This window comes from Aquarana catesbeiana, linkage group LG04, assembly GCF_042186555.1.
Source record: "Aquarana catesbeiana isolate 2022-GZ linkage group LG04, ASM4218655v1, whole genome shotgun sequence".
Taxonomy (NCBI): domain Eukaryota; kingdom Metazoa; phylum Chordata; class Amphibia; order Anura; family Ranidae; genus Aquarana; species Aquarana catesbeiana.
In genome coordinates, this window is record NC_133327.1 from 53,519,075 (window position 1) to 53,637,787 (window position 118,713).

Sequence of the window (118,713 nt, forward strand, 5' to 3'; positions counted from 1 at the left end):
TGGAAAAAATCCTAGGATTTTGTTGTCGGAATGTCCGAACAAAGTCCGACCGTGTGTACGGGGCAATACAGTGTGTACAGTTTCTACTACACTTCTGGTGGGGTACACAGTACACAATACAGTGCAGCCGTAGTACAGTTGTTAATACAGTGCAGGCGGTGTACACAGTATCTAATACAGTGTGTATAGTGTCTACTACACTTCTGGTGGCGTACACAGTATAAAATACAGTGCAACCATAGTACAGTTGCTAATACAGTGCAGGTGGTGTACACAGTATCTAATACAGTGTGTACAGTTTCTATTACACTACTGGAAATGTACACAGTACACAATAAAGTGCAGCCGTAGTACAGTTTCTACTACTTTTCTGGTGGTGTACACAGTATCTAATACAGTGTGTACAGTTTCTACTACAATTCTGGTGGTGTACACAGTACACAATACAGTGCAGCCGTAGTACAGTTTCTACTATTAGTATCTATGAAAACAAGAAATTTGCTCTAGATGAGACTTTGAAAGAACAGTGAACAACTAAATGATTATAGAGAAGTACAAAAATATATACATTTTAATAGATCAATCCTTGATGGTCTGGGCGGAGGCGCCGTCGTCCCGGGGGGCGTTCCCTGAGCCCCTCCTCTCCACACACATCACCTAGAGGATTGGCTCTCACCTACACATTTAAAGCATGGTGCTGGCACATAAACGCTCTCATGCAGCTTGTGTGCAGCACCTGGGATCACTCCACATACCAGCCATTTTTTCAGGTAAATACTTCAATCTTATGCATATACCATGACCCCACGAGATGATCTTAAAGGTCCTGTTTTATATGAGGTGATCTGATGGTTCACCTGGCATTTTACTTACTTATCCCTTATTTACCTTACCAAAGGTTATCTGTTCCCTTTTTCCCCAAAGTTTGTGAAAGGTAATTTCCATGTTTTTTTACAATGTGTCTATATCACCTGAATAAATATATATATACACTTACATACTTATATATTAATACTCACCTGACATAATGGCCAGGTGGATTTTTTCCAACTATTTTATTTAATTGCATAGAACTAGCTGTCTCTTTCCATTTCCTCTTTTCCCTCTGCGATTTTGTTGCTTCACACATTTTAAGAACCAATAGAGAGGATCCCTTGGGACACCCTCTGTGGGTGACCTCATTTGGGCATTGATGCGCTTTGGGATGCAGCCGAATTTGTCTGAACTGGAATCTGAGTGGACCTGTGGTCGTAGTCTGTCCCTAATGTTTTAAATTGGATGCAAGATACTGTAAATGTCTATGCAATGTAAATGGTTAGTATATATGTGTAAGAGTAAAAGAAAAAAAATATTTTCTTGTTTAATTGTTTGTTGTTATAACTATATAGCTTACACATTCTCCTTTGCTAATTTTAGACGTATTAACGTCCCGTTGTAACCTCCTACCCCTGAAGAAGAGAACAAATACCGTAAATTTGAAACGCGTTGGCTATCTCTGTTGCTTATACCATATTTCCAACAGATCAATGGTGGTTGTCAACTGTTGTTACTTGATCGTATATACCTGTACCTGCATCCAGCATATACATAACTTTATATACTGTATCTTTTTTAACTTTGATCTATTAAAATTTATATATTTTTGTACTTGTCTATGATCATTTAGTTGTTCACTGTCCTTTCAAAGTCCCATCTAGAGCAATTTTCTTGTTTTCATGTATATCCAGGGATGTGGGTCAGTTTAAATCTCTGTTTATGTGACCATTTAGCACCCTTTGTTAAATTCTACACAGTATCTAATACAGTGTGTAAATTTTCTACTACACTTCTGGTGGTGTACACAGTATAAAATACAGTGCAGCCGTAGTACAGTTGCTAATACAGAGCAGGCGGTGTACACAGTATCTAATACAGTGTGTACAGTTTCTACTACACTTCTGGTGGTGTACACAGTATCTAATACAGTGTAGTGTGTAGTTGTTTTTTGCAAAACAAAATATACACCATGTCCGCAAGGCTACCAAGGAGAGGCAAACACTCACAGGCTACTAAAAGAGGGCAAGCAGTTTCCGGGTCTACAATCAACAGTGCTGGTTATGGACATGGTGCATCCTCTGCAGGTGGCCGTGGGGCACACTTGTCCTTTTTTTCTGCTGCTGACCATGTTATTGAGCCAGAACATGCAGAAGAGTTGGTGGAGTGGATAACAAAGCTGTCCTCATCTTCCTCATCTTCTGTCACACAGGCTCAGAGTAGTTTGCCTTCCAATGCAGCTGCCAAAGCGGCCTATACCACCGGCTTCTTGTCCACAATCATTCCTTCCGTAGCCCCACCATCATGCACGGAGGAGTCCCCAGAACTATTCAACCACAGTGTCGGGTACACGCTGCTGGAGGATGCGCAGCAATTTGAAAGTTCCAATGTTGGTTCCGAGGTTGAGGAAGGGACTAAAGTGAGCCTAGAGAGAGGGGATGCCCAAGAAGGACAAGAAACTGGCAGTCTTGTTCCCCCAGCTGCAGCATACTTCCAAGTTTGCTCCAGTGATGAGGAGGGAGGGGATGATGAGATCACTGACTGTACTTGAGTGCCTGAGAGAAGAGAGGAGGAGGGGGGGCGTGTCCAGGATGGCAGAGGGAGCAGACGTGTTTGTCTGAGCTCCCTGAGACCGGATCTAATCATCCTATTTTACTGGGTGTAGACCCCATAACATTTACCTTACTGGATCCCTCCTGACCGGGGGACCGTCTCAGTTCGATTGGGATAGGAATCGGCCAGCCGGAACCTTAAAAAAAGGGAAAGGGCCGGACATCGCGGACTAGGTCGAAGCCGCCACCTCGATTGGACGCCGCGAACGGAAGCGGGCAGCGGGCTCTCCCTGTCCCTCCTTACTCCTGGTGCCCTCCTTGGGGTATGCAAAGGCGGAAAAGTCAGCCTAGATCCCAGAATAAGGCCGCAAAGTCCGACATCATAGACAAGGCCACACCCGGGGCCTCGCCTAAAACTCTTCCCCAGATGGAGAACCAGACCAAAAATCCTGACAGGATGCCTGCCACGGCGGCTGATTTTAAGGCAGTTCTACAGCCCATAACCACCCTGACCGGTAAGGTGGATCACATACAAGCTAATGTAGAGTTTATTAGGAAGGACTTTGATGCCTTTCGTGGGACGAGTATCTGAGGTGGAGCAAAGGGTCTCTCAGGCTGAGGATACAGTGCGTGACCACGGGGCTGACATTCATGCACTTAAAGCCAGAGTAAAGACGCTTGAGTCCCGCGCAGAAGATGCAGAGAACCACAATAGAAGGAATAATTTACGCATATTGGCACTCCCTGAGGGGGCAGAGGGTACAAATCCTACGGCCTTCACTGAACGGCTATTGCTACAACTACTCCCTTCAGCACATTTCTCCCAATTCTTTACTGTGGAAAGGGCCCATTGCATACCCACCACCAGGGGGCCCCATGGAGCACCGCCCCGTACCTTTATCTTCAAACTCCTTCATTTTCGGGACAGAGACATTGTGATGAGGGAGGCCAGAGCCCAAGGCGAACTCCGCTTCGAAAATGCTAAGCTCCTAATATTCCCGGATTATTCGCTGGAAACCCAAAAGCAGCGGAAATCCTTTGATGCTGTTAGAGCGAGGCTTCGCTCCCACCATATTAAATACAGCATGCTGTTCCCGGCTAGGCTGAGGGTGGAAGACGGGGAGTCTGTGAGGTTCTTTGCGTCCCCAGAGGAGGCCTCCGCCTGGATTGATACACTCCCGCCCAGATAAGTGAACTACCTAACTGCCCACTTAAGCGGACTGTTATGGTCTACTGTTCTTCCTGAACCATGCCTTTTCCTACCCATCGGCCTGGGTCTTTCTACTGGATCCTGTCACCCTCCACATGTTGTGGTTTCTCACTTCTGAACTCTAGAGAATCAGACAGCTGGACCCAGAGAGGCTTTTCAAGGCCTCATTACTGCAATAGTGGCGCCAGGTCTGTATCCTAATTCTCCTTCTCCACCTTCCCCATCTTTGCACAGCCTGGACCCAGGCCCACTACCGGTTCCGAATGTAAATCATTTACTCAGTTACCACTATCTCTATGGATGGGGATCTGGCCCCTAATTGCCTTAGCCATGTGTGGCCTTAAAGACGTGCCTCTCTTATACACTGGCCCACTTAGGGCCTCCCGACCTGCATTGTCCACTGCCGCTCTGTTTTTTCTCCTTTGGCAATGGCTGAGACATTTGAATTTACTTTGCAACGTTAATTTTAAGTTTGTACCATTGGCGGCTGATGGGAGCCTGCACCTGCTTTTTTACTAGTCCGGTCTCCAGCAAGAGACTAGATGTAAGATCTAACTGCTGAACTGCAGATGCCGTTTTGCACACATTCCCCCATTACAGGCATGTTCACCTTGGTTCGAGATTGGGATCCTGAGCCTCCCCAAAGTTGGGGCTGAGGTTGGCGGGGTGGGGGGTGGGAGGGTTGGTTGGGTTTATTTGGTTATGCTTGGTTCTTATGTTGTTCTTCCACAAGCGATGTAAACATATATGTCACTGGATGTTTGAGATGCCACGTCCTGACCTACATGATGGTCCGAACCTTGCATCTAATTTTGGGTAGAGGTCCCAGCTTGAAAATGTACCAATGGATGATTATGACTGACTATATAAACATTATATAAACCCCCCCCCCCCCCCGTCTCCAAGACCTCCTCAACTAGTACTACTGGAACCTATTATCTCTGATCTCATCTCCTAATGTGATGTAACTCAACACCTCTGTACTTCTCTATCCTGTTTCAAGATGTCGCTCATTCATCCTGTGACAATTCATGTAACAGTATTTCTGTGTACAACTGTGTATATGCATCGCTTGTATTGTAAAAATTGAATAAACATTTCTTTTCTTGTTAAAAAAAAGAAGAGAGGAGGAGGAAGAGGCACAACTCAGAACGAGGCAGGGTGTCCTCTAGGGGGCAGCTTAAGGGCAGCCACCTTATTGCATCACACCGCAAAGCTCCGCAGGTGCAGGGTGCTGCTGACTCCCCGCTGACTTTTAAAAGTTCCTTGGTGTGGGCCTTTTTCGACACGTGTAGCAGATCGCACCGTTGCTGTTTGTAACCTATGTCCGAACCAGATCGAGCGTGGTCAGAACAGCAGCCGCTTGAGCACCACACTCTTGACCAGACATATGACGACCTGCCATGCAGTCCGTTGGCAACAGCACTTGAAAGACCCACATCAAAGAAAAAGCGGACTTCTCCTTGCTCCTTATCTGGGATCTACAACCCCTCTATACCTCCAGTCCGCTCAAAAACCTGCACTGAGAGGAATGAAGGTATAGCAATAGGTGTCCCAAGTACTTGTAGCCAATCTGCTAGCAGTACACCAACATCTGATTTTAGCAGGCAAATTGCCCTACTCCAGTTGCTGAACTGTAAAAAGAAATTCGGTCCCAGCCATCCATAGGCTCAGTGTCTGAATTCTAGCTTGGCCAAATTGCTAGCACTGCAACTGCTGCCTTTTCAGCTGGTAGACTCTGCCCCCTTTTGTGAATTTGTGTAATGTGCTGTACCTTAGTGGCAGGTTCCAAAACGCCATTTCTTTTAACGGAAGGCCATTCCGTCTCTCTACCGGCATGAGGAAGGCAATGTTTTGGCCTCGTTGGACAGGGCGGTCAGCAGTAAGGTGCATATTACCGCTGACTCATTGTCCAGCGGGCATGGGCAGGGACGTTACCTTCCTTCACAGTGCACTGGGTAACTCTGCTGGCAGCTGGGAAGGATGTAGGACAGGGTTCAGTATTGTTGGAGCTTGTTCCGCCACCACGCCTCCAAAATGCTAGTGGTGATTCTGCCACAGCTCTCTCCTCCACCCCCTCCTCTTCTTCTTCCTCTATGGCCTCTTCTGCAGATTTCTCCTCTGAACCAGCGGTGCTCCGTAAGTGTTCAAGGGGCTACACAAGCACTCAGTCAAAAAGATGTCACATGGTGCTTGAGTTGGTCTGCTTAGGGGACAGGAGCCACACTGGGGCAGAGATTCTGTCAGCTCTGCAGAGGCAGGCTCAGAGGTGGTTGACGCCATGCCAGCTTCAGCCAGGAATGGTTGTATGCGACAATTGCACCAACCTTCTCTCCGCCCTCTGACAGGAACACTTGACCCATGTTCCATGTTTGGCACACGTACTGAATTTGGCGGTGCAGCGGTTCTTGAGCAGGTACCCAGGCTTACAGGATATCCTGAGGCAGGCCAGAAAAGTCTGTGGTCATTTCTACCGTTCATACAATGCCAGTGCTCGGCTGGTTGACATTCAAAGGGAATGCAACCTGCCCACCGAACCGCCTCATTTGTGAAATGCCTACCAGGTGGAACTCAATGTTGGCAATGCCGCAGCGGCTGCTCACGCAGCAGAGGGCCATCAATATGTACATGTGTAAATATGGCACCAGGACAGTGTCAGGGGAGCTTGGCTTCTTTTCGCCACACCAGTGGCTACTGATCAAGGATACATGCACTGTCCTGTCACCATTTGAGGATGCCATGAGGATGGTGAGCAGCGACAATGCATGCATCAGTGACACTGTCCTTCTTGTCTTCCTGTTGGAGCACACGCTTCATGGAATAATGAACAGGGCATTTGAGGCAGAACAGCGGGAGGAAGAGGAGGACTTCCTTACCACTCAAGGCCCCCTTTATCCAGATAGTATTCCTGCGGGCCCACCAAACAGACAGGAAGAAGAGGAGGAGGATTGTATCAGCATGGACGTGGAGGATAACACTCAGCAGCAGTCTTCAAGGGATGGTTTTCAGTCCCCAGAAACCCATGGAGTTGTATGTGGCTGTGAGGAGGTTGTTACGGATCATGTGATCCTTAGTGACTCAGAGGATACAGAATCAAATGCGTCTGCAAACTTACGCTGCATGGCCTCCCTGATTCTGCAAAGCCTGCGAAAGGACCCTAGGATTTGTGGTATCAAGGAGAGGGATCATTACTGGCTGGAAACCCTTCTTGATCCACGTTACAAGGGTAAGAAATGTTGAAGAAAGGTTTGTGCAATGCATTTCCAGACTCTGGGAGGTTACAATTTCCTGGTGCTGGACAACATGTTGCTGAGGCGTCGTTCAGTCAGAGGAAGAGCGGTGGAGAAGGTGGCCAGCTGACTGATGCCTTTAAACAATTTTTCAGTCCTCAGCGCCAAGGTCTGATCGGTTAAAGCGACCATCGCCAGTGTCTGCATTACATGGTGCAGGAATATCTAGGGGCAAGAGCAGATTTGGAGACCTTTCCAACAGAGCATCCACTGGGTTACTGGGTTTTAGGGATGGACCACTGGCCAGAACTTGCTCAATATTCAATTGAGCTACTGGCCTGTCCTGCATCCAGCGTTCTTTCTGAAAGCACATTCAGTGCTGCTGGAGGGTTTGTAACAGATCACAGAGTGCGCCTGTCCACAGACTCTGTTGATAGGCTCACATTCATAAAAATGAAACAGTCTTGGATCAGCAGCTCAATCAGTTACATGCTGATGTAACTGATTGAATTTTCTATGGATGTGGGATCCCTTGAAGACTGCCTATGCCGAGTGACTATCCTATTCCTCCTCAATCTTGATGATGCTAGCTTCCAACAATATTTTTGGTTTAGGGCACCACCACCACCACCCAAGGCCCAATCAATTTTTCTGCCCCTGTTTAACAGGGGCATGTATTTAAAATTTTTTATATAATATTTCAACGCAGGGCCTGTTCCTGCGCCCAACAAGAGTATCTATGAGGGGTTACAGTGTTGTGGCACCACCACCCAAGGCCCAGTTTTTCTGCCCCTGTTTAACAGGGGCATGTAATTACAATTCTTGATATAATATTTAATAGCAGGGCCCGTTCCTGCGCCCAACAAGAGTATCTGTGAGGGGTTACGGTGTTGTGGCACCACCACCACCAAAGGCCCAATTTTTCTGCTCCTGTTTAACAGGGGCTTGTAATTCCCAATCTTGATATAATATTTCACAGCAGGGCCCGTTCCTGCGCCCAACAAGATTAACTGTGAGGGCTTACAGTGTTCTGGTACCACCACCACCACCACTAAAGGCCCGATTTTTCTGCCCCTGTTTATCAGGGGCATGTAATTACAATTTTTGATATAATATTTCAACGCAGGGCCCGTTCCTGCACCCAACGAGAGTATCTTTGAGGGGTTACAGTGTTGTGGCACCACCACCACCAACAGGGGCATGTAATTACAAGTCTTGGTGTTTGTTTGCTGTTTGCTGTCTGTTGCTGTTTGCTGTCTGTTGCTGTTTGCTGTCTGTTGCTGTCTGTTGCTGTTTGCTGTCTGTTGCTGTCTGTTTGCTGGGTTGCATTTTGGGGGCTTTTCCTTTTAGTTTTTAATTTGCCTTTTGCTGTCACTTTTTAAATAGCTTTTTTTTTTTTTTCCTGGTTTCATCAGTCTATCAATTAAGGGGTGTGGTTAATTGCTCACAGGTGCCTATTTAACTGGTTGTAGGACTCAGTCTGAGCGTGCTCAGTCTGAAGCTGTGGAGCTTGGTGTAAGTGGAGCTGGATTAAGTGGGAGTTAAAAACAAGAGTTAGAGTATACAAGTCTTGGTGTTTGTTTGCTGTTTGCTGTCTGTTGCTGTTTGCTGTCTGTTGCTGTTTGCTGTCTGTTGCTGTCTGTTGCTGTCTGTTGCTGTTTGCTGTCTGTTGCTGTCTGTTGCTGTCTGTTGCTGTCTGTTTGCTGGGTTGCATTTTGGGGGCTTTTCCTTTTAGTTTTTAATTTGCCTTTTGCTGTCACTTTTTAAATAGCTTTTTTTTTTTTCCTGGTTTCATCAGTCTATCAATTAAGGGGTGTGGTTAATTGCTCACAGGTGCCTATTTAACTGGTTGTAGGACTCAGTCTGAGCGTGCTCAGTCTGAAGCTGTGGAGCTTGGTGTAAGTGGAGCTGGATTAAGTGGGAGTTAAAAACAAGAGTTAGAGTATACAAGTCTTGGTGTTTGTTTGCTGTTTGCTGTCTGTTGCTGTTTGCTGTCTGTTGCTGTCTGTTGCTGTCTGTTGCTGTTTGCTGTCTGTTGCTGTCTGTTGCTGTCTGTTGCTGTCTGTTTGCTGGGTTGCATTTTGGGGGCTTTTCCTTTTAGTTTTTAATTTGCCTTTTGCTGTCACTTTTTAAATAGCTTTTTTTTTTTTTTTTCCTGGTTTCATCAGTCTATCAATTAAGGGGTGTGGTTAATTGCTCACAGGTGCCTATTTAACTGGTTGTAGGACTCAGTCTGAGCGTGCTCAGTCTGAAGCTGTGGAGCTTGGTGTAAGTGGAGCTGGATTAAGTGGGAGTTAAAAACAAGAGTTTAAAACAGGAGGTTATAACAGGGGTCATAGTACCTGTGTAGTGTGAGTATCTGAGTGTTGTCTGAGTAGTGTGTGTGGATCGTTAGTACTTGTGTATTGTGTACCTGTGTATTGTCGTGTACCTGTGTATTGTCTTGAATATTAGTGCCAGGAAGCTAGCTGTTAGGTAATTTGGACAGGGTAAAATCCCCAAATCCTCACTAAATTTAATAGGTACGATGCCCGGAGGGTGTGGAGAGGCGACTCTTTGTACATCTTGCCGCATGTATGCATTCCTTGATCATCCGATCGAGGGCGAATACTGCTGAGCAAAATGTAAGCACATTGTTTCCCTGGAAGCCCAGGTTCTGAATCTGGGGAAGCAACTGTCAGCACTGAGAAGTCCCTCCACACTAAAGGTGAGCCAGGAACGTACACGGCAGGTGCCGGCAGGGGCCAGCACAGAGGAGGGTGGAGACAAAGAGGTGCAGGCACTAGCAAAGAGTAGATGGGTGACAGTCAGGTGGGGTAGAGGGGGAAGTGCCAGAGAGGCAGATCCAGGACTGGAGCATCCCAATAAGTACGCTCCATTGAGTGACATTGGTGTAACCAGTCAGGGACCAGCACTGCTGGAGATGAGGGACTCTCCTAGCTGCCAGGGGAAGAACTCCTCCAGTGAGAGTGGGGGGGGGCAGCAAAGGGAAAGGAAAGACAGATTCTGGTGGTAGGGGACTCAATTCTTAGAAAGACAGAGAGGGCAATCTGTAACCAAGACCTGAAGCGCCGAACAGTATGTTGTCTACCGGGCACTCGGGTTCGGCACATCACGGATCTTGTGGACAGATTACTGGGAGGGGCTGGGGAAGACCCGGCTGTCATGGTGCACGTTGGCACCAATGACAAAGTCAGAGGCAGATGGAGTGTCCTAAAGAACGATTTTAGGGACTTAGGAGCTAAATTGAGGAAAAGGACATCCAAGGTAGTGTTCTCAGGAATACTACCGGTACATCGAGCCACACCAGAAAGGCAGAGGGAGATTAGGGAAGTAAACAAGTGGCTGAAGAGCTGGTGTAGTAAGGAGGGGTTTGGGTTCCTGGACGACTGGGCCGACTTCTCAGTCGGTAACCGGTACTATAGAAGGGACGGACTGCACCTAAATGAGAAGGGTGCAGATCTGCTGGGAATGAAGATGGCCAAAAAGTTAGAGGGGTTTTTAAACTAGGCGATGGGGGGGAGGGTCCAGAGACAGTGATAGCCAGCGCGGAAGATATTCCAGAGGGTAGTATTGGGGGCATTAGTGGTAGGTTAACCAAAGCACAAAAACACAAGGTGAGTATAGTAGCAAGTCCTAGTTGCAATCTTGAAACACCCAATAGGAGGACAATATGCGACCGGTCTAAACTATGTGGCATGTTCACCAATGCCAGGAGCATGGCGGACAAGATGGGTGAACTAGAGATACTGTTGTACAAGGAGGATTTGGATTTTGTGGGAATTTCAGAGACCTAGTTCAACAGCTCTCATGATTGGCTGGCAAACATTCAAGGGTATACCCTATACCGCAAGGATAGAGAGGGTAAAAAAGGGGGAGGGGTATGCCTATATATCAAGAATAATGTACAAGTGAATGTGAGAGATGACATCACTGAGGGGGCTAGGGAGGAGGTGGAATCTTTATGGGTAGAGCTCCAAAGGGATGAAGCTAAGGGGAAAATAATACTGGGAGTATGCTATAGGCCCCCTAACCTGAGGGAGGAAGTGGAGACGGATCTCCTATCACAAATTGGATTAGCAGCAAGGATGGGAAGTGTTATCATAATGGGGGATTTTAATTATCCAGACATAGACTGGGCGGAGGGAACCGCGCATTCATTTAAGGCTCGCCAGTTCCTTAGTGTCTTGCAGGACAATTTTATGGGTCAGATGGTAGACGCACCAACTAGAAATAAAACATTACTAGATCTACTGATTACCAACAATACAGACCTGATAACAGATGTGGAAATACGGGGCAATTTAGGTAACAGCGATCACAGGTCAATTAGTTTCAGTTAGGGTTGTCCCGATACCACTTTTTTAGGACCGAGTACAAGTACCGATACTTTTTTTCAAGTACTCGCCGATACCGATTACCGATACTTTTTTTTAATGTCACGTGACAGTGGTTTTTTTTTTTTTTTTTTTTGAGGTGGGGGGGGGGGGGTAGGGAGTGAACGGTGTGTGATATCTGTCTCTTTCTCTGATATCTCCCCCTTGAGACAGAGAAAGAGACAGAGGATAGAGATTCCCCAGTCCCTTTCTCTGCAGCCTCAGCTGCACTGACAATGAATGGAGAGAAGACAGCGGCTCCTCTCCATTCATAAACTGACACATTGTAATCACAGGTGATTACAATGTTTCAGTTATGTGAATAGACAGAGTCAGCTGACTCTGTCCATTCACACAGCGGAGAGACAGCAGAACGGAGGGGACAGAGGAAGAGAGAGGGGGACAGCGGAAAGCCGGAACGGATGGGGACAGCGGAGGGGGACAGAGCAGAGAAGGAGGACAGCGGAGGGGGTCAGAGGAACGGAGGGGGACAGAGCAAAGAAGGAGGACAGCGGAGGGGGACAAAGCAACGGAGCAGGACAGCGGAGGGGGACAGAGGAATGGAGGGGGACAGAGCAAAGAAGGAGGACAGCGGAGGGGGACAGAGGAACGGAGGGGGACAGAGCAAAGAAGGAGGACAGCGGAGGGGGTCAGAGGAACGGAGGGGGACAAAGCAACGGAGCAGGACAGCGGAGGGGGACTAAGGGGGATGAGGTGACAGTCAGCGGTGATCGTGTGTGGGGGAGTTACAAGCACCGATCACCGCTGTATGTCACCAAAGCAGCTGAAAGCCGTGGGGGGAGAAGCTTGTAACTCCCCCACGCGCCGATCACTGCTGACTATCAAGGTATCGGCGGAAGCATCGGTAGCATTTGCCCGAGTACAAGTACTTGGGCAAATGCTTGGTATCGGTGCCGATACCGATACTAGTATCGGTATCGGGACAACCCTAGTTTCAGTATAAATCACACAAATAGGAAACATGAAGGGAACACAAAGACACTGAATTTCAAAAGAGCCAACTTCCCTAAACTACAAACCTTGCTAAAAGGCATAAATTGGGATAAAATATTAGGAACAAAGAATACGGAGGAGAGATGGGTTTGCTTTAAGAGCATATTAAATAAGGGCATTAGCCAATGTATCCCATTGGGTAATAAATTTAAAAGAGCGAACAAACATCCTGGATGGCTTAACTCCAATGTAAAAATGCATATAAAAGCAAAGGAGAAGGCCTTCAAAAAATACAAGGTTGAGGGATCATCCTCAGCATTCAGAGTTTATAAAGAATGCAATAAGAAATGTAAGGGTGCAATTAGGATGACTAAGATAGAGCATGAAAGACACATAGCGGAGGAGAGCAAAAAAAAATCCCAAGAAATTCTTTAAGTATGTAAACAATAAAAAAGGGAGGACAGACCATATTGGCCCCATAAAGAATGAGGAAGGACATCTGGTTACAAAGGATGGGGAGATGGCAAAGGTATTGAATTTATTCTTCTCCTCAGTCTTCACGAGTGAATCGGGGGGCTTCAGTAACCAAAACTGTAGTGTTTATCCTCATGACACAACACAGGAAGCACCTACATGGTTAACAGGGGACGGAATTAAAATTAGACTTGAGAAACTTAACAATAATAAATCACCGGGACCAGATGGCTTGCATCCGAGGGTACTTAGGGAACTCAGTCAGGTGATTGCCAGACCGTTGTTCCTAATTTTTACAGACAGTCTATTGACTGGAATGGTACCAGCTGATTGGAGAAAAGCCAATGTAGCACCAATATTTAAAAAGGGCCCAAAAAACATCCCTGGGAATTACAGACCAGTTAGCCTAACATCAATAGTATGTAAACTCTTGGAGGGGATGATAAGGGACTATATACAAGATTTTAGTAATAAGAATGATATCATTAGCAGTAATCAGCATGGATTCATGAAGAATAATTCTTGCCAAACCAATCTATTAACCTTCTATGAGGAGGTGAGTTGCCATCTAGATAAAGGAAGGCCCGTAGACGTGGTGTATCTGGATTTTGCAAAAGCATTTGACACAGTTCCCCATAAACGTTTACTGTACAAAATAAGGTGCGTTGGCATGGACCATAGGGTGAGTACATGGATTGAAAACTGGCTAAAAGGGCGTGTTCAGAGGGTGGTGATAAATGGGGAGTACTCAGAATGGTCAGGGGTGGGTAGTGGGGTTCCCCAGGGTTCTGTGCTGGGACCAATCCTATTTAATTTGTTCATAAACGACCTGGAGGATGGGATAAACAGTTCAATCTCTGTATTTGCAGACGATACTAAGCTAAGTAGGGCAATAACTTCTCCGCAGGATGTGGAAATCTTGCAAAAAGACCTGAACAAATTAATGGGGTGGGCGACTACATGGCAAATGAGGTTCAATGTAGAAAAATTTAAAATAATGCATTTGGGTGGCAAAAATATGAATGCAATCTATACACTGGGGGGAGAACCTCTGGGGGAATCTAGGATGGAAAAGGACCTGGGGGTCCTAGTGGATGATAGGCTCAGCAATGGCATGCAATGCCAAGCTGCTGCTAATAAAGCAAACAGAATATTGGCATGCACTAAAAGGGGGATCAACTGCAGAGATAAAACGATAATTCTCCCGCTCTACAAGACTCTGGTCCGGCTGCACCTGGATTTTGCTGTCCAGTTCTGGGCACCAGTCCTCAGGAGGGACGTACTGGAAATGGAGCGAGTACAAAGAAGGGCAACAAAGCTAATAAAGGGTCTGGAGGATCTTAGTTATGAGGAAAGGTTGCGAGCACTGAACTTATTCTCTCTGGAGAAGAGACGCTTGAGAGGGGATATGATTTCAATTTACAAATACTGTACTGGTGACCCCACAATAGGGATAAAACTTTTTCGCAGAAGAGAGTTTAATAAGACTCGTGGCCACTCATTACAATTAGAAGAAAAGAGGTTTAACCTTAAACTACGTAGAGGGTTCTTTACTGTAAGAGCGGCAAGGATGTGGAATTCCCTTCCACAGGCGGTGGTCTCAGCGGGGAGCATTGATAGCTTCAAGAAACTATTAGATAATCACCTGACTGACCGCAATATACAGGGATATGTAATGTAATACTGACACATAATCACACACATAGGTTGGACTTGATGGACTTGTGTCTTTTTTCAACCTCACCTACTATGTAACTATGTAACTATGATATAGTATTTCACAGCAGGGCCCGTTCCTGTGCTCACCAATTTTCTGCAGAGTATATAGGGCAGGCCATATAGTATAAATACTGCTGTTCAGAGTATATAGTGCCTGGGGGACCCCCACACCATTTTTTTTTTTAATTTGGGTGCGGGGTTCCCCTTAATATCCATACCAGACCCAAAGGGCCTGGTAATTGACTTACATTACAGCTGCGAGCAGTTTTAAATGACTTTTTTTCCTTTAGAAATGTCATTTTGCTGTGGTATTGTTCTAAACACGGGAAAACTGCGCCACTTTACAGGCATACTATAGACAACCCCCAGGCACAAGTTTTAAAGGAATATTGCATTTTTATTGTTTCATTTTAAGCATTATTAAAATCACTGCTCCCAAAAAAAGTCAGTATTTAAATTTTTTTTGCATTGATACATGTTCCCTGGGGCAGGACCCGGTTCCTCATACACTTTTTATGGCAATAACTTGCATATAAGCCTTTAAAATGAGCACTTTAGATTTTTCACGTTCGTGTACCATAGACTTTAACGGTGTTCGCATGTTCTGCTGCAAACCGAACCGGGGGGTGTTCGGCTCATCCCTAATGACAATACACAATAAAGTTATAGATGACATGTTCTGGAATTGGGAGTGGTAAAAGCTACAGAGATACGATACTGAGGAATCTGGAAATGCATAACAGGATGTAAAGCAGTGGTTCTCAACTCCAGTCCTCAGGACCCACTAACAGGCCAGAAGGTAAGTATTACCTTGGGGAGATGCAGACTAGAATACTGCAATCACTGAGCAGCAAATGATATTACCTGTGATGTATTTCAGTTATCCTGCAAACCTGGCCTGTTAGTGGGTCCTGAGGACAGGAGTTGAGAACCACTGATGTAAAGAATTCTCGGATATGCCATTTTAGACTTTAATCTAATTTTTTATTTGGGCATAGATGTTTAATATTGTAGTGATTGGTATGGTTAAACCATTAGGTGACATGGAAATGGATCATGTTGGGATCACAATATGTTCTGTCGACCTTGTAAATGATGACTGGATCTGGTAGGGATAATCACTGAGGCTTTAAAGGAATTAGCACATGTGCCATATGGATCCTGCAATTTTAATACTGATTGCAGCTTAGTAGGTATATGGTTAGGCCATGTAGTCTGAAGATATAGGGGATTGGCGCTGTTCACTGATAAAGACTGATAATAAATCAGTAAACTATACAAACTCCTAACAAAAGGAAAATATAACAACCCAATACTAAGTGGGTAAAACGTGTAACACAATGTGAATTATTATTAAAAAATAGATATACGTGCTGAGAATGGTCAAAAAATGTGCAGAGTACCCAAAAAATTTTTTTTACAAAATAAAATTGGTAAATAGAACTCCAAGCATTACCAACGTAAATGACAAAAAACACAAAGAATGTGTATGTGTGCAATGAAAGATATAGGTGGGTCTACCTAAAAAGGGGACAAAACACCGTGTTCCCCACTGAAAGTTAATATGTGTACTAGTGAAGCTGAATCGTGTTGAAAAAAATAATAAATATGAGAATATCTATAAACTAAAAAAGGAACAATCGGCATGTGGTGTGCAAACAATCTTGGTGCACAAAAAATCAAAAAAGTGAAAAAACCAAAAAGAAAAGAGAGTCCAAACAACCAGATAAATAGTTTCAAAAAAAAAAAAAATGTATATATGTCCGTGAATAAAAAACAGTTCTAATGCAGCAGGCTGATGTATCTTCAAAGGTTGCGGGTAGATCTGTCCCAATGAGTATATGCTGTCCCGTGTGGAGTCCCCTCTAGTGCCCCCACTCACCAGAGTGCCCAACCCCTGCAGGGGTAATGAGCATGTAGATGATCCGATGATCCAAGCGGTTGGTGTCCCCCTCACCACCTAATTTCCACCCGTATCACCCGATCACTTTCAAAAGGCATCCATCCGGAACAGTTACCATGTGCAGGGAGAAGAGAAGAGCCTCATAGTGTGATTCCGAATAATATTTATTAAACTCAAATAAACAACAAAAAGAAATGAATAAAATAAAAAAGTAAAAAACTCAAGAGTTAAAAACAAATAGCGCTCTGCCGGCCGGCTCCACGTGAGAAGCCGCAGACAGTGCAGTGTGAGCGGCTTGCGTTCCACAGCCGTCTGCCGGAACCGGAAGTGCAGGACAAAACAGAAGTGAGAAAGGACGTATGCGTACCAAGAGGCCACGCCTCTTGAGTTTTTTACTTTTTTATTTTATTCATTTCTTTTTGTTGTTTATTTGAGTTTAATAAATATTATTCGGAATCACACTATGAGGCTCTTCTCTTCTCCCTGCACATGGGAACTGTTCCGGATGGATGCCTTTTGAAAGTGATCGGGTGATACGGGTGGAAATTAGGTGGTGAGGGGGACACCAACCGCTTGGATCATCGGATCATCTACATGCTCATTACCCCTGCAGGGGTTGGGCACTCTGGTGAGTGGGGGCACTAGAGGGGACTCCACACGGGACAGCATATACTCATTGGGACAGATCTACCCGCAACCTTTGAAGATACATCAGCCTGCTGCATTAGAACTGTTTTTTATTCACGGACATATATACATTTTTTTTTTTTTTTTTTAAACTATTTATCTGGTTGTTTGGACTCTCTTTTCTTTTTGGTTTTTTCACTTTTTTGATTTTTTGTGCACCAAGATTGTTTGCACACCACATGCCGATTGTTCCTTTTTTAGTTTATAGATATTCTCATATTTATTATTTTTTTCAACACGATTCAGCTTCACTAGTACACATATTAACTTTCAGTGGGGAACACGGTGTTTTGTCCCCTTTTTAGGTAGACCCACCTATATCTTTCATTGCACACATACACATTCTTTGTGTTTTTTGTCATTTACGTTGGTAATGCTTGGAGTTCTATTTACCAATTTTATTTTGTAAAAAAATTTTTTTGGGTACTCTGCACATTTTTTGACCATTCTCAGCACGTATATCTATTTTTTAATAATAATTCACATTGTGTTACACGTTTTACCCACTTAGTATTGGGTTGTTATATTTTCCTTTTGTTAGGAGTTTGTATAGTTTATTGATTTATTATCAGTCTTTATCAGTGAACAGCGCCAATCCCCTATCTCTTCAGACTACATAATTATCGGATCGCACCTTTGGTGCTTTCTCATTTAGGGGGGCTGCAGTTCGGTCACTGGCCCGTCCTAAGCGCAGAACACCATTATATATATATGGTTAGGCCACCCAAAAAAGTTTTTTTCAGTTATTGGTAGATGTTCGAAAGTTAAATTTCCTGACAGTATCTTCTACTTCTTATGGACTCTGTTGTTGAGATCTCTGCCCTGAGTTCAAGGATATGCAAAACTGCATTTGACTATTATGGGGGATTTCAAACATCCCTGCTAGGTTGATTATTTTATGTTATGGAGAATGCAACAGGGGGAGCTGGAACACCCAAAAGTTGACAAGGACACCCAAAATTCCCAGGTGGACATTTACACACTCAAAACTAAGACCAGGTGCAATGAAAAGTGAGCACACAAAAAAGTGTACAGGCTGTACACATGGTCCTCCTCTGAAGAGAACGAACCCTGGCCCTGATCCTCAAGGTGCAAGACACCTGATGAGCCTAGAGTAATCGTGGTCTACCCAGCCAAATTCCAAGTGGACCTCATTCTTCAGGGGACCTGCCGACGCAAGATCCACCCAAGTATTAGTACAAATTAGAAAAGGCTGTAAGTGCTGAGACAACTCAGTCCCTTAAACCATACACAAACCTGAAAAAGTTTTTGCCCATGGGACTTTACTGAGTTATGCCAATAATGTAGAGGAAAATTTCCTTAGAAAGTACAAAATATTTTATTCCATATTGAAGTTAAATTCAAATTGCGTAGAAAACATGGACAATATATGTGTCATAGCACAGACATGATGTACATATGTTGATAAACATTAAAAAGATATATACAACTTTACAGACGTATTTCAGAGAATGTACATTTGGACTGGAATCTCAATGCGTTTCATGGGACAGCGCCCACTTCATCAGGAAAAGGAAATTTGATGTGTCAGTGGGGAAACCATGTCTAAAAGGAAAATCATTAAGTCAAAATTTTTTTTTTAAAATACGATAAACTTCAATCTATATACTATGTGTATATATATATATATATATATATATATATATATATATATATATATATATATATATATATATAAATAAACACACACACACACACACATACACATGGCCACTAGGATTAGTGGAAAGTGCAGCAAGTACTAGGTGGGGATTCCCAAAGGAAGACCCCATGGGAGGGGGAGAACCTGACCAGAAGACCACGTGTCCTCCCCCAAGACTTTCAGGGCAATTTCGAGGACCTACACCCTACTGATCAAAGGTGCATATGTGCTGTGCAAAAAAGTGCAAAATAAATAAGTGACTTGGGGTGCCAAAGTGCAAGACAGTGGCCAGCCTTGTGGCCAGTATACACATGTCCCAGCCAAATGGCCCAACCCAGGAGGCAGGTATGGAAAAAAGCATGCAAGGGTGCTGTGACCAAGGTGACATTCTAAAAATGCAGTGAAATATCCCCCAGTGAATTTTTTCGGCACCCCTGGACTGCCACTCCAGGGACACAAGCACCGCAGGCTTTTTTCAGCCCGGCTCCTGGCTGGGCAAATGCAGCACAATTCCCATCAGAAAGGCATTAGTTCTTAGGGAGAGATCTGCCTTCAAATAGGGACAAGCCTGGTAAGAAAAGAACCCTCCTCAAGCTGGGAGAGGAAACTGGCGTTCTGTTCCTGAAAACTGATAAGAAGACATACTACACTTGAAGCAAACTTTACTGCTGGAGCATCCAAGAAATATAAGAAGCCAATAGCTGACTAAGCCCACCAGGCTCAACTGAAAAAGTACTTTTGTGCCTGGAATAACCCTTTAACTTGTGTCGTGACAATTTAACAGCTTGAAGCTCTAGGCATTCTTACTATTAATGTAGGTTGGAAACCCTCAGTTTAAATATTTGCTTCATTGCATGGGCTGGGCCAGAATCTGATCATTCTGCAATTTATATATGCATTGTCTAACCATTATTAACCATTATCAAGGCCTATTGTCCTTAGGAATTCTGCTTTAGATAATAATGTGACGTACCATGTTCAGCTCCATACTTATAGCCATGTAGGCTTCCTGATTCTACTGGTCATTCTTGCAGAGCACCAAAAAACAGCCACACAGACATAACAGGTAAGAAATTATATTTTAGGGCTTTGCTACACAAAATCTATAACAGTCGTGTCTGCAAAGATGGTCCTCCCTGCATATAGCTGTTGGATTAAAAGCAAGATAAAAGAAACATTAGAGAATGCAGATCTGTCCTGACATCTCCATGCAGATGGATAGCACTGTTCTCAATATATTCAACACAGAACAGGTATTATTCTTCTCTGCACTGCATGTCGTTGAGCCAGTGGTATGATGGGTCCCTTTGGCTAATCTTGATCCAGAAGCTCAACTGGGTTTTAAGTACAATAGGTAAAGCTGTAAAGGCAAAGGAATAGCTGCAGAAGCTTTAGAGGGTACAAATGGTCTATGGGGTCAGGGGGCGCAACCATGTTTTCTAGTTTTCCATATTTCATGTTACTGTATATGAGGTGAAATAATTACCTTTTATGAAGGTAGGTTTGTGTTGTCATAAAAACGAAGAGACATTATGATTCACATGTATAGGAATCTACATTAACTACACAATGATTTTAGAGATACTGATGAGAACAGCATACAGCCCTTTCCTTAAAGTCTGTTGAAAGTCTAAATCGTATTACCTTGCCAGACTCATTAAAGGGGTTGTAAACCCTTGTGTTTTTTAACTTTAATGCATCCTATGCATTAAGGTGAAAAAACACCTGGCAGTCACCGGCTCCCCAGCCCCCCTGTTTTACTTACCTGAGTCCCTTCATCTCCTCGGCGGGAACGCACTGTCTCTCTCTCTACGGGGTCCCGACACTTGATTGGATAGATTGATAGCAGCACAGCCATTGTCTCCCGCTGCTGTCAATCTAATCCAATGACGCGGGGGACAGGGCCGAGTCTAGAATTTGTGTCTATGGATGCAAATGTTGGTCTCGGGAGGGCACCCGTAAGGTAACCCCCTCGGGAGAGTGCTTCTCCTAGGGGGTTATCTGATGCGGGGAGGAGCCGCGAGAGCCGCCGAGGGACCCCAGAAGAGGATGTTCGGGCCACTCTGTGCAAAACGAGCTGTAAGTGGGATATGTTTGTTATTTAAAAATAATAAAAAATGATCCTTTACAATCACTTTAACATCTGTGTGAAATTAATGTTCTCATGGTTTTCACTAGGTGGAACCCATAACAATGGCATTTCTGCACCTGGCAATTCTTGTTGGGATCCTGTCTGCAGCTTGTGCTCAGTACCCTCTCTTCCCTTTACCTCCTACCAGTAAGTTCTATTCTTTTATTTACTTAAATGGTTTATTAAAGACATGTTTTTGCTGGCTTATCATTTTTATCTGAACCACCTGAGCAATTTGATGAACAAAGTGGTTTGATAGATTGGTGAACCCCCATGGGATCTCTAAAGTTGGTCTCCGCTCCCTCCAGCATTCTGCAGGCAGCCTGTAGTGAGTGGGGCTTGTATGGTAGGTGTATGTATGAATGGAATGTGAGTTAGACCTTAAATTGTAAGCTCCTTGGGGGGAGGGACTGAAGTGAATGTAATATATATATATTTAAGCGGCCATGTTTCTGTATTTTCATGGGTTTTCTTTACTTTTGTCCTACACAGGGCTTCTAAAATTGACGGCGCTATATAAGTACCTGTAATAAATAAAATATCAGTTATTTGTCTTCCAACTTTGTTCAGCCATAAAGATAATTTAAGTCCAGTAAATGGTGTTTCTTTGTGCTGGGTGTTGTGTATTGTGGTGTGTAAAAGTGGTGGGGGTCTTCTTTTAACACTTTATTGGATATGTGTGGATTGAGCACCGGTCCATAGGGGCGCAGGGGTACCGCCCCCCTAATCCATGTGCCTGGCCCCTAATCTAAATGCAGGGTGCTGGACGCATGGATTCCAATGGGGTTTTTTTTTCCTTAGAAGCACGTGATTAGACCCAGAGGCTCTAATTGGCTTCAAAAAAGGGTGGGCTCGGGGCGCAGAGCCCCCCCAAAAAATATAGCACTAGCTGCCACTGGTATGGATTGGCCCTGACTTCTGTTCAGCTTTTCTTTTTCTTTTTTTTAGATAGGGCATCACGGACCCTATCTACCTCCTTCTCCAATAGCAGGGGGAATTCTGAGAACAGACACAGAGAGACCTTTGTGGAGGAGACTCACTGACCGTCTATTTTTTATGTCTGAAATTATTGTCACTGTGACCACGTCAGGTGAAGGGAAATCTCTGTAACGAGTTCTAATCCAACAAATAAAAAAAAGTTTAGGATGGACATACAATTTAAAAACAGCTATGCCACAACTACTAAAATATTTTATTGGGTTCATAATTAAATATTTTTAATAATTCATCAAACCTGTAACTGTTTTTTTTTAACCTGTTTGTAGCCGTTAAAATGCTGATTAGATCTTCAACTCAACTCTGCCTGGTCACCGCTGAGGGGGCTTATATGTTCCCCCGGTGTTTCTTCCAGGTTTGTGGGCTCTGGTGCTATGAGTGATACGCCGGACCTTCAGAGCGCATGCACCGTTGATGTCAGCGGCTGCATGTAAGATAAATATTTCCTACACGGTGCACGTTTAGGAGATATTCATTTTACCCACAGGTAAGCCTTACTATAGGCTTACCTGTAGGTAAAAATCACCAAGCGGGGTTTACAACCGCTTTAATTCAGCCTTTTCCAGCCTTTTCAACACAGAGGAGCCGCTGAAATAGCTTTCCACTTCTCAGGGAACCTTTGATAAAAATGACTATATCTACAACTCAAGATATATTAGTGTGATGGTCAATGGGAAGAATGCTCTTTACCCTTGTGGTCATTGGGAAGAATTACCCCATTACAGATAGCTAAAAAGATCAATAGTGTCAGTGGGAACTTATCTGAGAGGCAGAAATTGCAACCTCTGAAGGAACCCTAGGGTTACACGCATCCAGGGCTTTTTTTCAGCAGGAACTAGGGGGAACTCAGTTCCACCACCTCTGGCTCAGGTCTTCTGCTCCCTGCTCACCACTATCACTTGGACTGAAGTCCAGCTTCTGCGTTTACAAGTGATAGCTTATCTCCCAGTAGCTCCCACAGGTCAGATCTCCTGCGCAGATCCCACTGATTGCCTGACAGGGACAAGGGAGATACAGAACAGGTGCATCCTAGGTGGTCTCCATTTTTTCCCTGGTGACCAATTGTTGATGCTCCTACTGCATGATCTCCCTTGCAAGTGACTGTAGTATAGTATAGTATGCTGGGAGGTTGGGAGGTACTACAGCCGGATAGGTGCTTCAGCTTAATATTGCAACAAAGGTAAGACATATGACAGATGATGGAGCTTTTAAGGAGGGGGGAAGATGAGAGCAGTGGAGGGATGGGTTGTTTGCAGAGGGAAGAGCTACTATTTGATGCCATTTGGCAGGTATGTGTGTGTGGCAGGCATGGTTGAGTTCCTGCACCTTTTCTCTGAGAAAAAAAGCCCTGCATGCATCCCTGGTTGAAACACCCTGAGTTAGTTGATACCCAGCGCATGTTAAAACTGAACTTAGGGAAATTTCAAAACTACCCATGCAATAAGGTTTGTCGCAATGCAAATGTTAAATGCTCATTTATTTTCAGGGTACCATTAACCACTTGCCGACCGCCTAACTGTAAATATACATCATGCTTTGACGTTAAATACCCGGGGTATGGCAGCAGCTAGCTGCCATAACCCTGGTATCTTTTTTCAGTCAGGCGGTCGACTTTCAGATAAAAGTGATTCCGGCAGCGGATTTGCCATGTGATAACATTTATAGGCTGTGGCAGAGGTGCCCCCCCCCTCCCAACACTTCCTGAGCTTACTGGAGCTGACAGTAACCCAGGCAGATGACTAGATGGCAAGAGCCCCCACTCAGCTCTATGCCCTTGGAGGACCAGAGCGACGTCTGGCATCACTTCCGCCTCTCCGGCATAAACAATGGATTTTTTTCCCCTTAAAGGCAAAATTTCTTTTTTTTTTTTTTTTTTGCTTTTAAAGGTAAATGAGAGATCTGGGGTCTTTATAACCTCAGATCTCTCAATAAAGAGGACCTGACATGTGAATTTCTATTACAAGGGATGTTTACATTCCTTGTAATAGGAATAAAAGTGATTAACCGCTTGCCGACTGCCCACCGTCGATTGATGGCGGCAGAATGGCACTCCTGCGCAAATCGCTGTAGCTGTATGGTGGGCGCTTTAAGGAGTATAGGGGGCGCCGCGTCTCTAAGGAGCCGATGCACGTGCCCAGCGGCCGCGATGGCCACCAGGCACCCACGATCGCTCCTGACAGAGCGAGAACTGGGATTTGTGTGTTTAAACACACAAATCCACATTCTGTCAGGGGTGAGGAGACAGCTCGTGTGTTCCTAGTATTGCTAGTATATAGGAACACCGATCGGTCTCCTCCCCAAGTCAGTCCCATCCCCCTCACTGAGGGAACACATTTAACCCCTTGATCGCCCCTAGTGTTAACCCCTTCCCTACCAGTGATATTTACATAGTAATCAGTGCATATTTATAGCACTGATCGCTGTATAAATGTGAATGGTCCCAAAAATGTGTCAAAAGTGTCCGATCTGTCTGCCGCAATGTCACAGTCCAATAAAAATTGCAGATCGCCACCATTACTAGTAAAAAATAAATAAATAAATAAAAATACCATAAATCTATCCCCTATTTTTTAGTCGCTATAACTAACTTTTGCGCAAACCAATCAATATACGCTTATTGTGCTTTTTTTTTACCAAAAATATGTAGAAGAATGTATATCGGCCTAAACTCATGAAGAAATTTTTTTTAAACTTGGGATATTTATTATAGCAAAAAGTAAAAAATATTGTGTTTTTCTTTCGAAATCAAAATTGTCGCTCTTGTTTTGTTTATAGCGCACAAAAGTAAAAAACGCAGAGGTAATCAAATACCACCAAAAGAAATCTCTATTTGTGGGAAAAAAAGGACATACATTTTGTTTGGGTACAACGTTACACGACCGCGCAATTGTCAGTTAAAGCGACATAGTGCTGTATCGCAAAAAATGGCTTGGTCAGGAAGGGGGTAAATCCTTCCGGGCCTGAAGTGGTTAAAAAAAAAAAAAAAATTAAGGGACAGTGTAAAAAAAATAAATAAAAGGTAAAATAAATAAGAGAAAAAAAAAGAAAAAAATGTAAAGTGCCCCTTCCCTCGCGCCCAGAAGCAAGCGCATAAGTAAGTCGCACCCGCATATGTAAACGGTGTTCAAACCACACATGTGAGCTATCGCTGTGATCATTAGGATAAGAGCAATAATTTTAGCACTAGACTGCCTCTGTAACTCTAAAGAGGTAACCTGTAAAAATTTGAAATACCGTAGTTTGTCGCAGTTCCACGAGCATGCGCAATTTTAAAGCGTGAGATGTTAGGTATCTATTTAACGGCGTAACATCATCTTTCATATTATACAAAAAATTGGGCTAACTTTAGTGTTTTTTGTTTTTTTTAATTCATTAGCCACTTGCCCACTGCGCGCTTAACCTCCCTGGCGGTAATCCCGAGTGTGGCTCGAGGTTAATTTTCAGTACCAAAAGCGGTAACCCAGAACCACACTCAGGATTACACCACAGTATGCATGTACAGGTACTTACCTTGTCCCTAGGATCCTGCGATGTCCTCCGCCGGATCCTCCGCCTGATGTATCATTGTTCCAGGCTCAGTTCAGTTGCAAGCGTCGCAAAGGCATAGGAGCGGAGCCTGGCGGCAAATTCAAAAAAAGTACAAAAAAAAGTAACACACACAATACATTTTAATGTGTTAGGATTACATTACTGTATCAAACATATTCACCTTAGTTTTATCCCTAGTGATTTCTTTGTCCAGTGCCCTACCTGCGCTTTTACCATTCTTTCGGCCATTCTTTCTGTCTGGAAACTTGAGAACGTCCATGGCATCCAAAAAGCATCCCTCTACGTCAAAAGCAGTTTTAGACTAGTTAAAAAACTAGTGATAGTGAATTAGAATCACTTGCAGAATTGAGCGATAGTAATTTGTGGGGAAATTCGTCATCAGACACCGAAAGTGACGACAGCGACAATTCTGCGACTGAGTTTAGTAATGTGTGAACTTGGTGCTCTATTGACTGTGGTACAGATCACGCAGCACTGAGCTCAGTCGCAGAATCGTCGCTGTCGGCACTTTCAGTGTCTGATGACGAATTTCCCCACAAATCACTATCGCTAAATTCTGCAAGTGATTCCAGTCCGCTATCGCTGTTTTCTAGCTGGTCTAAAATCGCTTTTGTCATAGAGGGACACTTTCCATTGTCCTCCTGATTGTGACATCGGACTTTATGCAGTCCCATGTTTCAAAATTTTTCATACCCAGGATGTTTACAAAACCAATATGCAGTGTCTAATATAACAGTGACTAGTAAGATTGCAGCCTTGTTTGGACAAATTTAAGTGTTTTTGATTTGATGACATTATTGAATAAAATGTATTATTATTATATTTTTATTTGTTATAATTATTTATAGTTATTCCTAATGCAGCGTACACAAGGTCGGACTTTTCGACCGGACTGGTCCGACGGACGCCGACGGACCAAATCCGGCGGACAATCCGATCGTGTGTGGGCTTCACCGGACCTTCAGCGGACTTTTCCAGTCGCAAATCTGACGGACTTTAGATTTGGAACATGCTTCAAATCTTTACGTCGTAACTCCGCCGGACCCAGAAATCCGCTCGTCTGTATCCTAGTCTGACGGACAAAAACCGACGCTAGGGCAGCTATTGGCTACTGGCTATCAACTTCCTTATTTTAGTCCGGTGTACGTCATCACGTACGAATCCGTCGGACTTTGGTGTGATCGTGTGTAGGCAAGTCTGTTCGTTAAAAAGTCAGTCGGAAGTCCGTAAAAAGTCCATTGAAGGTCCTCTGGAAAGTCTGTCGGACCAGTCTGGTCGAAAAGTCCGACCGTGTGTACATGGCATTAGAATTACAGGCCCGTAATATAAAACAACAAATTTCCATGGAAAACAATGTATTGCTTTGACATTCAAATATCAGACATAATCAGATCACCAGGAAGGTTAAACCCCCTTCCTAACCAGACCAATTTTCAGCTTTCAGTGCTCTCACATTTTGAATGACAATTACTCATGCAAAACTGTACCCTTTTTTCACATAAATAGAGCTTTCTTTTGGTGGTATTTATTATCAGTAAGTTTTTTATTTTTTGCACTATAAATGAAAAAAAGACCAACTATCTTGAATCCTTTCTGTTATAAAATTTTGCAAATTAGTAATTTTGATTCATAAATTTTGGCCAAAATGTATACTACTACATATCTTTGGTTACAATATCCCAAATCAGTGTATATTATTTGGTCTTTGTGAAATTATAGCATCCACAAGCTATGGTGCCAGTCACTGAAAATTGATCAGACCTGATATACTGACGACCTCATTTCTTGAGGCCCTGAAATATCAGAACAGTAAATATACCCCCCAAATTACCCCTTTTTGGAAAGTAGACATTCCAAGGTATTTAGTAAGAGGCATGGTGAGTTTTTAAAGTTTTGATTTTTTTTCCCACAATTCTTTGCAAAATGAAGATTTTTTTTATTTTGTTTTTCACAAAATTGTCATACTAACAAGTTATTTCTCACACACAGCATATGCATACTTGCAGCTACACCCCAAAATACATTCTGCTACTCCTCCTGAGTATGGCGATACCACATGTGTGAGACTTTTTACACAGCCTGGCCACATAGAGATGCCCAACATGCAGGCAGCACCATCCGGTGCTCTGGGAGCATAAATTACACATATAATTTCTTGACTACCTTTTACACTCTTGAAGGCCCTGGAGCACTAGGACAATAAAAATTACCCCGTTTTGAAAAAACACCCCAACCTTTATTCTAGGAGGCATAATGAGTCTTTTGAATGTGTCATTTTTTTCCACAAGTTTTTGGAAAATGTGTAAAGAAAATGAAAACCTATTTTTTTTACACAAAGTTGTCAATTTATAAGATATTTCTAACACATAGCATGTACATAGCAAAAATTACACCCCAAAATATAGTCTGCTACTCGTCCTGAGTATGGCGATACCACATGTGTGAGACTTTTATACAGCCTGGCCACATACAGAGGCCCAACATGCAGGGAACACCATCAGGTGTTTTAGGGGCATACATTTCAAATCTAATTTGACTGCCTATTACACTTTTGTGAGGCACTGTAGTGGCACTGATGGGCACTGTAGTGGCATGGATGAGCACTTATGTGGCATGGATGTGGCACGGATGAGAACTGATATGGCATGGATGAGCACTGATGTGGCATGAATGTGGCACAGATGAGCACTGATGTGGCATTGATGTGGCACGGAAGAGCCCTAATGTGGCATGGATGTGGCACGGATGAGCACTGATGGGGCATGGATGTGGCACAGATGAGCACTGATGTGGCATGGATGTGGCACGGATGAATACTGATGTGACATGAATGAGCACTGATGTGGTATGGATGTGGCACGAATGAGCACTGATGTGGCACGGATGAGCACTGATGTAACATGGATGTGGCACGTCTGAGCACTGATGTGGCATGGATGTGGCACAGAGGAGCACTGATGTGGCATGGATGTGGCACAGATGAGCACTGATGTGGCACAGATAATCACTAATGTGGCATGTACGTGGCACAGATGAGTACTAATGTGGCATCGATGTGGCATAAATAAGCACTGATGTGGTATGGATGTGGCACGGAGGAGAACTGATGTTGCATGGATGTGGCACGGATGAGCACTGATGTGGCATGGATGATCACTGATGTGGCACGGATGAGCCATGGATGAGCATGAATGAGCCATGGATGCAGATGGATGAGCCATGGATGATCATGAATGAGTCATGGATGGGGATGGATGAGCCATGGATGATCATGAATGAGCATGAATGAGGATGGATGGATGAGCCATGGATGGGGATGGATGAGCATGAATGAGGATGGATGAGCATGAATGAGGATGGATGACTGAGCCATGGATGGGCACAGATAAGCGCTGTGGGAAATTCAGATCCAGCCCATAGCGCTGTTGCACTGCCTCCCTCCTCTCCTCACACACTGTACCGATCGGGGCAAGGAGAGGGGTGGAGCTGAACCGGATATGCTTCGGTTTGTTGACAACTGATCGCTCCATCATTGGTTGGAGCGATGACGTGGTAAAGGGCCGCTGTCATTGGCTTTCCCCCCCCCCGATCCGTAATGCGCTGGGTCTGGAAGACCAGACAGTCATGGACATTCCCAGGTGCGTGCCATATGATTCCCTCCCAGACTTATCTGACCGTGCTGTAGCCATCTTTTAGCTATGACCCAGTTGGCAAGTGGTTAAAGTCTATTTTTTCTAAAACAATTGCGTTTGAAAGACCGGCGGGCAAATACAGAGTGACATAAAATATTATAATGACTGACATTTTATTTTCTAGGGTCGCTTTAACTGAACCCCAGGGTGAAGCTCCAAATGCCTTGTCATAATTGTTTGGGGTGCAAATAATGAAAAAACATTTCTGGATATGATAAATGTGACCTTTATCTATATCTTTGAACTTTGTAGAAGGGGGTCTATCATTACCACATTTATTTCATGGTTACATTTCATACATGCAGATCCGAATCTTGCCCTTCGAGGTCGAGCAACACAATCATCAACGTACAGCGGGATCACTAACGCCATTAATGCTATTGATGGGAACATGGACACCAACTTTTACCATGGTTCGTGCTCCTGTACAAACCCTGATGTGTCCCCTTGGTGGAGGGTGGACCTATTGAAGCCGCATAAAATTTCCCAAATCGTCATCACCAACAGAGGGGATTGCTGCGGAGAGAGACTGAACGGAGCCGTCATTCTGGTTGGAAACTCCTTGCAAAACAACGGAAACAACAATCCAAGGTCACTAAGTTTTTGTTTTAACTTTATTTTTTACTTGTTATGCTTTCAGGCTAAATTATAAGTAAAGAATAAAGCATTTTTTGTGTGCTCCTGTCTAACATTGTACTAAGTTGTCTTATGTCGGCGCAGGCTGGAGAGCTGGACTGCTGCTTTCAGACAATATGCATTAGTTGGAGTCTACAGCAGTCCAGCATGGCTCCTACAAAGTATTCCAATCAACAACACTCATGCTCCCTTGTGAATTGGGCATATTAGACTTACTGTACTAACTGTGTTACTGTATGTCTTGTCACTTATGTTTAATATTTCACTATTTTTATACAGCTGCTCAGAAATCACCTACATACCGAATGGCGCAACTCAATCCTTCCAGTGTAATGGCATGGTTGGCCGATATGTGAACATCGTCCTGCCTGGGAAGCAGACCTATCTCCAGCTCTGTGAAGTCCAGGTCCTTGGAGTCCCAGTAGATAACACTCCTTCCTGTTTTTAATTTGACCTTCAGCTTTGATGAGGATATGATGAAGAGCCAAGCATTTTATTTCTACATTTGTGTTTTATTCAGGCCAATCAAAGCAGATATTTTATAGTTGGGTAGATATTGGGATGTTGGATCATCAACTAACTTGGTATATCCTTCTTAACAACATTATGACAAGGTTCATACTTCCCTTTGAAGGCACAAGACTACATAATAAACGGAGGGCAGAGCCCAGAACTGTAACAGAGACTCTAGCTGCTAGAATCCTCAAAAGATGTATCAAGTCATTGAATAATCCAACCTGCTATCATGTACCCAGAAGTGAAATAGTAATTTGGTGAGCTGACCCTTTAGGTTCAAATAAACTATTTTCTAGTTAAAATAAAATTCTTAGAAAAATTATTTTCTTTTCTTTTTTTTTATATCAATAAAAAGTCTTTGGTCTCTCCTGTTGCTCTCATTCCTATTACCAACTTAAAACACTAATGGTCAACAAGTACACTAGGCCCACACTTGAAGCACCACCACTGCGCCTGTGTGACAAAAAAAATTATTGTATACCTTGTACAGTGTAGCTGCCACTTTAAAAATACAGTATAGTGAATAATATTTAAACCTCTAACCATAAGTGACATAAAAATAGTGGCGCTGAAAATAATAAAGTGAAAATATCAATAGCTAAATATGCAACAGAAGATGTAAATCACCCTATGATGAATGTGAACAAATAAAAAGACAAATGGTCTATAAGTAAAAGTAAAACGACCAAAGTTTTAAATTTATAAAACACTGTATGATGTCTTCTTAAAACTGCCATGACACCACTATGTGACAGTGATTCCGCTCCCTTCAGATAGCGCACTTACCAGCTCCAAATGCCTTACACTCTCGTGTTTGGCAATAGCGCATTTAACCACACACACAAGGGGTTAAGTGAACTCCAGATTCCAGCCGTGAGCATCAATCGGATTCTCTCCACATGAAAATACTAATAAAGTGCTCCAGATAGTGTGATAACGTAGAACCAGTTTTATTTAAAACACTACAACATCTTCACTCATTAAACTCACATTAAGCAAAAGTATAAAAAGCCAAAAGTAGAAACACAGCATTCCTTCAAACAGCGATATATGGTGGTCACGGCGGACCGGAGGTATGCAGATACAGATCAACTCTCACCCGCTCCTCAGGCTGGATATGAGCATCCACTTCCTAGTGCAGTGTGCAGCGTCAAACGTTACACGTGATTGCCGTACAGCCACGCCCCGACATGTTTCGTCATATTGACTTAATCATGGTTAAGCTCAAACACACACAAGCAAATGTACATGGCAATGGTAATAAAACTAGCATGGGGGGGGGGGGGGATGATAATCACAGAGGGGGTCTTAAAACTGTAGGATAATGGGTGAGGAAACCCATATCTAAATTTAGGCTGTTATTTGTGTGTCAAATAGAAGTGTCATTCTTAGTTTAAAAGTTTTCCTTTCCTGGATAGTTCTGATTTTTTTTAAAAGAACTAAAACATTGAGGTCTTCTATAGTGTGGTCTGGGTGTGAGAAATGATGTCCCACAGGTGTGCAGAAACGGTCTTCTTTATGTTCCTAGATGGTATGTCTGTGCAAATTCATCCTCTCTTGCAACTTCTGTCCTGTTTCACCAACATAAGATACAGTGCCTTGCAAGAGTATTCACCCCCCTTGGCATTTTTCGTGTTTTGTTGCCTCACAACCTGGAATTAACATGAAGTGTTTGAGGATTTGCATCATTTAATTTACAGAACATGCCTACAACTTTGAAGATGTTTTTTTTTATTGTGAAGCAAACAACAAATAGGACAAAATAACAGAAAAAGTCAATGTGCATAACTATTCACCCCCCTAAAGTCAATACTTTGTAGAGCCACCTTTTGTGGCTATCACAGCTCCAAGTCGCTTTGGATAAGTCTCTATGAGCCATCCACATCTTACCACTGGGATATTTGCCCATTCCTCCTTGAAAAACTGTTCCAGCTCCTTCAAGTTGGATGGTTTGCGCTTATGAATAGGGATGAGCCGAACACCCTCTGGTTCGGTTCGCAGCAGAACATGCGAACAGGCAAAAAATACGGCAGAACACACAAACACTGTTAAAGTCTATGGGATACGAATATGAATAATCAAAAGTGGCCAAAAAGTTCAATTTTAGTCTCATCAGACCAGAGCACCTTCCTCCATACATTTTGGGAGTCTCCCACATGCCTTTTCGCAAACTCACGTGCCATTTTGTTTTTTGCTGAAAGTAATGGCTTTCTTCTGGTCACTCTGCCATAAAGCCCAACTCTATGGAGCGTACAGCTTATTGTTGTCCTATGTACAGATACTCCAGTCTCTGCTGTGGAAATCTGCAGCTCCTCCAGGGTTACCTTAGGTCTCTGTGCTGCCTCTCTGATTAATGCCCTCCTTGCCCGGTCCATGAGTTTTGGTGTGCGGCCGTCTCCTGGCAGGTTTGCTGTTGTGCCATTTTCTTTCCATTTGGTTATGATAGATTTGATGGTGCTCCTAGGGATTATCAAAGATTTGGATATTTTTTTATAACCTAACCCTGACTTGTACTTCTCAACAACATTGTCCCTTACTTGTTTCGAGAGTTCCTTGGTCTTCATGGCAGTGTTAGGTTAGTGGTGCCTCTTGCTAGGGCGTTGCAGCCTGACGGTGGCAGAATGGCTCTCCTGCACGAATCGCTGTAGCTGTACGGTGGCCACTTTAAGGGGTATAGGAGGCGTGCGCGCCAACCGCGGTACTGAGGAGCCGATGCGCGTGCCCGGCGGCCGGGATGTCTGTCGCACACTTGCGATCACTCCTGACAAAGCCAGAACAAGGATCTGTGTGTGTAAACACACAAATCCACGTTCTGACAGGGGAGAGGAGACAGATCGTGTGTTCCTAGTATATAGGAACACCGATCAGTCTCCTCCCCCAGGCACTCCCAATCCCCCCCCATAGTTAGAACACACTGAGGGAACACATTTAACCCCTTGATTGCCCCCTAGTGTTAAACCCTTCCTTGCCAGTGACATTTATACAGTAATCAGTGGCTATTTATAGCTCTGATCGCTGTATAAATGTCAGTGGTCCCAAAAAAGTGTCTGATTTGTCCGCCGCAGTCCCAATAAAAATTGCAGATCGCCGCTATTACTAGTAAAAAAGTAAAATGCCATAAATCTATCCCCTATTTTGTAGACGCTATAACTTTTGAGCAAACCAATCAATATTTGCTTATTGCAATTTTTTTTACCAAAAATATGTAGAGGATTACATATCGGCCTAAACTGAGGAAAACATTTTATTTATTTTTTTTTTAATTTAGGGATATTTATTATAGCAAAATTGAAAAATTTGTGTGTTTTTTTCCAAATTGTCGCTCTTTTTTTCTTTATAGCGTAAAAAAAAACCCGCAGAGGTGATCAAATAGCACCAAAAGAAAGCTCTATTTATGGGGAAAAAAAAGGACATCAATTTTGTTTGGGTACAGCGTCGCACGACCACGCAATTGTAAGTTAAAGCGACGCAGTGCCGTATCGGTCAGGAAGGGGGTAAATCTCTCTGGGGCTGAAGTGGTTAAAAAGCAAAGTACAAGTAAGTATAGAATTAACCTCTTCATCTGCCAGAAATACACCCAGCTCTGAATTTTCCCTTGTGGAATAGCAACTCACAACAATTTTGTACACTGAGTGGTGTCAGCCCTGAGCAATTGTCTTTTGCTAAACCACTTTATCCAATGTCTTCATTTCCAAATTACAGGCACTAATTGATTTGTAGTCCTATGTTAAGAACTAGGAGGGCTAAGTAGAATCTTGAGATAGCACAGGAAGTGTTCAGAGGATAGCTCTAAATTTCTGAAAAGATAGCCGATTTCTTTTTTTTTTTCACTTAAACAGATAAAACAAAAGATCAAAATAAAGCTAAATTATTTTTTTTAGGCTTTAAGTTTAAAAAAGTCTTTAACTCCTTGGAGCTGGTGGCCTCCCAGCCCTTTAAGGGGTGTAGGATGTCGGAAGGCAGGGTGGGGTTTATGATCATGTGACCACCATGATTGACTGTCAGGGCAGTTACATGATTGGAAAGCTCCCGATCCCTATGGATGGGGGGAGTTTGCATTGAATATTAAAAATGAATTAAATTGTGCTTTTGTTTTGTGATGTTCAGATACACTTTAACTCCGCTTTAGAGAACCAATATATTCAAACAATATTGCGTTCAGACAACTGTATACAGTTAAAGTATAACTAAAGGCAAAACTTTTTTTTTTAGTTTTGGATAGAGTGGAGAGGGATTACAACACCTTTTTTTCAGTTTTTATTGCTGTCTGTATCCCCGGTAAAGAGATTCTCCGTATTTGTCCTGTTTACCATTATCATTGAAAGTGAAAGTAAAAAAAAAATCTAAAAGTTTGGGTTGTCTCCAAAAAAGTAATTGAGGGAAAATCTTCCAATGGGGACACTAGTTCTGGTGACCTGAGGGCCCCAAGAAAATCCCTTAATTTGCAGGGATTTCCTCTAACTTTCTGTTTTGGCTATGGGACAGGAAGTGAAGGGAAATCTCCCCAATGGGACACAGATGGCGAAAAATAAACTGATGAGTTAAGAACCTCTTTTACTCTATCTAAAATGAAAAAAAAAAGTTTAGCCTATAGTTCTGCTTTAATGCATGCAATGAAAGTATTTGCTATATAATATACAGTATGTTATATTTTTCCTGAACATTAAAATGCCAGCCAAGCTTTTTAGCAAAAGTGACAGCGGCAGGGAATGGGACAAACTATAACACTGTCAGAGGGTTAACAATGGTCCCTTCTCACTCTGATGGCTCCTTTCATCGATTTATCTTTTGCTACTGTTAGACCCCATACACACTATTAGATTTTCTGCAGATTTTCGTCTTCAGATTTACCAAAACCATGTAGAGCAAGGACCTGCCTGATCACATATAAATTGAAACTCTTAAGGTTTGACCTCATATTATATGGTTTTGGTAAATCCGAAGAGAAAAATCTGCAGAAAATTGTACAGTGTGTATGGGGCCTTACTCACACACTCCCAACAGTGATAAAGTTTGTCCCGACAGCCGTCATTGCTGAACAGGTTGGTCTGCATATGTATGCAAAGAAAAATATAAATAAAGGCACGTAAAAATAAAACTGGCATTCTTAATACTGTCATAAGCATATAGAGTGACCGGGATTTCATGATGGTGGTCACTTAAAGGAGTATTTATTTGATAAGTCTGTTTATTTTAGGAGTGTCAATGCTCTGGACTAGGAGAATGGTCTTTCCTGTAAAGCCGCGTACACACGGGCGGACTTTTCGACCGGACTGGTCCGACGGACTTTCCGACGGACTTTCAACGGACTTTTGACGGACTTCCGATGGACGTTTTAACGAACGGACTTGCCTACACACAATCACACCAAAGTCTGACAGATTCGTACGTGATGACGTACACCGGACTAAAATAAGGAAGTTGATAGCCAGTAGCCAATAGCTGCCCTAGCGTGGGTTTTTGTCCGTCGGACTAGCATACAGACGAGCGGATTTCTGGGTCCGGCGGAGTTATGACGTAAAGATTTGAAGCATGTTCCAAATCTAAAGTCCGTCAGATTTTCGAATGGAAAAGTCTGCTGAAGGTCTGATGAAGCCCACACACGATCGGATTGTCTGCCGGACTCGGCCCGTCGGACCAGTCCGGTCGAAAAGTCCGACCGTGTGTACGTTGCATTATAGTGCTTAAAGAGTATCTCCACTTTTGTTGTAAACAAAAAAAAAAAAAAAGAAGGAATCCCCTCTCTCTGGGTAATCTATGTACATTGCATGGATTTTAATAAACTTACCTGTTTCTGATCCGAAGAAAAAGATGGTCATTATTATTATTAGCTGATGCACCTGCTAATGAGAAAAGTGGCAGGGTCTACATCCCTTTAGAAGTTATTAACCCTTTGGGACTAAAGTGTCTCACCAAAAATGATATTTTTGTTGCAGAGGATGCCTAAAATCTGATTGATTTGTATCTTAGTTCAGACTTCTTGGAAAAATCAGAGAGGCAATTACACAAGCAGTAAATGACCTTTCTAGGGGTGTTCCGTACACCAATGGTGGCTCTTAGAGGGAGAAAACTGAGCTGGACTGACTTGCTCGGTTCAGGGTCTGTGAGTGATGGTGGGGGTGTGTAGGGGAAGTTCGCTCCCAGTGAATTCGGCCCAACTTGGCAGAAAGGTGGCGGTGGGGTTTGGGCTGCTACCAAAATGGTGTGTCTGTGACACTGAGATCGGGACGTTTGCGGTGTTCTCCAGCGCATGCCCGCGGGTCGGGCGGACTCGATGTCTGCCGGCGACCCGCGATTGTGGTGAGGAGAGGCAGAACGGGGAAATGTCTATGTAAACAAGGCGATTCCCCGTTCTGCCAGATGACATGACAGCGATCTACTTTTCCCAGTGATCGGGAACAGTGATCTGTCATGTCCCAGTGAGCCCATCCCCCCTACAGTTAGAACACACCCAGGGAACACAGTTAACCCCTTGATCGCCCCTGTAGTATTAACCCCTTCCCTGCCAGTGTCATTTTTACATTGATCAGTGCATTTTTATAGCACCGATCAATGTAATAATTTCACTGGTCCCCAAAAAGTGTAATTTGGGGTCAGATTGGGCAATGTCGCAGTCCCACTAAAAATCGCAGATTGTCGCCATTACTAGTAAAAATAATTACAAAAAATAAAAGTCCCTAAATCCATCCCATAGTTTGCAGACGTGATAACTTTTGCGCAAACCAATCAATATACGCCTATTGCGATTTTTTTTTACCAAAAAATATGTAGAAGAATATATATTGGCTTAAACTGATGAATACATTTTTTTTACTTTTTTTTGGAGCAAAAAGTAAAAAAACTATTTTTTTCCCTTAAATTGTCGCTCTTTGTTTGTTTATAGCACAAAAAAATTCAGTTAAAGGGGTTGTAAAGTCAGAAGGTTTTTTATCGCAATGCATTTTATGCATTAAGATAAAAATCCTGTGTGCCCTCATAGCACACACACAGGCTCGGGTGCCCCCATAGCAAGCTGCTAGCTGTGGGGGCACTCGTCAGGAGGGAGGGGCCAGGAGAGCTGAAGAGGGACCCGAGAAGAGGAGGATCCAGGCTGCTCTGTGCAAGTCTAATAGCTAATAGAAAAAAAAAAGACTTTACAATCACTTTAAGTGTCTAAGCACAAGAAAAAAAAATCTAATACACTGTATTGCTGCTGACCGGTCCTTAGATATGGCAGCTGCATTGGTTTTATTTTTTTCAGACGTTTTCCTACTATTTACACCTGGTGATCCTGCCAGTAACACATTTCTTTTTCTAGGGTGTCTGTACTAAATCTATGGAGGAGCAGCATTGGCACCCTATGACAGGGCATGTGTTAGGACTACAGAACATCTCCCTCTTTTTTTTTCCATAAAAAATGGTGGAAGTGTTGTGTAGCTTATTGCAATACAATACCAGGGTTTAAGATTTGCAAAAAACATGTGCACAACTAGCCATTACACTCTGCTACCACTGACACACGAGCTGTTGGACTCCCTGGGTAAACTTATAAAGCAGTGAATCTGATATTCTCCAAATATTCACTGCAGGCCAGTCTGCCAGGTATATGTGTTTTAAATTACAGCGATTGATTCAGCACATGTTTGGTGAAAGTCATATTCAGGGCTGGTTCACACCACAAAAATGCACTCCAGATCCTTTCCTGATGTGTTTCTACATGTGCTTTTTTTATGTGTTCTGGTGCATTTTTTAAGCACTTTTGATGCGTTTCTGGATGCGTTCCAGATTATTTTTTCTGTTTTTCTTTCACTGTACTAGGGTCCGGTGCATTTTTGATGCGTTCCAGTGTGTTTTTCATGCATTCTACCATGTTCCAGTACAGTTCTGTGCAGGAAAAATGTTTTTTACCTGGAACCGGAACGCACAGGAACTGCAATCACTGGTGTGATCTGTGCAAAAAACAAGTAAATTATGGTGCAAATTAGAGCGGGGGGGGGGGGGGGGTTGAGGAATGGACTTGTTTATTGGTGGAAAATTAAAAAACAACAATGTTAGGAGACAATTTAATAAAAACACTAATGCCTCGTACACACGATCGCACATTCCGACAACAAAATCCATGGATTTTTTCCGACGGATGTTGGCTCAAACTTGTCTTGCATACACACGGTCACACAAAGTTGGTCTTAAATTCTGAACGTCAAGAACGCGGTGACGTACAACACGTATGACGAGCCGAGAAAAATGAAGTTCAATAGCTAGTGCGGCTCTTCTGCTTGATTCCGAGCATGCGTGGAACTTTGTGCGTCAGAATTGTGTACACACGATCGGAATTTATGCAAACGGATTTTGTTGCCGGAAAATTTGAGATCCAGATCTCAAATTTTGCGCGACGGAAATTCCGATGGAAAATGTCCGATGGAGCCTACACGCGGTCGGAATTTCCGACAACAAGCTCCCATCGAACATTTTCCGTCGGAAAATCCAACCGTGTGTACGGAGCATAAGATTGAGGCTGCAGCTGTCCCAAGAAAGGATTGGAAACCTTAGGATTTGTGTGAACAAGAAGGAATAGGAAGCAACGCCATTTAAGTGCAGTTAATCTAAAATCAAATGAAGCCAAAGATAAATAAAGGTTGCACGCACATTTGTTGAAAGTGTTAAAAACAAGTATCCAAGCTCTGCATACCTTCCACCAGGATACATGTTTTTAACACTTTCAACAAATGTGAGTGCAACCTTTATTTATCTTTGGCTTCATCTGATTTTAGACTAACTGCACTTAGATGGCGACGCTTCCCACTCCTTCTTCACACTGGTGCGATCTATGCCATTGAAAACCATGTAACCTACCCTTCCCATAGGGCCAGTTCATGTCTCAGTTTCTGTGTTCCTGATGCATTTCTACATGGGCGTTTTTGATGCATTCCGGTGCATTTTTCCCCTCATTTTTTCTTCATCTCAATTGAGAAGATATGCATGCCAGTGCGTTCTTGATAAAAGTTGTTGTGTCCCAGATGCATTTCATGCAGAAAAAATGCAACATGTTCTACTTTAGTTACCTGCACTGGAACACACTGCAGTGGTGTGAACTAGGGCCATTGGAATCCATAACCACTAACCCATGCTAAACACTGTCCATGCGTTTTTGATGCAGAATAAAAACATACTGGGTTGCATCTGCTGTGAATCAGCCCTAAGGCTGTGGGCTCATGGGCATATCCTGGATTCTTCTGCCAGGAGATGACAGAAAAGTGAAGCGTAAAAAATGCTAATTTTGGCATGTAATCATGTGTTTTATGTATGTTATCAAGCATACAAAAGCTTGTTTTGGCATGTAATTATGGGCGGTATTTATGTAATTAAGTGTAAAAAATGCTCATTTTGGCATGTAATCATGCATGTTATGTATGTAATCAAGCATAAAAAAGCTAGTTTGGGCATGTAATTATGGGCGGTACGTGTGTAATCCAGTGTAAAAATGCTAATTTTGGCACATAATTATGTGCATTATGCATGTAACCGAGCATAACAAATGCTTGTTTTGGCACGTAATTATGTATGTTTACATGTGTATGATGTTGAGTATAAGGACATTCTACTGGTCAGAATATTAATTTATTCTGGCCACTAGAACAAATGTGTGAGCATATACATATACATAAAATATGTTCATAATCTTCTCTCTCAATGCAGCTTTTGGTGCATTTTTTACGCATCTAAAAGCTGTTCTTAAAATGCTGAAGTAAACGCCTGATGTGTGTGGCCACCTAGGCTTACTTAGTACTGCATTTAAAGACATAAAAGACATAAAAAATAAAAATAGAAAAAGTTAAAAACATTTAAAATTATGCTATATGCCTGTAAAAGCTGTGTTTTTTTATGCCCATGTGCCCTACTTTCCATAGACTTTACTAACCAGGCTTTCCTCTTTATATGCAGCATATTATCAGCTAATATTGACCTTTACATAGAAATTAACAGGAATGTGTTATCATTGGGGTGTCGCCTTATTTATCATGGCAGATAAAATCATAGTTTAATCCAAACTGATAGGTTATTTACACATATATTTAAAGTTCAGTTGTTTTTCATACACAGCTTATTCCAGTTGGAAAAGTGAATGGAAATATTCAAACCCTAAGAGAAAAACAGGTAAATCTTTTTTAAATATATATATATATATATACATACACTGTATAAAATATCATTTTATTATATTATATTTTTATTTTTTAGTATATTATTATATATATTATGTATTATATTTTTACATTGTTATATGTATCATTTTATATATATATATATATATATATATATATATATATATATATATATATATATATATATATATACCGTATTTATCGGCGTATAACACGCGCCGGCATATAACACGCACCCCGAGTTTAGGAGGGAATTTTAAAGAAAAAAACTTTTAGGAGGGAAGTTTAAGAAAAAAAAACTTACATTTAAATGCCCATCAATGCAGCGTTATCGTGTCCATCTGCAGCCTTGTCAGTGCAGCCTTGCCCCAGTGTCCAGTGCAGCCTTGTCAGTGCAGCTTTGCCCCAGTGTAGCCTTGTCAGTGCAGCCTTGTCAGTGCAGCTTTGCCCCAGTGCAGAATTGTCAGTGCAGCTTTGCCCCAGTGCAGCTTTGCCCCAGTGCAGCCTTGCCCCATTGCAGCCTTGTCCCCAGTGGTCAGTGCAGCCTTGTCCCCAGTGGTCAGTGCAGCCTTGTCCCCAGTGTACATTTTATGATCGCCGCCGACATACACAAGTTTAGTTTGTATTTTTAAATATGGCGCCGCGGAGTTCGGAGGGACTCGGCGGCGCTTGTTCAGCTGAACGAGCGCCGCCGAGAACACAGTAACTGGGCGGAGCCAAGATACACATACACATAGCCGAGGGTTCTCGGCTCTTCTCGGCGCCGTTCACAGTCACGCCCAGTCCCTATGATGGACATAACACAGGTCCAATGGCGGGACTGGGCGGGACTGTGAACGGCGCCAAGAAGAGCCGAGAACCCTCCGCTATGTGTATCTTGGCTCCGCCCAGTCACTGTGTTCTCGGCGGCGCTCGTTCAGCTGAACGAGCGCCGCCGAGTCCCTCCGAACTCCGCGCGCCATATTTAAAAATACACGCCATGTGAATGTCGGCGGCGATCGCGGCGATCGCTCCGATAGATCACAAAATAGTGGGGATCGGCGTATAACACGCACCCACGATTTTCCCCTGATTTTAAGGGGAAAAAAGTGCGTGTTATACGCCGATAAATACGGTATATATATATATATATATATATATATACATATATATATATATATACATATATATATATACACACACATATATATATATATATATATATATATATATATATATATATATATACATATATATATATACACACACATATATATATACACATATATATATACACATATATATATATACACATATATATATATATATATACCGTATTTATCACATATACAATATGTTCAGGTACTATAAGTCCCAAACCTAAATGGAAAACTTATTGGGTTTTTTTTTGGTCTTTTTTTTTGTACATGTTTTGGATTGCTGCCAGTGTTTCAACTGATCTTTTATCTCACTTTTATTGGGGTTCCTTCCTTACTATATGTTATCTTTCGCTATAATAAAATTGTGTAAAAAAAAAACAAACAAAAGAACCTTTATTGTAAGAGTAGTTACGTTTTGTGTTTATTTGATAAGTCTATTTATTTTAGGAGTGTCAATGCTCTGGACTAGGAGAATGGTCTTTCTTGTAAGAGTGCTTAAAGAGTAACTCCACTTTTGTTGAAAAAAAAAAAAGAATCCCCTCTCTCTGGGTAATCTATGTACATTGAATGGATTTTAATAAACTGTTTCTGATCCAAAGAAAAAGCTGCTTGTTGTCTGTAGAGTTAATCTGAAAAAGAGTGATGCTATCATTATTATTAGCTGATGCACCTGCTAATGAGAAAAGTGGCAGGTCTACATCCCTTTAGAAGTGATTAACCCTTTGGGACTAAAATGTCTCACCAAAAATGATATTTTGGTTGCAGAGGATGCCTAAAATCTGAACGATTTGTATCTTAGTGCAGACTTCTGGGAAAAATCAGTGAGGAAATCACACAAGCAGTAAACGAGATTTCTAGGGGTGTTCCATACACCAATGGTGGCTCTTAGAGGTAGAAAACTGCGGTGGACTGACTTGCTCAGTTAAGGGTCTGTGAGTGATGGGGGGGGCATGTAGGGGAAGTTCGCTCCCGGTGAATCCGGCCCAACTTGGCAGAAAGGTGGTGGTGGGCCCCTTTGAGGGGCTTGGGCTGCTAGCAAAATGGTGTGTCTGTGACATTGAGATCGGGACGGTTGCGGTATTCTCCGGCATGTGCCCGCGGGTCGGGCAGACTCGACGTCTGCCAGAGACCCGCGATTGTGGTGAGGAGAGGCAGAACGGGGAACTGCGATTCCCCGTTCTGCCAGATGACATGACAGCGATCTACTGTTCCCAGTGATCGGGAACAATGATCTCTGTCATGTTCCAGTGAGCCCATCTCCCCTACAGTTAGAACACACCCAGGGAACACAGTTAACCCCTTGATCGCCCCCTAGTATTAACCCCTTCCCTGCCAGTGTCATTTTTACATTGATCAGTGCATTTTTTTTAGCACTAATCAATGTAATAATTTCACTGGTCCCCAAAAAGCGTAATTTGGGGTTTAGATTTGTCCGCCGCAATGTCGTAATCCCACTAAAAATCGCAGATCGTCGCCATTAAAAGTAAAAACAAAAGTCCCTAAATCTATCCCATAGTTTGTAGACATGATAACTTTTGCACAAACCAATCAATATACGCCTGTTGCGATTTTTTTTTACCAATAATATGTAGAAGAATATATATCAGTCTAAACTGATGAATATATGTGTTTTTTTACTTTTTTTTAGATAAGTATTAGAGCAAAAAGTAAAAAAAAATATATTTTTTTTACATAATTGTCGCACTTTGTTTATAGTGCAAAAAATAAAAACCACAGAGGGGATCAAATACCACCAAAAGAAAGCTCTATTTGTGGGAAAAAAAGGGACGTCCATTTTGTTTGGGTACAGTGTTGCACGACCACGCAATTGTCAATTGAAGCAACTCAGTGCCGTATAGCGAAAAATGGCCTATTCATTAAAGGAGAAGTCCAACCTGAGCTTGTTTGGCTGGGCTTTTCCTCTGGGTCACAGGAGTGTAATTCGTTTTGCACTCCTTTGAGCTGTTTTCAGTGGAGAGGGTTTGAAGTCCGCTCTCCACTGATGTCACTGCTATCAGTCGAGGCAGCGCGTCATCACGACTTAGGAAGTCTGGATCCGCCAGCTGCCTGGACTGATGGGAGTCTCAGACTCTCAGTAAACCACTGAGAGACTGAGATGGCCGATCCCTGCCCCTCCACAGCTCAGCGCTCCAGTGAGCGTGGAGGAGTAGAGCAGGAGAGATGCTGACTGACAGGCAGCATCTCTCCGCTCGGGGAGGTGAGAGAACCAAGCCATCGGCGGGGTTTGATCGCTCGGTTCTCAGTGCAGAGACACCGGAGGACAGCTGCTGCATCCACCTAGGTAAGTATGGATTCCCCATAAAAAAACACATACTTCTCTTTTAAGGGGGCAAATCCTTCCGGGATGAAGTGGTTAAAGCCCCCCAAAACTTTTAAGGTCTTCTTGTTCTCTTCTACTTGCTGGTGATACTGATGGAGTTATTGCAAACACATTTTCAAAGGCTTTTTTTTTCTAGTGATATCAAGAATAATATTGTGCTTGTTATTTTTTTTTTTTGGTGCAAGTTACCACAACACCATTATCCCGTAGTTTTTAAGATCAAAGATACAAGATGTCCCTTGTTAATTTTATATTGTATTTTTTAAAATGTAACTGCCTACTCCCAAACTGTCATTTGAAGTAAAACACATAGCCAAGTATTATTCTATACAATTTTCTTATTGTGCATTAAAAAAGAAAACAAATAAAATTAGACATGCTGCTGTATCTGCCAATAGAACTTAACCAAAAAGTACATTCTATGCATCCAAAAATATAGAAAATATACCAAATAAAGTAAAAGCCTCATGCATGTGTCCTGCTTCTTAATATAGGGGGTCAACAATGCCAAGAGTTGATGAAAGCAGGGGTCCGTCACCCGGAGATAATTCCGAAAATCATCAGGATTATTCTCCTGGAGCTCCCGCAGCAAAGGCATATGACACAATTGGTCACGATTAATATAGCAACCAATTTTTGGTCCAAGAAATCCCCCTCCTCCTGTTCCTGGACTTGACTTGGCTCAAAGGCCAATAATAAATAACACATTATCTACTCCAATTCCGCAACATGGCTGGTTGATGAACGGCCGTTCAGAAACAAACTGAAAAGTGCAAAATGAAAAGCGCAAATCAACACTCACCAAACTTCTACTAACACGAAATTAGCAGAAGGAGCACAAAGGGTGGCGTCTGACAATTGAACTAACTCTTTTTCGGCTTGTAGTATGTCTAGTATGTCACTATGTTCGTGTTTGTTGGCCAACAATTGTGTACCGTTTGTATGCAAGGTCCGAGGTTCTGTCTGCAGAAAATCCGATCGTGTGTATGAGGCTTAAAATAACCAGTCTGAGGAATGCATCTTTATTTAATCCTCCTGGTAAACCAACTTCTAGTATTACAATATTTAAAGATTTAGTTCTGCAGGACCTACAACGAGTAAAATTTAAAAAGGAACAACAAAAAGATTTACAAGAGGGCATGGAATCACTATGTGAAAGAAAAAAACCTCAGTATATGCCCAGCAGACAAGGGAGGAGGAATCGTGCTTTTAAAAAAGCAAGATTACTTGGATGAGATGGATCATCTCCTATCAGATAGAGATACTTACATTATTCTTAAAAAGGACCCCATAAATGTTTATAAACGACTTTTCAATAATATGATTCAGTATGGGTTCAGGAAGGGAGTTATTAATAAAAAGGAGCTGGAATTTTTAATACCATTAGCACCTCGGACACCTATTATTTATTACCTTCCCAAGGTGCATAAAAATCCCCTCCACCCACCGGGCCGCCCCATAGTGAGTGGCATAGACTCACTTACCTCACGTCTAGGGAAGTTTGTTGATTTTTTTTCTCCAACCTTCGGTAACCAAGACCCCAGTGTTTCAGAAAGATTCCATGCAAATTATCAATGAAATTTCGAAATGTGATATAGATGAGGATGTCTTGCTGGTAACAGCGGACATCTCATCTTTATATACTATTATCCCACATGAGTTGGGATACCAGGCTGCAAAGTATTTTCTAACCAAGGAAAGCCCCATACTTTAGATTTTATTTTGAGGTTACTGAAATTTGCGATGGAGCATAATTATTTTATTATGGAGGAGAATACTATTTACAAAGCACTGGAGTGGTGATGGGGGCAAAATTTGCACCAAGCCTCGCCAACTTATTCATGGCCCTATGGGAGAATGATGTTCTCTTCTCCGCAAACGATTCTCACCTCCTTTCCTGGCGTTGCTACATTGATGATGCCTTTTTTTTGTGGAAGAGGGGCGAGGAATCACTACATTCATTTATGTGGAGTGTTAATGACAACCAGTGGGGGATTAGATTCACATACGAATATAGTATATCATCTGTTCATTTTCTAGATTTGATTTTTTTTAAAGAGCAGGGTCAATTATTAACTAAAACATTCTTCTGGAGGAGAATACTATTTACAAAGCACTGGAGTGGCGATGGGGGCAAAATTTACACCAAGCCGCGCCAACTTATTCGTGGCCCTATGGGAGAATGATGTTCTCTTCTCCGCAAATGATTCTCACCTCCTTTTCTGGCGTTGCTACATTGATGACGTCTTTTTTTTTGTGGAAGAGGGGCGAGGAATCACTACATTCATTTATGTGGAGTATTGATGACAACTAGTGGGGGATTAGATTCACATATGAATATAGTATATCATCTGTTAATTTTCTAGATTTGATTATTTTTAAAGAGCAGGGTCAATTATTAACTAAAACATTCTTCAAATTGACAGATAAAAATGGATATATTCCAATAGATAGCTGCCATCACCCAAATTGGCTGAAGGCCATACCTAAAGGGCAATTTCAGCGAATCAGAAGAAACTGTTGTCATATAAATGATTTTGAATCTCAAGCTTACATTAAAAAATCGTTTTATGGAGAAGGGATATGACCCTCTAGTTCTCTTGTCACCTCATCCTATGCTCACCTCTAGGACTTATCCAGAGCCTCTCCCATCCTCTGGAACTCCTTACCCCAGTCTGTCCAAGTATCTCCTACTCTGTCCACTTTCAGACGATCCCTGAAAACTTGTTTCTTCAGAGAAGCATATCTGGCCCCCACCTAACAACTGTACATTTATTTTCTCCATCAGCCCATCCCCCACAGTTATTACCTCTTGTATCTCTTGACCTTCCCACTTAAATTGTACGCTTTAATGAGCAGGATTCCTACTGTATTAAACTGTATTGTAATTGTACTGTCTGCCCTTATGTTTTAAAACGCTGCGTAAACTGTCAGCGCTATATAAATCCTGTATAATAATAAATAATAATACATACTCTGGCACATGCCGGAGTGTGAGCAATAAATTTAAGCCCATTATTCATGGTTATTTCTAAACTGATTACCTTTAGGGGCTTTTAAAGTATCGCCTATGGAAAATATAGGGTACTATAGTCTGTCGCAGCTTCATGGGCGCACACAATTTTAAGCTTTGACATGTTGGGTATCTATTTACTCAGCACATCCTCATCTTTTATATATTTTTACAAACAAATGAGTAATATATTGCATTTATTGTGTGGCATAAAAATTGGAACTACCACTTTTTTATTCTCTAAGGTGTCTTTTTTCAGAAAATATATAATATTTAAGGGCTTTAACTAGTCTTCAGGCAAAAAATAAAATCAAAATCAAAAACAGCTCTGGTAGTGAAGGGGTTAAGCCATGTAACAGAAAGGAATTTTACAGCAAGAGCAGTCCGGTTGAAAAGGAAGGATTTCCTACTGTAAGGGTGGTTAAGCAGTAAAGGTTTCTAAGGCTAGATCCACACTGTTGCATTACTTTGACACGCTTGATAACATGCATTATTTTGTATATTACCATGCTTTGTGTGATTTGAATGTGTTGCCTAAAGCACTAAAAAACGTCTATGCGTTAATTTTGTTAATGCAGCACACAATAGTGTGTGGTTATATATTGTAGCGCACTACCATGCAGGTGCATTGGCAAGATGCACAGGGGTGCCATTAGGAATGATTGGCACAGCAGTGCATCAATGCGCATTTGCTGCAGCTTAACAGTGCAAATTAAATTGTTTGAACCTTAGAGCCCTGTGTATATTCTTTTACATTTGTCATGAATGAATATAACATGTAGATCTCTTTTAGTTTCCGTGAACTAGAATTGAGATTCAACAGCGATAGAAATGAAATTGTTACTCACTCTCGTCCTCTTCTGGCTCATGACTGATACTGCCTATGCCCTTTGCCCTCCAGAATGTAAGTTGGCTTAATTTAAAAACAATTATTTTTTTTTTGCTGTCATTAAAGAATCAACCCCAGGGTATAAAATAAATGGGATGCTTTACAGTTTACATTGTTTTGATTTTTCTATTTATTAAAAAATGTTCTGCATCTGTAAAATCTTGTATGAAATATAAATATGTGAAAAATATCAGCTATGAGTCACATCTTAATTAAACAACACTAAAACCACTTAATAAAAGCAACATTAACCAGAAAAAACACTAAAGCCATTTTCAGATCTCAGCTGTGAGCCTATCTATTCAGCAACTCCATTGTTAATACTTTTTGCTGTCATCGGGGTTAGTTTACTAAAGATACATAGACTGTGCACTTTGCAAAGTACAGTTGCACTCTGCAAGTGCAGTTGCTCCAGAGCTTAGTAAACGAGGCAAATCTTCACTTTGCAAAGAGTACCCAATCACGTGCAAGGAAAATTAAAAAAACTACTTGCACATGATTGGATGATGGAAGTCAGCAGAGCTTCTGCTCATTTAGTAAGCTCTGGAGCAGTAACTGCACTTTGCAAAGTGCACAGTCTATTTGCCTTTGTAAATCAACCCCACTGTCTTGCTTAATCTTCTCAGTGTAATCTAAAAAAAAAACAAGAGTAAAAAAAAAATGAAAAAAAAAAACAAAAAACGTATATACGTATATATATATATATATATATATATATATATATATATATATATTTTTTTTTTTTTTTTTAATTGGTCTTTTAAAGGGTAGTCTATCAAAAGAAAACAGACACAAAATTGTTAAAATACATTGTAAAAAAACATTTATATTTGTATATATATATGTATATATAGATATATATATATCTATATATATCTATATATATAGATATATCTATATATATCTATATATATATAGATATATATAGATATATATATATCTATATATATCTATATATATATATAGATATATATAGATATATATCTATATATATATAGATATATATAGATATAGATATATATCTATATATATCTATATATAGATATATATGCACTATGGGGGTTATTTACGAAAGGCAACTCCACTTTGCACTACAAGTGCACTCGCTGTAAATCTGAGGGGGAAATGCAAGGAAAATAAAAAACAGCATTTTAGCTTGCACATGATTGGATGATAAAATCAGCAGAGCTTCCCCTCATTTTAGATCTTCCCCTCAGATCTACAGCGACTGCACTTCCAAGTGCACTTGCACTAGCTTCCCCAGGATAGAAGCCGTGTTGCATGGTCCAATCCAAGGCTTTTACCTTCTCTAAAGCTGGCCATAGAACGACTGAAATTCGTCCAGTTCAGCTGGGAGCTGGTTCAAGCTGGCAGACTAGTGATAGGCTTTAAATTGGTTAGAAAGGAAGAAGTTTTTTTGAGTTAAGGATTTTTTTTTTTGAAGAATCATACTTACCTAGGTGGATGCAGTATCTATCCAATGCTGCATATGTCCCCCGCCCGCTCTAAGACTGAGAACCGAGTGATCAATCACCGCGGATCATTCAATTCTCAGCTCTCTGTGAACAGAGAGCCAGCTGCTGTCAGTCACAGCTCTCAGCTCTGCCCCCTTCTCGCTTACTGGAGCACTGAGCTATGGAGGGGGTGGGCCAGGCTCTCAGCGGCTCACTAAGAGGCTGAGCCAGGTGTTGGTCCAGGGTTCTGGTTCTTTCCCCACTCTGGACTGGCACTATGATGTCAGCCGACAGCTGTCTGCTAAAAAACGGTCACAGGAGTGCAGAACGAACTTCACTCCTATGATCCACAGGAGAAGTACAGCAAAAACAAGCTCTGGCTGTACTTCTATCTTAATGCATTCTATGCATTAGGTAAAACACCTTCTGGGTGCAGCCCCCCTTATACTTTCCAGACCCCATCTAGATCCAGCCATGTGCATGAGAGTAGCGGCTTTCCTTCTCCTACTTAACTCACACAGCAGCGGAAGCTGGTGCTGTCAATCACAGCCAGTGAGCCAATGAGGAGAGGGCGGGGGCAGGGACAATATCCATTCACAGGAGCGCAGCTTGGGAGTGAGCCTGCTTGAGTGTCCCCATAGCAAGAGGAGGAGCTAGGACTGCCGATAGGGAACCAAAAAGGAGAGGATCAGGGCTGCTCTGTGCAAAACCATTGCACTGATCAGGTAAGCATAACATGTTCGTTATTTTTTTTTTTTTAATCACAACCTTTAGAATCACTTTAAGTGCACAACATCAGGGTCCCCCACCCTGAGCAAAGTAGCTTGCACTTACAGTTTATTGATGATCATCAAACAGACGTCTGTCTGTTTAAAACAACAACAAAAAAAGCCAAGAAGAAGAGGACCCAGCAAGTCTCATGATTATAAACATCATGAAAAAGGTAAGACTTAAAAAACAATAACGATAACATGCCTCTAGTGGGGACCTCAAGAGGAAAGGGGCCTGGAGTCCAGATTTGGGCTATAAGCGGTTGGCCTTTACTTATTTTTAAGGAGACATTGTAATCTGGAACTAAAAATCTCTGCATTGTATCCCTTTTACCCACAGATAGAAATGTTGCCCTAAAAAGGCCGCGCATCCCAGTCTTCTGTCTTCTACAACTTTGATATCGGGTATCTCTCCCTTGCTATAAACGCTATTGATGGAAACCTAAATTCTCACTTTGGCTTTGGGTCCTGCTCCAGCACAAACAATGATGAGTCAGCCTGGTGGAGGGTGGACTTGCATGAGCCACATATAATATCCCACGTCACCATCACTAACAGAGGAGACTGCTGTGGGGAATGGATCAACAGAGGTTTACTACTCATTGGAAACTCACTGCAAAATAACGGAAATAACAATCCAATGTAAATATATATTTTTAAATAACAATCCAATGTGAATATATTCTTTAAATAACAATCTACTGTAATGTGAATACAATTTAAAAAAATATCTTTTTTCCCAGTTATATTTATTGTGATATTTGGGGGGAGCCTCGGCTCACCAGCCAGTTGTGTAGGTAAAAGCAAAAGTTAAATGAAAACAGCTTGCTTTAGCATAGGAAAACTAAACAAAACAGTCACACTTCTGGTACATAAAATAAAACTTTGGCTCACTGCCATTACAGTCTTGTCCTACCACAGGGTATTTTAAGTTCCCGCTTGCTTCAGCTGGTTCAAAAATGTTGCAAGAGCTCAGCAGCAGGGTCTCAGTAACAAGACCCCCACTCCTCACAAAACTGTGACCTGCTCCACTGAACACCTTATGGACACCTGCTGGCTGCTTCCTTCACCTTTCAGCCCTTGCAGGCAGGTTAACCCTTTCAGGACCAAAGTCTACATAGTCAAGGTTGGAGGCTGTTTCCCACTCAATATCTATTTGAGCCTCTGAATTCCCTTTCCCACACCTGGACTTAACAATACTGAGAAAGCTGTAAACTGTTTTTTCCTGTTGTACCGACCCCTCACCCTATATAGGTGAGAATCTCTAGGTACTCTTTCTGTCTATCATCGCCCCCACAACCCAAATGATGGTGGCACATACCAGCCTTCCAGGACCCATCCCTGGAGAAAATGTTTAGAAGCCCGCTTCACAGCGTTTGAGGGCTTATTTAATTACATTTATCTTGATTACAGTATCCTATGAGTGAGTTATTGTCAGTGAAACTATTAACGCACTGAAAACGAACAAAATGGCCTAGAAAGAAAGGGGGTGTAACATACTGGTATTGAGGTAGTTAAAGAATACCTGGTAATTCTGCCATAAAGGTCCTTGGTCAGGCACTTACTGTAATGGGTTGACACCTGACTTCCAATTGTACCCTTGCATTGTCACCCTCTTTCACGTGCCCCTGGTGGAGCATACGTGTAAAACACACATGGCACAGTCATGGTACACTATTGTCAACTATTGAAATAAAAACATGCAAAAGTTTTCAGCAGATTCAGTGATTGGGTCTACTTTAATATTTTATATGTTTAAAGGTTGGTAGTGTGTATTATTGTTAATATTAAATTATTTTGTTTTCTGTCATTCTACTTCTCTATTTAGGTGTGCAGAGATTAGCGGCATGTCAAATGGCTCCACCCAAACCTTCCAGTGTAAGGGAATACTTGGCCAATACGTGAACATCATCTTACTGCACAAAAGCAAATATCTGCAGCTCTGTGAAGTTCAGGTCTTTGGTATCCCTTTATCCCAGCTACCTGTCTCCAGCTTTGATCATTTGTTATCACCCTCCTCATCATCAACAATAAATTAGTACCTCTAATGGCATTTTATTTCCCATGTCCCTTGGCTCAATTCATTTAAAGGAATTAATATAAAAAGAATGCGCTATAGACATAAATAAACAAAAGCAGCAAGTCTACAATCTTGAGGCCCCTTTCACACTGGGGCGGCGTCAGCGGTAAAGTGGCGCTATATTTAGCGTCGCTTTACCATCATTTTACATGTGGTATTCGGCCGCTAGTGGGGCGGTTTTAACCCCCACTAGCGGCCAAAAAGGGGTTAAACCGCCTGCAAAGCGCCGCTGCAGCAGCGCTGTACCGGCGGTATAGCCACGCTGCCCCATTGATTTCAATGGGCAGGAGCGGTGTAGGAGCGTCCTGCCGGCGCACCGCTCCAGTGTGAAAGCCCTCGGGAGAGACTGCAGCGGCTGTTTCAGGGCGCTTTGCAGGAGCTATTTTTAGCGCTGTAGCGCCTGCAAAGCGCCCCAGTGTCTGTGCCCCAGTGGCCTGCAAAGTGCCCCAGTGGTCTGACAAAAATTGTGTGAATGAATAAAGTGAAAACAGTGCAGCGCTAAGAATCAAATGTTGAGTATTGACATATCAACATACCGTGATATACAAAATACATTGTGATTAGCATATACAAAAAACTCTAACACCATTATCTGATTGACAGTGTCTCTAAATAAAGTAAACCAAAAAAAAAATTACTGCGCTTCCCTACACCCCCAAGCTGCAGTTCTAATTCATAGGTACAAGAATCAAATAAGTAGAACAATTAACAGAACCGCGCTAAAAAACTAAAAAACGTACGTTTCGTCCTATTGGACGTTGTCATAGGAACGTTCCTATGACAACGTCCAATAGGACGAAACGTACGTCGGAAGGCAGACGCGCTGACGTTATCGTTTCCATCTCACTGTGAACGGGTGCATGCAGGCCGGCCGGCTGTTATACAATACATGCTGTTTTATTCGATACTTCTATGTAAGTGTGCTACTTTTACTTTTACTTATTAAATTGTTTATGCGGATTCACACTATGGAGGATGTGTCTTTCATTCCCCTGGGTTCCTTTTGCTGAGTTTTGGCCTCTATGACGGAGAGTTCCGGGTGATCCTCCCTCCATGCTGAGACCGATGGTGGTGTCCCCGCAGAGTGGATTTCGAACATAAGCTTTAATTAAGCTTACCTCTGGTAAGCGTACATCTTTATAGGTGGTGGATCCTTCTCACAAGGTGTTTTTGTTCATTAAGGCTTCAATCACTACTGGTGGAACTATCTACATTAAGGACTGTTTTCATTTGAAGTCACTATCAGTCACGGACTTAATCTTTTTTTTTATCACCTCTTACAATTTATTTGCCTTAAAGTTTTTTAATACAGTCACAATATCCATCAACTATTTAACTAATCACAATCATGTTGCATTGATATTTGGGTTTAGAATATAATATGTGGTTTTGATTTTAACACATTATTTGAGATATTTTGGTCGATGGGAATTTTACCTACTATAGTTTTTTAGCGCGGTTCTGTTAATTGTTCTCTAAATAAAGTGCACTGTGCAAATTGTAAATCAACATTGGTAGTATAGTCCCATTGGTGATTAAAACATTAATCCATTAGTATATATTGATGGGAAGGAATGCAGGAGTGTAAGACTAAAGGGGAGAAGATTAAATATGCTTACCAGAAGGTAACATCAATCAGGCATGTAATATCAATGCTTTGGATAGCGAGAGGTGCAATTCCTCCTCCTCAGCTGAGCCACCTCAGGCAACCTCGACCCAGCATGTGAGAATATGGATCAGGACGGCAATGTCCCAGATGGTAAAAAACCTCCATTAACCACAGAACCATTTGGTAGGTTTATGGTTAACAGCATCCATAAAAAAAACACAGAATGCCTCCACATTGTGAAAAACCATACGGTTATGGATCTATTTAGAATAAAAAGGCTTTACAAGGGATTCCAAGATGTATTGCATCAAGTAAAAAATCTCCTCTGTGATCACAAAAGCATAAAATTCAAACAGGCACAATGGCATGGAAAAGACTCATCAAACCCTACGCATTTCGTCTACAAAGACTTCAACCGGGGTAGCTGGATACCCCAGTTGAAGTCTTTGTAGACAAAACGCATCTGGTTTGATGAGTCTTTTCCATGGTATTGCGTCTTTTTGACTTTTAATGCTTTTTGTGACCACAGAGGTGTTTTTGTACTTGATACATTACATCTTGGAATCTATGTAAAGCCTTTTTATCCTAAATAAACCCATAGCCATACGGTTTTTCAGCCAACAGCCAACTAAAGGTGCAGGCACAGAAGGCTGTCTGTACTGCTGCTCACTGAAAAGCAGTGGCTAGGGCCTTGTACACACAGGTTGAACGTCTGGAGACATCAGACGGTTCAATAGAAACCGGCCGACATTTGGCCCGTATGTACTGCAGCCGCTCTGACGGAAGCCAGCCGTTCAGCTGCCTTCTGTCGAAGGGGCATGACCAATAAAGGTCTGCAGATGAACTCCCGATCAGCGCTCTCAGCCAATAGCTGAGACCACTGACTGGAATGTTCTGGCGGGGGGCCTTCCCCCCTATCAGAACACAATAACTGTCATGTACCTGAGAGGAGACTGAAATAACGAGGTGGGCCTCTCTTGTGTCTCCAGCCTAGGCCCCACTGGAAGTGAAACAGAGGGCAGAGAGGGACAGCATGAACACGAGTGGCTGCAGATGTAGATCGGAGGACTTGCAGCAGGAGATGCAGTTCCAAGGAGAACCATCAGGTCAGGAACAGTAGCCGTGCACAGTATTTCAGCTGGGGTTAAGGAAGCACTTCACTTGCGTGCAAGGCCGGGACATGTGGCCGGTCAGAGCATTCAGCAGACTTGCAGCAGGAACACTCAGCGGGGCGCAGAACTGCAGCAGCAGACAGCCGGGCAGACACTTGAATGGGTCAGTAAGCCAGGATCAGAGACAAAAGCATGGTCACAGGATTAGCCAGGGTCATTAACAGACGGGCATCGAGGTACCAAATCAAGAGCAGAGCCAAAGTCAGAACGAGCGGGGTCCAGAACTAGCGACAAGACAGAAGCAGGATCTGAGATCAGGTCGGGAGTAAGGTGGGTCAGCAACCAAGGGAGCACACTGGAAGTACACAGGAAACAGCTGAAGACCAGTCAGCATTAGAGCACAGGCAGAAGCATCCTTAAATAGTCTGTATGGTGCCAACATACATCGTGCGCGTGCGTGCTTTCCTGCACACATGTGCATTTCTATTAGTCAAACGTCTTCGTGCATGCACATTTCTATTGGTCAAACGTCTGGTTGCTATTTTCTGACAATAGTACAGCAGGGGAGAGCGCTGTATTAACATCAGATAGTTAGTACAGCGGGTCCTCCTGAGTCATCAGTTTTTTCCTTCAGCCCATTGGGTCAAACGAAAAGAAAACTAGCAGTGTGTACTATGCTTTAGCGTTGTCCATCTGAAACATTGAGGACTGTAACTGGCAGCGGCAGGATTTCCAGATAAACAAAATCTATGGTCAAAATCAAAAAATCATATACTTATTTCTACATTGTATTTCAATTATTTTTGATGTACTCCTATTAATCTGAGCAATCTTAAAGTTCTGTAAACTTACTTTGTGAAGATCTGCACACATTTGCTACCTTGAATTCTTTATTCACTATGCTCTGTTGATAGGCACTGCTGTGTCACACATTTCACAGAGCCTGCCTTCATTACTACAGTGGTTCTGAGAGGAGAATTTTTAGGAGGCGGAGTCAGTACAGGAATCACTGATTGCAGGTAGCAAGGTACCATGGGGCATGTAGTCCTTAGGAATTGAAAGGTAAAAGTATGCACGGAATGCAGAGAGTTATGGAAAGAGATGGCCAACAGATAGGGAGCACTCCCGATAGGCAACGCAAAAGGAGATTTCTCAAGTTAGCTTATATTGGTTTGTCAAAAATAACTATTGCTTATATAGTTATTACAATGCTGATGTCATAAAATCTATGTTGTGATCATAGATTTCCTTTAAGAACACTGTATACTGAGATGCATAATGCTAAACATACAAAAAATTAGATGCTGGGTTCACACTGTAAATAGGAACAGATAAATATTGCTATTATGCCCTCAAAAATAGCATGCAATTAATAGTTATATTTAAAAAAATATCAGTATTGAAATTTAGTAATTTTCAATGTTCAATTTTTATGTTACAATGAAATAGAAAAACAGAGGAGGTCAGTGGGTGAATGGCTGCTTAATGACTGGGGCAGAGAAAGAAGAGGCACCCACCTACAGAAGAGGTCACTTGTCCCATCGGGCACGGTTCCTCTGAGCAACAGAGGGCAGGTAGAGCTGGAATGTATATTCCCTGGCTGTGTCCTGGAGGCCAGGAGATGATGAAGCCTAGCATGAAAATGGACACACACCATTATAGCACTTAAAGGCAGTTGGTGAATGATTTGGTGGACCATGCCATTACAGACAACCTAAATGAGGAAGCCTCTCTTTGCTTACTGTAACCATTATTCGTGTTATAGAGTGGGTTAAAAGATGTGGCTATGGGCAGATCATCTTTGCCTACATTCACAAATATAGGGTAGACTGAGAGAGGAGGGCCACGGGTTGGGCCAAGGGTGGACAATGTGTCTGCACAAGTTGCCTATGGATCTAGTGATCTGAGACTGAATGTAATCAAGATAAACTGATGAATTGAATGGGATACAAAACAAAGCAAGGAAATGAAAGGAAGGTTAAATAAAGCGAAAAAGGAAAGAGCAAAGGTGCAATTAAAAATTGAACTGTGTTGGTACAAGGCTACATTGTGAAGTACAGGGAATGGGGAGAAAGGTGGAGAGAAGGTAAAATATTTAGTAAAAGGTAGTAAATTGGCCTTTTCAACTCCATCCTTCAATACATTAACAATCATACTGTATGTTGTAATGGGTTTTAGAATTATTGGATTCAAGGGGAAAGAGCTGCTACCTGAAGACCCTTGTAGCTCTGGAGATAAACAAGTTTGTTTTAAAATCAGGAAAACAACCCAGGTCTGAATATGTTTCTTCACCCAAATACATGCATTTGGAATTGTTCAACCTGCAGGGAGTCATGCTATTTATAAATCATGATGGTCTGAATTCAAGAAATGTGTGATTCTGCACAGATTAGACATGAAAATATTCATCGCTGAGTGATTCGTCAGTAATGTCTCACAAATAAATTCTTCAAATAAAACAAGATACTAGGTAACATTGGGTTCAACTGACTACAGCCATTAATCACTTAAGCGAGGTGATCCGCCATATAGCTTGGCTTATCCTCACTCAATTGACATTTTACCACTAGTGAATTTCACCCAATATATATTCCAAGGTGATCATTGGGTACATAAGGCTCCACATAGTTACCGTGCATAACAATCATAATTAATATGTCTTAATAACAACTTTAGTGAGTACAATAAATAAAATTATACACACTTATTAGAGTAAAGAAAAAACCTTATATAAAACCATACAAATAATAAAAATAGTGTAGGTATACAATGCATACTATTAGTCCATATGATATATTAAGTCCCCACTCAGGGTTATTAGCACAAATTGGTGAATATAAGTGTTTTAAAAAAAATCTAAGTACACCTGTGCATAACTAATAGTCCATCCGGTCTTCATTCATAGTGGTTTAACACAAAAACAGTGACTGTGAGTGTTTTCAGGAATTCCACTTGTGACTTTGTGCTCCCCCTCCAGAGTCCCCACTCACCAGATCCCCTCACCCCCACGGGGGTAATGCGCTTTTGTTTGAACCCACTACGGTTGCTCCACCATCCTCATCCAAAGGCCTGGGATGTTCCACCTTCTTACAGACGTTTATCTGCTGTACTCAGAGCAGAGCAGAGCAGAGTAGCATAGCAGATTGACCACCTGGAGACTGAGATCAGCCTAGAGGACAGAGGCTGCTGCAGCTAATACACTCGTTTGGGTGTCGTTATTCTGACGTGATTGTCGTGTGAGAAAATCAAGTGGCAACCGTGGCAAAACATGCTTTTAAAAATCACTCTAAGCTTGTTGCCCACCCGAGGATGGAGACTCAGGCCTCTGCACATTTCATTCACAATGTATCTACTGCTGGGCGTCAAATTTCTCATCCACAAATCCCTTTTTTGAGGAACATCACACCGGGAACTGGAGTGTGGGCAGGTACACACAGATGGCACATCAGTGCCTGACCTCACAAATGCGCTTCTGGAAGAATGGTCAAACATTCCCATAGACACACTCCTAAACCTTGTGGACAGCCTTCCCAGAAGAGTTGAAGCTACAAAAATTAGAAGTGACATCATGACTGTGCTGTACATAGTGTGCAGAGAGCAGAGCTGTGGGAGGATCTCAGCAGCTCCACCCACTACAGGCTTCCTGTGGAAAACTACAGGAGGGGGCGGAGACAAGACCAGTCACCAGTCAAGGAAAGAGAGCAGCAGTGACCGGTCTTTATTACAGGAAGCTCCTGCACAGAGGGAAAGTTACACTGGTTTACTGCACAGATCTGGAAGAAATACACAAAGCACACCAAGATTAATCTAAGAATACATATGTCTCTTATATTTAATCTCTTTTGTGCTGGGAAGTGGGATTTAGGGGGAGAGGATTAGTGCTGGGAGGGGAATCTTGTAGGGGGGTTATTGCTGGGGGGGGGGGGGGGGATTTGGGGGAGGGTAAGGATTTGTGCTGGGAAGTAGGGATTTAGGGAGAGAGTTTTTGTGATAGGAGGTGGAATAATTTGGGGGGAGAGGATTTGTGCTAAGAGGGGGGATTTGGTGGGGGGGGAGAGGATTTATATTGGCAGGATTTGAGGGTAGGATTAGTACAGGGGTGATTTGTGTTAGGAAGCAGGGGTTTTATGCTAGGAGGGGTGATTTATAGGGAGAGAGAGGTTTTGCACTAAGATGGGGAAACTTGGGGTATGACTTATGCTGGGATAGGGATTTGGGGAAGAAAAGTTTTGAGTTGGAGGGAAGGCTTTCTGCTGGTGAGGGGGTTTGGGGGGGGAGAGGATTTGTGCTAGGAAGGATTGGGGATGAGAGTATTATTACTTGGGAGGTTTGGGGGACTAGAGAATTTGTTCTGGGGACAGGATTTTGTGCTGGCATGGGGGATTTTGGGGTGAGTAAGGATTTGTGGTGGTGGGGAGCCGATTTTTGCTGGAAAGTAGGGATTTAGGGAAAGAGTTTTTGTGCTAGGAGGTGGAATAATTTGGGGGGAGAAGATTTGTGCTAAGAGGGGGGATTTGGGGGAAGAGGATTTGTACTGGCAGGATTTGAGGGTAGGATTAGTACAGGGGTGATTTGTGCTAGGAAGCATGGGGGGATTTGTGCTAGGAGGGGTAATTTGTAGGGAGAGAGAGGTTTTGCACTAAGAGGGGGAAACTTGGGGTATGACTTATGCTGGGATAGGGATTTGAGGAAGAAAAGATTTGAGTTGGAGGGAAGGGTTTCTGCTGGTGAGGGGGATTTTGGGGGAGAGGATTTTTGCTGAGAGGGATTGGGGATGAGAGTATTATTACTTGGGGGATTTGGGGGACAAGACAATTTGTTCTGGGGACAGGATTTGTGCTGGCGTGAGGGATTTTGGGGTGGGTAAGGATTTGTTGTGGTGGGAAGCCAATTTTTTCTGGAAAGCAGGGATTTAGGGAGAGAGTTTTTGTGCTAGGAGGTGAAATAATTTGGAGGGAGAGGATTTGTGCTAATAGGGGGGATTTGGGGGAAGAGGATTTGTACTGGCAGGATTTGAGGGTAGGATTAGTGCAGGGGTGATTTGTGCTAGAAGGCAGACTTGGGGGGGGGGGGGGTTGTATTTGTGCTATTTGTGCTAGGAGGGGTAATTTGTAGGGAGAGAGGATTTGTGCTGGGAGGGATTGGGGATGAGAGGGGAAAAGAGAATTTGTTCTGGAGACAGGATTTGTGCTGGGGTGGGGGATTTGGGGGGAAAGGATTAGTGCTAGGAAGGAGGGGGGGTTTGTGGAAAAAAGGGGGGTTTGGTTGGAGCTGATTTGTGCTGGAGAGGGGGTTTGGGGGGTAGGATTTACGTTAGGAGGTGGAATGTACATTACACAAATAGATTACGTATTACATTCACCCGACCCAAGCATTTTGTTCATTACATACAATACTTCTGACCTCTGTAATCTGTGTGTTACATATTCCCCTGCACTCTGTGTAATTCTAAAAACAGCACCGACCACAACACACGGCGTGTTACAGATTATTGCGCTAATGTAAACTATATTGTACATTACATTACTGATCAATTAGAAAAAACATGGGGTTTTATCATACGAGATGCAAAGCAATTAACATGATGAACTGCTAAGATAATCTGCAGAACAATGTATGGATATGTATGCAACTGTGAACATAGTTCTGCAAATAAATCAAATAAAATTACAAGATCAGACAGGGTTTCTATCATTATTCCCACGCAGGTGAGCTGCGGCAAGTTCAGTTGGAGTATTTGATGGCATTTTTTTAGTCTGTGATATGCACGACGCGCAGGTGCGCTGTGGCGGCGAGAGCAGTTGGTATATTTGATGCCTTTTACGTGAAAATCTTGCGAACGCGCCCGCAGGGCTCTCACGCATGGGCAATTCAGCCAACTCGTCAAAAACTACTTCTGGAAATGACGGGGTTGGAGTTTTTGATGGGTTGGAAATTTTGACAGAACATCGGCACCTGCCAACCATCAGGCAAAGACACAGAACGGAGATCTGCCTGTGAACAAGGTATATCTCCGCTCTGACAAGGGAATAAAATCCATTACTTCCCTTAGTAAAAGCAGCACATTCAATCCCACATAAACACTGGCTAGGCACACAGTTAACCCCTTGATCGCCCTAGATGTTTATACCTTTCCCAGTCAGTGCCATTAGTAAAGTGACCATGCATATTTTTTAGCACTGATCACTGTATTAGTGTCACTGGTTCCCAAAAAGTGTCAGTTAGTGCCAGGATGTCCGCTGCAATATCGCAGTCTCGCTATTAGTTGCTGATTGCCACCAGTACTAGTAAAATAAATAAAGAAAAATAAAGAAAAATATCCAATAGTTTGTAGATGCTATAACTTTTGAGCAAACCAATCAACATACGCTTTTTTGGGATTTTTTTTTTACAATACACATTAGCCTAAATTTATGAAAAAAAACTGTATTTTTCAATTTTTTTAATGGATATTTTTTATAGCAGAAAGTAAAAAAAAAAAAAAAATATATATATATATATATATATATATATATATATATATATATATATATATATATATATATATATATATATATATATATATATATATATATTTTTTTTTTTTCAAAATTGTTGTATTTTTTTTGTTTATAGCGCAAAAAAAGAAAAAACACAGAGGCAATTAAATACCACTAAAAGAAAGCTCTATTTGTGGGAAAAAAAATGTTATACATTTTATTTGGGTACATCGTTGCATGACCGTGCAATTGTCAAGTAATGCAGTGCCGTATCACAAAAAATGGCATGGTCACGAAGGGGGGTAAATCTTCTGGAGGTCAAGTAGTTAAGGTAGGTTCAGACAAACTAACTTTTCTGTCTATTTTCAGCATACAGAAAATCATATCTAATACAAAAGAATACAAATACTAGACAGCGCTTGCAATATAAAAAAAATATCAAATTATAACATGCTCAGTCCAAAAAAATATTGTGCAAGAGTTTAAAGTGGTTGTAAAGTCAGAAGGTTTTGAATGCATTAAGATAAAAAACCTTCTGGGTGCAGCAGCCGCCCTAATACTTACCTGAGCCCCATCTCGATCTAGGGATGTTGCAGGAGATTCTCGGCTGCCCTGGACTCTCCTCCTCATTGGCTTAGACGGCAGCGTGGTGCCATTGTCTCCTGCTGCTGTCAATCAAAATCAGTAAGCCAATGGGGAGAGAGAGGGCGGGGTCAAACCGTGGCTCCGTGTCTGAATGGACACACGGAGCTGCGACTCAGCTTGGGTTTCCCCATGCAAGCTGCTTGCTGTGGGGGCACTCAACAGGGGGGGGGAGACGCCAGGAGTGCTGGCAAGGGACCCGAGAAGAGGAGGATCTGGGCTTCTCTGTGCAAAAACCACTGCACAGAGCAGGTAAGTATGACGTCTGTTATTTTTAAAGAAAAAAAGACTTCAGTATCACTTTAATTTACTTTGAAAAAAGGATTTTGCTGAGGTTTATACATGTCTACCTGAGACTTGCTTATGGCACAGCAATCAAAGCGTAGTAAACAGTATTTGTGCAAGAAGGCTTTTGCCTTAACCACATCCTGCCCGGCCTATAGCAAAATGACAGCCGGGCAGTGGTTTAATTGTTGCGGCTGTACGTCATATGATGCCCTTCACAACATGCCACTCTGACACACGGTGAAGGGCCTATGACGTGATCAGCTGTGTCCAATCACAGATGATCACAGTGTAACTAGGAAGTGCTAGTTATCGGCATTCCTCTACTCATGCTGACAGCGTGTGAGTTGAGCAGAACCGATAGGGTGATCTGCACTGATGGGGAGGATCTGCCAGTGCCTACCAGCAGGGGCGGACTGACAACTCATGGGGCCCCCGGGCAATAGGAGAAGATTATGGGGCCCCCCAGGCAATAGGAGATTATGGGGCCCCCAGGCAATAAGAGATTATGGAGCCCCCAGGCAATAGATTATGGGGCCACACAGTATACACACACACATACAGTATACACACACAGTATACACACACAGAATACGCATACACACACTGGAAAGGTACTGGAGAGGCGGGGCAGCTATAATCTTGGGATTTTTTTTTTAAAAACACAGATTTTTACATACTGTTCCTGGTTTTATTGAGGCTGGCAACCCTGATGGGGCCCCTTAGTGGTATGGGGCCCTTGGGCAGTGCCCGAGAGCCCGAATGGTCAGTCCGCCCCTGCCTACCAGTGATGCCCACCAGTGCTGCTTTTCAGTGCCCATTAGGAATGCCTGTGAGTGTCTCTTCATCAGTACCGTCTATCAGAGCCATCTATCAGAGCCCATCAGTGCCACCCATCAGTGCACATCAGTCCCACTATTATTGCCACCTATCAGTGCCCATAAAGGCTGCCCATCAGTGCCGCATATCAGTGCCCATCAGCATCCCCTATCAGTGCCCATCAGTGTCGCCTATCAGTGCCCATCAGTGCTGCCTATCAGTGTCCATCAGTGCTGCCTATCAGTGCCCATCAGTGTCGCCTATCAGTGCCCATCAGTGTCGCCTATTAGTGCATATCAGTGTCGCCTATCAGTGCCCATCACTGCCGCCCATCAGGGCAACCTATCAGTTCCGCTATTAGTGCCCATAAAGGCTGCCCATCAGTGCCGCCTATCAGTGCCCATCAGTGTCGCCTATTACTGCTACTGCCTCTCAGTGCCCATCAGTGCTGCATATTAGTGCCTCCTCATCAGTGCCCATCAGTGCCACCCCATCAAGGCCGCCTCATCAATGCCCATCGGTGCCACCTCATCAGTGCCCGTCAGTGCAGTCTCATCAGCTTACATCAGGAGAAAAATTACTTACAAAATTTTATAACAAAAACAAAGAAAACCTTTTATTTTTAAAATTTTCAGTTTTTTTAATTTGGTTAGCAGAAAATAAAAAAACGCAGTGGTGATTAAATACTACCAAAAGAAAGCTCTATCTGTCTAAAAAAAAATGATAAAAACTTTGGGTACTGCATTGCATGACCGCACAATTGTCATTCAAAGTGTGGCAGCACTGAAAGCTGAGAACTGTCCTGGACAGGAAGGGGGTAAAAGCACCCAGTAGGCAAGTGGTTAATATACCTACAGTATCTCACAGAAGTGAGTATACCATTCACATTTTTGTAAATATTTTATTATATCTTTTCATGTGACAACACTGATGAAAATAGGATTTTTAAAACAGCTTACCTGTAAAATCCTTTTCTTTGAGGTACATCACGGGACACAGAGCCATAGTACTTACTATATGGGTTTAATAGGCCACCTTCAGGTGCTAGACACTGGCATGCCCTAGATTAAAAAGTGCTCTCCCTATATAACCCCTCTCACTGGTGGGAGTACCTCAGTTTTGTAGCAAAGCAATACACGTGTATACCAACAAAGGGAGGGACCTCTGTGTCCCGTGATGTACCTCAAAGAAAAGGATTTTACAGGTAAGCTGTTTTAAAAATCCTATTTTCTTATCGTACATCATGGGACACAGAGCCATAGTACTTACTATGTGGGATGTCCCACAGCAATGCCTACTGAAGGGAGGGAGACACAACAAAAGTAGGGCACCAAGAGACCAGAGAACTCATACTGCAGCCTGCAGTACATTGCGCCCAAAGGTGATATCCTCATGACCTCTCACATCTACTTGATAGAATTTGGTAAATGTGTGGACTGAAGACCAAGTTGCGGCCTTGCAGATCTGAGCCAAGGAGGCCTGGTGATGCACTGCCCAAGAATCAGCCCTGGTGGAGTGCGTTTTGATATGAAAAGGAGGAATTTTCCTCTTTAAACCATAAGCTTGAACAATCACTTGACGAATCCATTTAGCAATAGTAGATTTTGACACTGCCTGTCCTCTTTTAGGACCGTCTGGCAACACAAACAAAACATCTGTTTTACGAATCTGAGCGGTCACTTTCAAGTAGACCTTGACCGCCCTCACCACATCAAGAGAATGTAGTGATTTTTCATTCACAGAACGAGGCTCTGGAAAAAAAAGAAGGCAGAACAATATCTTGGTTTAAATGAAAACCTTAACTACTTTCGGTAGGAATTTAGGATGAGGTCGTAATACAAACTTATCTTTATGCAGAATCAAATATGGCTCTTTACTAGAAAGGGCAGCCAACTCTGATACTCTTCTAGCAGAAGATATGACAACCAAGAAAACTATTTTCCTTGTCAAGAAGACCAAGGGAATATCTCGAATAGGCTCAAAAGGCTGCATTTGTAAAGCTGATAGGACTAGATTTAAGTCCCAAGGGTTCAAGGGGGATCTGGGGGATTAATCCGTGTTAACCCCTGAATAAAGTTACAAACCAGAGGATGTGATTCACACCAGGAAACATATGCCTTCCAGACTCTATAGTATATGATTCTGGAGGCTGGCTAACTAGCATTAACCATAGTAGAAACTACTGAATTTGACAGCCCACGGTCATTTAGAATGTGGGTCTTAATAGCCAAACCATTAAATTTAGCATTTGTAAGGTAATGTTGGAGTACTGGACTTTGCGAGAGAAGGTCTGGCCACAGTGGTAAGATCCAAGGGTCCCCTACCGCCATTTTTATGATCTCGGCAAACCAAGATCTCCTGGGCCACAAGAATCACCTCCTTCCCTTCTTGCTTTATCCTGCGAAGAAGCCGCGGAAGCAGCAGAACAGGAGGGAATGCATAGATCAGTGAGAACTGATCCCAAGGAAAGACCAAGGCATCTGTTCCACATGCCATCGGATCCCTTGTCTTTGACACAAAGTTGTCGATCTTGTTGTTGAACCTGGACGCAAACAGGTCTACGTCCGGAACTCCCCATTTTTGACATATTGACAGAAAGATGTCGGGATAAAGGGACCATTCTCCTGGGAACAATTGTTGGTGACTCAAGTAGTCCGCCTGACAATTCTCTATCCCTGGAATGAAAATTGCTGATAAGCAAGGAATGTTGTTTCTGCCCAAGAAAGAATATGATTCACCTCTCTCTGGGTTGCACAACTACTCATGCCCCCTTGGTGATTGATGGAGGCCACTGCTGTGGCATTGTCAGATTAAATCCTGACAGGATAATTCCATAGTCTGAGCGACCAGGCCTCTAGGGCCAGGCGTACTGCCTGAATTTCTACAATATTGATGGGCAAGGTCCTCTCTGAGATGGACCATTTCCCCTGGACAGATGCTTCTACCAGGACTGCTCCCCAGCCTAAAAGGCTGGCATTTGTTGTTACCACCTTCCAGGTGACTGGCAGAAAGGATTTCCCTTTTTGAAGATTCTTGGATATCAACCACCAACTGAGGCTCTGACGTACACTGGGGGATAAATGCATTGGAAATTCCAGAGCGTGGACCTTCTTGTTCCTAGTAGATAGAATACTGTTTTGTAGCAGTCTCGAATGAAACTGCGCATAAGGAAGCTACCATCTTTCCCAACAATTTCATGCAAAGACGAATAGAAGGATTCTTTTTTGTTTTGACCACCTGGATCAGTTCCTTTATGGAACTGATCCTTCCCTGGGGCAGAAACACCCTCTTCTGAGCTGTATCTATGATCAACCCCAAGTACTGCAATCTCCTTGATGCTTTTAAAGAGGATTTTTCTAGGTTGAGAATCCAACCTAGGTCTTCCAGGTAGCTGACTGTGGTGACCAAAGTTTGGTTTAAGCGGGCTACCGATTGATCTATCAAGAGTAGATCGTCTAAGTAGGCTAATATTGTTATACCTTTGGCCCTTAACCTGGCTAAAAGAGGAGCCTTTGTAAACACTCGAGGTGCAGTAGCCATTCTGAAAGGTAGAGTTACAAACTGAAAGTGACGATTTTCCACCTCGAAGGGTAGAAATTTCTGATGAGCGGAGAAAATCGGCACATGGATGATAAGCATCCTTGATGACGATTGATGCCAGAAGTTCTCCCCCTTGTAGGAAGGAGACTACAGATCGGATTGACTCCATGCGAAAGGAATGGATGTTTAAAAACAGGTTTAGATGTTTAAGATCTAAAATGGGTCTGACATCCCTGTTTGGTTTTGGAACTATGAACAGGTTTGAATAAAAACCCAAACCTCGCTCCTCCAAAGGGACCTCTGATATCACTCCTTGAGATAAGAGATGATCCAGAGCTAGAAAGAGAGACTTCTTTTTCATTGGATCTTTGGGAACGTTTGATCTGAGAAAACGAGGATACGGGAACTCTCAGAACTCTAGTTTGTAACCTAGAGAAATTGAGGAAGCTACCCATCTGTCTTGACATTGTTCCTGCCAGACTCTTGAAAACTGCAGAAGTCTTCCCCCCACCCGAGTGAGCGGGGGTGTTCCATCATAAGGAGGCTTTAGTATTTTGTTTTGTGGGCTTCCTCCCCCAGGTCCTCTTTTGGCCCTGGGACTGACCGAGAGGTTTACCTCTAGAATCTGATGGTGGAGGCTGTCGAGACTGCCTGGAGGCAGCTGCCCCAGCACTGAAGAAGTACGTTTAAAAGTAAAGTGTTTAAACTTTTCCTTAAGCGGTAAAAGGGAACTTTTCCCATTAGAAATTCTTTGGATATACTTATCCAGATCATCTCCGAACAATCGTTCACCATGAAAAGGGAAACAGGCCATGAGCTTTTTGCATGGCGCTTCGGCTGACAAATTTTTCAACCATAGGATTCTACGCACATATACCAGCCCTAGCATAAGCCGTGAGGCCTGGAGAATAGAATCTCTCATAGCATCTACTGTGAAACACAATGCTTCTGATATACCGGCCAAATCCTGGGCCTGCTGATCAGGAATAACTTTGAGTACATCTGAAAACTGGTCCATTAAGGACTGAGATACTCCGATCACTGCCAGCGCAGGTTGAACGACTGAACCTGCAAGTGAAATATAGTTCTTAAAAAGGGACTCCAACTTCTTATCTGTTGGATCCTTTAACATCTGAGCATTGTCAACTGGACAAGTCAGGTTTTTATCAACAGAGGATATAGCAGCGTCAATTGCTGGAATTCCCCATTTCTTAAAAAAGTCTTCCTCCATAGGATAGTATAGAAAACTTTTTTGGAGGGAAAAACTGTTTATCTGGGTGCTCCCATTCAGAATACATAAGCTTCCTCCTATCGAATGGATAGGAAAAGAATGATCAGATTGGGGAGGCTTTAGTGAACCCAAACCAGACGTGGGCTCATTAACTGACTGCGCTACTGGCAGCGAAAAAGTAGAGCGGACCAACCCAGTGAGAGATTGTACCAACAATCTTTCCTGCGAACCCGATATCTCCGTATCAAGTTCCTCAGACGCAGAGACGTTAGTCTCTTCCTGGTCCTTAGAAAGCAAATCATCTACTCTTGCTCCTTGCTTCTCAAAATGAGAGTCCTGAGCAATGGACAGGGACCTGCTATGCTTAGCCCCAGTCTGGAATGAAAAAAAAAAAGCATACATTTTTTGCTCCAAGCTTAAAATGGTTGAAGAAAAAACCTCCTGGGTACTATACATAGGGGCTGCAGTGTCGAGTAGCTGCAACACTTGCCCCTCCTGATGGATCACTCTGATCAGCCATATCACTCTCAGGGGACGATGTCATCTTTTTTGAGATGTTTCTAGGCTGCCGTGTGACTGTAGTAGTCCTACTAGAGCCCCCTTTTGTGGTGTTTTTTACCCCCCTTCCACTCATCGCCCGATGCACAAAGTAGAGGTACTACCAGAAGGAGTGCATCAACTGCATGAACAATAGTCAAGCTTAAACGCTGCTATTAATGCTCAGCCTGATGCTGTAAATGTGTCAAAGGGAATGCCTGTGTCACCAAACCTTTTAAAAACCACCTCTGCTCCTGGGTCCCTCCAGCAGCATGAACACACACAATGGTGCATTTTTAAAAGCCTCCCTTCCGCGCTGTACGTTGGAGGACGCCAACGCCGTGCTAAGCCCCGCCCCCGTCGCCATCTACGACCCTTTCCATCTTTTAAAAATGCGCTTTTCCTGCGCTGCTGACCCTATGGAGGATCCTAGGAAGAGGCAGGCATGGCGATGGGGGAGCTGGAAGCTGCTGAGTGGCGTCCATTAATGCATTTTTTCAAAAATTGGCGCTCTTTCCCGCGAGAAGAGGGGGAGAAAACAGACTGCACATGGGGTGTCTGGTGGGGAGAAGACCCCCCCCAGGCTTACCGGAGGTCTTGCTGCTGTTTGAGGAAGGAGGAAGAACTTTCTGCTTCCTGGATCACATCGTGGCTCTCTGAGAAGCATGAGTTACGTAAGTGCTCAATACAGGCCCCCAGTGGTGACTACATAGGCATGACAGCGTTTACAATTTTAAAGGAGACATTCATAAGAAAATTTTGAAAATTTCTTAGAAAACTCCACTTACCTTTCCCACCGCAGAGTTTTCTGTGGTAAACCAACAGACCCAATCTTCACCCTTCACGGTGGGTTCCGTTAAACCTTCAGGAGCTGGGGATCCTAGAGGAAACCCACTATCCTGGACCTGCAATAGCATCCTGCCAGTAAAACTTTATGACCTTACTACCAAAAAGATCCCAGGGTCCAGCTCTCTAAAAGAGAAGCATTCACAGGCAAAACCTTGTTTCTTCAGATACGAGGCCCAGGTACCATTCAATTCGGCCAAAAAAGACACTTTGAATGGATCCGGTCATCATGGCTAGCCCCAGCAAGGATTGCTCCAGCACAGCACATCTTCACTCGTGACCAACACCTTAGACACTGGGGAAAAAACTGAGGTACACCCACCAGTGGGAGGGGTTATATAGGGTGGGCACTTTTTAATTTAGCGCGTGCCAGTGTCCAGCACCTGAAGGTAGCCTATTAAACCCACATAGTAAGTACTATGTCCTGTGTCCTGTGATGTACGATAAGAAATTACACTTTGCTACAATGTAAAGTAGTGAGTGTACAGCTTGTATAACAGTGTAAGTTTGCTGTCCCCTCAAAATAACTTAAAGTGGCAACAAAAGTGAGTACACCCCTAAGTAAAAATGTCCAAATTGGGCCCAGTTAGCCACTTTCCCTCCCCGGTGTCATGTGACTCGTTAGTGTTACAAGGTCTCAGGTGTGAATGGAGAGCAGGTGTGGTAAATTTGGTATTGTTGCTCTCACTCTCTCATACAGGTCACTAGAAGTTCAACATGGCACCTCATGGCAAAGAACTCTCTGAAGATCTGAAAAAAAGAATTGTTGCTCTACATAAAGATGGCCTAGGCTATAAGAAGATTGCCAAGATCTGGAAACTGAGCTGCAGCACGGTGGCCGAGACCATACAGTGGTTTAACAGGACAGGTTTCGCTCAGAACAGGCCTTGCCATGGTTGACCAAAGGAGTTGAGTGCACGTGTTCAGCATCATATCCAGAGGTTGTCTTTGGGAAATAGACATATGTGTGCTGCCTGCATTGCTGCAGAGGTTGAAGGGGTGGTGAGTCAGGCTGTCAGTGCTTAGACCATACACTGCACACTGCATCAAATTGGTCTGCATGGCTGTCGTCCCAGAAGGATGATGCACAAGATGATGCACAAGAAAGCCAGCAAACAGTTTGCTGAAGACAAGCAGACCACTGGAACCATGTCCTGTGGTCTGTGGGAGTGTCAGGGTCTGGGGCTGCATGAGTGCTGCCAGCACTGGGGAATTACAGTTCATTGAGGGAACCATGAATGCCAACATGTACTGTGACATACTGAAGCTAAGCACGATCCCCTCCCTTCGAAAACTGGGCCACAGGGCAGTATTCCAACATGATAACAACCCCAAACACACCTCCAAGACGACCACTGCCTTGCTAAAGAAGCTGAGAGTAAAGGTGATGGTCTGGTCAAGCATGTCTCCAGACCTAAACCCTATTGAGCATCTGTGGGGCATCCTCAAATGGAAGGTGAAGGAGCGCAAGGTCTCTAACATCCACCAGCTCTGTGATGTTCGTTATGATGAATTTATCATTATGAGGGGCTCCCACCATCCCTGTGCTGTGCTGACTTCCTGGGTTTTGAACTTTTAGGTCCGTTAACTTTTTGTAACAATTACGAATGTTCGTTAGGAATTTGGATCCTCCCGAATGTATGAATTTATGGAAATTCGTACAAATTTTTGATTCGTACGAAACTAATCGCACATGTCTAACATGCACTAACTCCAGCATTGGTTGCTTGTAGTCTCTACCAAGGGTGCATGTGACATATGACAATGCAGAGATATAGTTGTCACCCTTTAACAGAAAGTGCCTGAACAAGGACTTTCATGGCAGGATCACCAGGTCTTACTTTCATGAAAGCTGCAGATGAAAAATTCTGAAAAATGTTGATATTATATTAACATGTTAAAGCATATAAGGTTTTTATGATTGGGTTTCAATCTATTTAATCCTCGCTGCTTGCTGGTTCATCATTTCAGGTCCGATTTCAGCCCGAATTTTGGGCTGAATTTGGACCTGAAACGGACCAAAAGACGCACAGACCTTCTGTGCAGATATGCGTGAACCGGCTCCATAGAGAGCTGGTCAAAATCTCCTGCTATTGCGAATTGGAAGTAGAAATTCGCAATGGTGTGAACCCAGCCTTAAGCCTAGTTAGAGTAAACTGTATTTAATTTTAATTTTGTCTCTTATTTTAGTTCTTTAGTTTAAGGTTTGCTGATTTGGTGACAAGATAAAATAATTTGATACTTCCACTGATTAATACAGTTATGATAAATGCATAGCTACCAGCGATTCTTCTTTTGGAGGGACAGTCCCCCTTTTGGAGAAGCAATAGTTGGAAATCTCAACACGTCTTTTTTGACAGGTGGGACTCCTTTTTTCTACCACCGGAGGGAGCTCCCTTTCCATTTATCTGACCAAGCCTTAGGACCCGGTGTCTTGCCGAGAATGTTCCCTCGGCGGATACGTAGCGTGGCGAGCGAAGCGAGCCCGCGAGGGGCTCTCTTACAGGCGCCGTGTACAGTTGATTTTCAGCTGTTCTGCTTCGGCTATTTCCGCCGATACCTACTGCGCAGGCGCAGTAGAGGGGGGAACTTATACGCCGAGCGGAACTTTCTCGGCAGAACACCGGCATGGATGGTATTTAAAGCCGCTGTAAGCAGCATGGAGATGCTGCGGGAACCGAGGGACCCATACACATTGCTTTTTTCATCCAGGTATTTGCCACCAGCCCACTTTTTGGATATTTATCTTATCTTTGACTCTTTGATACCAGTTTTAATTTCTCTTGTGTTTGAAGACTTAGTCTCTTTCCTTACTGATATTTAACAGCTGGTAATATAGTGTTTTTATACTCACCAGATACTTTTTTGAAAGTGATTTATATCTCTGGAGGTGTGTGGCCCCTGGCACTAAGCCAGTTGCTGAACCTGCCTTTGTAAGTCTAACATTATATTGCTGCCTTTGTGTTTTGATGACATGAAGGATATTCCATTTTACCTTCAGACATTAAAAGGCATTATTGTTTCCTTTCCATTCTTTAGTTGGTCTTTTGTACCATCTATGGTCACCTTCAGCACGTGTTTTCTTTGGTACAGCAGAAACATCTAGTCATCCCGGCAGCTTTAATATTCCCCCCTTTTAGGAGATATAGGTAAGCAATTGCACCATGACAGAGGAGACGCATATGCATAAAAATTATGTTGAATATAAATGATTATATAAACTTGCGATCTAATCTATTCAATTGTTTGTGTGTTTTTTGATAGAAGGCACTGTACTCTGTATGTGACCAGCATCCCCTGAGGAAGCCCGACATATGGGCGAAACATGTTGGGAAGTCCATCTTTGCTGTGTTACTGTGACTGCAATTAATTGTACTTGCCATTTTGTATCTACCTTTTTTAATGTGTTAATTCTTATTTTGCTCCTCAAAATAAAATAATTTTTTATATACTATATTTGATATTTCTCTAATTGATTTGCACCTAAAAAGTCCCAATTTCTTTAACTGCTACTAATCTATTCTGGGATGTGGTGCCAGAAATAAACTGTGGGGTTCGTGCTCATATAAACTTTTCTAATAGATTGGTTTGGCAAGAACGATTCTTCGTGAATCCATGCTGTTACTTGTGTATTCTGTGCCTGACCACCCATGTACTGACCCCAGCTTAATTTACTGTCTGTGCTTGTTTGCTGTCCATTCTGACCTTGGCTTGTCTCTTGGATTTCCTGTTGCCTCCCGCTGTTTGTACTCTGCACATGCGAATAGTCTCCACATCCTCAGCTGGGCGTACTTGGGGGCCACGACCTAGTTCCAGCTTGCTGCAAGTTCAATCCCACCATCAGGAGCTCTGGTGAAGAAGCAGGATGGCGCCTAGACTCCGCACCCTGGGGAACCTCGAGTTGGCGATCTACAAAGACTCACTACAACAGATGCTTGACAGTTTTCTCAGGCTATGAGCTCCTCAGGGACACTGCAGCATCTTCTGGAACAACTTCAGTGTTTTGCGCAAATAATTTATGTCCAGCAGGCCTATCAAGAACAGATTATGCAGTGTCTGCAGGAACTTTCCTCCTGTTTGGATCATCTGTAGATTGTGTCCACATCCTCCGGCTCCTGTCCCGGTTCCTGCTGCTCCAGCGCCCGCAGTCTCTCCAGTGGAGGGCAGTTCTTTGAAACTCCAGCTGTCTCCACTGCCTCCGCTGCCTTGCTTTTCTGGTGACCCTAAAGCTTGTTGGGGCTTCATCAATCAGTGCTCGATTCACTTCAAGCTAGCGGGCCATTATTTTCCTACTGATCGTTCCAAGGTGGCGAACTTTGATATCACTCCTTTATGGAGATGCCTTGGCTTGGGACTCGCCACTGTGGGAGCATCAAGATCCTACTGTTTCCAGTCTCTCTTACTGTTGGTCAATATACAGTTCAGTTTCGCACCTTGGCTTCAGAACTGGCATTGAATAATGAAGCCCTTACCAAAACCTTTCGGCAGGGTCTAGCAAGTACTATTAAGGTTGAACTAGCTGGCAGAACCATACCCACCACCGTGGATAACTTGATCACCCTTAGCAACCAAATCAATATCCAGTTCCGGGAGCGAAATCTGGACTGGGCTGGTCCACATTGGCCCACCCCCCGAGTGGGTCGCTTAGCTCCTGTGGTCCAGAAAGCTCCAGAACAACCAATCTCTGCAGCTATGTCGGCATCTGAAGGAGCGAAATCTGGACTGGGCTGGTCCACATTGCCCCATCCCCCCAAGTGGGTCGTTTAGCTCCTGTGGTCCAGAAAGCTCCAGAACAACCAATCTCTGCAGCTATGTCGGCATCTGAAGACCCTATGCAATTACGCCAGACACTCCTTACTCCACAAGAGTGATTGCATCGCCTGAGACTTGGCCTATGTCTCTGTTGCGTGGTTGACAGTCATATAATAAAGGCCCACAGAATAGCAGGCGACACCCATAGATGGGCACAGCCAAACCACACATGTGAAAGGAATCAGGGTATTGAAAGCACTGCAGCAAGGAGGTAGGAATACACAAGCAGAAAACTGCAGGCCAACTTGTGACAGTTGATGCACCTATTCTGCTATTTGGAGTCATAATGGGCGCCAGTTGGTACTTGTGATCACCCCTTCTGCTACAAAACAGTTCAAATTTGGTTTTCAATTATAGACCTGAATCTTTCCCTTCCATGTGCTCCCATCATTGTTCATGCCTTCCCAATTTAAAAGACAATTATGAAAAACAAAATCTATCTGCTTTCATATTTTTCCTTCAAACTTTTGTTCAGCACTGAAATTATAAAGGCAGATTTGTGAAGACAGGCCTGTGAGGCCAAGCACAAAAACATTTTAATGGCCCATTGACCCCAAAGCGTTCCATTGTGGTGTGTTACGGACCGTTTGTTCCTTTTTCATCCATCCGTTGACGGATGAAAAATGGATATCAATGCATGTCTATGGAAAAACGCATGACAATAGATGATCATCTATTTTCATCCATTTTCATCCGCTTCTGTTAACATCCGTATTTTTGAACAGATGAAAGCCCTGTTTTTCAACCATCAAAAAAAACGGGTCGGAAGAAAAAACAGATGTAAACTGACAAGTGGTCAGTTTTTCATCCGTTTCTGCATTGATTGTTAGGGTTAACTAGTAACTGTGTGTGTGTGTGTGTGTGTGTGTGTGTGTGTGTGTGTGGGGGGCAAGGAGAGGGGCAGGAGAAGAGCAGTATACACAGTGAGGGGGCAATTGGTAAAGACAAATCCCTTACTTGCCAGCGCTGACTGTCACTGTCAGCTTTTAAATTATGTATTTGCTGGATTTTTTGTCCTTTATTTTCAGAGCTGTCACTTTGGGGGGGGGGGCGGAGAAAGACAGGAGAGGTGAGGAGAAGTACATACAGTGAGGGACCGAATGACAGCTCGGCTATTAAGTATAGAAGAAAAAGCCGATAATTACCTTTTAAAAGCTGACAGTGACAGTCAGCGTCGGCAAGTGAGGGAGCCTGTCTGTACAGACTGCCCCCTCACTGTATATACTGCTCTCCCCCTGTCCTGCCCCTCTACTTTCACACAGTGCCCCCCCCCCCCCCCCCAAAAAAAAGAGGATCTGTATATTTCCCAATTCTAGTGCAGAGCCAGAGCTGTAAAAAAAAAGACATTTCCCAGCAGAGAGAGATAGAGATCTTCTTTTAGATCAAATGAATCAACTTCTGTCTGTAGATGAGCTCAGTTTAACCATTTAAAGACTAAACCTTTTTCTGACATTTGTTGCTTACAAGTTAAAATCAGTATTTTTTGCTAGAAAATTACTTAGAACCCCCAAACATATATATATATTATATATATATCTATATATCTATAGATATATATATATATCTATAGATATATATATAATGTTTGGGGGTTCTAAGTAATTTTCTAGCAAAATTATATATATATATATTTTAACAGAGACCCTAGACAATAAAATGGTGGTTGTTGCAATATTTTATGTCACACTGTATTTGTGCAGCGGTCTTTCAAACACAATTTTTTGGGAAAAATAAACTTCCATGAATTCAAAAAAAAAAACTAAACAGTAAAATTAGCACAGTATTTTTTTTTTTTTGTATAATGTAAAAGATGATGGTTCGCTGCGAGAATCGTGATCTTTATTCTAAGCAAAAAATTGTGATTTTCAGTTTTTCCATAATTGTGCAGCTCTAATGTAAACCAGAACTTTGACTCAAGTGGTTAAGTGGATGTAAAAACTGATGAAAAACTGATGACAACTGATGAAAAACTGATGACAACTGATGAAAAACTGAAGTCAACTGATCTGTTTATTTCTTTGAAAAAACGTGACTGAGCTGATGAAACAAACCAGAGAGTGGGTTGGAGAATGGGGAAATTCCTCCAGTATTGGAGCTAGGGTCAGCTTGACTTTAAAAACAAAACTAGGCTTTGATCTGCCTCTCCAGTCAGCAGCCCAGTATTCTATGAGGATACTGTTACAAGTGGTTAAACCAGTCTTTTAAAGAGCTTAAGGAAGTCATGCTTCATGAGTAAACTCATGTCTATCTGTTAACTGTTCCTTATTGTAAGGTAGTGGAGTGGAAGAACATTACATTGTTACTGTAATTACTGGTTCACTGAATAAAAGGAATTCTTGTGCCGTCTTCTTCCTTTGGTACCTCTGTTCATGAAAACACACATACTTTAACCACTTGTGGTCCTTCTACTTTATGCAAACATCCTAGAGGGTTTTACTTTTTATTTATTTATTTCAGGTACTTATATAGCACCGTCAATTTACGCAGCGCTTTACATATACATTGTACATTCTCATCAGTCCCTACCCTCAAGGAGTTTACAATCTAAGGTCCCTAACTCACATTCATACATACTAGGGACAATTTAGACAGGATCCAATTAACCTACCAGCATATCTTTGGAATGTGGGAGGAAACCGGAGTACCTGGAGGAAACCCACGCAGGCACAGGGAGAACATGCAAACTCCAGGCAGGTAGTGTCATGGTTGGGATTTGAACCAGCGACCCTTCTTACTGCTAGGCGAGAGTGCTACCCACTACACCACTGTGCCACCTGTACTTTTTGCGATTCTATAAATAAAATGTCTAATATAGTTCACTTCAAAGAAAAAAGCATATGTTTAACATTCCTGACACCCACACTTCCAAATGCAGCTCCTATGAAATGGAATTGCCACCCAAGTCTGCTTAGAAACAATTTTTTTTTTTTAAAGCCAGTGGCGTGCAAAACACACCCAAAAACTTCCACCCGGTGCCAAAAATTGATTCTCGGCCTTTTGGCTAAGATCAAGTGTAGTATCTGTTCTTATCAGTTGCCAGGAGGTGGCGCTTGCTTCTGTCCCTGATCTACGTCGAGGTGGTATCAGGGATAGTGGTGGCTATGCAAAACCTGCTGGTGTAAGGATAACCTGGAGCGGTTTGTAGCCAAAAGGGAAGCCTTCTGATGGGGATGGAGAACCACTGGGTCCGGCTGAAGGGTCGGGTCCCTGGTCTTCTGGCCTAGATTAGCCTGTACCGTCGAATATAATTAGGTGGCAACACTGGGACCTATGGGGAGATTTTGCCAATTGGTCTTCCTAAGTGGCTCTCATGATGTTCTGATACCTTCCTGGCTGGGGCGGGGCTGCATCGGTCTGGGCTGTTGGTCAGGGTTGAGAGAAAAGCCCGTGGTGAATGTGCCACTGAAGTGGCAGTTCAGGGGTGCCATATAGGGTGCCCACGTGTCCCGGATTGCTCGGGACAATCCCGCAATAAGCAGGTCTGTCCCAGGTCCGGGCACCCTCATTCCTGGACAATACAGTGTCCCGGAATAGCCCTGGGTCAATCTAATGTCCCCTAAAATAGCCTTTGCATAGTCTGTCTCTCACTGTCTCTAGCTGGCAGAGACCCTTTTTACTTAATTCATCATCGCCGCTGGCTCAGTGCCCAAACTGGTTGCTACCTGCCGCACGCTTGGCGTGTAGCAACCAGTGACGTCATGAGCAGGAGAGAGGCAGAGACCAATCACAGCAGAGGAGATTTAACTTCCTCCTCCACGCCTACTGTTTAGCTCCACCCACCTCCTCCCTGCATGTTCTTGAGTCCAGCCAGGCAGCGGCAGGCATGAAGAAACTTCTGAGACAGACTGCAGGGCACAAACGAAAGGAGAGATGGTAGAAAGGCAAGTAAAATGCTAAACACTCACCAACATGACAGATCCATCAGTGTTAAAATCCTCGGGTGTGTGTGTGTGTGTCAGGCTGGAGAGCAGGAGAGGACACTGACAGATGAGATTACGCCCTGGATGGAAGGAGGACACATCCTTAGATATCAGGGCAGAGTGGGACTTGAAATCCTTCACTTTTTGGGGATGTGACCCCCCCTCCAAAAGTGAAAAACTACAGGTCCCAGCATGTACCTCTCAGAGCTGAAGATGCTTCCCTCATCATTGCACACATGATTACTCCTCACACCCGGCTCTTCTGTCCAGCTGCTCACTGTCTCTTCTCTCCCACTACTTGTTTGGCTCTCACTACACCTGCAGCCCCCCCCCCCTTCATCCTCAGCCTTTCATGTTCTGTCACTTTTTCATCTACTAGTCTTCTTAACCCCTCTGTATGCTAAGCAATCCTCTCAGCAGTGGCCCATCTCTCATCTGCAACTATCACAGCCTCAGAATCTTGCCAGCATTCCATTCATTGCTCCTTCAACCTGCCAGAATTTTTTTTTTCTCCACTGCAGCGGTGTAACTACAGGGGTCGCCATTGCAACCCAACCTCATACTCCAGGGGGCTCATGCAGCTTCCCTCTAAACCTGTATAGGAGGAGCGGCATATAGAGGAACTGATGCCCTACATGTTCTTCTTGCAGCCATTGAATGCCTGCAAGTGGTAAAGGAGGAAAAGCGGGCATTCAGTGACTGCAAGAAGAACATGGAGGGCATCAGTTCCTCTACATGCCGCCCCTCCTATACTGTTTACTTCTGCTGCCCACAGGTCCATCAACGCTCTCCTGGCCCCTCTGTGATCTTCCTTTTTCTCCAACCCCCTGCTGTGCTCTGGTCCCACCTGTGCTCTTCTTCAGTCCCCCACCCCTGCTGTTCTCCAGGCCCCCCCGTGCTGTTCTCCGCCCCCCCCTGTGCTGTTCTCCAGGCCCCCCCCCCGTGCTGTTCTCCGGTCCCCCCCTGTGCTGTTCTACGCCCCCCCCCATGCTGTTCTCTGATCTGAGGTCTGTTGTTAAGATTACATTATTATATATATATAGATGGACTGAGGAGGGGGACAGGGACAGTGATCAGGAAAAAGGTAAATAGCCCCCCCCAGCACATTTCCGACCTCCACCTCTCTACAAGCACAAGTGGAAGGGGAGGGGGTCAGTACTATGGGGGGGGGGTCTGTACTTAGTGGAGAGGGGGTCCATACTGAGGGAGGGGGTCTATACTTAGTGGAGAGGGGGGTACGTACTGAGGGAGGGAGGTCTATATTTAGTGGAGAAGGGGGTACGTACTGACGGAGGGAGGTCTATACTTAATGCAGTAATAGAAATACATATCAAGCACGGTGTTGGGATGATATAAGTGCTAAAACCAGCCAATCACCCGCCGCCGAAATCTCGTCAACCCCGAGACTACATTCAACACAAACCCCCCCGGTCATTGGCAAAATTGTCCCTGAATGGCAGTTTGGAAATGTGGTCACCCTAGTGCCATAATCTCACAAGTATTAAGGGGCACTTTAAGCATTGGCACCAAGGTCACTTCACCTTCATACACTTTTTTCACACCTGCCTCCAAGGCCAAGCCTTTTGGCTAGGACCAGGGGAAATTTTTATTCCTGGACGGAGGGCTGGCCATCGTATTACACAATGGTCACTTTTCACTCTCCCACTTCCTTCTCCCAACTTTCTTTTTATTTATCCCCGTGTTTGTCACTTTTTTGTATTTTTTTGTATGGTGTTGTCACAGTTTGTCACAGTGGGATGAGTAAGGTGTGGGTCCTCGGGCCTACTCTGAAAGTGTTGGGGGGAGGGGTGGACATAGGCCTTCTGGCTTAGTTCGCCCTCTCTCATGGGGTCTCCATTCGGGGGAGTCCCACCTAGTACTTGGGTGGGTCTGTTTCGGCAGACCTAAAAGAGAACGGGGGTCCGTCTGGTTTCGGCCAGATGGTCCCATGTGAAGTTCCTCAGTCCCCGTCTGGAGCCTAATGCCCCGGGGGATCAGGGTAAGGTCCTGCCCTAGTGGAGGACAGTGTAGCACCTGTTGCACGTTTTCGTGTTTTACTCTTTATTTTTTGGCACCGGGTGGCAGTTTTTGGATGTGTTTTGCACGCCACTGGCTTTAAAAAAAAAAACAATCTAATGATTGTGCTGAGTGTTGTACGTGTCTGTTTTTTTCAATCCCTTGCTGACACATCCTGCCGACCTTTAAGGGGTTCTGAATGATGGGAGATGGAGGCAGAGTTCCTGGTCATGTAACCAATGTGATCATAATGGTCACATGTTCAGTAGCACCTCCCACCACCTACCATTCGTAACTGTAGACCAGAAGCTGTCACTGACAGCTCAGGCAATGAGCTGGGAGCAAGTAGTAAATAGCGGTGCACCATGCATGCATATATGTGTAACGTGAGCATTAGGCCCATGCGGCCTTATGCCACACATATTCATGGGGTAATCAACAATAGAATTATGCACGTCGCTTTATTACTGAAAATGTTCTATTTGTGTTGGGAGTGTTAAAAAACGTAGACGTGTAGGTGGCTGTAGTGTGGTAAGGTTCTCCTTTGTTGGGTGTCCAACCTATGATCTTGCACACAGTCCTTATCTCCCTTTTTTTAAATGTCAATTTTATTTTATAGGTAATATTTTTTATATAGAGCTCTTTTTATGGTGGTGTATAAAAAATACTCAAGGTTTTGTAACTAACCTCACCACGCCTTGTACCAATAACATTATTATAATGTAATAAACTACATAGGTTGCAGCAGAATGAAACCAGTACTTTGCACCTAACACTTATTTTAAAGAAACCATGTCATTATATACTCACAAATTGGTAACACAAATTGCTAATCAGCCAATCACATGGCAGCAACTGAATGCATTTCGGCATCTAGACGTGGTGAAGACGACTTGCTGAATTTCAAACAGAGCATTAGAATGGATAAGAAATAGGATTTAAGTGGCTTTGAACGTGGCATTGTTGTTGGTCTGGTCTGAGTATTTCAAAAGCGACTGATTTACTGGGGTTTTCACACACAACCATCTCTAGGGTTACAGAGAATAGTCCAAAATAGAACAAATCTCCAGTGAGCGGCAGTTGTGTGGACGAAAATGCCTTGTTGATGTCAGAGGTCACAGGAGAATGGGCAGACTGGTTTGAGATGATAGAAAGGCAACAGTAACTCAAATAACCACTTGTTACAACCAAGTTATGCAGAATACCATCTCTGAACATACAACACATCTAACCTTGAAGCAGATGGGTTACAGCAGCAGAAGTCTACCCCGGGTGCCACTCCTGTCAGCTAAGAACAGGAAATTGAGGCTACAATTCGTATAGGCGCACCAAAAGTGGACAATAGAAAATTGGAAAAACATTGCCTGGTCTGATGATTCTTGATTTCAGCTGCGACATTCAGATGGTAGGGTCAGAATTTGTTGTAAACAACATGAAAGCATGGATCCATCCTGCCTTGTATCAATGGTTCAGGCTGGTGGTGTAATGGTGTGGGAAATATTTTCTTGGACACGTTGGGCCTCTTAGCACCAATTGAGCATCTTTTAAATGCAACAGCCTACCTGGATATGGTTTCTGACCATGTCCGTCCCTTTATGACTACAGTGTACCCATCTTCTGATGGCTCCTTCCAGCAGAATAATGCACCATGTCACAAAGCTCAAATCATCTCAAACTGCTTTCTTGAACATGACAATGAGGTTACTGTACTTCAATGGCCTCCACAGCGTGATGCTATCATGTCAGTATGGACCAAAATCTCTGAGGAATGTTTTCAACACCTTGTTGAATCTATGCCACGAAGAATTAAGGCAGTTCTGAAGGCAAAAGGGGTCCAACCCTATACTAGCAAGTGTAGCACTGCCCCCTTGGGGGTTGCTTAGAATTGCATGTGCACCTGCGCTGCCTTGACTCTGTGAACTTTCCATCCCTCCTGACACTCTAGGTTCAAACATGTTGTGTATACCTTTAACTAACACACTGACACAAGGTATATTGATTAGCTCTCTCAGATTTTACTTAATCAAGAGGAGAGTCTTATAACAGGGTATTAGTCAGCCAAATCCTGGATAAACAGCCAAGACTCAGTTGAAAGACTCCTCAAAGCAATTAATTGACAGCTTGAAATTACAGATACATAATATCAAGGCATACTGAAAGCAGGCAATAAATTAATGGATCTTAAAAAAGGGCTACTGATTGCTGTATATAATACCACTGGTAAAGAGGAACCCCATAATACCTTTAACCACTTGACGACCGCCTCACGCCGATGTACGTCGGCAAAGTGGCACGGACAGGCAAAATCACGTACAGGGTACGTGATTTGCCTTCCGCGGGTGGGGGGTCCGATCGGACCCCCCCCGGTGCCCGAGGCGGTCGTCTTTTGTCCAGCGGCGATCCGTGATGAGGGGGAGACCATCCGTTCGTGGCCCCCCCCTCGCGATCGCCGCCGGCCAATGAAAACACTCCTTTGCTGCTGTATGCTAAACAGCAGCAAAGGAAGTGATGTCATCTCCCCTCGGGTCGGTATTTTCCGTTCCGGCCCGAGGAGAGAAGACATCTATGTGAGTGCACAAACACACACACACACAGTAGAACATGCCAGGCACACAAAACACTCCGATCCCCCCCCCGATCGCCCCCCGATCCCCCCCCAATCACCTCCCCCCCCCCCTGTCACAAACTGACACCAGCAGTTTTTTTTTTTTTTTTTTTTTTCTGATTACTGCATAGTGTCAGTTTGTGACAGTTACAGTGTTGGGACAGTTAGTATTACCCCCCTTTAGGTCTAGGGTACCCCCCTAACCCCCCCTAATAAAGTTTTAACCCCTTGATCACCCCCTGTCACCAGTGTTGCTAAGCGATCATTTTTCTGATCGCTGTATTAGTGTCGCTGGTGACGCTAGTTAGTGAGGTAAATATTTAGGTTCGCCGTCAGCGTTTTATAGAGACAGGGACCCCCATATACTACCGAATAAATGTTTTAACCCCTTGATTGCCCCCTAGTTAACCCTTTCACCACTGATCACCGTATAACCGTTACGGATGACGCTGGTTATTTCGTTTATTTTTTATAGTGTCAGGGCACCCGCCGTTTATTACCGAATAAAGGTTTAGCCCCCTGATCGCCCGGCGGTGATATGCGTCGCCCCAGGCAGCGTCAGATTAGCGCCAGTACCGCTAACACCCACGCATGCAGCATACGCCTCCCTTAGTGGTATAGTATCTGTACGGATCAATATCTGATCCGATCAGATCTATACTAGCGTCCCCAGCAGTTTAGGGTTCCCAAAAACGCAGTGTTAGCGGGATCAGCCCAGATACCTGCTAGCACCTGCGTTTTGTGCCTCCGCCCAGCCCACCCAAGTGCAGTATCGATCGATCACTGTCACTTACAAAACACTAAACGCATAACTGCAGCGTTCAGAGTCAGGCCTGATCCCTGCGATCGCTAACAGTTTTTTTGGTAGCATTTTGGTGAACTGGCAAGCACCAGCCCCAGGCGTCAGGTTAGCGCCAGTACCGCTAACACCCACGCACGCAGCATACGCCTCCCTTAGTGGTATAGTATCTGAACGGATCAATATCTGATCCGATCAGATCTATACTAGCGTCCCCAGCAGTTTAGGGTTCCCAAAAACGCAGTGTTAGTGGAATCAGCCCAGATACCTGCTAGCACCTGCGTTTTGCCCCTCCGCCCGGCCCAGCCCAGCCCACCCAAGTGCAGTATCGATCGATCACTGACACTTACAAAACACTAAACGCATAACTGCAGCGTTCGCAGAGTCAGGCCTGATCCCTGCGATCGCTAACAGTTTTTTTTGTAGCGTTTTGGTGAACTGGCAAGCACCAGCCCCAGGCAGCGTCAGATTAGCGCCAGTACCGCTAACACCCACGCACGCACCGTACACCTCCCTTAGTGGTATAGTATCTGATCGCATCAATATCTGATCCGATCAGATCTATACTAGCGTCACCAGCAGTTTAGGGTTCCCAAAAACGCAGTGTTAGCGGGATCAGCCCAGATACCTGCTAGCACCTGCGTTTTGCCCCTCCGCCCGGCCCGGCCCAGCCCACCCAAGTGCAGTATCGATCGATCACTGACACTTACAAAACACTAAACGCATAACTGCAGCGTTCGCAGAGTCAGGCCTGATCCCTGCGATCGCTAACGTTTTTTGGTAGCGTTTTGGTGAACTGGCAAGCGCCAGCGGCCTAGTACACCCCGGTCATAGTCAAACCAGCACTGCAGTAACACTTGGTGACGTGGCGAGTCCCATAAGTGCAGTTCAAGCTGGTGAGGTGGCAAGCACAAGTAGTGTCGCACTGCCACCAAGAAGACAAACACAGGCCCGTCGTGCCCATAGTGCCCTTCCTGCTGCATTCGCCAATCCTAATTGGGAACCCACCGCTTCTGCAGCGCCCGTACTTCCCCCATTCACATCCCCAACCAAATGCAGTCGGCTGCATGAGAGGCATTTTTATGTCCTCCCGAGTACCCCTACCCAACGAACCCCCCCAAAAAAGATGTTGTGTCTGCAGCAAGCGCGGATATAGGCGTGACACCCGCTATTATTGTCCCTCCTGTCCTGACAATCCTGGTCTTTGCATTGGTGAATGTTTTGAACACTACCATTCACTAGTTGAGTATTAGCGTAGGGTACAGCATTGCACAGACTAGGACACACTTTCACAGGGTCTCCCAAGATGCCATCGCATTTTGAGAGACCCGAACCTGGAACCGGTTACCGTTATAAAAGTTAGTTACAAAAAAAGTGTAAAAAAAAAAAAAAATATGAAATAAAAAAAAATAGTTGTTGTTTTATTGTTCTCTCTCTCTCTATTCTCTCTCTCTATTCTGCTCTTTTTTACTGTATTCTATTCTGCAATGTTTTATTGTTATTGTTATTGTTATTGTTATTGTTATTATGTTTTATCATGTTTGTTTTTCAGGTGTGTAATTATTTACACTTTACTGTGCTTTATTGTTAACCATTGTTAACCATTTTTTTGTCTTCAGGTACGCCATTCACGACTTTGAGTGGTTATACCAGAATGATGCCTGCAGGTTTAGGTATCATCTTGGTATCATTCTTTTCAGCCAGCGGTCGGCTTTCATGTAAAAGCAATCCTAGCGGCTAATTAGCCTCTAGACTGCTTTTACAAGCCGTGGGAGGGAATGCCCCCCCCCCCCACCGTCTTCCGTGTTTTTCTCTGGCTCTCCTGTCTCAACAGGGAACCTGAGAATGCAGCCGGTGATTCAGCCAGCTGACCATAGAGCTGATCAGAGACCAGAGTGGCTCCAAACATCTCTATGGCCTAAGAAACCGGAAGCTACGAGTATTTCATGACTTAGATTTCGCCGGATGTAAATAGCGCCATTGGGAAATTGGGGAAGCATTTTATCACACCGATCTTGGTGTGGTCAGATGCTTTGAGGGCAGAGGAGAGATCTAGGGTCTAATAGACCACAATTTTTTCAAAAAAGAGTACCTGTCACTACCTATTGCTATCATAGGGGATATTTACATTCCCCGAGATAACAATAAAAATGATTAAAAAAAAAAATATGAAAGGAACAGTTTAAAAGTAAGATTAAAAAAGCAAAAAAATAATAAAGAAAAAAAAAAAAAAAAAAAAAAACACCCCTGTCGCCCCCTGCTCTCGCGCTAAGGCGAACGCAAGCGGCGGTCTGTCGTCAAACATAAACAGCAATTGCACCATGCATGTGAGGTATCACCGCGAAGGCCAGATCGAGTGCAGTAATTTTTCCAGTAGACCTCCTCTGTAAATCTAAAGTGGTAACCTGTAAAGGCTTTTGAAGGCTTTTAAACATGTATTTATTTTGTTGCCACTGCACGTTTGTGCGCAATTTTAAAGCATGTCATGTTTGGTATCCATGTACTCGGCCTAAGATCATCTTTTTTATTTCATCAAACATTTGGGCAATATAGCGTGTTTTAGTGCATTAAAATTTAAAAAAGTGTGTTTTTTCCCCAAAAAATGCGTTTGAAAAATCGCTGCGCAATTACTGTGTGAAAAAAAAAAATGAAACACCCACCATTTTAATCTGTAGGGCATTTGCTTTAAAAAAATATATAATGTTTGGGGGTTCAAAGTAATTTTTTTGCAAAAAAAAAAAACTTTTTCATGTAAACAATAAGTGTCAGAAAGGGCTTTGTCTTCAAGTGGTTAGAAGAGTGGGTGATGTGTGACATAAGCTTCTAAATGTTGTGCATAAAATGCCAGGACAGTTCAAAACCCCCCAAAATGACCCCATTTTGGAAAGTAGACACCCCAAGCTATTTGCTGAGAGGCATGTCGAGTCCATGGAATATTTTATATTGCGACACAAGTTGCGGGAAAGAGACAAATTTTTTTTTTTTTTTTTTTTTTTTTGCACAAAGTTGTCACTAAATGATATATTGCTCAAACATGCCATGGAAATATGTGAAATTACACCCCAAAATACATTCTGCTGCTTCTCCTGAGTACGGGGATACCACATGTGTGAGACTTTTTGGGAGCCTAGCCGCGTACGGGGCCCCGAAAACCAACCACCGCCTTCAGGCTTTCTAAGGGCGTGAATTTTTGATTTCACTCTTCACTGCCTATCACAGTTTCGGAGGCCATGGAATGCCCAGGTGGCACAAAACCCCCCCAAATGACCCCATTTTGGAAAGTAGACACCCCAAGCTATTTGCTGAGAGGTATAGTGAGTATTTTGCAGACCTCACTTTTTGTCACAAAGTTTTGAAAATTGAAAAAAGAAAAAAAAAAATGTTTTTTCTTGTCTTTCTTCATTTTCAAAAACAAATGAGAGCTGCAAAATACTCACCATGCCTTTCAGCAAATAGCTTGGGGTGTCTACTTTCCAAAATGGGGTCATTTGGGGGGGTTTTGTGCCACCTGGGCATTCCATGGCCTCCGAAACTGTGATAGGCAGTAAAGAGTGAAATCAAAAATTTTCACCCTTAGAAATCCTGAAGGCAGTGATTGGTTTTCGGGGTCCAGTACGCGGCTAGGCTCCCAAAAAGTCCCACACATGTGGTATCCCCATACTCAGGAGAAGCAGCTAAATGTATTTTGGGGTGCAATTCCACATATGCCCATGGCCTGTGTGAGCAATATATCATTTAGTGACAACTTTATGAAAAAAAAAAAAAAAAAAAAAAAAAAAGTGTCACTTTCCCGCAACTTGTGTCAAAATATAAAATATTCCATGGACTCAATATGCCTCTCAGCAAATAGCTTGGGGTGTCTACTTTCCAAAATGGGGTCATTTTGGGGGGTTTTGTGCCACCTGGGCATTCCATGGCCTCCGAAACTGTGATAGGCAGTGAAGAGTGAAAGCAAAAATTTACACCCTTAGAAATCCTGAAGGCGGTGATTGGTTTTCGGGGCCCCGTACGCAGCTAGGCTCCCAAAAAGTCCCACACATGTGGTATCCCCATACTCAGGAGAAGCAGCTAAATGTATTTTGGGGTGCAATTCCACATAGGCCCATGGCCTGTGTGAGCAATATATCATTTAGTGACGACTTTTTGTAAATATTTTTTTTTTTTTTTTTTTTGTCATTTTTCAATCACTTGGGACAAAAAAAATAAATATTCAATGGGTTCAACATGCCTCTCAGCAATTTCCTTGGGGTGTCTACTTTCCAAAATGGGGTCATTTGGGGGGGTTTTGTACTGCCCTGCCATTTTAGCACCTCAAGAAATGACATAGGCAGTCATAAACTAAAAGCTGTGTAAATTCCAGAAAATGTACCCTAGTTTGTAGACGCTATAACTTTTGCGCAAACCAATAAATATACGCTTATTGACATTTTTTTTACCAAAGACATGTGGCCGAATACATTTTGGCCTAAATGTATGACTAAAATTTAGTTTATTGGATTTTTTTTATAACAAAAAGTAGAAAATATCATTTTTTTTCAAAATTTTCGGTCTTTTTCCGTTTATAGCGCAAAAAATAAAAACCGCAGAGGTGATCAAATACCATCAAAAGAAAGCTCTATTTGTGGGAAGAAAAGGACGCAAATTTCGTTTGGGTACAGCATTGCATGACCGCGCAATTAGCAGTTAAAGCGACGCAGTGCCAAATTGGAAAAAGACCTCTGGTCCTTAGGCAGCATAATGGTCCGGGGCTCAAGTGGTTAAACCTATTGAGAGATGAAGTAATATAAGTACTAGTGGTGTGTCCCTTTAAAAAGAGATAGAATAGCAGTGTTCAAAAATGCAAGGCCTTGCGGTTATCTTCACCGGCAGTTGGAGTGCAAAGAAACAAGACTTCTAAATGTGGCACAGTGATCTGCAGTCAAGGCAAAGCAGCTGAGACTGACCAGTAGTAATCCTTAGGGTAATTCAGGGATAGGGTGTCTGTATACAGTGTCCTGTGGAGTACGCTAGTGACTGGTACTGAATTTGTGGGCAGGTGCCCGCTCACAAATCTGGAGACAGTGTAGGAACTTCCTGAAGAGTTGATTCTTCTTTCTGCGGAATGGACTGAGATAACGGACTGGCCTCTGGAACAGTGAATCGTCTGAGCCTGCTGTTTACAACAATGCTGCAGTGGTGCCCCTTGTGTAACAAACAGTGTCAGACCCACCTGGGTCGGAGCTGGGAGCACCGTGTTGCCGTGTGGTAGGCCGCAGTCCTCTCACACAGCAGCGAAGGGGTTGTGTACTTGATGAGATCCAGGAAGCAAGAGAGCTTGGGCCTGGTCTGTTGACCCCTTTATAGCCTCTCCCAGAGTTCTCTCCCTGGAGCGGATGGCTTTCTGGGAGGTGAAGTTCATGGATAGTTCTGCAGATCAAGGATGTCTGTTCAGAAGACTACAGTTCCCACAATGCTCTCTGCTTGACTCAAGAATTTGATGCATGTAATCCGTGCCCACCACTAGAGGAACACAGAGACTGTCTAGGAGGGGAGAAGGTAAGTCTGCATTGCCAGATAACTGTAGTCCGCTGTCGGCTACACAAGATGTACCTAATAAAGTGGTCGGTGAGTGTATAACTAAGATAAAATAAATCTGCATGGAAAAGAAGTCCACTATTACTTGTCCCTCTGCCCACATCGCCGTTCCTCCCTGTACTCTAGATATGACTGACCGAAGAATCTTCACTTCAAACACCTCCAAGAGTGTCGGATACCTGGTCCCCCTCTACGTTCTGCCGATCCTCCCACTAACCTCTACACCACTACAGGACAGACAGGGCCAACTCAAGGAACTACAATGCTCAACACGGGACCATGATCCCAACCAACCGTGTAAGATTCTTCAGGCAGTGGTATCTCTTAATACAGAGGAAAACTTTGGTGTGGACAAAGACACAAGTATTAAAATACTTAATTCCTATCACGTTTTTAAAGCTTTTGTTACATGATGACAGAGTCATGTTAAAGGATAAGTTGACCTTTTGGAATATGTTACATATTTCACCTGTATTTAGGGTGGAACATGTAACATGTTCCTGCAGCTGCAGTCTCTCTCCCCCTCCCTGTGTCATATTCTCTATTTTATAAATAGACGCCTAAGACAAAACTATTGACAATGTTTGTGAAAAATATATCTTTTTGGTATGAAGTAGTGGTTGCGTAGTTGGCAAACCAATAGACAAATACCTTAACCATTAAAACTGCTCTGGTCTATGAGGGAAGCATCTCTAAGGCCATGGAACTAAACTCATTGATTGACCTATTTACCAAAACAGTTAAATTCAAGGCATCTTTTAGACCCGATAGATCTCTCCATAAAAAGGGTCTGTCATGCTGTATTGTTATTGCAAGGAAAGTTTACATTTCTTGTAATAGCAATAACAGTAAGCGCCTCAGTAGTGCGCAGTAGTGTGTTTGCACCACACATACGAGGTATTGCCATGAATGTCTGAGCGAGAGCAATAATTCTAGCACTAGATCTCCTCTGTAACTCTAAACTGGTAGACTGTAGAAATGTTTAAAGCGTGGCCTATGGAAAATTTTTAAGTACCATAGCTTGGTGCTATTCCACGAGCGCACGCCATTTTATAGCATGTTAGGTATCTATTTACTCAATGTAACATCACCTTTTATATTATACATAAATTGGGGTATATATTATGTTTTGTTTTTTTTTAATCATGAAAGTGTATTTTTTCCACAAAAACTGCATTTGAACAACCGCTGCGCAAAAATTGCAACGACCGCCATTTTATTCTCCAGGGCCTCTGCTAAAAAAAAATATAAATGTTTGGGGGTTCTAAAGTAATTTTCTAGCAAAAATACAGATTTTTACTTAAACAACAAATGTCAGAAAAAGGCTGGGTCCTTAAAGCGTTTGTTAACCCCAAAAAAATACCAGATTCTGTTCCCTTAAAGCATGTTATACAGCACAGTGCTTTTGCTGTGTCATTTGGCTCCCTGTATACCCTAAAAAACCTAGCTGATCCTGCCTGGCTATACCCTCCCCTCTGCAAACTGACCACGATAATCATGGCTGCTGAGCCCCTGATACTGTGGTCCGTTTGCCTGATTCCGTCAGCCGCAGCCTGCTATCTGCAGCTCTCCTGTGTCTATGTTTCCTCTGTCCCCTTCTTCCCTGCTCGTACCAGTGCCCCCTGGTCCTGCTGCTCCCATATCTGCTACCAAATAGTCTTGTCCCCTCTGTACCATTATAACATGTGTCCCTGTGCCTGTGTAATGTAAAAAATCAGCCGATCTTTACCTGTATAAACACGGCTCCCAGCGCTCAGCTGATCGTAGGCGCTCTCTCGCTCCTCTCTCCCCCTCCTCCCCAGCTGACATCAGCGGGAGGGCTCGGCCCCGCCCACTGCAGCTGTGAGCCGGAGAGAGAAGAGAGGAGAGGAATCAGCTGAGCGTCCGGAGCGGAGCTTATATCCGTACAGATCAGCAGATTTTTTACATTACACAGGCACAGGGACAGATGTTATAATGGTAGAGGGGATAAGACTAATAGAAGTGTGTTAACAGCCACTTGTTGGTTGATAATTCCTCTATAACCACTTGAGTCCTTTTTTTTTCTAAATACACCTCAGTCCTAGAGTATTTTTTTTACATTCTAGTAAAGTCTTGGTTCCGAACATTTTTATGTGCTTATTATACCTAGTGCTTTTTTTTTTTTAGGGACAAGTAGGAACAAACTTTGGTAGCAATTTAAATTCAAAACTCTGTCAAACAGAAAACTGTTGGACAGAAAGGTACAAATGATATGTTCTCATGAAAAGAAATAGAAAGTGGTGTGGAGCCCTAAGTATACACACATTTGAATAAACCAAACAAAAAAGAACTTAACAGACCACTATTACTTAATCAGTTGCATATTGCAAAAAAAGTTATTGAATACTACTTCGCACAAGTTTGGAAAACAGGTGTTCTTTTATTATTCGGTTTAGCAAATTCAGATACACATAGTTTTATTGGTTCTTATGAACCTGGAACAAGCAGATAAAGGAGTTCTAATTTGTCTCTGATGTTCTTTGCTGCATGATTGTATAGTCCAAATCTATCTATCTACCAGGGATCGGCAAGGTTTCCATACAAGGACACTGATGTCTGTGAGCAGTCCTTGCAGGGTCTACAGAGCGAGCAAGACTGTAACACACTTGACTCAAAGACCACCCCTCCATCTTGTCTTCAGCCCTCGAAGCGAGGATTGCTGCCTGGATAATGAAAAAAAAAATATCCCTCCCACCTGGTAGCTGAGAGGGTCAGGAATGCCACCATTTCAGCATTACACAGAGTGTGTGAGAAGAGATGGAGCCCGGGAAGGAGCCTGGAGCTGAGTGAGACCAGGGGGAGGGTCCAAGGCCAGCAGAAGGCCCAGGAGGAGTGCAATTACATAGTTTTTAAGGTTCAATAAAGACAAAAAGTCCATCCAGTTTAACCGGTGTCGGTGTGTGTGTAGAATAATCATTTCCCATATCCCCGTATATTGTTTTTGCTAAGATTCACGCCCAAGAGTCTTTTAACCCTTTCATGACTAAGCCTATTTTTGACATTTGGTGTTTACAAGTTAAAATCCGTATTTTTTGCTAGAAAATTACTTAGAGCCCCCAAACATTATATATATATATATATATATATATATATATATATACATATATATATATATATATATATATATATATATATATATATATATATATATATATATATATATATATATATATATATATATATATATTTTAGCAGAGAATCTAGAGAATAAAATGGCGATTGTTGTAATATTTTATGTTACACGGTATTTGTGCAGCGGTGTTTTAAACGCAACTTTTTGGGAAAAGAGACACTTTCATGAATTAAAAAAAAAAACAAACAGTAAAGTTAGCCCATTTTTTTTGTATAATGTGAGAGATGATGTTACACCAAGTAAATAGATACCAAACATGTCACGCTTTAGAATTGCACGCACTTGTGGATTGGCGACAAACTACGGTACCTAAAAATCTCCATAGACGACGCTTTAAAATTTTTTTACGGTTACCAGGTTAGAGTTTCAGAGGAAGTCTAGTACTAGAATTATTGCTCTTGCTCTGATGAGCAAAAAAGACCCCCGATCCCTCCTTTGCACTTCAAAGTATTCAGATCGCCATTTTCTGTGATTCTGAATACTGTATATTTTTTTTAAAACCAGTGCCATTGGCAGCCGAGTAAACGGAAAGTGACATAATGACGTTGCTTCCGTGTTTACACGTGTTTACACGCAGAATACTGGAACGAAGCCGCTTATGGCTTCGTTCCAGACTGTCACTAGCCGCCGGAGGAAGCGGATTGTTGATGGTGGAACGGGAGGCCCTGTAAGAGCTGCGGGAGGCGGTGGGAGGGGGGGACCCCTCTGACGCCACGGGTAAGCCATGGGGAAGTCCCGTGGTGTCAGAGGGAGCGGGGTCACCAGTTATATAAGAACTGTCACAAGCCAAGAAGTGTCACACTGCAGTAGCCTCCCATGGAGGCGGGTCGGTTACGATTTTTTTTTCTTTTTCGGTCTGTCACGGCATGATAGAAGAAGATGAATGGACATTGTGGAACATTTTTATTTTTTTATTTTTTAATAAAGGACTTGTATCCAAGCTGTGTCTTGTCGTTTTTAACATTTTGACACTTTTTTGTGAAATGGTAGGGGGTACATTTGTACCCCGTTACCATTTCACACGGGGGGGAGGCCAGGATCTGGGGGTCCCCTTGTTAAAGGGGGCTTCCAGATTCCGATAAGCCCCCCGCCCGCAGACTCCCACAACCACCGGGCAAGGGTTGTGGGGATGAAGCCCTTGTCCCCATCAACATGGGAACAAGGTGCTTTGGGGGGCTACCCCAAAGCACCCTCCCCATGTTGAGGGCATGTGGCCTGGTATGGTTCAGGAGGGGGGGTGCTCTTTCGTCCCCCTCTCTTTTCCTGCGGCCTGTCAGGTTGCGTGCTTGGATAAGGGTCTGGTATGGATTTTGGGGTGACCCCTACACCATTTTTTTTAAATTTTGGTGCAGGGTTCCCCTTAAAATCCATACCAGACCTGAAGGGCCTGGTATGGATTTTAGGGGGACCCCCACGCAGTTTTTTTTAAAATTTTGGTTCAGGGGTTCCCTTAATATTCATACCAGACCCAAAGGGCCTGGTAATGGACTGGGGGGGTTGATCCCATGCTCTTTTTTTCAATGAGTTTTATCTATATTGCCGAGACCAGACAATTCATTACAGCTGCGATCAGTTTTGAATGACAATTTTTCCTTTAGAAATGACATTTTGCTGTGGTACTGTTCTAAACACGGGAAAAATGCGCCACTTTACAGGCAAACTATAGACACCCCTCAGGCACGATATTTAAAGGAATATTTCATTTTTATTGTTTCACTTTAAGCATTAAAAAAAATCACTGCTCCCGAAAAAACGGCCGTTTAAATTTTTTTTTTTCATTGATACATGCCCCCTGGGGCAGGACTTGGGTCTCCAAACACTTTTTGTGACAATAACTTGCATATAAGCTTTTACAATTAACACTTTTGATTTTTCATGTTCGTGTCCCATAGACTTTAACGGTGTTCATGTGTTCTGCCGAATTTTTTGCCTAATCGGTATGTTCTGGTGTGAACAAAAACGGGGGGTGTCCGGCTCATCCCTACTCCAGATGCGGCCGAGCCAGAGTTTTAAAGGGGTTGGCAGTGTACAGCACAGTCTAGATATAGGTGAGGCAAGTTGTGTATAATATTGTATTTTATTGTACCGGCCTTGCCCTTGTGCAATGTATGCAACCTCAGACTCTAACTGTCCCATGTGCCATGTATGCAATCTCTGACTGTCCCATGTGCCATGTATGCAATCTCTGACTGTCCCGTGTGCCATTTATGCAATCTCTGACTGTCCCGTGTGCCATGCATGCAATCTCTGACTGTCCCGTGTGCCATGTATGCAATCTCAGACTCTGACTGTCCCATAAGCCATGTTTGCAATCTCAGACTCTGACTGTCCCATGTGCCGTTTATGCAATCTCTGACTGTCCCATGTGCCAAGCATGCAATCTCTGATTCTGACTGTCCCGTGTGCCATGTATGCAATATCAGACTCTGACTGTCCCATGTGCCATGTATGCAATCTCTGACTGTCCCATGTGCCATGTATGCAATCTCTGTCTGTCCCATGTGTCATGCATGCAATCTCTGTCTGTCCCATGTGTCATGTATGCAATCTCTGTCTGTCCCATGTGTCATGTATGCAATCTCTGTCTGTCCCATGTGTCATGCATGCAATCTCTGACTGTCCCATGTGCCATGCATGCAATCTCATACCACAAGCAGTCTTTATATAAATGTTATTTTAAACTTATTTTTACTTGTAGAACTTGCCCAGAGAGTAGACAGAGTTTTTTGATGGTTTTAATTTGAAATGTACCTAGGTGTTCTTCACTAAGGTCTATACTTTGGAAAATGTCCACTACAGCCTTGGTCCGTTCCTATCCCTGCTATCTTCTGTAGATTCAAAACAAACAGGAAAAGCAGAAATGGTTAAGGCTCCACTTTTAGCAGGTGGAAAGCCTAAGGAAAACATAAAAATGTCATGATCATTCTGAATTCTGTACAAATATTTGTTGTGTAACTCTAAGGGTGGATGTGTTTGCAGAGGCCGGGGAGACACATTATACTTTTGTTTGAACTTTTAAATCCATTCTTAAATACTTGCCTGGATTTGTTTAGCAACACAAATAAGTCTCTGTTGTATATACAGTGGTGTGTAATTTATATATAGAGTCCCGTCACAGCTTCATTCTGTTGTCTATACCCCTCCGTTGTGGTTACCATAATTTGAGGCTACAGATAGACAGTATAGACCACTAAGGATACTCTGATCTGTAGTTACTAGTTACACCCGCAAGGGCCAAGAAGCGTAACAAGTTCCCGCAGTTCAGTAAAAGTTGTTTTAGAGCAGAACTTAATTTTCTCTTTTTTAGGACTTGCTCAAATAAGTGTGTTGGAACTGCACTACACATCCTTCCCCAGGGCAGTCCCAGCTTAGGACAAGAAAAAAGAGTTCGTTTTTATGGTGCCAGAACACACAAACTGACCGCTCCGGTCAGGAGCCGCTGTATCAACCATGCGAGGATGCCCTCCCCCTCCCCGCCACAACACTCCGATCAGCGCTCTCTACCATTTTTTAGAACACTGATTGGGAGTCGGTTGGCTGCTGGTTTTCCGACTTACACACGGGCACAATGTTGGCTGGTATTTTTTGTACCAGCAATTGTCTCCCGACATTCTGCCCGTGTGTACGGGCTTAAGGCACACCCTCAAACCTGTAATTTAAAGGAGTTCTTTTATTTTCCCATTGCTAATTACCTTTGTTTGGCAATAGCTTGCCCAACACACAATTTTTCATCATAATTCGCGAAAAATGCAAGTGGAGGCGCAAAAACTTGAAACCATAAAATACCCAATGACAATAAATCTGTTTTAAAAGCACAGTCTATATAAGTCCATGTGCTAGGTGATGGGAGGGGGTTAAAAGCCCAAAGCAAACAGGGCTGCCATCATATCTGAACATAAACCAAGTTCAAGGAAGCTGCAGAGAGAACAAGGAGAGAGGCGCCTCTGGGTGCAGACGTTTTAATAAACTCACATTTAAGCTGAATGTAATAGGCATTGCGGTTATCACAACTGGAATGTCCTGGTGACACTCCTGAGTCCTGCTTCCTATGTCCAGATGATCTGGTCAGTGAGGGGTCCGCCGTAATGGATGGTAAACCAACTCCGGAAGACGAGCTCAAGACGAGGCGTGAGGCGCAAGGCACAGGGGATGACATCATCAAAAGTGGACGTGTTTCCTGAGCATGCATGCTGCGATGTCCTGGCAAGCCGCGCTCCTTTCTCAACGGACATAGTAAAGTTTATTAAAACATCTGCACCCAGAGACGCCTCTCTCCTTGTTCTTTCATCATAATTCACCTCCTTTGACTTCAATGCCATTAAGCTATAAATGTAACTTAAGCATATTTTTTGACAGATTTGCTAACTCTGTGAGAATAACATTTTGCCCAATTTGCGTATGACTGCATTACAGTGTCTTGTATTTGAAGTAACACAGGCTGACCTTTGACACGTTGCTCCCTTACTAAGCCCTAATATAAAATGTGTTAGGGGAGGAGCCGTTGACTGTTGGGATGCTATTGCTTAGAGATAAATAAGGTTCATTGAAAAAAAGTATATAGCAGTGGAATAGCTTATTCTTTCAACTATCGGATGTAATTCAGGGGTGAGATGTATCCCGATGTGCCAGGGCACCCACAGCTGGATCTTTTTTAAACTCACATTGTCAGCTTGGAAGCAGAGCAACTACCTTCTTATACAACATTCAGAATGTGCAGGCAGTACTGGGATAGGGTCATCCAGGGCTGTGAATGTGCTATGAACAGCCGGTCTGGGCTCTGTACCCTACACAGAGAAATACAGGAAACACTGGAAAAAGACCAGTTTTTTTAAAATATAGGAAAAATAAGATAGAAATGATGGACAGGATAGAGAGGAAGAATACGATTGGATAAACAGGAAGGATAGAATATAAACAGGATAGGATGAACAGGATGACTAGGATAGGGTGAAGCAGAAGCATAGCATTAGATGTGCTTTAATCAGTGGTGTAATTTGGTTTTGTGCTGCCCTAGGCAAGACTAAAACTGGGTGCCCCACCATCTAAATTTGTCCTGCTTTTTCCTGTTTAAGATCCACCCCATCATCTGTAAACCCCACCCCTTCCTCTTTAGTCTCCACCTCTTCACAGTTGGGAAGAGAAAGGAGGATGAGAAAGAAGGGAATGAGACGGGGTGGGGGATGGAAGAAAGAGGGGTTTGAGTGAGAGAAGGCAGGTCAGAGAGAGGGGGTGAGAGAAAGATGGAGGATGAGATGGGGGGGAGAGAGAGAGAGAGAGAGAGAGAGGGGGTGAGAGAAAAGGGGGTGGGAGAGAGAGGGGGTGAGAGAGAGAGGGAGGGGGAAAAGGCGGGGAGAGAGATGGGGGTTAAGAGAGAAGGGGTGTGAGAGAGAGAGAGAGGGAGGTGAGAGAGGGTGGGGGGAGAGAGAGGGGGGTGGACAGAGAGAAAGAGAGAGGGGGGGTGAAAGAGAGCGAAAAGGGGGGTATGAGAAAGAGGAGGGGCAAAAGAGAGCGAAAGGGGGGGTATGAGAGAGGGGCGGGGTGAGAGAGGGAGGCACCCCTATCCCCCCATACTACACCAAGAGGTTCTCCCATGCCCCTCCAAAAAAGCTAAACCTACCTCTCCCCTTCCCAAAGCCTGATGGCTACTTTTGACCAGTTGTGTGGACCAAGGCTGCCGAGGCATGATCACAGCCCAGGATTCCGACCTGCTCTGCCAAGTGAGCTACGCCCCTGTGACGACGCCACTGCTTGTAGTGTCCTTTCTGCCTGGGGGCGGAGCCGCCAGTGGCGTAGCGTGAGTTGTCAGCGCCCGGGGCAAGGCAAGTAATTTGCTCCCCCAAAAGGGCCTGTGTGTTCAGCAGCCGTTCTGACAGAAGTTGGCCTTTCGGCTGCCTTCTGTTGAAGGGGTATGACTGAAAAAGGCTGAGAGTGCTGATCAGTGTATTCTGGCACCTGTCAGAACACAATAGCTCAGTGGGGGAAATCACTGCACTAACATAAGATTGTTAGTACAGCGGTTCCTTACGAGTGCATCAGTTTTTTTTCGTTCAGCCCACTGGGTTGAATGAAAAAAAACTAATAGTGTGTACTAGGCTTAACCTGTGGACTTTTAGCACTCCATGAGTCCCTTCCACTAGAGTCTTGGTTTGCGGGAGGTGGAGGGGGAATCTCCAGGGTCACTTTCTTCCCCATCTTCTTCACGCCATTCTGTCACATTGCTAAAGAGGGAACTTTGGTTTTAGGAGCTCATCTAGGTTGCAGGGCAATCTTGCCAGATACCTGTGGGATAGTGCCATCTTGTCCTTTAGCCTGGTAAACAAGGGAGACCTCGTAATCCGAAGGCAGCAGCAGTCAACTTCCCAGCACCCAGTGATCATGCAAGAGGAGCTCCAGGAGCCTGGACCGGGAGGCTCGAGTCCTCACTGCCATGTCTCTAAGTGTCACTAAGAGCCTCACAGGGAACAGTTCCTGCCAGGGGCTCCACTCTGCCCCTGGCAGATCCTCTCCTCCCCTAACCCTTCCTACTTCCCACAGCCCCGCATCTCCCATAACCTGCCAGTCACAGTCCCACTGCTCTCCTCCGTTAACCCGCCCAAACAGCTCCGCCGCTACCCACCACTGGCCTCATGCACACCTGCCGCCCACCTGGTGATAACAGGACTGGCGTCTGCTCAGTGACACCCGAAGCTGCGCTCCTCTCAAGGTTGTAGAATAGAGTTGATTGCTTAGTCTGCAGTGGACCCAACATACTGGGGACTGCACAGGCGGGCGCTGCCCCCCCTAAAAAATGCCACCCAAGGCAAATGCCTTGTTTGCCCCATGCTAGATATGCCCCTGGCTTTAATCCTTCTTGACAGCCACAGCCTAACCTGAATCATTACAACAATTAAACATTATTTTATGTTATAATATGGACAACAGACGTTTTAAAAGTTTTGTGAAATGCAACAGACCTGTTAGGCCTTATACTTTAAAGATTGTGACCTTAGAGAAGACAGCCATAATAACAGCAACACTACAGATGAGAGAGGATAATAAGGCTGAAAAAGGCTTTTATCTACACTAAAATAAAAAAAAGCTTCCAGGCAGAATATGCAGATCAGTTTATTAGTGCTGAACATTAATGTCAGTGAGAAAATTACTACATTAATACTCTCCAGTATCTACTAAAAACTGAAATATGAGATTGATATAAAATATTGCCTATGAATATTTTATATTATCACTTTATTTCTAGGTATAAAAGGGAGGGAAGGGAAGGAAATTTAGGAAAAAGAGTGGGAATGGACACGAAATAGGAAGCAGACATACATCACATACTTTTTAACAAATAGAACATTTAGACAGAAAAAGGGACAAAAATTAAAGCTCACCATCTAACCTTGGAGGAGAAACATTAATCACCATAGAACCCCATAAGTCTATCCAATCAGAGCATATTTTATCAAAAATTTTGGGGCAGTTTCTGTTAGGCCACTTTCACACTGAGGCATTTTACAGGCCATTTAGCGCGAAAAAATAGCGCCTGCAAAGCGCCTCTACTGTCAATCCAGTGTGAAAGCCCAAGTGCTTTCACACTGGAGCGCACCACTCCAGGACGTTAGAAAAAGTACTGCAAGCAGCATCTTTGGGGCAGTGGAGGAGCGGAGAATGAATGAATGGGCAGCGCTGCCGAAGTTCCTGTGAAGCGCTTCGGCCACGACTCTACACGGGCGGTATTAACTCCTTCTTGGCGGGCTAGCGGGGGTTAAAAGCACCCCGCTAACGGCCGAAAAGCAGCGCTTTACCGCCGACGCTTTTACCACCCCAGTGTGAAAGCAGCCTTATGCCGCGTACACACGAGCGGACTTTCCGGCATACTTTGTCCGGCGTACCGGAGTCCGTTGGACAATTCGATCGTGTGTGGACTTCAGCGGACTTTTTTTCCCCAAAAGTTTGACGGACTTAGATTTGAAACATGTTTCAAATCTGTCCGACGGACTCGGCTTTCTAGCGTACAAACCGGTTGTCTGTGTGCTAGTCCGACGGACCAAAACTCACGCATGCTCTGAAGCAAGTACAAGACGGAAGCGCTCGGTCTGGTAAAACTAGCCTTCGTATTAAAGCTAGCACATTCCTCTTCTGTGACCTTTTAATACAGCGCTTTTTTTTCTTTATAATGCGAGAGGAATGAAGTTGTTTTGCTGCTTTATATTCACACAGAGTTCTCACAAACTACTTTCTTCATGATTTATCCTCATGCCATGACTAATATGATATTTTTAAAAAGCCAGATCTCCATAAATAAAGTATTAAATTAGATTTTCGACTCATCTTTCTTTTTTTTAGATTTAAAAACTATCTATTTTACAATGTGTGCTAAATTATACAAAATGTTTTTTTTTTTTTTTTGGAGTTTCAAGTTACCACAATAACCTTAATATTTTGTGTTGTTTTAATGAACCTTAATGAGGTTGGTGTCCCTTGTTAATTAGACATAGGGGGGTTTATTTTCCAAAGGCAAATTCATTTTTCACTACAAGTGCAAATTGTACTTGGAATTGCACAGAAAGAGCATTTGGAAGTGCATTCGCTGTGGATCTGAGGGGCACATGCAAGGAACCACAAAAAAAAACACCTTTCTCTTGCACATGATTGCATGATAAAATTAGCAAAGCTTCCCCTCATTTCAGATCTTCCCCTCAGATTTACAGCGACTGCACTTCCAACAAGTGCACTTGCAGTGCAATTTCTAAAGTGCACTTTTCACTAGTACTTTGCACTTGATTTTCAAAATGATTTTGGAAAAAACCCACATAGTCTTTTTGACCTGTACCTGCCTACTCCCAAACCAAATGCCGTTTTTGAATCAAAACACATAGTCAATAATGTAAGGTAAAGAAAATATCCATTTATTTTGGAAAATAAAAAAATGAGAAAGGCAACACTGGAGACACTTTTGGAATCTGTGAAGCCTTTCGTCCCCCAGGACACACATCAAGTTTTAGGACAAGAAAATTGGTATCTTGCGACTAGGGAGCACAGTCAGACCAGACAGAAGCCAGGCGATCACTTTCGACTCTTCCGTGGAGCCTTCCCTGCACGCTGCCCTGCAGCCTTCCTTGGAGGCTGTGCCTCTGGTGGTGTACTTGGGGCAGGAGGAGGAGGAGTGGCTTCATCTGCTAGATATGTTTTAGCAGTAAGCTCCCCTCTCAAGCCCTTCTGATACGCCTGAAAAATCAGACCCTCACAGAGGAAGCGTTGCCCCTTTTCGAGTTCCAGCAATCTGGTGGCCATATATGTCCCATACGCAGGGCAGGACTTAAGTTGGTGGGGGCCCCTGGGCTTGAGTCACTTTTGGGCCCTACCTTCTATACATTACTTTAAACCTTTTCTTTTAAGCGCGCCACTCTGATACCGTTTGTCCGCCATTACATCACTGTCTAATGCAGACAGGTTTTCTCAACGTCAGTAAACGAGGCACTACGTAACTGCCAATAACCAATCAGCAAACCTCAAGATAAGAGTTTAAGGAATTAAAAGGAAAAAACTATTTAGGGAAAAAAAATTACATTTAAATGCTCATCAATGCAGCCTTGCACAGCGTCCATCTGCATGCTTGTCCAGTGTCATTTGCAGCCTTGTCAGTGTCATTTGCAGCCTTGCAGCCTTATCAGTGTCATTTGCAGCCTTATCAGTGTCATTTGCAGCCTTGCAGCCTTGTCAGTGTCATTTGCAGCCTGGCAGCCTCCATCTGCAGCCTTATCAGTGTCCATCTGCAGCCTTGTCCGTGTCATTTGCAGCCTTGCCCAGGCTGGAGTTAAACTGCAGTGACTTGTCAGTGTCATTTGCAGCCTTGTCAGTGTCATTTGCATCCTGACATACACAGAGCCAGTCCTGTGTATCTTGGCTCCTGTCTGCTTTTCTCGGCTCCTTTCGCAGTCCTGAGAGCGGAGCCGAGCCGCCGATATACATACATAGCCAAGTGTACTCAGCTAGCTCCGCTCACAGTCACGCCCAGTCCCTGTGTTATGTCCATCATAGGGCGGGACTAGGCGTGACTGTGAGCGGAACTAGCCAAGTATAGCCAAGTACACTTGGTTGGGGCCCGCGGGGCCCCCTATCGGACGGGGCCCATGGGCTTGAGCCCAGTCAAGCCCAATGGTAAGTCCAGCCCTGCCCATACGCCTCTTCTGCATTGGGTGGTGTGCTGAGGATTTGGCTGGCTTCACGAATGAGGGCTAGTGATTCCTCCTCAGTTTGGGTCATTTTTCTGGGCCTTTTGGTGGTAATGTGGAGGGGAGGCATCTGACGCTCCGTGCGGGTTCTACTGGGCCCAGCCACAGCCTCCTCCTCTCTCCCACTGGGCAAGGCCTCCTCCTCTCTCCCACTGGGCAAGGCCTCCTCCTGGCTGAGCTCATCCTGGGTAAAAAAAAAAAAAGGAACATAGTTGTAATTTTGGGTTCCGCAATCACACACAATTTTCAGCTCATGACTTGCAAATATAATTCTAAACAAATAGTAAAGGCTATCTATTTGACCCCACCATTATTATAGCTGCTCACTAATATCTGAAGTGAAGTATATTTTTTGCCACTACTGTCTAGTGATATGTCTACATATTAATATTTGTGATGCAGTCATTTTTGGTGAAGCACTTAAAAACTTAATATTTACACAATCACAAATTCCAAAAAAAGTATACCTGGCTGAAGCTGGGCGCATCCACTTCATCAAGGATGAAAGGGCCCAGTTCTTCCTGGGACTCCTCAGCTGGGGTGGAGGTGGAGTGAAGGCTGGAGGGAAGGGTTGAAAGTGATTGCCTTGCTTCTGTCTGGTCGTCCAGAAATCACATTTCTTGGTAGTACCACAGCCTGGGTACATAAACCTGGTCTGCTGCTGCTCCGGATCTGAGCGACTCCTGGATCTTATTGTGTTCCCGCTTGTACATATTGCGCAAGAAACCAATTTTCTTGTCCACAAACTTGAGGTCTGCCTGGGGGACTTGAGTCTTCACAAATTCCAAAAGTGTGCCCAGTGTTGCCTTCCTTACATCTCTATTGGAATATAATGGGTGTTTGACCTCCCACAGGTTTTTGTTTTCCTGATACAAATAAATGAATCTTGACAAAAATTCAGCCTCCTTAAAGGGATTCATTTTTGCTGAAAGACAAGACACAAGATAAAAACTGTAATGTCAGTCAGAACTCCCAGGATTATTTTTGGCAGAATCTAGGGGACACATATACACACACAAAACACATTCACCAAACACACACACACACCCCCACATTTAATCTTACCTTCGTTTCTGACGCTCGCTACTTCCGCACGGAAACAAGACATTTCCCATATTTTTTTATAATGTTTTTTGAAAATGTTTAGGTGTTTTTAAACTAGCCTTGCTGGAGGTAAATGTCTTTTTTGCATGTGTGCGCTGTAATATTTTCTTCTTCATATTGAGAAGGGAGGACGACGATGGGAAAAAAGGACCGTACACACGACCCAATATGCGGAAGGACAAAATAATGGCCTCAGTTGTCACTGCTCTAGAAGCAAAATTTGGCACTAAACGGGCGAAAGAACAATTGAGGAAGCGGTGGTCTGACCTCAAAAGTAGGGAGCCTGAACAATATTGGCGATTAACCACTTAACAACCAGCCCATAGCCAAATGACGGCTACAGGGCGGTTGTTTAACTCTGGGAGGGCGTCCAGGGACGTCCTCCCAGAATTCGGCTCTTGCGCACCCCCTAGGGCGCGCACTCGAGAGCATCCGTGACCGCCGGGTCCGGAGGACCCGGCGCATCACGGATCCCGGTAAATGGCCGCTAATCGCGGCCGTTTACCATGTGATCGCGCCGTCAAATGACGGCGCGATCACATGTAAACAAACCGGCGTCATCTGATGACACAGGTTCCTCTCCTCCCCTCCTGTGTACCGATCGGTACACTGTGAGCAGAGAGGGGGATGGATGGATGGCTGCAGCGTTGTGGGCTGCATGTGTAGTGCCCACAGCGCTGCACAGAGACATCCAGCCATCCATCCATCCATGCTCAGCCATCCCTCACTGCTCTGCAATGCCCCACAATACTCTGCCATACCCTGCAATGCCCCGAAATACCCCGCAATACTCTGCCATACCCTGCAATGCCCCGAAATACCCCGCAATACTCTGCCATACCCTGCAATGCCCTGAAATACCTCGCAATACTCTGCCATACCCTGCAATGCCCCGAAATACTCTGCCATACCCTGCAATACCCCGCAATACTCTGCCATACCCTGAAATACCCCCCAATACTCTGCCATACCCTGAAATACCCCGAAATACCCCGCAATACTCTGCCATACCCCGAAATACCCCGCAATACTCTGCCATACCCTGCAATGCCCCGAAATACCCCGCAATACTCTGCCATACCCTGCAATGCCCCGAAATACCCCGCAATACTCTGCCATACCCTGCAATACCCTGCAATACTCTGCAATACCCCACAATACTCTGCCATACCCTGCAATGCCCCGAAATACCCCGCAATACTCTGCCATACCCTGCAATACCCTACAATACTATGCAAAACCCCGAAATACCCCGCAATACTCTGCCTTACCCTGCAATACCCCGCAATACCCCGCAATACTCTGCCATACCCTGCAATACCCCGAAATATCCTGCAATACCCCACAATACCCAGCCATACTCTGCAATACTCAGTGATACCCAGCCATACTCTGCAATACTCTGCCATACCCAGCCATGCTCTGCAATACCCCGCAAAAATCTGCAATACTCTGCCATAACCCGCAATACTCTGCCATACCCAGCCATACTCTGCAATACCCCGCAATACCCAGCCATACTCTGCAATACTCGGTGATACCCAGCCATACTCTGCCATACCCAGTCATACTCGGCGATACTCTGCAATACCCAGCCATGCTCAGCCATACTCGGCCATGCTCAGCCATACCCGGCCATGCTCAGCTATACCCAGCCTCTGTATGTGGCCAGGCTGTGGAAGTCTCACACATTTGGTATCGCCGTACTCAGGAGGAGTAGGAGAATCTATTTTGGGGTGTCATTTTTGGTATGTACATGCTATGTGTTAGAAATATTGTATAAATGGACAACTTTGTGTTAAAAAAAAAAAAAAAGCGTTTTAACCACTTCCCGCCTTCCGTCATACGACGTCCTTGACTTTGTGCGGGGATATCTGAATGATGGGTGCAGCTACAGGCATCATTCAGATATCAGCTTTTTCAGCTGGCGATTCCCTACACCATAAGAATGATCATAGCGGCTGTTACACTGCTTGATTGTTCTTACGGGAGGCGAGAGGGGACGTCCCCCCCTCCCGCCGCCCTCCGGTGCTTCTACCGACTCACCGCTACGATCGAAGCCAGGATCTTTTTTTTTTTAAATTTCAGGCACAGCCTAGAGGTGAGATGTGGGGTCTTATTGACCCCAGACCTCACTGTAAAGAGGACCTGTCATGCCATATTCCTATTACAAGAGATGTTTACATTCCTTGTAATAGGAATAAAAGTGATCAAAAAAAATTTTTTGGGGAAAAAAGTGTCAAACTAAAATAAATAAAGTAAAATGAACAATAAAAAAAAGAAAAATTTTTTAAAGCGCCCCTGTCCGTGTGCTCGCATGCAGAAGCGAACGCATACATAAGTCCCGCCCACATATGAAATCGGTGTTCAAACCACACATGTGAGGTATCGCTGCGATCGGTAGAGCGAGAGCAATCATTTTGGCTCTAGACTTCCTCTGTAACTCACAATTGGTAACCAGTAAAAAATTTTAAAGCGTCGCCTATGGGGATTTTTAAGTAGCGAAGTTTGGCGCCATTCCACAAGCGTGTGCAATTTTGAAAGGTGACATGTTAGGTATCTATTTACTCGGTGTAACTTCATCTTTCATATTATGCAAAAACATTGGGCTAACCTTACTGTTTTGTTTTTTTTTTAAGCAAAAAACAGTTTTTTTTCCAAAAAAAACGCATTCGAAAAATTGCTGCGCAAATATCATGCGAGATAAAAAGTTGCAATGACTGCTATTGTATTCTCTAGGGTCTTTGCTAAAAAAACATATATAATGTTTTGGGGTTCTATGTAATTTTCTAGCAAATAAATGATGATTTTTACATGTAGGAGAGAAATGTCAGAATTGGCCTGGGTGCTCCAGAACACCTGAAGGTGCTCCCCTGCATGTTGGGCCTCTGTATGTGGCCACGCTGTGTAAAAGTCTCACACATGTGGTATCGCCATACTCAGGAGTAATAGTAGAATGTGTTTTGGGGTGTAATTTGTGGTATGCATATGCTGTGTGTGAGAAATACCCTGCTAATATGACAATTTTGTGGAAAAAAAAAAAAAAAAAAACTTGATTTTGCAAAGAATTGTGGGAAAAAATGACAACTTCAAAAAACTCACCATGCATCTTTCTAAATACCTTGGAATGTCTTCTTTCCAAAAAGGGGTCATTTGGGGGGTATTTGTACTTTTCTGGCATGTTAGGGTCTCAAGAAATGAGATGGGCCGTCAGTACTTCAGGTGTGATCAATTTTCAGATATTGTTACCATAGCTTGTGGACGCTATAACTTTCACAAAGACCAAATAATATACACTAATTTGGGTTATTTTTACCAAAGATATGTAGCGGTATAAATTTTGGCCAAAATATATGAAGAAAAATTACTAATTTTCAAAATTTTATAACAGAAACGAAGAAAAATGTATTTTTTTACAGATTTTTCGGTCTTTTTTCTTTTATAGCGCAAAAAATAAAGAACCCAGCGGTGATTAACCACTTGACGACCGCCTCACGCCGATTTACGTCGGCAAGGTGGCACGGACAGGCAAAATCACGTATATATACGTGATTTGCCTTCCGCGGGTGGGGGGTCCGATCGGACCCCCCCCGGTGCCCGAGGCGGTCGTCTTTGGTCCCCCGGCGATCGGAGGTGAGGGGGAGGCCATCCGTTCGTGGCCCCCCCCCTCGCGATCGCCGCCGGCCAATCAGATAACTTCCTTTGCTGCTGTATGCTAAACAGCAGCAAAGGAAATGATGTCATCTCTCCTCGGCTCGGTATTCCGTTGCAGCGCCGAGGAGAGAAGACTTCACTGTGAGTGCACTAACACTACACACACAGTAGAACATGCCAGGCACACAAAGCACCCCGATCCCCCCCCCAATCACCCCCCCCCCCCCCTGTCACAAACTGACACCAAGCAGGTTTTTTTTTTTTTCTTCTGATTACTGTATTGGTGTCAGTTTGTGACAGTTACAGTGTTAGGGCAGTGAGTGTTAGGCCCCCTTTAGGTCTAGGATACCCCCCTAACCCCCCCTAATAAAGTTTTAACCCCTTGATCGCCCCCTGTCACCAGTGTCGCTAAGCGATCATTTTTCTGATCGCTGTATTAGTGTCGCTGGTGACGCTAGTTAGTGAGGTAAATATTTAGGTTCGCCGTCAGCGTTTTATAGCGACAGGGACCCCCATATACTATCTAATAAATGTTTTAACCCCTTGATGGCCCCCTAGTTAACCCTTTCACCACTGATCACCGTATAAGTGTTACGGGTGACGCTGGTTAGTTTGTTTATTTTTTTAAGTGTGAGGGCACCCGCCGTTTATTACCGAATAAAGGTTTAGCCCCCTGATCGCCCGGCGGTGATATGCGTCGCCCCAGGCAGCGTCAGATTAGCGCCAGTACCGCTAACACCCACGCACGCAACATACGCCTCCCTTAGTGGTATAGTATCTGATCGGATCAATATCTGATCTAATCAGATCTATACTAGCGTCCCCAGCAGTTTAGGGTTCCCAAAAACACAGTGTTAGTGGGATCAGCCCAGATACCTGCAAGCACCTGCGTTTTGCCCCTCCGCCCGGCCCAGCTCAGCCCACCCAAGTGCAGTATCGATCGATCACTGTCACTTACAAAACACTAAACGCATAACTGCAGCGTTCGCAGAGTCAGGCCTGATCCCTGCGATCGCTAACAGTTTTTTTGGTAGTATTTTGGTGAACTGGCAAGCACCAGCCCCAAGCAGCGTCAGATTAGCGCCAGTACCGCTAACACCCACGCATGCAGCATACGCCTCCCTTAGTGGTATAGTATCTGAACGGATCAATATCTGATCCGATCAGATCTATACTAGCGTCCCCAGCAGTTTAGGGTTCCCAAAAACGCAGTGTTAGCGGGATCAGCCCAGATACCTGCTAGCACCTGCATTTTGCCCCTCCGCCCGGCCCAGCCCACCCAAGTGCAGTATCGATCGATCACTGTCACTTACAAAACACTAAACTAAACTGCAGCATTCGCAGAGTCAGGCTTGATCCCTGCGATCGCTAACAGTTTTTTTGGTAGCTTTTTATTGAACTGGCAAGCACCAGCGGCCAAGTACACCCCGGTCGTAGTCAAACCAGCACTGCAGTAACACTTGGTGACGTGGCGAGTCCCATAAGTGCAGTTCAAGCTGGTGAGGTGGCAAGCACAAGTAGTGTCCCGCTGCCACCAAGAAGACAAACACAGGCCCGTCGTGCCCATAGTGCCCTTCCTGCTGCATTCGCCAATCCTAATTGGGAACCCACCACTTCTGCAGCACCCGTACTTCCCCCATTCACATCCCCAACCAAATGCAGTCGGCTGCATGAGAGGCATTTTCTTTATGTCCTCCCGAGTACCCCTACCCAACGCCCCCCAAAAAAGATGTTGTGTCTGCAGCAAGCGCGGATATAGGCGTGACACCCGCTATTATTGTCCCTCCTGTCCTGACAATCCTGGTCTTTGCATTGGTGAATGTTTTGAACGCTACCATTCACTAGTTGAGTATTAGCGTAGGGTACAGCATTGCACAGACTAGGCACACTTTCACAGGGTCTCCCAAGATGCCATCGCATTTTGAGAGACCCGAACCTGGAACCGGTTACCGTTATAAAAGTTAGTTACAAAAAAAGTGTAAAAAAAAAAAAAAATATATAAAATAAAAAAAAATAGTTGTCGTTTTATTGTTCTCTCTCTCTCTATTCTCTCTCTCTTGTTCTGCTCTTTTTTACTGTATTCTATTCTGCAATGTTTTATTGTTATTATGTTTTATCATGTTTGTTTTTCAGGTATGTAATTATTTATACTTTACCGTTTACTGTGCTTTATTGTTAACCATTTTTTTGTCTTCAGGTACGCCATTCACGACTTTGAATGGTTATACCAGAATGATGCCTGCAGGTTTAGGTATCATCTTGGTATCATTCTTTTCAGCCAGCGGTCGGCTTTCATGTAAAAGCAATCCTAGCGGCTAATTAGCCTCTAGACTGCTTTTACAAGCCGTGGGAGGGAATGCCCCCCCCCACCGTCTTCCGTGTTTTTCTCTGGCTCTCCTGTCTCAACAGGGAACCTGAGAATGCAGCCGGTGATTCAGCCAGCTGACCATAGAGCTGATCAGAGACCAGAGTGGCTCCAAACATCTCTATGGCCTAAGAAACCGGAAGCTACGAGCATTTTATGACTTAGATTTCGCCAGATGTAAATAGCGCCATTGGGAAATTGGGGAAGCATTTTATCACACCGATCTTGGTGTCATCAGATGCTTTGAGGGCAGAGGAGAGATCTAGGGTAATAGACCCCAATTTTTTCAAAAAAGAGTACCTGTCACTACCTATTGCTATCATAGGGGATATTTACATTCCCCGAGATAACAATAAAAATGATTTAAAAAAAAAAAAATGAAAGGAACAGTTTAAAAAAGCAAAAAAATAATAAAGAAAAAAAAAAAAAAAAAAAAAAAAAAAAAGCACCCCTGTCGCCCCCTGCTCTCGCGCTAAGGCGAACGCAAGCGGCGGACTGTCGTCAAACGTAAACAGCAATTGCACCATGCATGTGAGGTATCGCCGCGAAGGTCAGATCGAGGGCAGTAATTTTTGCAGTAGACCTCCTCTGTAAATCTAAAGTGGTAACCTGTAAAGGCTTTTAAAGGCTTTTAAAAAAGTATTTATTTTGTTGCCACTGCACGTTTGTGCGCAATTTTAAAGCATGTCATGTTTGGTATCCATGTACTCGGCCTAAGATCATCTTTTTTATTTCATCAAACATTTGGGCAATATAGTGTGTTTTAGTGCATTAAAATTTAAAAAAGTGTGTTTTTTCCCCAAAAAATGCGTTTGAAAAATCGCTGCGCAAATACTGTGTGAAAAAAAAAAATGAAACACCCACCATTTAAATCTGTAGGGCATTTGCTTTAAAAAAATATATAATGTTTGGGGGTTCAAAGTAATTTTTTTGGAAAAAAAAATATCTTTTTCATGTAAACAAAAAGTGTCAGAAAGGGCTTTGTCTTCAAGTGGTTAGAAGAGTGAGTGATGTGTGACATAAGCTTCTAAATGTTGTGCATAAAATGCCAGGACAGTTCAAAACCCCCCCAAATGACCCCATTTTGGAAAGTAGACACCCCAAGCTATTTGCTGAGAGGCATGTCGAGTCCATGGAATATTTTATATTGCGATACAAGTTGCGGGAAAGAGACAAATTTTTTTTTTTTTTTGCACAAAGTTGTCACTAAATGATATATTGCTCAAATATGCCATGGGAATATGTGAAATTACACCCCAAAATACATTCTGTTGCTTCTCCTGAGTACAGGGATACCACATGTGTGAGACTTTTTGGGAGTCTAGCCGCGTATGGGACCCTGAAAACCAAGCACCGCCTTCAGGCTTTCTAAGGGCGTGAATTTTTGATTTCACTCTTCACTGCCTATCACAGTTTCGGAGGCCATGGAAAGCCCAGGTGGCACAAAACCCCCCCAAATGACCCCATTTTGGAAAGTAGACACCCCAAGCTATTTGCTGAGAGGTATAGTGAGTATTTTGCAGACCTCACTTTTTGTCACAAAGTTTTGAAAATTGAAAAAAGAAAAAAAAAAAAGTTTTTTCTTGTCTTTCTTCATTTTCAAAAACAAATGAGAGCTGCAAAATACTCACCATGCCTCTCAGCAAATAGCTTGGGGTGTCTATTTTCCAAAATGGGGTCATTTGGGGGGGTTTTGTGCCACCTGGGCATTCCATGGCCTCCGAAACTGTGATAGGCAGTGAAGAGTGAAATCAAAAATTTTCACCCTTAGAAATCCTGAAGGCGGTGCTTGGTTTTCGGGGCCCCGTACGCGGCTAGGCTCCCAAAAAGTCACACACATGTGGTATCCCCATACTCAGGAGAAGCAGCTAAATGTATTTTGGGGTGCAATTCCACATATGCCCATGGCCTGTGTGAGCAATATATCATTTAGTGACAACTTTGTGCAAAAAAAAAAAAAAAAAGTGTCACTTTCCCGCAACTTGTGTCAAAATATAAAATATTCCATGGACTCAATATGCCTCTCAGCAAATAGCTTGGGGTGTCTACTTTCCAAAATGGGGTCATTTGGGGGGGTTTTGTGCCACCTGGGCATTCCATGGCCTCCGAAACTGTGATAGGCAGTGAAGAGTGAAATCAAAAATTTACACCCTTAGAAATCCTGAAGGCGGTGCTTGGTTTTCAGGGCCCCGTACGCGGCTAAGCTCCCAAAAAGTCCCACACATGTGGTATCCCCATACTCAGGAGAAGCAGCTAAATGTATTTTGGGGTGCAATTCCACATATGCCCATGGCCTGTGTGAGCAATATATCATTTAGTGACAACTTTTTGTAAATATTTTTTTTTTTTTTTGTCATTATTCAATCACTTGGGACAAAAAAAATAAATATTCAATGGGTTCAACATGCCTCTCAGCAATTTCCTTGGGGTGTCTACTTTCCAAAATGGGGTCATTTGGGGGGGTTTTGTACTGCCCTGCCATTTTAGCACCTCAAGAAATGACATAGGCAGTCATAAACTAAAAGCTGTGTAAATTACAGAAAATGTACCCTAGTTTGTAGACGCTATAACTTTTGCGCAAACCAATAAATATACGCTTATTGACATTTTTTTTACCAAAGACATGTGGCCGAATACATTTTGGCCTAAATGTATGACTAAAATTTAGTTTATTGGACTTTTTTTATAACAAAAAGTAGAAAATATCATTTTTTTTCAAAATTTTCTGTCTTTTTCCGTTTATAGCGCAAAAAATAAAAACTGCAGAGGTGATCAAATACCATCAAAAGAAAGCTCTATTTGTGGGAAGAAAAGGACGCAAATTTCGTTTGGGTACAGCATTGCATGACCGCGCAATTAGCAGTTAAAGCGACGCAGTGCCAAATTGGAAAAAGACTTCTGGTCCTTAGGCAGCATAATGGTCCGGGGCTCAAGTGGTTAAATACCACCAAAAGAAAGCTCTATTTGTGTGAAAAAAAGGACAAAAATTTCATATAGATACAGTGTTGCATGACTGAGTAATTGTCATTCAAAATGTGAGAGCACCAAAAGCTGAAAATTGGTCTGGTTATTAAGGGGGTTTAAGTGCCCAGTGGTCAAGTGGTTAAAGAAGCTTCTTAAAAAAAGTAAGTACTTGTTGTGTGTTCCTATTGAGATACTTAACTTGCCTGCTGATCCATATGTTTTTCGTTTATGCAGCATCGTTCGTAAAGACCTTTGTTTGTAAAATACATATGATACTAAGAAAATGATGTTTTTTTTCCACCAAAAACGATGGTACAGGGTTGGACATACATTAAGGTCTTGAGAATTTGTCGTATTCCAAAAATGGGGTGATGTTGTGTAGATGTTTTTGAAAATATAATGCTTCTTCAAAAATGATTCAGTGTAATGTAAGGACAGGACACAGCAGCTGTTTCAACATCTGGACTCACGAGCACTAGTGTACTATGTGATCCTAAAGGAATTTTTTAGGGGTAATTCACATAGGAGATCATTGAGGTGTCTGCATCTGTGAAACTTGCATGAAAATGTGTATTGTTTATAATTTTTGTTCAAGGGAATTTTCATCCTGTCTTCTAAATTTTTGTGGCAAAAAAATTACAATTGTCCCAACTCCTAACCAACGTTTCATATTATATTTTTAAAAAAGAAATATCACTGTGTTTTAACTATACCTTTTTTTTAATTATCATAGTGGAGAAAAGACTCCGACAACAGTCCAAGGATACCAGGAGCCCCCCCCAAGTAATCAGCCTGAAGCTGAATATACCCCAAGCCCCAGCCCAAGACCACGCCCACCGGACGAGCTGGAGGAAGGAGAGGTGGAGGAAGTGTGTGAGCTTTCAACCCCACCAAGTGAGTGACTGACACCCCAGCTTAAGTTAATCTATTTAGGCGTGCATATTTTAACCAATTTTTTTATCCACACATTTTAGGTGTTCTGGTTGTGGAAGGCCAAGCGGCGGAGCACAAAGACTCATTGGCCAGATAATGGTGTGGAATGCCCAAATTGACAGCATGAGAACTCGGCTGGACACCATGCAACAGGAAATGAAGAACATGATTGATGTTTTGGGCAGAATCTAATAACTTTTTGCCTAAAAACATTAATCATGTTCTTCATTTCATTGTCAAGTTTGTTTTTTCTTAAATTTTGTAACTTAAAAAAAAAAAAAAACAAATAATTTGCAGATGCACACGGTGTGTCATCATGTGCTATCTTCCAACAGGGGATATCAATGTACTTGTTTTGTGTTTGCAACCCCTTCATCATCAAAATGTTAGTTTGTGAGAGGAACAAAGGGATTGCACACACAAAACACGTACATTGCTCCCCCATGATGGGAGATAGCACATGTTGACTTGAACCTTTTTTAATCCCCAATTTTGAGCATCTGCAAATTTTTGGCTTTACAAGGGTGACATCACCAGCACCGTTATTAACATGTTGAACTTTGTAAGGTCCTTTTTTTTTTTTTTTTTTTTTTTTTTTTGTATGTTTTTAAAAACCCTGTTAATTTAAATGTTGTAAACAAGGTCTATTTTTGTTGAAATATGCCTAAAAAAAAAAAAGATTGTTTAAAAAAAGAAACCCAAAAAATAAAAATAAACACGTTTCCAAAAAATTGAACTTTTTAATGTGGACACAGTAAAATGTTTTCACTACTACAATGTGTGTGGCTGATTATTTATCAATAAGATTTTTTGTTAATTTTTGTGTGGTTACAGTGACAAAGGGCCTTATTAACTAAAGGGAAATGCACTTGCCACTACAAGTGCACTAGGAGACAGACAAAACTAAATGCAAACAAGAATAAAAACAAGATATTTTTGCAAAAATTAATTTTCTTTATTTTTTAAAGAAATTATAGCTCTTGTTGCATTGCAATGGCCCCCCGACCATTAAAATAATTAATATATCGGTCACGCACTTGACGTGCAGTTTGGGGGGCCAAGCCAATACGGCCACTTTCCAGGCCTGTGAGTGGTTGTTCAAGTACAAGTCCGGCCTCAGGCCCAACAGAGGTTATATATGTAGCAGAATGTCTTCTCAAATAATTATGGAGAATGCAGCAAGCCATTATCACATGATTTATTTTATATTCCGCCAGATTTATGGCCGAGAGGAACAAATGGAACCGGCTGGCCAGAATCCCAAAGGTATTCTCCACTACTCTTCTTGCTCTGGCCAGCCGGTAATTAAATACCCTCCTCTCAGGGGTGAGTGTCCTTTGGGGGAACGGCCTCATCAAGTGCGAGGGGAGTCCATCCACATTCTGGTCATCAGGTGGCAATCCCAGGCCACCAGTCTGGAGATGCTGGCACAGCTCAGTCTGTGCAAAGACTCCTCCGTCAGACATCCGGCTGTTCTTCCCCACGTCCACGACCATAAATTCCAAATGTGCAGAGACCACCGCCATCAAAACTACACTATGGAACCCCTTATAATTGTAGAAATAAGACCCCGAACGGGGTGGTGGCACAATGCGGACATGCTTCCCATCAATCGCCCCGACACAGTTGGGAAAGTCCCAACGGTCAGCGAACTGGGAGGCCACAGTCTGCCATTCTTGTGTACTCGAAGGAAACTGTGAAGTGAAACAAGAAAAAAAATAAGATAAGTACTTTTAAACATAAATTTGATATCAGATTACACAAAAACATTCTTGAACAACAGCAGTCGAACATTATTAATATGTGTTTTTTTTTCAAAAAAATCCAAAAAACATAAGGCCCACTTATAAGATTACTCACCCCTCTGATGTCCCATTGATCAATTTGAATGTGGGGGGAGGGGTTCTAATTTGGGTAAAAAACACACCTGACAGATGCAAACATATGAGGGGGTGGGGGAGGATCAAACAGTACAATGGAGCTGACAATATACATTGTTCAAGGGACTATAGGCTAGAGACATAAATGGACCCAGGATTGCATGGTGGGGAGGTTATTGAAGGTAAATATGCATGTAGGGCAAAAAATGATTAATGTAAAAAAACAGGCATGCATGAAGATTAAGGGGACATTCACAGCATATTCCAAGCATGGTAATTAGGTAACAAGGACATTTAGACAATACATTAGCAAACATTAAATACATATCATGTAATGTTAAAGGATAAAACTTACCTTCATATAGTCCTTCTGCAGGACCTGAATAATAGCAGAACAGGTCTCTGGGATTATGAAACCTAGAGCCTGGGGGGAGATGCCTGTCGAGAACTTCATGTCCTGAAGACTTCTCCCACTCGCCAAGTAAGGTAAAGTGGCAACTAGCCTCTGCTCCGGACTGATGGCTTGCCTCATGCAGGTATCCTGCCTGCTGATATAGGGGGTCAGCATAGCCAGCAGACGTTCAAAAACGGGGTCCGTCATCCTGAGATAATTCCTGAAATCCTCAGGATTATTCTCACGGATCTCACGGAGCAAAGGTATGTGACAGAACTGGTCACGCTGGCGCAACCAATTCTTGGTCCATGAACTCCTTCTTGCCCTGTTCATGGACTGGACTCGGGTCAAAGTATTAACACCAAGTTCCCACGCAGCACGAACTCGAGAACGAGTACGTCCACGCAACATGGCTTCAAAACGGTCGGCTGGTCAAACAAACAAACTTATAACAAACGCACTGAAGAACAGCAAGGTCTATGAAGAGCGACCTGAAAGTGAAGTGTGAAAAGCGTGAATCGTCTCTAACCAAACTTCTACTAACACGTGATAAACACGAGATTAGCAGAAGGAGCCCAAAGGGTGCCGTAGTGGGGCTTGAACTTCCTTTTTCTAGTCCCGTCGTACGTGCTGTACATTACCGCGTTCAAAAACCATCTGACTTTTGGAGTGATCGTGTGTGTCCAAGTCCGTCCGTTTTTAAGTCCGGTGCACCTAGCGGACAAAGTCCGTCGGAAAGACCGCCGGACCAAGTATGTCGGAAAGTCTGCTCGTGTGTACGCGGCATTAGTGTAAGTAAGCATATATAGTGGCAAAACAGAATTAAGAGTAGAGTGCCATGCGACGGCTGTTGGTGGAGTGGGAACTTTCCAGTGAAGAAGTATTTCCTTGCGTGTATTTCCTTGCGTGCATAAGGTGGCTTAACAAACAAACAGCTTAGCACAATGACCCATAACTAGATCCTCAAAAATATTCAATAAAAGTTGTTTGGGGTCCAATTTAAGGGATAAGTTAGAAACCTTGTTAATATCAGCCAGGGTTCCCATCCAGAAGAAGCGGAGAGAAGAACAGGACCATACCATGTGCAAAAAAGACACTTCTGGCATATCACAGCGGGGGCAAGATAAGGGGGTAGAGGATAGATTGCCATCAACCCTTGGGGTGTATAGTAGGCTCTATGTAAAAATTTGATTTGGATGAAATGATTTCTGGCAGAGATCAAAGTAGATGTCAAGCAGTTATCCCAATCCTTTTCTGTCACTGCTGGAAGATCAGTCTGCCATTTACGAAAAGTTTTAGTGAGCTTGGAAGTATATGCTAAGGAGAAAAGGAGATCTCTCTGGTGCAATAGGTGAATTTTAATGGTAGAAGTACGGAGAAGAAGTACTTCCCATAAAGCCATCTGCAGGGAGAAATAAACCAGCGGGTCCTGCAGTTGAGCATAAGCCATTTCTAAGGGAGTAGCCTTAAGTTCTGCCTGGTGGAGATCCACCTTCGCACCTTTCATATATGAGGCTGAAAGCAACCTCTTCTAAATGCCTTAAAGGCATCCCAAGTGATAGAGAGAGGAACCAATCAGTCCTGATCATTCCAAAAATGAATGATGTCACTCCTGTACGGCACATCAACCCTCGAGTTGGAGAGACAAAACTGAGAGAGATGCCACAAACTGTCCTCCGAAGCAGTAGTAAAGCCAGTGGGGCATGGTTTGAAATACCACGTGGTAGTATGGAGATGTCCCAAACCATAGAAAGGACAGACATCCCCCCCCTCCCCATAAACTATATCATGGCAAAAGGTTTCATAGTAGCCAAGTGGCAAGTATATCCCCTAGTGGCGGGGTGTAGCCACTGCCAGACATCTGTGAAATGGCATCAGAGAGATCAGAAGTTGGGCCTGCCACAGCAAAAAATCTATCCATCTCAGGGACCATATTAAAGTGACCAAAGATTAAGATATTATCAGCAGACCCTCTCAGAGTTAATGTTAAATAATTAATGTGCTATGCCTGCTCCATTAAATCTCAGTTAAATATAGCAAAAAGCCTCAACAGACATTCACTACAGAGGAACTGTGTAACAGGTATAGCAATTTTGGCATGAGAATCATTATAATCAAACTATATGGAGAAGGAAGTACCCCCCAAGGAACTGGGACTTTACCGACAACAATTATACAAAAGTACAAATTTTATTAAATAAATATATATACGTACAATAGTGACAAACCACTAAAAAATAGATGACAATAACGATGAATTCCCAAGGTCCAGACAGCCCAACGCGTTTCAGGACACAAACGTCCCTTCGTCAGGAACAAAAAGTCAGGAAGGAATCACACTGTGTAGAAATCAAATACATAAATAAGAAGCAATAATTACAAAAATGATTATTAGCATCATTGTACATACAGTATGAAAAAAACATAAAGGCATACCCTGAATGGTCATCGTGTAGTTACACTGTTGGACTGGGGGCAAAAAAGGCATCGCAGACATACACCGAGCATGTCACAAGGACACAGATATACTGAGTGCGCCACCAGTCATCCAAACCGTCCCACACTGAGGCAGCAAAAGGCGGCGCACCAGTGAATTTGAATCCCGGAATTTTATAGAAAACGCTCCAAAGTGCACAATCTGACAAAAAATAAAAATAACAATGAAAATAAAATGAAAATAAATATGAAGGCAGTATTTTATATATATGGGAAGTTTATCAGACTGCACCCTAGCCAGAAAAAACTTTGTCCCTTATATAGAGCTTAGTACCTTGATGCACAGTGGGAGTAAGGCAGAGGAGCCACAGTGGTCAAAGGCAAACAGATGTATATCGATCTTCAAGTTTGGGTATAAATCTATGAAGATATATAAAAGAAATATCTATAGTAACCAAGTGTTTTAAATGCTGATCATGTCAGAGGGATGTCAGAGGGATTCATCCTCTACAGACATGAAATCTGCCAAAAAAAGAAAGTTAACTAATCAGGAGCTTAGTAGGACAAACAACATACCTTGAGGAGTAATGTTAGACCTAGGATGACCCACTCCATGCGGATCCCAGGGCATCAGATG

At 43.3% G+C, this 118,713-nt stretch overlaps 1 protein-coding gene, 1 long non-coding RNA gene and 2 pseudogenes across 2 annotated transcripts; all 4 read left to right on the forward strand.

Moving 5' to 3' along the window:
- The first annotated feature begins 19,722 nt into the window (after positions 1-19,722).
- On the forward strand, positions 19,723-30,687 carry LOC141139249 (fucolectin-like). The gene is made up of 4 exons (XM_073625208.1): positions 19,723-19,867; positions 20,980-21,079; positions 29,475-29,760; positions 30,085-30,687. The coding sequence occupies exons 2-4, from the start codon at positions 20,995-20,997 to the stop codon at positions 30,251-30,253; spliced, it is 540 nt and encodes a 179-aa protein (XP_073481309.1). The 5' UTR covers positions 19,723-19,867; positions 20,980-20,994; the 3' UTR covers positions 30,254-30,687.
- Positions 30,688-40,179: 9,492 nt separating this feature from the next.
- Positions 40,180-53,115, forward strand: LOC141139248 (fucolectin-1-like; annotated as a pseudogene).
- An 18,568-nt stretch (positions 53,116-71,683) lies between these two features.
- LOC141139250 (uncharacterized) lies at positions 71,684-72,625 on the forward strand. Its single transcript, XR_012243742.1, has 4 exons — positions 71,684-71,961; positions 72,107-72,182; positions 72,289-72,398; positions 72,514-72,625. It is a non-coding gene; the product is annotated as an uncharacterized lncRNA (long non-coding RNA).
- Positions 72,626-77,042: 4,417 nt separating this feature from the next.
- LOC141141918 (U2 spliceosomal RNA) lies at positions 77,043-77,176 on the forward strand (annotated as a pseudogene).
- The last annotated feature ends 41,537 nt before the right edge of the window (positions 77,177-118,713 follow it).

Coding starts and splice junctions, on each gene's coding strand:
- LOC141139249 (XM_073625208.1), top strand. CDS start 20,995: ATGGCATTTCTGCACCTGGCAATTCTTGTTGGGATCCTGTCTGCAGCT. Junction 21,080..29,474: donor CTTCCCTTTACCTCCTACCA/GTAAGTTCTATT, acceptor TCATACATGCAG/ATCCGAATCTTGCCCTTCGA. Junction 29,761..30,084: donor AACGGAAACAACAATCCAAG/GTCACTAAGTTT, acceptor ATTTTTATACAG/CTGCTCAGAAATCACCTACA.